The sequence below is a fragment of the Pararge aegeria genome, chromosome 24 (genome assembly GCF_905163445.1).
Source record: "Pararge aegeria chromosome 24, ilParAegt1.1, whole genome shotgun sequence".
Taxonomy (NCBI): Eukaryota; Metazoa; Arthropoda; class Insecta; order Lepidoptera; family Nymphalidae; genus Pararge; species Pararge aegeria.
In genome coordinates, this window is record NC_053203.1 from 9,030,640 (window position 1) to 9,155,851 (window position 125,212).

General features: G+C 35.5%; 1 protein-coding gene and 1 non-coding gene across 6 annotated transcripts; one reads left to right on the forward strand and one right to left on the reverse strand.

Annotated features, from left to right (window-relative positions):
- Positions 1-12,542: 12,542 nt before the first annotated feature.
- Positions 12,543-95,950, reverse strand: LOC120634495 (solute carrier family 41 member 1-like). 5 transcript variants are annotated; one of them, XM_039905143.1, is made up of 12 exons: positions 95,705-95,950; positions 51,583-51,675; positions 38,599-38,729; positions 30,460-30,564; positions 27,374-27,440; positions 20,759-20,871; positions 20,096-20,240; positions 17,764-17,910; positions 15,461-15,608; positions 14,207-14,412; positions 13,422-13,570; positions 12,543-12,944 (listed from the first exon to the last, which is right to left on the reverse strand). In XM_039905143.1, exons 2-12 carry the CDS (start codon positions 51,671-51,673, stop codon positions 12,756-12,758), a joined length of 1,491 nt encoding a protein of 496 aa, XP_039761077.1. In that variant the 5' UTR covers positions 51,674-51,675; positions 95,705-95,950; the 3' UTR covers positions 12,543-12,755. The 5 variants fall into 5 exon arrangements, with proteins under 5 accessions (XP_039761077.1, XP_039761080.1, XP_039761082.1 ...); XM_039905146.1 differs by lacking the exons at positions 51,583-51,675; positions 95,705-95,950 and adding exons at positions 46,707-46,923; positions 47,918-48,333; XM_039905148.1 differs by lacking the exons at positions 51,583-51,675; positions 95,705-95,950 and adding exons at positions 46,707-46,923; positions 47,914-48,333.
- Positions 95,951-115,186: 19,236 nt separating this feature from the next.
- Positions 115,187-115,268, forward strand: Trnal-aag. Its single transcript has one exon. It is a non-coding gene; the product is annotated as a tRNA-Leu (tRNA).
- The last annotated feature ends 9,944 nt before the right edge of the window (positions 115,269-125,212 follow it).

Here is a 125,212-nt window from a genome sequence, read left to right on the forward strand (position 1 = left end):
AATAAATTTCATGAAAATCGTTGGAGCCGATTCCGATATTCCAATTATATATATATATATATATATATATATACAAGAATTGCTCGTTATCCATCTTAGACTATATGATCACTTACCAGTAGGTGAGATTGCAGGCAATGACTACCTTTTAGTGGAGTAAAAATAAAATAAAAATTAGCCCTATATGGTATAGTGGTTACCAATGTGCCCATATTGGTATATACCAAATAGTGGTAAGTTGATTAAGCATAAGTTCTTAAATGGTTGACCTATAAACGCTTTTATCATATAAAACACCTACTTTTTTTAAATAAAAATAACTATTTACGCTTCAGAATGGTCCGTTGATTTGTTAATTTGCGTGCAGTATAGTGAATAGTAGTAGTGTCGACCTCAGTGGGACTTTTATAAGCTGATTTCTGAAAAAAAAAAAAAAAAAGTAGAAAGAATGCGGCGAATGCGGTTTGTATGTGCGACCGACAGCTTGTCTTTAACGTAAACTAAATTTGGCAACCTACCAGCCTCCACAGTCTCTCACATTTATTCTCAGATATATGTGCTCTAAACCTCAATGGGGTCACACCCCGCCGTAATAAGGGCGCATAAATAGGGGTAACTATTAGCTAGGGGTATATGGTAAGAATATTAAAATTAGGAACAAACGAGTTCGAATCCCAGCCTCTAACTTTTCTAAGTTATGCGCGTTGCAAGCACAAGAATTCACAAGAATGTAGGTACATACAGTTTTTAAAATGTAAAGTAATTATGTATAATATTTATACAAACAAATGCGTGCCTCACAAATTATATTGGTGTGTATGTGTCCCTGATTTAGGTAAAAACCTGTATTACAGGCGACAGTGCTCTCCTTAAATTGTTGTCTCGATGATTGAGTGTATGATTGTGCGTGTGTGAGTTTGCGTCGCGTAGGTACCTGTACTCGCGTATATGTTTGCTTATACAAGATAATTATTATATTAAATTATATATACATATGTAAATTTGTTTTGCAGGTAAGCAATTAAAATATCGTGAAGAAACCAGCATCTGAGAGTTCTCCACAGTTAAAATATTAATCAGACATCTTATTTTATTTATTTAGAATACTTTATTGCACAAACTTAGAAACAATACAAGAAACACACTAGAAAAGAAAAAAATAAGTAATATTAAAAACAATAAAAATAAAGTTAAATACAGTTGTGTGCAAAGGCGGTCTTATTGCAAAAGCAATCTCTTACAGACAACCCTTGGTGAAAGGAATAATAGAAAACATGAAACAGTGACAGTGCAAGCAATGAAACATACACAGGCGAGGAAAAAAATATATATATATACTATATACTATAACATAAACATATAAAAATTAATAAAATAAATAAATATATATAATAAAATAAACATAAAGAAATGTATGTACCTATATAGTAATACTATCTTAACAATAAGTAATAAGTAGCGTAACAAATATATTGTTCTAATACTACCTACTCATAAACACAATCTGCTAGGTAATACTTAAACAATCTGCATCTTAGTACCCATAACACATGCTAGGCTTACTTTGGGGCTAGATGGCGATGTGTGTATTGTGGTAGTATATTTATTAATTTATTTATTTATATGTTCTCCAAGGTGTGTGAAGTCAACCAATCCGCACTGGGCCATCGTGGTGGACTACGGCCTTAACCCCTTCTCATTGTGGCATTGTTGGTACCTACCATTAGTAGTGACCTGCCGAGCCCTCGCCAGATCCGCTTTATTCCCCACAAGCACAGCCGTCCGTTCTACAGTGAATAGCTCTCTTGCTAGGTACGACAATAGTTCGTTAGCCCTGATAAATGATCTCTTGGCAACCACAGAGTAAACAACCACGCAGGCATGTGGTTCGTAAGTCGATAGACAGTTTTCCACCTACAAAACAACAAAAAACTTTATATTTATCTTGCTAATAGTATCTTGCCATAATTATCTTCTTAACTGGACAACCCCTTACTTACTTACAATGCCCTTTAGTGGGCCGGTAATGGGTTGATATGATGATGATGATTTAAAGGGAAGTTAAGAAGAGCACGATGAATGGCAATCTCTTCTCGTGCCACTGATGGAACTAGTTGGTAGAAGGACGAGATAAATAAATAAATAAATAAATATACTACGACAATACACACATCGCCACCTAGCCCCAAAGTAAGCGTAGTTTGTGTTAAGGGTACTAAGATGACTGATGAATATTTTTATGAATTATATATACATAAATACTTACAAAATACATATAAACACCCAGACACTGAAAAACACTTAATGCTCATCACACAAACATTTTCCAGTTGTGGGAATCGAACCCACGGCCTTGGACTCAGAAAGCAGGGTCGCTGCCCACTGCGCCAGTCGGCCGTCGATAAGTAGATATACATTGATATCTACTTATGTTGTTAGCTCACTGTTTTTGTAAGTAAAATCGAGGTAGGATAATAACATAAATAAATAAATATACTACCACAATACACACATCGCCATCTAGCCCCAAAGTAAGCGTAGCTTGTGTTTAGGGTACTAAGATGACGGTATAATATTTTTATTAATTGCATACATAAATACTTACAATATACATATAAACACCCAGACACTGAAAAACATTCATGTTCGTCATACAACACAACACAGAATCGGCCTGAACTGCAGCTCTCTCTCTACAAAGGAAGACATGAGTAGTTCAGCCTCACCGTGACGGCAACAGTTTTTTCAAATACCTCTTCATCAAATTTATCTCAGCTATACCATCGTCTCAACGTATTGTAAATTTTTCTACCAGTTTACTTATTTTAGTTCTATTTTTTATTTAGTCCACTACAAGTTAGACCTTGGCTGCAATCTCATCTAGTCGTAAGTGATGATGCAGTTTTGGATGGTAGCGGGCTAAACTGTTAGGGAGTACGTTAGGGGTCATACCCTTATCGGTTTCTACGCGACATCGCAACGGAACTAAATCGCTGAGCGGCACGTCTTTGTAGGTGGTGTGGTAACTAGCCACGGCCAAAGCCTCCCACTAGACCAGAGCAGAGAAAATTCTGAAATTGCCCCCAAATTCACAGCGCTCATTGTCGCGCCTGGAAGGTTCTTTTACTCATACTTACATGTGGAAGAGCCAAGCTAGCGGCTCGTCGAGTTTTTTTTTTATAGTAATTATTGACTGACCAAGCAGATGGTGGCACTCCTGATGGTGAATGGGAAACCATCGTCTATAAACGGAGTAACACTTCGCAGGGCATGCAAGGAACACGTCCTGTAACATGTCGCCCTGTGTCTATCCACCTAAGTCTATATTGTGAGTGTTAAGAATTATGTGCCTGTATACCGGCAACCGCACCTGACTGGAACACAGCATTGCAATAATGCAGCTTAGCGGCACTTCCCGGCCAAGGTCTCACAAAAAATTGGTTGTCTGTAAAGTCGGCTTACTGACGATAGTTGAACGTGACAACGTCGTAAGAAAATACTGATGGAATGGTTGCATTTTCAAAAGAAAATTTTAATTTTATTTGTTTGATAGATATTAACGTTGCTATAAACAATTGACACCACATTCACTTTTCACTGCACTTCATCTTTGCCGAAAACATGTAAATGTATTATTGTATAGAAGCTGTCCACGCGGACGCATCGCTCACTCAAGTAGGAGAGAGACAGATGTCGAACGCGGAGGCCGACTGTGCCGCTTTGTCGCTCGTTCCGCGCTCTCGCTTGCACTTCAAGCCTTGAACGCCTCAGAGCGAGGTAACGTCGCATACGTCATGTTTTTTCGTGCGTGCAGCCGGCTCCATCGAATTATAAGACGTTGTCACGTCAAAAGTTCTACTACTAGTTAACAATACTGTATAGACAGATTTTCCATTATGTAGAAAAACTCAAAACTCCTCTGGAACTCTAGCAAAATTACAGTAGTTAACGTAGGTAAAGCAAAAGTCAAAAGCAACTTCCAATTGTTTTTATTAAAATAAAAATCACCTAATTAAAATATACCAGTACATTTTAATAGTTAATTAATGTTGAACAATTAAACATTACTCTTTGCAATTAAAAATACTGTCTTTTCTCGGTAAGTATAACAATTTCTCATGTCCCAAACATGTATAAAGGAGTCCAAAAACCAAAGCGGCCGGCCCGCCGATACGGCACGGCGGCTTCGCTGTCGGCGGGTTAGTCGGCGGCTTTACATCTCGATCAAGTTGAAAAACTTTGTTAGCACGAAAACAGAAACTTTCTTACATGTATTTCTATGTAAATGATCTTTTAATTATTTTTTAGTGTAAAGATCGTTTTGATAACTTCAAATAACAATAATAAAGCCTACGTTCATAAAGAATATCTCTTTATTTTATTATTTTTGCTCATTTCTACACATTTGTTTTTCTTCTATTTTTAAAATGTTCTTTGCACTAAAATCTTATTTTTCTTTACATAATAAGACAAGTTAGAAAAAATAAAGTATACGGTTGACGTACGTGTATAGTTTTTGGTGCTTGGACTCCTCTTTACTCTTTAAATAAAGCACCGCGCATATAAGTCGAATAGGGCAAAAATGTTTGCACGATGAAAGGCTATAAACATAGCGGAAATGCTAAGCAAAATTCATTTTACTATCTACTGTTTCATATAACACTGCGCTCTTAAAAACATTGTGTTAAAATATAATTAACTTTTTTGCAGTTATAGTTTCCAAAATGCATATGATATGGAGGTTTGTCATCATGGCTTAAAACAGTATTATTTTGATAACGTTTCACAACTACAATCCTTATTTTAGGGACGTCAAGGTATGGCATAAAAAACTGTTATTTCAAAATAATACTGCTACTAGCGAAGGTAGTAAGAACCATGAAACTTCGCAATACATTATTTGTTGCAAAAAAAAAACAATGTTGAGCTTCTACAAACATTGTTTCAGTGTTAAAAAAACAGCGTTACGCACAAATAGTATAGCATTGTATTTATTAATCATTGAATTAAGAAAATACAGAATTCTCATATACTATTATTAAATGCAGTGCATTGTGTCCAAAAGCAGTGAAAACGCCGAGCGCACATCTCACTTTACGCCCGTGAAATCACAATAGCTCACAATTTTTTTCCCTTTTTCCATGGTGAACGCTTAGAACATTAGAGGTAAAATGATAACTGTCAACTGCTAAATGGTATGACGTGACCTAGCCGTTTGTTCGTGAAACCATTCTAAAGTGGAGTGGTTTTTGATGCTTCAATATAAGTTGTGTACACGGTTTCTGTATTTTCTTAATTCTGTGGTTTTCATGTTTAAAAAGAAAGGGCGCATAGCTAAGTTTGCTATTCAGTGAACCAAGTAAGGTACACAATTAACTAATTTGATTTATAAAATCCAAGGAACAAAATTATTTAAATAAAAGTTATTTCAATTAATTAATTCATATTATGGATTGAAATAATATTTTTATTGCACAAAAATAAAACTAAATGGCCGTTAACACATATACTTTAAAAGTTGGTGAAGGTACTCAATTCAATGATTTTTTTTACATTTTATCCCACATTTTTATTAATGTGCAAACATTTTTGCTCGTGAAGTTTGCACGGTCTTTTTTTAGAAAATAATTGTCAGCGGCGATTAATTGGCCTACGTACTACATAACAATCTACTATATATACATATTAAAATCTCAATTGTATCACATCATTCATTCAATTATGTACCTTATACTTACTTGCGATAGTCACTTTTAAGTTTGTGACATATTTGGTTTCGAACACTAACCACGGTATTATAATTTTAAGGAACAAACAATTTTTAGTTACGAGTAAAAAAATAGATTACGAGTTAAGAGTTAAAACAATAATATTCAACAGTAATTTCATCGATGATTTAAAAATAAACGTGCACACAAAATATACGAATGTAAAAGTAAAAAACACAAGTATTTCATAATTTAATTGATACCTAATAGTATAATTTTTTTATTACTTATTGACTTATCCGCAAAAATGCTGCATGGCGTAATCACAAAAATATTTGAATTCAAACAACTATCCGGTTATCAGTCTGCTTTAAATAAAGTATTGTCCTATTTAATCTACATTTCTGAAAAATTTACAGCGATCATCGTACAACTGTTTTTCGATACATAGATAATCCAAAAGATGTAAGAAAAAATATTGTAGCTACGTCAATACAAGCATTTCCGCAGACAATTTTTTGATATCCACAAATCCATTGTAACTTTTTGGAGATAGTTATCATACAAAATATATTCCATTATATTTTATTACTAATAATTGTTAATAATGCGAGATCATACAATAAGAAAATTCTACACAGTAGCTGAATATGGCTAATTTAAATCTTAATTTATATATGAAAATTTCATCGTTTATAACCCATTGTCGGCCACATCACGGGTTGTAATGAGAAGGGTTTAGGCCGTAGACCATTAGGCTGACCAAATTCGGATTGGTAGAATTCATAAGCCTTTGAGACCATTGTGGTGAACTTTAAGCAGGTTTCTTTAAAATGCTTTCCTAAAGTGATATTTGATTGCTTGATTAAAAAAAACCCCACATAACTACAATAAGTTAGAGGTGCGTGCCGGGGATCGAACTAGGTCCTCCAAAATGGGGGTAAAATTGTTAAGTACTTAGGTATCAACGCTCCGCGATGAAATTTTCCTGAGATATGTAATTTTCGTAACATAAAATTGTGGATATTTTAATTAATGATAATTACTTTTACAGTACAGGAGAATGCCGGATGTAGTATGGGATTTGGTTTCACATATATATATATTCTTGGAATTTATCTCATTTTGAAGGGTTTAATAATAATAATACATTACCAAAAACAATAAAACTCTAGTTCGCCGGATTTCAGAGTTACATGCAAATGAAGTTCGTGAATTAAGGTTATTTTTGACATATGCGATTATTGTACCTACCTATTGATGGTACTGTTCACAATATATTAGGACCACTAATCTATTTCATTTAAAGGGCTTGGGATATGAGAGGTTTTTTTAAAAAAATAAAAACTTAATTTTTGATACCAATTTGAATGAGGCACCAAACAAAACCGTGTTCCGGCATTCTCCTTTATAAAGTGGGTAAATAATTAAACTTTTGATAACTATAAATTCATATTTGCCAGATATTTATGTTTATGACCTTGAGTTGTGGGTATTTTGACATAAATACGACTGCATTTTCGATACACTTCAGTCCTATATTGACTCGAACGATGCAAAGATACCTGCCGGTGTGTTAAATGAAAGCCAAAATGGTACTTCAGAAGCTACTTATAGAGGTACATTATTTACTGTCTCTGAGACTTATCTGTGAAGCCGAAACACTAATAGTTTTTGAGTAAAGCATTGCCATAGTTTTCACTGAAAGTAATCAGATATAAAATGCAAAAGTAAAATCAAGTGGCTCCTGTCACTTTATTAGGTGCGCATCGCAAAGCGTAGGTACTATGCACGTGTCGGTCTTTTATCTTCAATAGGGTTGTCATCTTAACATTTAGCAAGTTTTGAATTCGTTTGTACGGAAAAATAAATATGCTTTTTTTGAATTAATATTTTTACAGGGTGATTCCTTATGAACTACTCATGCACCCTTCAACAGTATGCTCTAATTCCGTTACACGTGGTATATATATCAGCACAAATTGAGCTACTATGTTATATTTGCATATTGTCACACACGTCCGAGTAGTACCACCATTCAGACAGCTATGCGAATTGATCTATTCAATTATAATTGTTAATTATTAAATAAATTATCTTCACATACCTTAATACTATAAATTGCTTCATTGTACTCAATCGTCTAAGGTAACAACTAAAATTACTGCTAACTAAACTATCACGGCCTATGGGTTAAGGTTTTAGTTTTAGCTAAAGAGATTTGCATCCATCTCTTTCTATAAAGTATGCATCTAGTTAGCAGCTTGTTTCTGAAGAAATTCATACAGCGCTGCTAATTCGAATGCACCATTCTATAATGAATTTGTATGAATAGAGCTAACTACAGATCACACATCTCATGTATTAAATAATTTAAATACACTTATAAACATTACAGGAATATTTTTAGTTAAGGCATCATTAAACATTAGTGGGTTGTCAGAATAAGCATAGATGCATATAAAACGTGAATTTAATTATAAAAAAATGATCTCCACGAAAAAATAATCTCCAAAAAAAACCAATATTCATAACTTGAATTTAATAAGACCTTATTGCGGGCTTATGCTGTAAGATTTTGTGACATGAAAACGATTTTTCCCTGCTAATATAAACAAAACCAACATGATGACAGAGTTTGACTGGCCATTTTTTTTTACGCCGTGGCAGTTTTGGCTTACGGCATAACCCTTTAAGGGTTCGGTATATTCGGGTATCAAAATTGAAGTTTAATTAAAAAATAAAATGTTACTTATTGTCACAAGCCACTAATGCAAAAACATCAACCAATACTATAAGATTGATGACTGGACAACGACTAATTATTCTACCTGAAGATCATTAACAGTTTACCCGATTACGTTTATAATTTTGATCTTAATATACATACAAAAAATGGATTCCTCTCCTGAAAATACAAACCAATACAATCCTGGACTCAAGACCGAACGTTCCCTAAATGGCGCTCGTAAACGTTAACTAAAATTTAAATAATTTCTACACGCAATTGTTTCGCTGTCAACTTGTTTGCTATACGTAAAAGCATTGTCTACAATTATTATTATTAAATCGGTAATTTCTAAAACCTCCACCTGTTTAAGAAATTGAATTCGTGCAATTAAACTTAGTGCATAAAATTGGTACAATTTTTTTTTAATATATTTTAAAAATATAGAGCACAGCAAAGAATTTATTTTATGTCAAACGTACTTATGTCTCGTATATTTTGTTTTTTATTTCGTTCACCTTAATATTATATGTAAATGTGATTAGGATAAAATAGAATTGGTAACTTCGTTAGGCAATTGCCACATTGGATTGCTGTCAAAAGATAGCGTTTTTTTAGATTATATATAATTTTCCAGCTATTTAGTTGAATTTGGACAGCATACATTTTTTGAAATAAATTATGAAAATTTTTCTTTCTCGTGTGGAATTTTAGAAATCAACGATTCAATTGTGTTTTGCAGCAAGAAATTTTATTTAGCCTCTGCTCTAATCTACTCCCAGCGTATATTACGTTTACGAGCTGCTCACAATCTGCGTTTTTGTATTCTTAGTGTATAAAAGTCAAAATAATGAAACATGATCATATTCATTACTCAAGAGGTAAAAGTATTATTAATTTAATTGATGGTAAGATTCATGCGTTCAAAAAAGTTTTTATATAACATAAGTCCACTAAGTTTCATTAAGAAACCGTGGTCATCTAATGCCCGAAATTATTAATCAATTCAATACAAAATCTTTAGAACAAAGATATAACTCGTCCTAGATGGCTAATGGCTATACTCTTTGATCTAAAGATTTGGTTGGCGTCTCGCTCACACTCATTATACGCATATGGAGTGTCAAAGCGAGAGAGATACTTGTGTTTATGATAGACTAGTTGACCCGGCGAACTTCGGCTTGCTCAGAATAAATAAATGTTTTGTATTTAACTCTGTTAAAATTAGATAAAATAATAAAAGGGCACAAGGCTAAAATTGAGTCAAAAAAAGGTTTTTTTTATTGTCATTAAAAAAAAAATTTTTTTGACTCTCGTGATATAGATCATTTAGCCAAAGAACCACATTCTTTATAAGAAACAAGTTCAGAGTTATTTGAGAAAATACAAAACGTGTGCACATCGCTCATTTTTCATCACACACAATAAAAAAAATAGTAAATTCATCAGAGCCCAAAAGTATAATTTTATTAACTGATACTTTTTCATTTGACTTTAACGCTAAAATCTCAAGATTGGAGATGTCCAATTATTTTAGCCTTGTCCAAGCGACAACATATGTTTTGAAAACACTTTATATACTCAACTTTTCATTGGGAAATGGAGTTCTATAATAACGATTAATAACTACAATCGCTATATTTCCATCAACTAAATTGATAATACATTACTATTTATACATATTCCTCGAACAATTATTGTATTTGAGCACCACTCACAAGTTACCGTATTTCCATTAATGTGATTGAGATTTCATTGCGATTTCCAGCTGGGAAGTATAAAAACGAATCTTTGTCAAGTTACTTTAAAAAAAAAAGTTAAAAGCGATAAAATTGACAAGACGAACTAATAATAATCATTATCGGTCTTATTCCGTAAAATAGCGTTCACTCTTCTCGTTACTAATCTTTAAAATAGGTAGCGTTAATTTGAATTACGGCCGTTTAAGTATTTGGCCATCTTTATTGTCATTCGCGAGATGTTAGTATTTTTTTTTTAAATTTCAATATAATTAATTGCAGTTATAATAACATTTCTTTTGGAACACATATCACAGATGGAGCCGCGGGCGAGCGGACAACTTCTCGAAACATATACATCGCGCCAAACTTAATGAGCGCACCGAAACTGTATGTGGTTTAATAAGATCTTGTATCAATGTTGAGATTGGTCGTAAAGTTTGACGCGATGTATATCTGTTACTTTTATGATAACACTCACAAAAACTTCTTTACAAATTATAAGCTTCAGCGTAGATTTACATCTCGCTTTAAGCCCCCAAGATTGGCACCTAGATATGTTCACGTTTCTGTATCCACTTTAAAACTTGTCAAGCATACGGCAATTAGGGCTACCAAGCGTTTTTTATTATTAATAATATTAATATACTATTAATAATAATAATAATAATTTATTTATTTCTTATATAAAAATGTATACAGCAGGAATCTCCTAATGGACACAGTGATACTCTATGGATTTGTGCACAAAGGAGTGCTTAAACACTCGCACTAAGGTAACTTGTGTTACGAGTGTCGCCACCTTCCTTCGGACCCACTACAACAACGTGTAATTGTAACTCATCATTATTAATATGTTTCCGGCCCACTACGCAAAAAAGTTTTCCTATTAGAATGATAAAGGTTAAGGCCATAGTCCACTACGCTGGTCAAGTGAGCAGTGGTGAATTTCATACACGATTGAAAACATTATTGAGAACTTTCAGGAATGCAGGTCTCCCGTTAACATATGCGGAGAGTAATGTATGAGAGTAACGGTGGCTGAAACAAATGTATGGAAGATATATTTTCATACATTTGTTACAGTCACTAAGCATGCCACCGGTAGTGGCGACCCATACAACAAATCAAATCGTCGCGACGATGCGTGTTGTCCCGTGGCCAGCACGCTAAGCGAATCCAAGACTTAATATATTCGTTATAATCATCAGTCATAATTACTTTCCCAGAACCTGTTGGTAAGCATCAGTAGGTATAGTAACTCTGATACTTTTGAAAATAGGATTTTTACTATTATTATTTTTATTTGTAGCGATTGTTATCAAAAAACCTACGGCTAAACAAGACAAAGTACGTAAGGTAAGGTTTAGTCCAACGTTGGTCACCCATACCTCGTAACTTAACCAGCGCATCCTACGAGTTTATGCTAACACACTGAGGTCACACCACCCTTAGCAGAATGATCAGAGATGAGAATTAAAACTTAGAAAGCAGAAAAGAGTTAAAAGATAATAAAGCAACATTTTGGCAGCCCTAATTATTTCGCACACTTCACACACTTGTTTTATTAGTGACTCCATTACAACGAAAATATTCTTTCAAGTCTCATTTCGACCAAAATCTATCCATTTGCGATCTACATACACTTCATTCCAATTCACAAATATACCAAAAAATAAAATGGATGGCATTTTATTAGCGTAATACATTTTGGCATTGTGTAACAGCCATTCGAAACATTATGTCATAAGGGCCGGCGTAGACGTAGCGTTAATAAGCGAAAATATGAGTGTAAATAACGCGCGAGGCGGTCAAAAAGTCCACGAAATGGGAGTCATTTGAGTCATATTCACAATAATAATTGACCGGGCTGAAGGTTTTTGTGACACTTGTACCGTGTATAAATCAATCTCAGACTAATATTCAAATTCTTTATATCTGCGCAGACACTTGTGACTTACGGCTTCTACACACGGTGCGAAGCGGTAGTGGCATTCTACTTAGGTAAAGCCTTAGTATACCATACGACGCAGATCAGCGCCGCAGCGTATTTTGAACTTGTAATCACCGAGACGAGGTGGGCTGGGGTTTGAGCCGCGGCACTCTTATTCGCTGCGGCTCCGTAGCAAAGGTTGCGGCATCGTAAACCCTTGTAAAACTCTTGTAGATGCCAATGCGTCAAACTGTTAACGGTTTAACGCCGCAACGCACCGTGTACACCGGCTGTTAGATACTTCAATCTAACCTTAGCGATCGCGTATAGTACACGTAATGAAAGTAAAAAACGGATGCGCTTGTTTTACGCACTGTAAATCAGTTAAAAGGTCAAATCGGATTCTACTCCCATAGCGGAGAATCCCATATCACGCGGAGTCGATAAAATTTCTATAGCGAGGTTTTCTCGTGTTGATCCTAGCACAACTTCAAGTATTACGGCACGAGAACGATCGCGGACTTTTGTCCACCAAGGAATGAAACCGATATCTACGCCGGGGCGAATAAGTACCTATAAAAGATTTTTTTCAGATTGCGTAAAAAAATCACAAGCTTCCTTGGGTTTTCAGCCACATTCCAAGCACCCTAGTTATTTACGTTGTTGCCGTACTCCATGCCGAATATCGAGAGGATCACGAAAGCTAGACCGAGGAAAACAGAGCCGAGGAGATCGCCGAGCGACGTCAGATAGGGGATAGCCGCGTTGTCTGGGTCCTTCTTCTTCTTCCACATAAAGTGGATCAGAATGTACGCCAGGTATAATAGCACCATGACCTGCAAAAAGGAGAACAGGTTGACGAATCAAATGGATAAAGGATGCACGACCTCCTCTCCTTGGATATAGAAAAAAATTCAAAGTTAAAGTAAGAAAATTAAAGCAAGTAGATGCTATGAAAAATAAGCTTAATTTGCTATACTCCGCGAACAGCAGCAGAATCTGTATGGTGTAATTTATAATAACTTCAATCCGTATACTCCAGACCAAACAGATCGGTAATGTACCCTCTACGCACGTTTCGCTCCGGAACCGGAGCATATATCATGCTAACCGCTAATTAGTTCAACGAGACAGTTAAATACATCTAATATATCAAAACATGAATTTTTATATATCAGACTTCTTGATTTATCATTTATTATGCGTTCCCGTGCATTTCATCCGATTTTAATACAATTTTTTGCGCAAAGTTCTAGTTTCCATTGGTAGGTCAAAATTACCTTAGGAGTCACGAAAATATTATAACATCTTACCTGCACCACAGAGCACATCACGTATGTGATACCGAAGGCAACCTGAATGGTGACGACGCCCTGGAAGATGAAGTCCGCGACGAACATGAACACGATCTGTCCGCAGAGCGCCAGGATGAGCAGCATACGAGCAACCTTCGCTGCAGTCGCTGGAATAAGAGTACTAGTTGGACACCCGCTAGTTTCTCAAAATCATAATCCATAAATTATTTAACAAGGGCTTTGCTTTCCACGCCCTATCAAAAACACTATTAAAAGTGAAAATTAGTATCCAACCCTAACTAGGTTGTAAATAAAGTATGCCGCACGAGTACTGTACTCGTAGACGTAAACTCCTCTCCCAAATTAACAATTTTAAGTTTTCATTATCTCCAAAACTAGCTTTTTAATGGAGAAAGAACTACTAAAATCAGTTTTGTATTCCCTAGTTTATCGATTACAAAATAACAAACAAATCTTCCTAAAAATGCTATATGTAATATTCAATATTAAAAATAAATATTCCTAACCCTCGAGCCAACAATTTTGATATTACTTTTAACTTTCATCTGCTCAGCGCTTAAGATGCGGATTTACAGATTCTACATTAGTTTTTAGTGGTTTTCAAACTGTTTCAGCAGACATCTTTCAGTTTTCTTTATCAATCTGTCTTGCTTGCACTTATTAAGCAGCTTGCTTGCAGCTTATGCAGTGCTAAAGCGAGACAGTTACTAACATTCATTTTGGGATGACTCGGATTAGAAATACAGTACATTTTACATGGATGCAGAATACTCCTAACTTACTTCCATAGAACAGCGTCTTCCACGGCCACTCAATTATCCTCGTGTTCTCAGGAAGTTCTCCAGGGATGGCCGTCTGGTGGAGATGTGTCGCCAACCGCGAGGATTGCACGCACACCAGGTTACCACCGATGCCGTTCACTATCGGCTGGAATACTTCGTAGCCGTGGAACTTATCTACTGCTTGGTCTAGCACGATACCACCAACACTGTAAATCAAAAACAAGTAAAATTAATAAAGTAATTTTTACTAAGCTTGCTTTCTTGTCTCCATCCATGCAACGAGTAGGGCATAGAGAACAAATTTATGTTGAGACCTCAAGGTGCTGGAGTGGCGACTGGAGACCCAGCACTGGGAATCGTAGTAATGGTAGACATATGACATCTAACGAGTCGCTAGATGTCACCGGCACAAAATCGTAGCAGGTCGAAATCCCTTTGACCGACACTAGATGTCGAGTGGTTAATGATAAAGCATGCAGTCAGAACTACATTTTTTGAACCGATGTACGAGTACTTTCGGAAAACCCAGAATCTAGATTGAGTATTCTTGATGCGTACCCGCTGTACCAGATTAGTAGACAGAGTGTAATAGATAATGATAAGACTTAATAAACATGTATACCACCGCTAAGCCCTGTATTTTCTCTTCATCACTAACATCTTAACTGTTAATTAAAAATTAAGGACTATTTAATGAATTCATCTACTTTGACAAGTAGTAATAGAGCTTTTTGTGACAGCTCGTCCGCGGAAGTGCTATCGCCATGCTTATTTCTGCCGCCATTGTTGCAATGGTTTCCGGTCTGAATGGCGCGGGTGCCGCTGTAATTACAGTCACATGAGGCTTACTACCTAAGTCCCAAATTGATGGACACAGAGCGTCATTTTGCAGGACGTGCTCCTTGCATGCCTTGTGAAGTGTTGCTCTGTTATCTATCGGGCTATTTGCTTTATCCGTCAATTATTACTATAAAAAAAAGAACTAAAGCAAACTGGAGGGTTTGTTGATGATCAACACGCGGGGCAGATTGGTTAGTGATCGCAGTAGATGACCGGGCAGTAGTAGTACGGAGGACGCTCCTGCACGTGCTCCGTTATGTTCACTTGTACCACGAGAAGAAGAGGGGTGTTGAGAACTGGGGGTGTTGGTGTTTAGATCTGATTTGCCTTTGAAATGTCACAATTTAATGAATTTGACCTTGAAAATACAAGCTGTAAAGGGTCAAGATGTCGTTGATACTCGATGATGCTTACCCGCTGATAAACAGTGCAGAAATAACAGGCGTCCAACCGGTAGTGAGGACTGTCTTAGTGTACTTATTTCTCCACACAATGAACACCCAGATTGGGAGAAGGCTGTAGTACACGCACAGCAGGGCGATCGGCTGCCATAGTGAAATTTCTGTGGAGTAATCAACATTCAAATTGAAAGTTTATTTATTTCTAGTTTTAAAGCACTCTTGAAACCTCTAGTAAGTCTGTTTGTAAGTAAGTAGATTCTACCGAGAAGAGCCGGCAAGAAACTCAGCAGATTGCTCTTTTCGAACATAATGTTATAATTTAACAATCTTTATATTTTTTTAAATCTTGTGAGTGATGAGAGCGGAGTGGCCTGTTTCCAAGCAGCCTTGTCGTTAAGGAATTCATCAATCGTATAGTAACCACGGTTGGTTAAATGTGTTTTGATAATATAATGTTTAAACTTAGGTAAAGTCAGATCTAATATTACCTTCGGCGTTATGTTATAAAAGACGCGATTGCTGTAACCTATGTCATACGCTTGTGACCTATATTTTGCATCTTCTTGGTTAACCGCTGACGTATTTTAAGAATTTTCTTAAGAATTTTCATTGATTTTTTCATTCATCATCATATCAACTCATTACCGGCCCACTACAGAGCATGGGTCTCCTCCCACAATGAGTGAGTCCCAGTGCGGATTGGTGGACTCCAGATACCTTTGAGAACATTATGTAGAACTTTCAGGCATGCAGGTTTCCTGCATTCACTTCCTTCACCGCTGAAGCAAGTGTCATTTTTATCACGTAAAACGCACATCACTTTAGTTAGAGGTGTGTGTCGGATTCGAAATTGGCCCCCCGAAAGTAAAGTCGAGGCCCTACCCACTGGCTATCACCGCTTTTCATTATGAATGATTATAATCCAGTTGAGATAATGACAATCCGTTTCAGGATTACCAGCTCTTTTCTCAACTGATCTATCTATATCATCTTAACAATTATTCATTGTAAAGTCAACATCTCCTGAGGATGTTCTGATTTCGGAGCGAAACGTTCGTAGAGGGTATATTGCCGAAGATCTGTTTGGTGTGGAGTATAAGGATTGAAGAAATTATAAATGACACCACACAGATTCTCCTGCTTTTCGCGGAGTATAGCAAATTAAGCTTAATTTTGATAATATACCATAGATTTCCGCAAAGTAACGCCTGCTTCTATCCAATACTTCTATCCAATATTCAACTGTTCTAGGTCTATTTCATTTATTGATTGATAAATTCACATTTGATTTTCTTAGTAAAGATTTATGAATATTCCGCATTATCTAATGATAATAATCAATTTTGTTGATTATTATCAGCTCTTTTCTTAACTGATTCAGGGAATTCAGTTTCACAATAATTGATATTTGTATTGCTTATCTAATCGATTTGTTATTTTGTATATCGTGTTCTTAAAATGAAATAATATAATACCCTTGAGTCTTGGTCTGACATTGCAAGTACAGGGCTTCCCTGAAGTTTAATTATAAATTGTATCGGTTAAGGATTTTTCGATATTACATCATATGCTTGTCTCTGCATGCTGCTCTTGGTGACACTCTTGGCATCTCACTTATAAAAGCGGAATTGTATGTTTAATCCTGTTATTCTCGAGAGCTCCATTGATATTGTCTTTCCTTAACTCTGTGGTATTCACAACACCATGTGGTGTAAAAATTAATGTTGTTTATTGGGCGTCTTTGTACAATGAAAATTAATTTAATATACTTAATTTACTATACTCTGCGAAAAGCAGGAGATTCCATACGGTGCAACTTATAATTTCTGAAGATGTTGACTTTACAATGAACAATGACTAAGACTTGAGAGTTTACTTAGCAATTATCCATTGAAAATTTAACATCTGCGGATGCTCAGGTGTCGGAGCGAAACGGGTATAGAAAGTACACTGTGGAAAATCGGTTTGAGGAGTATACAGATTGAAGAAATTTCACGGCCGACTGGCACAGTGGCCAGCGATCCTGCTTTCTGAGTCCGTCCGAGTCCGGAAAATGTTTGTGTGATGAACATGAATGTTTTTCACTTCGTTATTTATGTATGTTATCCATAACAAAAAAAATATGCATAATTCATCTTAGTGCCCGTAACACAAGCTACTTTGGGGCTAGATGGCGATGCGTTTACCGTGGTAGTATTTTCATTAATTTATTTCTTATTTAAAAAAAAATTAAGCTAAATGCACATTGCATATAATGGAATTCCGCAAAGTAACGCCTGTTGCCATCCAATGTTTAGGCGTAGTTAGTTTACTTACGTATCTGCTCAAACATATACTGAGCGGTGACTGCGAGCACTGAGTTGCTGACGATGTCACCTATGGAAGCGGCGAGAGGGGTCGCCACGTTGTCTGGGTTGACTTTGAACTTCTGTGAGCCGAATATCACCATCACCATCACGAAATCTGGAAGGTGAATCATAATGATAGTAAATAGGTTTTTTTTTTTGCGTAAAATAAATTTTATGTGTGGACAATAATAACGCTAATTTAACATATTAACTCTAAAAAATTATTATATTCGGCTGGAGCGAGGCACTGTTCCCAAAAAGCTGCACTGATTAGTTTTTAAGGAGAAGCAACTCCTTAGTCGAGAACTTTCTTTAATGCTTCATTATTTCAATTCATATATTAATTAATTATGATCGCACTGTCTTGTGTTTTAGTCTAACTAAATACTTTTTTTTTTCATAATGTTTCATTGTAAATTATTCTATGAAAGAAATTGAATATTTTTAACGTTGCACGCCAAACTAATAAAATTTCAATTAAAAAAAAAATTGTAACATCTGATTATCTACGTGCATTTTTGCAATAAATAATTTTATATTATTTCGCCAATCTGGTAGTCTGTTTAAGCAATACTTAAGTTGGTTAATATCTAGGTACTTAGGATTTGTTTACACGTACGCATAGTTTTTCTATTTTATGTATCATGGATGTTATAGTATAATATAATATAAATATACTACGACAATACACACATCGCAATACAGCCCCAAAGTAAGCGTTGCTTGTGTTATGGGTACTAAGATAGCTGTTGAATATTTTAATGGATATAATACACATAAAGTTAGTCTCAAAGTTACTCGGAATCCTTCACAATAAAAGCTGCAACGCTGTGGAATGCACTCCCTGACGATATTCGTCGCTCTAAATCCCTAGCTATTTTCAAAAGCCGTGTTAGACATCACTATTTGTCATTATAATTTTGTTGTTCGTATATGTGTACATATGTATCTATAGTAAATATATATAAATATTTGTTATTGTATATATTTATATATATATATATATTTATTTATATCTTATTTTATTTATCTCTTTTAATAATTTATTATATTAGTTATTAGTAGTATGTACTTAAGTGTGTAAATTTATGTATTGTTTATTTTAATTGCGATTTCCCGTCTCTCATGTTTTGTTGTGTACTATCGGTAAGGTTACCTGGCAGAGATCACTTTTAGTGATAAGGTCGCCTTTTGCTTTTAATTTTTTGTTTAACTATATTTGTAATTTCTCCTTTATTACGCAATAAAGATGTTTAAATAAAAATAAAATAAAATAAATACTTATAATACACAGATAAACACCCAGACACTGAAAAACAATCATGTTCATCACACAAACATTTTCCAGTTGTGGGAATCGAACCCACGGCCAAGGACTCAGAAAGCAGGGTCACTGCCCACTGCGCCAGTCGGATGTTATTGTTTTCATGTCTATATATCTGTCAATGGAAAAATATATTTAACAATCAATCAAGATTCATCAGTTGTTAAAATTAATGATAGTTGATTGTAAAATTTCATGATTGCGTCGTCATACTGATTGTAAAAGTCCATTAGAGCACCATCTAGCAGGTTTGTGGTGCCATTTTATCTGTTATAGTGTGAACACCTTGAGCTTATAGTAACAGAGCTTTTAGCTTGTAGTATCTGACCATTGATTTAAGAACATACAGAATCCTCATCATTATAGTATGCAGTGTATTGTGTACAAAAACGGTGAAAACGCCCCCCGCAAGTCTCATTTTACACCCGCGGAATGTTGCTAGCTCACAAACTTTTTCCCACTTCCCCATTTTATGGTGAACGTTTAGAACACTAGAGGTAAAATTATTACTGTCAAGTGCTTATGGTATAAAGTTACTTACCATTTCTTCGGGAAACCATTCTAAAGTGGAGTGGTTTTGATGCTTCAATACTAGTCGTATACACGGTTTCTGTATGTTCTTAATTCTGTGAGTCTGACACTCTTGTTTGTTTAGTGCATTAATATAGTTATTTTTTTCTTAGTTGTTTTTTTTTCTTTTGCATAATTTTCTTTCTCTTTAATTTATTTTTCTTTTCGTGTTATAGTGTCCATCTTCATTAAGCGTCGACTTGAACAGTTATTAAGCATGATGCAGAATATATAAAAAAATGAAAGAAAGAATGAATAAACGAATGCAATCTTGCATGAATGAATGAATGAGTGAATTTACTAAAAGCTGAATGAAAAAATGAATGAATGGTCGAATGAATGAATGAATATGATATATAAACAAATAAATATAGGATGTTGACGACGATGAAGAGAAAAAACTTACCTAACACAAAACACGTGGTGGTTGCAGTGAATACAGCAGAAGCGATGAGCAGCAATACAAAGCTGCCGTTGAACGCCCTGTCGGAGATTGTGTTGACCGTCACCGCGAACATGGCCACCACTGTTGCGGCCACTATTGCTTGTACCTACCGTACAGAAAATATATCTATATAGTCACAGTTTCCCTGACCGATTTCGCCCACGGTGGTCGGAGAGATTTTCAAAAACTATTTGGCTTTCTATTGGTGAAAGAATTTTCAAAATCGGTTCAGTAGATCCAGAGATTACCTACCCCCGACATAGCACAAGCTTTACCTCTCCACGCAGACCCGTGGTGTCACCTGGTACCAGGTGCCAACTGAAAATAAGGCCTGTTTGCTAACAATGGGGCATGCAGCACAACGCTCAGCTGGCACTTTTTTCTAGATTGTGCCACACATAACATATGTGGTGTAGTTGATATAGTAATGTGTGGCGCAATGTAAAAATATTTTTTTCTTTCTTTCTTTATAATCTATATATATATATAAAACACCATTTATATAACTCAAGAACGGCTGGACTCTATCTGGTCTAAATCTATTGGACTAGGTACTTATTGAGTGCAGTGCATCAGGGTGCTGTAAAAATATGCACAGAGTCAGGGATATTGCCAGTGTGTTACCTGAACTAATGATATGTTGCCAACCACCATGGATATAACTTCACGCGACGACGTCATGTTTCCCAGATTCGCTTGCGTGGACAGCCGGGATGCGAGGCACATGTCCAGATTACCTGCGAATTTAAAGGATAATGTCCAGATTACATGTGAATTACAATCATAAAATCTTTCATTTTCATCATAATAGTACCTCAAACAAAAAGCACGTAAAACCGCTATAATACCACGTGCAATATAACCACCTTGTTTATCTAGTGGTTGGTATGTTACGTTACGGATCACGAGGTACTCAGTTCGATTCAATTGGCAAAAAAAAGCGTCGTACCTACTTTCAAAAGAATCCAATTCTGTAGACCAATAAAAGTCGCAAACGCATGGATTGATTTAATAAAAAATATTATTTATTTTGTAAATCTTTATGTATCGTGTGTTTGTCACTGAACTCCTCCTAGATGGCTGGACCGATTACAATGATTTTTTTTGGTATACGTTTGTGTGGCACCCCGGATGGTTTGGATTCATAAATTTGCCCGAAAGATGGCGCTGGGGTCTGTTTGTTATGTATACAAATTTAATATACCCTTTATTATTTTACCAGCTATTGCCCGCATTCTACGTCCGCATTTATTACGGCTTCTTGCTAATCCTGTGGAAACTATTTCGTTTCCGGGATAAAAAGAAGCCTATGTTACCCTCAGTCATTTTAAATAACTAAATGCAAAAAATCCAGTTTGTCGTTTGCTTATTTAGGGTGTGAAAGGACAAACTAACAAACAAAACATACAAACAAACTTTCACATTTATAATATTATTTGAAGGACGTTTCAGATCCTAACTGATTCTTGAAACATGGAAGAAAAGCGCTGCGTTTCCCACAGACGCCATGGGATATTAACGACGCTAAAAGATCAGTAGAAAACAAGATTAAGTGTCCTCATAACACTCTCCGAAGACGAGAAATGGTGGAATATTTTTTGCTAAATATATCGCCAGAAGAAAAAATAAGATCTCTCGATACCGCATATTGAAATGAAAATTGGCATTGCAAATATGAAGAATTTATTTAAATTTCTAGTTAAAATTTAAAAAAGATAAAGCTAATTTTGTACTCATGACTATAATTAAACTATAATTAAAACTATAATTAAAACTATAATTTTCGTTAAACAGTACTTTATATATGAAGATATTCATGAGCTCGATCGTCGCGTGATGAAATTATGAATGTTATTTGGTTAATAATAATAATAATAATAATTATAATAATAATCATTTATTTGCAAGAACGTTTGTACAATATAAAAATGTTGGTGAACAATATAGTTATTTTAGAAAGCATAACATTCTACTAAATTAATAGTGTGCAAATTTGGTTCATTGGATATAAAAAGGTCAACGTTAATTAAATGTCAAATTAAATTAAAATAAACACTACAAACACATGATAAAATTAAAAATGACAGTAAATAAATAAATATATAATAATAAATAAATTGCCATGTTTCAAATGAGTGCGCATGATTATAATTAAATAAATAATGTAAATATATATACTTCTTTTTTATCTGTTTTTAAGGGCTTTTACAGTACAGCTGCTTATCAGCCCTATTGTTACCGAATCAACATTAACCTATATATTATTAATAATAAATCTAAACAAGATGCACGCTTCGATGGTTAGGTAATGTATATTTTAAGAAACGTTTTCATTCTACCGTTTTTCTTCTACTCACTTTGCAAATCCATCTACCAAGAAAAGGTCGTTTCAGTTTTCAGGTTACTAAATAGCCTATGGCAATAAAAAACTATTTGGCTTTTTATTGGTGAAAGAATTTTCAAAATCGGTTCAGTAGATCCTGAGATTACCTACCCCCGACAATGACAGAAACTTTACCTCTCTAAGCATAACCGTGGTGTCACCTGGTACCAGGTGCCAACTAAAAACCAGGGCTGTTTGCTAACAATGGCGCATGCAGCACAACGCCTAGCTGGCACCTTTTTCTAGATTGTGCCACACATAACATATGTGGTGTAGTTGATATTGTAATGTGTGGTGCAATGTAAAAGTATTTTTTTCTTTATTTCTTTATAATCTATATATATAAAAGAAAGTTGTGTTAGTTACACCATTTATAACTCAAAAACGGCTGGACATATGGTATGGTATGGTATTTGATTTTTTGGATTCCTCTTAGACCGAAATAGGATAATAAGTATTAAAATTTAACATTCATAAAAAAAATATCATCCGCGGCACGACATTCGCCGGGACAGCTAGTATTAGTATAGAAATATAGATGAGTCAAGACAGATACACTTCAGAAAGGTATCGCAATCCAAGATAGCCTCTTTGTTTTGGTTAAAATACTATCCTGAAGTAGGTTACTGATTACAATCACCGATTGCAAATCGTAAACCGCTGCTATCGCGTACCAAATAACCAAAGATAAACTAAATAAAAACAGTAAACAGTTGGATTTCCAAGTAGCACGAAAGCGTTTAAAACATTAAAATATTAGCCCAAATATATATTATTAACGATGTAGAAAAGAGTTGTAGTACCACAGAGGATCTTGTGACTTGAGAACGGTTTGAAAATTCTTGCTCAGCTCGAACTGTGTGAAGAGTGGACTGAAGAATATACAGAGGCATTGTAATATAATAATAATAATAGTAAATATATTACGACGATACACTCATCGCCATCTAGCCCCAAAGTAAGCGTAGCTTGTGTTATGGGTGCCAAGATAACTGTTGAAAAATTTATGAATGTACATATAAACACCCAGACACTGAAAAACATTCATTTTCGTCGCACAAACATTTTCCAGTTGTAGGAATCGAACCCAACTACTCAAATAATCACTACATCGGAGTTGTAAGGTAACATCATGGAAAACTCTCAGGCATGCAGGTTTTTTAGGTCTCACGAGATTTTTTTTACCGTTGAAGAAAGTGATATATTTAATTTGCTTAATACGCACACCGCAACTAAGAAAAGTTAGAGGTGCGTGCTGGGATTCGAACTCGGCCCACTGAAACTGAAGCTGGGCTATAACCGCCTTTCTATCCACTGGGTCATCACCGCTTAGACTCGAGTATATGGTTTTTAATTTCAACTCTATACCTTCACGTGTTCCCGAGATAAATAGTCTTGACAGACAGATAGAAAGACAGTATTCCTATAAGGGTTTCCTTTTTACTTTACAATGTAAGAAACCCCAAAACAGAATTGATGTGCTTTATGAATAAAGAATGTAAATAAATACGAAATACTTATTAAATATGTATTTAACCAGTGTTTACGCGACTTGGTATTATCAACTGCGTAAGGTATTACGATTACAACTTTAAATCGAATTATATCTATATATGTGTTGGATGTTGGTATGTATAGACGTGGAAAATACTCCATTTACATCTATGATTAACTAATTAATAAATAATAAATAAATAAATAAATAAATAAATATACTACGACACACATCGCCATCTAGCCCCAAAGTAAGCGTAGCTTGTGTTATGGGTACTGAGATGGCTGATGAATATTTTTATGAATTATATTCATAAATACTTAGAAAATACATATAAACACCCAGACACTGAAAAACATTCATGCTCATCACACAAACATTTTCCAGCAGTGGGAATCGAACCCACGGCCTTGGGCGCAGAAAGCAGGGTCGCTGCAAACTGCGCCAATCGGCCGTCGAATAAACTGAATTACTGATATTGTGAGGTATGTCTCTAGTCTAAGAGCCAACACTGAAACTAGAGTTTTTTTTATGCACGTTCAAATGGCTCGGGCCTTTCGGATAAAATAAGTTTTTACAAGTAAGCTTTTGACTACAATCTCACCGGTTTTAAGTTACAGGTACAGGTGGTAACAGACTAACCTATTAGAGAAATGGTAATTAATTGAAACCGAACCCGTAATCGGCTTCTATGCGGCATCGTAACGGAATGCTAAATCGTTAGGTGGCACGTTTGTAAGGTAAGGTGGTAACGAGCCACGGCCGAAGCCTCCTACGTAAATTCAGAAATCATACATTCCCAAATTGTCAATGCGGATACCGAACACCGGCTGGTTTTTTTGGTTTTTCACGAATCCTGCGAGAACCGTACATTTTCCCGGGATAAAAAGCCTATGTGTTAATCCAGGTTATATTATTATGTTGTTATATATCTCCATTCAAAAATTCGATCAGATTGATTGAGTAGTTTTTACGGGAAAGAATAACAAACATCAATCCATACAAACTTGCTCATTTATAATATTAGCAAAATTCTTCTATTAGTACTTCTATTAGTTATACTATATAACATTGATTACAAGTTAACTGAATTCAAAGACAGGGCGAACATTTCAAGTAGGTATATGATATGATTGCATGCAAAGCAAAAATTTGCTTCTTCAACGTAATGTCTTTTGATCAAACTGGTGCAATGTTTTATTGTCAATTTGCGAAAAATAACGTTTGGACGCAGACGCTTTGGTTGGAGCTGACACACATTTAAAAACGCGTCAGCTCAGTTTTAATATAAGCACTTTTGAAACGTCAATTCTGCCCCTTTGGGATTTAAGATCCAGTTGCTGATGTTTTCCGAAATGCCACCCCCTGAATTCCGAGACCACGCCCCCACGACATCCCACCGAGTTGTACAGCTCCTAGACTAGCAACTATCTCATCAATTATATCTAGGTACTCAAGAACATAAACGGCGAATACAATACATGCTAGAATACAATGCAACAATCGTTCTACACAATCGTAAGAGTCAACCACAGCTTTTTTATCGCCAACCGTGCAATTGTGACTAATTTTACGATCGACTTCAAGTCGTGTTTCATTCGCATTGATGGTGCAGAGAAACGTGGCGGTCAGTAATTAGTTGAACTGTGACCGTTTGACGGCCGATTGGCGCAGTACACTGTACAGGTGGCACTTTCTGCGTCCATAGCTGTGGGTTCGATTCCCACAGCCGGAAAATGTTTGTGTGACTAATATAAATGTTTTTCTGTGTCTGAATGTTTATCTGTATATTATGTTTATGTTTATTGTTCAAAGAAATATTCATCAGTCATCTTAGTGCCTCTACAGCGTGGTGGACAACAGCCTACACCCTTCTTCTGAGAGAAGTCCCGTGAATAGTAGTGGGCATATAAGGTACTTTAAATGTATAAATCTCAGAAAAAAGTTGCAGTTGTCATTATTACACTCTGCGTGAACTCATACTGAATTAAAATTCAAATTCTAAATTGAAATTTAAAAAATAATTTATTCATGTAGACCTTATTACAGGCACTTATGAAGCTTTCATATATTTAATATCTTAATATATATAAATCTCCTGTCACGATGTTTGTCCGCGATGGACTCTTAAACTACTTAATCGATTTTAAATTAAATTGGCACACCGTGAGCAGTCTGGTCCAACTTAAGAGATAGGATAGCTTAGATCTTTAATTATAGTTGCAATTTTATTTTATTGCAAATTATTTGTCTATAATTAATTGACAGTCACATCTTACATATTTATACTTACTTACTTATCTTATATATATATATATATATATATATATATATATACTACTATACTCATTTAAGGCTTAGCGATACTGAATACTTTAAAAACAAAATCAAACGCAGACGAAGTCGCGGGCCACAGCTAGTATTATATATATATATATATATATATATATATATATTTATATATATATATAATGTTACGTGATGGTGATACTTAAAACTAAAGCTACGTGGGTTCCAAACGCGCCCTGGTCTAAGAAGGGCCCACAAAAAACTTAGCCAGGTTAAGTGAAGTGTGTAAACTTGTTATCATCAGATTACACCACTATTAATTTGACTCACATTTAGCCCGCCACTCTGCATTAAAGTAGCATGACAGGTGTCAGTTCTATATCCCTCTCTCTCGTTTGAGAAGCATGCGCCTACTATTGGAACACTCTTCAAATCTAAAACCTATGCGCCTAAGAACACAAGCGGCAATATTAAGCGATAAGCTCTTTCACAAATACATCGCTTCTAATCACCACTCATGGTAACGTGGATAATTGTACGATCGCCAGTAAGCCATGTATTATATCTGTTGTTTTTAAAATTGATAGTCTAGCGGATTACTTGTTACAGTAATTACCTTATGGTACACTATTCAACTAATAGTGTACCATTACATTGTTTTCAAGTAGTAAACTTCGTTAAAGAGGACATTTGTTCGGGATTATGATTAAATAGGACTTTATTCGCATTCATAATAATTAATTTATGTTACGGTTTGACAACTCTCTCATGTATCAATAGTTGTGAGACTAACTAAACGGACAGTTATTAAGAAAGCCTTTTTTATTATTATAGAATTCTAATAATAGAAATAAGATATTTTTGTAAAGTTTAGACTTAAAAATTATGACAACAAGTTTATTCTACGTAGAAAATTTGTATGGTCACCTCGAATTATATTCGAATTAGATTTGCATTGGAAATAGAACTGGCTCTTTGATTGGCCGAATTATGAGCCAATTAAGGGGTCTGTAACTTCATCTACCAGCATCCAGCCTGTAAGCCATACGTGTTCAGATAAAAAGTCACTCACCTTTTAACCCGGATAGAGATGGCACCAGGACGAATATTGCATTGACTTTCAGGAACACTTCCCAATTCTGAAACAAATAACAATTTACTTGCATCTAATAAATATACAGTGCATCATGTGCAGTGCATTTTTTGATCACCAGCATATTACTATATTATATATAGCGCAGTGGTAAGTGGGAGATCCAGATACGAACCCACACACTAATTTGGCAATTTACAATTACTGAATTTTCTCTGGTCCTGTCTGGTGGGAGGCTTTGATCGTGGCTAGTGTCCACCCTACCGATAAAAGTATGATAAATAAAATAGATAAATAAATATACTACGCCAATACACACATCGCCATCTAGCCCCAAAGTAAGCGTAGCTTGTGTTATGGGTACTGAGATAGCTGATGAATATTTTTTTATGAATATAATTACACATAAATACTTATAATATACAGATAAACACCCAGACACTGAAAAACATTCATGTTCATCACACAAACATTTTCCAGTTGTGGGAATCGAACCCACGACCTTGGACTCAGAAAGCAGGGTCGCTGCCCACTGCGCCACTCGGCCGTCGTAAAAATTGAAAGGGTAAGCTTTTTATAACTCTTACAATAGTTTTTTAGAACTCGTACTGGAGACTTTTTTCATTTTACATTATCTGCCCGCTTAATGCATACCGTGTCCATGCCCTCAATGTACGCCACTGCACCTCAGGCTGATGGACACAGGGCAAAATTTTGAAGGATGTATTCCTTGCATGCCCTGCGAAGTGTTGCTTCGGGCGATGTTTATCACTTTGTCCATCAAAAAAATAATTTATAAAAAAAAAAACTATTCCCGCGGGATTCGTAAAAAACGGTCAACAATAGAAACTAGTTATAATATAAGTAAGAAAGAAGGATTCGCAATTAAAACGGAATTCCTTTCGGCCGCGTATGATTTTCTTCAGTCAGAAATGACTCGTGCCATCAATTATGATTATCATAAGTTCACATCGCCAGATAAAAGGATACTTATGATATTTAGATTTTATCACAGACCCACCTACACGGGTAGACATAGAAATACATAGAAATACCGCAAACAAGATGTTCTCGATAAAAACACGGACTTTGTCACTGCCAATTAAGCTTACGAGTATAGATTGTGTCAAAAGAGATTCTTGAAATCCTTTATTTATCAATCGCGCGACTTTATGATAACAATATAATGAATCTGTTTTGCCTATTCGAGATTGTTTCGACGACCTCCATGGCGCAGCGGTGAGAGCTGTGGTCTTAAGTTTGAGGACCCGGGTTCGATATTAGATTGTGGGATGTGGGAGTTATAATTATTGAATTTTCTCTAGTCTGAATTTTCTCTGTTCTGGTGGAGCGAAAGCCAACCAAAGGTGGGAGGTATCGCTGGGCTTTAGCAAGAAAACGCTGTTTTCTGCTAAATCACAATGTTTGCAGCAGCCAAATATTGTTTTTATGCAAAAAAAAAACGTGTGTGTACTTATGTACACGCGTTGGAAGTTTAACTTCTTCGGCGTAACAAGATAAAAATCTTTTCAAAAATTTTATCTTTCGCCTTATTCTACGTTTGTAGAAAAAACAACTCTAACAATAGAAAAAAGGTATTGTAAATATATAAATAAATATACTACGACAATACACACATCGCCATCTAGCCCCAAAGTAAGCGTAGCTTGTGTTATCGGTACTAAGATGCCTGATGAATATTTTTATGAATTATAGAAATAAATCCTTAGAAAATGCATATAAACATCCAGACACTGAAAAACATTCATGCTCATCACACAAACAATTTCCAGTAGTGGTAGTCGAACCCACGGCCTTGGGCTCAGAAAGCAGGGTCGCTGCGAACTGCGCCAATCTGCCGTCAATTTTTAGGCCGCCGTTAATGTTTGAATTATTGAAAGCCAACTGTCAAACCCTTTTTTAGGAAAACTAAAATGTTGATAATAGCTAACTTCATGGTGTCGGTTTTTTGTGACGATGTGCGTGCGCATCGTAAAAAAATAACTCTCACCATTTTTCCCTAACACGCCAAAAGAAGTATAACTTCAAAAAATGTATTAGAAAGTTTCATGGTTCTCACTAACTTCGCTCATAGCAGTATTATTTGGGAATTACAGTTTTTATGGCGTACCATGCACTGCATGCGATAATGGTTGAATGAGGTAAATAAATAATAGGCTAATATAGTGGAAATGCATTTAAAAAAACAATGAAGAAAAATATTGTGTAAGTAGGAAGAGAGTTTTTTTTAAGAAGTAGGTTACAAGAACAGGGGAATCTCCTATTTATATTATGGTTTCACGATACTGTGAACTAGCCGCAAGAATAACAAATGATTGTTTTGCGTCGCCATTGATGTGGCGTTTGATTAATACCGTCTCAGGTAGATTATTTCAGTAGGTAAGTATACTTAACTGATTATTTAAAATTTTTTTTTATTCGTTATCATTGACATACCAAGACTGATTGTTGAATATTTATTATGTTCCCCCAGTAGGCGTGCAATTTATACAAGCCCTTAAGCACTGCCTACCCTAAAACTTTTATATTAGTAGGTCGTTGGTTTGACGACGTCCATCGTTTTTAGTTGGAGGTACCGGGTTCGATTCCCCGTATAGGCAGTCTGGGAATTTGTTGTTTCCGAATTTCCTCCGGTCTGGTCTGGTGGTAGGCTACGAATTCGGCCGTGGCTAGATACCACCCTACCGACAAACACTTGCCGCTAAGCGATTAAGCGTTCCGGTACGATATCACGAGGAATACAGAATAGCGATAGGGGTTAAATTTACCTGCCATACTCCCTAACAGGTTAGCCCGCTACCAGTGGCGTGCATAGTGTTTCGACCAGGGTATGCATAAAGAAGGAAGATGCCATCATATGGAAAAATCCCTCGCATTTTTGAGTTGCACAAATTTTTTAAGGTAGGCAGTGCTTTTGCGCATGCATGAAGTGCACGCCACTACCCGCTACCATCTTATACTGCATCACTTAACACCAGGTCAGATGGTAGTTAAGTGCTCACTTGTAATGGATTAAGAAAAAGAAAATGAAATGAAAAACCTACCCTGACGCTTCCGAGGACTAGACCAGCACCGATGGTTCCGCAGCCGGCGATGAAGAACGGCACTGCAACCTGCATCAGAGTGTTCCACCATCTTTCTTCCTTTTTCTGAAATACAGAAGATCAGACATGATACTTACTACCTAGTGGTACTAACTTAGACGCCCAAAAGCCAGGCCTTAATTATCAATAGAAAATCATAATTCGCGTGTGAACCATAATCGTAGTGTCTTCCGAAGATGAGTTGATGTCTGTAATTTGTCACAACAACAACTGTTGTTAGTAAAGTTAGTAGTAAAATATTAAAAATAATAACACATTAAAAGGCCAGACATTAGAAGACTTTTAATTTGTTTTCGTTTTCAATCATTTGAAACTACTAAATAAAAGACAAAGTTCTTAGGTTACCAATAAAAAAATATGATAACCTCTCCCCGTTAATTGATAAACTCATCCTACTTTTCAAGTCTGTTAAAAATACGTATTCATAGTAGGAGTTACAAGAAAATTACCAACAACTACCTACCTATTAAGTTTAATATTATACAACGTGTAACCGAATTACGAAATACTGTTAAAGGTCGCATAAGTATATTACATAAGGAATCACCCTGTAACAATATGAAATCAAAAGAAGCATACTTATTTTTCCATACAAACTAATTCTCAGTGTTTACTTATGACAACCCTATTGGAGATAAAAGACCGACACGTGCATAGTACTTACGTTACGAGACGCGTACCTAATAAAGTGACAGTAGTCACTTGATTTTACTTTTGCATGTGATCTTAGGGCTTTATCAGTGTAAACTATGGCAATGGCTACCTCAACAACTATTAGCGTTGCAGTTTCAGATAAGTCTCAGAGACTGTAAATAATGTACCTCTAAACTACTTAGAATTTAGTCATTAAGTTATATTTTCTGCAATTCTCAAATTATAATAATTTGAGAATTGCAGAAGATCCATCCTGTCCAGAGTGTGGCGAGGTGGAAACCAGTTTTCATTTCATAGCTGAGTGCCCCATGTACGCGATGGTAAGATGGGAACTACAATGTAAGGACAGTTTAAGTGTAGAAGACCTAGCACACCTCTCTATAGGGGATATCCTGAGGTTCACAAAAGAGACTGGTTTTCAGGGGGGGATGCTGCCGGGACACCAGTAAACCTGTGTCTCAACATGGGGAATAGGTTGGAATAGTCCTTACAGAGGACTGATCTCCCGTCTGGCAATGGCAGGCGTCCCCTCACTAAATAATAAATAATATATCGGTTTTCATTTACACCGCGTTGTTGAGTATATCTAAAAGGATGGTACGGTGAGGAACGACAATTCCTTAGCACAACTAGGTTTAAGCGCTGAAATCTGGTATTATCAATTCATTACCGACACACTACATGGCACGGTTCTACTCTCAGAATCAGAAGGATTTAGGCCGTTGTTCCAAGTGCATATTAAATAAATAAATAAATATACTACGACAATACACACACCGCCATCTAGTCCCAAAGTAAGCGTAGCTTGTGTTATGTGTACTAAGATGACTGATGAATAGTTTTATGAATAATATACATAAATACTAATAATATACATATAAACACCCAGACACTGAAAAACATTCATGTTCATCACACTAACATTTTCCAATTGTGGGAATCGAACCCGCGGCCTTCGACTCAGAAAGCAGGATCGCTGCCCACTGCGCCAACCAACCGTTAAATTGTTAGACTTCTTAGGAATAAAGAGAGATATATAATCAGAGAATATTAAGGAGAACTCTCAGGCATGCAGGTTTCCTAATGATATTTTCCTTCACCGTTGAAGCAAGTGGTATTTAATTTCTTAAAACTTAGAAAAGTAAAGCGTGCTATGGATCAAACTCGGTTCCCCCGAAAGTATCACCGCTCCAAATGACAAAATATTCAGCATCAATCATCGCTTCTGGTCCAGGGATTCTGACGCTTACCATTTCAATGCTATAAGTTCAGTGTTCAAGTCGATAATGTGTCATAATTTAAACAATAGACTGATGTACTATTATTTTTATTTATTTATTTATGAATGACTTCCTTTTGTCAAAATTTTCGCCAACAAACTGTTATGTTTATACAAAACGTGAATTATACTTATTTAACATCGTAAGTTATTATGACGCTTTGCACAGTAAAATCCGGTTACAAGTGGTGACGGCAGATCGGAATACAGGTGTCACAGAGAGAGGTCTTTAGTCCATCAGTGGACTGTTATAGATTTTTGATGATGTACATACAATAAGTGGCGTGCACAGGGTTTTTGACCAGGGTATGCATAAAGAAGGAAGATGCTATAAAATGGAAAAGCCAAAAATTTTAGGGTAGGCAGAGCTTTTGTGCTTGTATGAAGTGCACGCCACTGAATACAGTAAATAAAACTAAAAGCACAGACTAAAGGATGTTTTGTCTCATAGATACAAAAAAATAATTGCATTTAAAATAAGGTACCTGATATAACTTCAAACCGTTTGTTTTTTTAAATTTAAAGCAACATGAATTGTACTCTCTTGATATGTTTTTATATCTCTGTAACTACTTTTTTTCTTTGGTGTACAATAAAAGTGTATTCATTCATTCATTCATGAATAACTTAACTAGGACAAAGTGATTAGAATAAATCATCTAGAAAGACAAACATATTAGGAAGAAAACAAAGTGTTCTTTTTTTAATTATTGATTATAAACATCGATTATAAATTCCGACAATAATAAATATATCCTTTTCGTTTCCCGCCTCTTTTTTTATATATTTTTTTCGCTATGAAAACCTGAAACAATAGGAAAAAAATTGCCTACTTTTTTTCTTTCAGCGATAACATTGTTTATGGTAGCAGTACGTAAGCATTACCTTTGGGTATTGAGTTTTAGAAAATATATACTTACCTAAGTTTAAACAAATATAAAAAAAAAAACACTGAGAAATTATTATATTAATTAAATATTTAATAATTAATTTAAACACATTTATATATACGCTTATTTCCTATGATGAGGACACTTACTTAAAAACTTCACTGAGAAATTATTTTCTAAATGCAATAAATAATAGGTAACTCATTTATGGCCAGGTACGCTTATTTCTTTTGATGCTGTTTGCATTAAATTTTATCTTCCACATTTAACTTAATGAAAAGCATGCAAATAAACAATAGGTTTATTTCTTCGCAAATGAAAACACGCAAAGAATTGACAGTACCGACTGCCAATATGCCATCTATTCGGTTCAAAAAAATAAATTAAATGTTACAATCAAAAAGTTTTTACTGAGGTTTACGAGAGGTCCATTACAAATTTTCATATTTCATCTTTTTATTTCAAATTATACATAAATTGAGAATGGACACAGTAAATATATAAGCTCAAGTATTTACCATGGAATGGTAAATACTTGAGCATAAATACGCAACTGGGCAAACCAAAAGAGCTACATAGACACTCGCTAGATACCTTATGTCATTTTTTACCTCGTATTCATCATCACCATCTCTAACATATTACAGTCCCAGCGCTTTCATTTTTACGGCACTAGTGGGTTGTTAACGGATGGCAACTGTATTCTGATCTGCCGTCATCACACGGCCTTAACTAATACCGATAATTTCGCTAATCGGCCATGACGTGTAATGTGTTTGTCTATTAATCACGCCCATCAATAATTAATTAATCAGATGAAGCTGACTAATTAACTCCTAATTCATCACGATAAAGAAATTTATTGCTATCCGTATTAAGATGTTACTCAGTGATAGTGATGCGATTATGATAGCAAGGGAATGAATGAATCGATGTTTTTTTTCATCACACTTGCTCGTAACGTGGACCTTATTACATCGACATAGGGCTCATAATCCAAGATAGACACGCGTGTTTCATGTAATAATTACCGTACTTGTGCTTTCTTTATGATGACCCAATTAAGTTTACTTTGTATCTCACTGCAAGTTATATGTAATACAGATTATCTTGTTTAACTAACAAAGAGGTTTTATACGGCTAAAAATAGTAAGCATTTCCTAAAATGAACAACCTTCCTTCTACCATCTCAATTATGTTAAAAGAACGTTCAATTTTATCAAATTATTCACAATTCACAACTAGTTTTAAATACGAAAATATTTCCTTTATTATATTTCTAATACAGTATGCATGCAGCCAACGATGCTAGCTGTATATCAGTTACTCTTGGCGCGCGAGAAAAAAACCGTCGCGCAATTTTCCGTAAATAATTTTATGTTAATATTTTTAGTTTAACGTTTAGTTTAAATTGGAGAGTGAATCAAAACAAACAACAAAAAAGCGAGGCAGACCTGTTTCAAAATCTAGAGAGCGGCCTACGAAACCTTCACACGGTAAAAAAACAGCAGAAAATTGTCAGTTATTTTCTGAAAACGTATTTAAAATGTTTTTTTCCTCGCAAGTGTTATGAAAATCATTACTTATTAAACTCTCGGCTTACTTAGCGTCTAATACCGCGTCGACTTGTAAAATGCAATATAACCAAACTTGATTCATAATCTACTATTACACCTTTAATGCTGGATAGAAGCAGGCGTTAGTTTTCGGATTTCAAATATATACAATGAATATTACGATATGCGCGAAAAGCAGGAGAATCTGTACGGTGCAATTTATAATTGCTTAAATTTTTTTTTTACTCCACACCGTGAACATCTTTCGCAATGTACTCTCTACGTACATTTCGGTGTCGGTTTGAAGAAACTCTCCTGGTTTTTGCTCATTAAGTTTAGTGTTCATTTTACATTTTAAATGTGCAGTCTAGGTGATTGACGTAGATGGTAGTAGCCCAGAGGAAGCTACCTCCCATTCTTAGTTATAGTCCCACGACGCCCGCGAAAAGCGGAGGGATGGTGACATACCCTAGTCAAAAACCCTGTGCACGCCACTGCACAGCATTAAGAACATACAGAATCTGTGTACACGACAAATACTGAAGCGTCAAAAACCACTCCACTATAGTAGTGTTACTCGCTCAGTTACTTCATTATTGACGTTTCAAAAGTGCTTATACACTAGGCCTACTTGAAATAAATGAATTTTGAATTTGGATTCATTTAGCAGTTGACAGCAGTTATTTTACCTCTAATGTTCTAAACGTTTTAACATTTAATGAGGAAAATGGGAAAATTTTGTGATTTTGTGTTTGTGTGATTTTGAACACAATGCACTGCATGCAATAATGCCTAAACGTGAATTCTGTATGTTCTTAATTCTGTGGTCAGACCGATATTACTTAATTTTGTAGGTACTTTAAGTATTATTTCCGAATGATCTGAGGAATATAATATGCATACTGTTCGTTGGATATATGCAAATAGAAATCCCTATTTAACGATCCCGTTATAAATGCCGTAGTGGTTCTTAGGAACCTGTTAGAAGCGATTTCATCCGCGAGAAGTTTACTTATATTTCCAGTATTCCTGGCTTAAAGTACGGACTGTGGATGTTTCTGCATTCAAAGTGTGGAGAATGAAAACCGTTTTTATAAGCTTACATTATGACTGACTCGGGCTGTGGTTTAAAGCTTTGATCGTCAAGGTAATATGCAAATCATTTTCTCTTTTTATCTCTTGGTATTTAGTATGGTTTATAACAATTGATCGACATTTTAAGTTAATCACAGGGTTATCAGGATGTAAGAGGAAACATAATCAACACTTTTTTCTCTAAACAATAAGGCTATTAACTTTGAAATTTATTCCGATATTGCATGTTTCTTATTATAATAATAACGAATATCTATTTCTGTACATTCTGTCTATATCTGTTACACTATACTATATTGTTTTTATATTGTAATTTTTATTTTCCTCGTCACGAATGGATACTAATATTTATTTAATTGTTATAAATCGGAAGTGTTTTTAATAGACTTACAAAAAAGGAGGAGGTTCTAAATTCGTTTTTTTTTATGTTTGTTAGCTCAGATCTCTGTCATTTATACGGCCGACTGGCGCAGTGGGCAGCGACCCTGCTTTCTGAGTCCTGGGCCGTGGGTTCGATTCCCGCAATGTAATTATTTGTAATATATACATAAATACTAAAATGTATAGATACAAATAAATATACGTAATATATAAATATAATATATAAATATAATATATACATGATATCCATAATATATATTACATACATGAGATATAGCCCGCTGACAGACAAACGGACAAATTGACCGACCGACTGAGATATATTCGGGCGCGAAACCCTAAAATGCTCAACGCAGCCGTCTACAATTATTTTTACATATTGATTTTAAATTCGACGATTTGCATGCTATTACGAAATACGTTTGTCAACATGAAACCTTGAACTTCAGTTCTAGGTATTGAATTGCCTGTAAGTATTTCAATTTAAAATGTATTAATAGTCTAGAAAGATAAACTTTATGACTCAGAACTATTCTGACATCTGGTTTCGACAACCGTCACAGACAACGAATTCATTGAAATACTGCATAATTTATATTCTTAACAGTTTCTTAATGTCGATTGCATTATTTAATATTCAATAATTCTTTTAAAAAATCACCTCATAAGGGTTAAATAGGGGATGAAAAGTTCGTTGCAAAATGTATATTAGGGTTAATCAAATGTTAAAATTTATTTTTCATTTTTTTGAAGAATTGAATTCTCAAAGGCGTCAAGAAAGGGATGAAAGTTTATTTTTTAAAAATTAAACTCTCTCTCTCTTTAGTCGCTCCCTCATGACTGAGGATCGTGATCACTGGTATGGCGAGTAATCTTGTCATATAAGATCTCTCTCCATCGGGTCCTGTCTTTGGCCATTTGTATTGCGTTATAGAAGGTACGGGCACCAGTTTCTCTCTGTTGATCTGACCACCGGGTTGGAGATCTGCCACGGGGACGTTTGCCTTCTACATTTCCAACCACTATCAACTTTTCAATGCTCTCGTTTCCGCGGCGTGTGATATGTCCAAAATAACTAAGGATGCGCTAAAGGCAAATGGTAGAAAGACGTGTTTTAATTTTGAGTTGTGAAAGAATTGATACATTTGTGCGCTTGGCAGTCCACGGTATGCGTAGCATTCGCCTCCAGCACCACATTTCGAACGCATCAATTCGCTGTCTTTCTCTAGCGCGAACAGTCCAAGTTTCTACGCCATATAGGAAAATAGGAAAGATTAGTGCTTGTACCAGTCGCAATTTGGTTCTATTCGTTATGCTACGATTCTTCCAGATATTTGTTAACCTAAGCATCGCATCCTTAGCTATCGCTATTCTTCGTTTTATTTCGGAAACGCATGAGCCATCACTAGAGATTAAGGAACCCAGGTACTTATAAGTCTCTACAGTGTCTATATCCTGAATGCTGCAAATATTGGAAAGTTTACTCGATCGATCTACCACCATGAGCTTGGTTTTGCTTCGATTTATAGAAAGTCCTAGATCTTCGCTTTCAGATTCCAATTTTTTGAGCAATATACTCATATCTTCATAGGAAGTTGCGAGAAGTACAGTATCGTCAGCATACCTTAAGTTTGCCACTCCCAGTTTTCCATGCATTTTCTCATAATATGCTCCCCGTAAATGTTGAACAGCATGGGTGATAATATGCAATCTTGGCGCACGCCTTTCTTGGTCTTAAACACTTTAGATAAACTGCCATCAAGTCTCACATAGGAATGATTATTGTTATAAAGATTGGCAATTAGACTGACCAGGTGTTGAGGTACTCCCATTTCTAGTAGTATTGACCAGAGCTTTTCCCATCGCACACAGTCAAATGCTTTAGTATAGTCAATAAAACACAGTAATACAGGACAGGTAAAAATTAAACATAGAAAATATTATACAACTAGTTATGTCCCGCGTTCTTCGTCCGCGTTTATATCGGTTTTTTTTACACCCATCTCATTGTTAGAGAAGAACCATGCCCTGTAGTTGGCCGGTGATGGGTTGGAATGATGATGACGTGTACTATTATGATGACGAGCACAAAACATGAAGATTGTATTAGTGTAGTTTATGCCATTCGAGTTCTGTCACAAAAAACTGTAGATACAGACACTAAAACAGTGATAGCCTAGTTAGGATGTCATGATGTCATGTACAAAGATAATAATAGTCTTACCCCGGATAGTGGCTGTTTTTCTGCGTCAGCTTCGTTGACCTTTTTGTCCGGGGGGTCGCCGGGGCTCTTCAGATCGCCGTTGGAGTTTATCGACGCCATCGTGTATCCACTGTCCGGGCTGCCAATCTCATCTGCAAATACATTCACCATAATCATTATCAGTCCACTACCAGCCCACTACAGCAGACGAGTCTTTCATAATGACAAGGTTTAAGGCGTCCATAACGCTGGCCAAGTGCGCACTTCACCCGCCGCGGAGTTCTCCATTAACTCAGTCATGCAAGTTTTGTACCAGTGGACAGCAAATGATATTTATTTGTTTTAAGTTTACATAAGTCCGAAAAGTTACAAGTGCTTGCCGGAATTCTGGCTCCACTTGGTTTTCGCTGCGTTTTTTAATACACTAGCACGTACATATCCGCACTTGACCAGCTCGGTTGACTATGGCCTTAATAAGAAGGGTTTCGGCCTTAGTCAAACGAGCTGGTTAAATATGTAGACTTTAAGTCTTTCAGAACGTTATGGAGGACTAGGCTTTAATCGCGCTATTATAAGTATATTCATCATCGTGATATGATTATTATCTACAGAGCACGGGTCTCCTCCCACGATGAAGAGGGTTAAGGCCGTAGTCCACCACGCTGGCCCAGAGAACTCTCAGGCATGCATGTTTCCTCAGGATGTTGTCCTTCATCGTTGAAGCAAGTGATATTTTAATTGATTGGCATTTAGGTACGACTTCCAACCATGCGCCATGCTCAGACATAAAAGTGGGGGATAAGATAAACATTTTGTCCTTCCCCCGTGGAAAAAATGTCGGAATCTTATTGTAAAATCTTCTAAAACTAAAAGGAAATTCACATAAATTGCATTTTCATTAAATAGTTTCATCACTACATTTATTGCGACAAGTACAACTGATTGCCTCTCCTTGCGATAAGATATCATACACGCAACCTTTAAATTGTGATTGTTGAGCTCAAAGAGTCGCGAAGCTGAAATGGCAATGGGCAGGGCACACAGCTCTAGGAACTGATGTACATGCTATAATGGTGACCTCGTCTTGGTTACAAGATAGTGTCATAAGAATAGTTTGAGTCACTCAACGGGTGACGAAGAGGAAGACGTGAGCTTCGCTTGGAGTATTTCTAAGTGATCCTTAGAAGAACCAAGGTAACCAACCTAGCTCAATGAGTCGAGAAACCGAAGTCGCAGAGCACATAGCTCCGATACACGTTGGGGTTTCAAGGTGTTGGAATGGCGACCTCGCACCGGTAAACCCCCGTTGGTAGACTCCTGATGAAGTTGACAGACGACATAAAACGAGACGCAAGGAGCCGCTATACGCAAGCGGCACAAGACCGTGGAGTTTGATAAATTATGACAATTAAGCGTAATTTTATATATATATATATATATACATGTACTAAGACAATACACACACCGCCATCTAGTCCCCAAAGTAAGCGTAGCTTGTGTTATTGGTACTAAGATAACTGATGAATATTTTTTTATGAATAATATACATATTTACTTATAATATATAGATAAACACCCAGACTCTGAAAAACATTCAAGTTCATCACACATATATTGTCCAGTTGTGGGAATCGAACCCACGGCCTTGGACTCAGAAAGCAGGGTCGCTGCCCACTGCGCCAATCGGCTGTCAAATGAAATAAATATATATTCTACGACAATTTGCTATGGTACATTGCCAAAGATCTGTTTGGTGTAGAGTATATACATACAGATTCCCATGCTTTTTGAGGAGTTTGGCAAATTAAGCTTAATTGCATAATAAAAGTAACGCCTGCTTCTATCCAATATTTCATCATCATCAACATCACATCAACCGATAGACGTCCACTGCTGGACATAGGTCTTTTGTAGGGAGTTCCAAATTCCACGGTTCTAAGCCCCTTGGATCTAGCGGCTACCTGCGACGCGCTTAATGTCGTCTGTCCACCTCGTTGGGGGCCGACCAACGCTGCGCTTACCAGTTCGGGGCTGGGCCAATCGAGCACCTTGGGACTCCATCTATTCTCCGAACTATGTGCCCGGCCCATTGCCACTTCAGCTTCGCGACTCGTTGAGATATGTCGGTAACTCTGGTTCTTCTACGAATCTCCACATTTCTGATTTGATCGCGTAGAGATACTCCGAGCATAGCTCTCTCCATCGCCCGCTGAGTGACTCTGAGCCTTCTTATGAGGCCCATAGTTAACGACCATGTTTCAGAGCCATAGGTCATAACTGGCAACACGCACTGTTCAAAGACTTTTGTCTTCAGACACTGAGGGATTTTTGACGAAAAGATGTCACGAAGTTTGCCGAACGCTGCCCATCCGAGTTTGATTCGGCGGTTCACCTCCTTCTCGAAATTGGACCTACCTAACTGGATCGTGTGTCCTAGGTATATATATTCGTCAACAATTTCGAGTGCAGTGTTCTCAACGATTACCATTATCCAATATTTACCTGATGATTATAAATGGTCTGGGAGGGAGTAGCTTCTAAAAGTTCAACTTCACTTGAACCAATGACGTCAATGTTAGTTATGACGTCAAACGTTGGACCGAGTTCTATACAGGGTTTATACTGTTACGGATTTGGAATAACAATTTCATTGTTTTCATACTTTAATTAACATTGTATTACGTACTACAGACTGTCGTAAAGCAAGTTGTTGATATAGCTTTATGACCTACTGGGTTAGAAGTCATTTGAGCGGTATGAGCGAATCTCTGACGCAGTTTCAGTGTTTCGAGACGTCTAACAAATTGTATATCATTATTTAATGCATTTCATCCTTACTAATATAATAAAAGCGAGAGTTTGTTTGTTAGTCCTTGTTTTTTGGCACAGAATTCGTTGAAGGGAATGAGACATTGCCATACAATTTTAGCAATTGACATAGTTCTAGACTTTCACTGGACTAGGCGACTCGCTTGATGTCATCGGTCCACCTAGGGGAGGGGGCCTACCAACACTGCGGTTTCCAGTGAGTGGTGGGTTCGGTCGATTTTTGGGACATACCGACGATGAACGATGTTACTCTCCGGCCTTTCATCTAACTTTATGTCAACATAACTTATGTTACTCTCCGTCCTTTCAAACTTACAAAAATCAAGTCGATTCGTTACTTAGTTAGAGCGTTAAGAAATGACAAATAAAATAAATTGATATACTACGACAATACACACATCACCATCTAGCCCCAAAGTAAGCGTAACTTGTGTTATGGGTACTGAGACGACTGATGAATAGTTTTATGAATAATACACATAAATACTTATAAAATACACCGAGGAAATAAAATGGAAAAGTCCTTCGCCTTTATGAGTCATACAAAAATTTTACGGTAGGCATGCTTTATTTCACGGCCGTCAAGCAAACAAACAAACATTTTTGCATTTCTCAACTATCAGCCCTAGAGGTCGAGCAACCCATGTAGTAGCGCGGCAAAACCCTATTCGGAATGGACTCCTATACAACCTAACTCGTATAATTCGATCCAAGCAGTGGCGTGCACTTCATACATGCACTAAAGCACTGCCTACCCTTTTCTTTTGCGTGGTGGAAAAGCTTTATTGTTACCACCGACCCTTGGGCAGGACGGAGGTTATGTGGGATTCTCCCCTCCAAAGGGAGTATACCTAACCTAAAAACCACCACGTCGTTTCCCTCTTGTTGGCTTTAAACGAAGGCGAAGGAGTTTCCCATTTTATGCCATTTTCCTTATTTATGCATCCCTCGGTCAAAGACACGGTGCACGACACTGGGTCCGAGAGTGGTCCTATAATGAGCACCAAGCTTTAGGATAGGTTGTGTTTTAATGCATTTATCAATTGTACGCCGCTGTCTTTAACCTTCCTCAATTAAGTTACGCAAATATAATTATTCAATTTACACTTTTATTTCCTGAATTAACCGCGTTCAATGTTACCTAACAAAGCGTTTATTTTAGTGGATTGTTAACGTTCTTTTCGTTAAAAATCCTGATATACCGTTAATTTTTACGAGCGAAAAATTATGCTTTGTTATCCGTCTGTCTGTCATCTCCATGCATAATGAAGCTATCTGTGCAAGGTTTGGGCAAGATCGGTTAAGGTGTTAAGACCTTTATAGTAACCTAAGTTATTTTTTAAGCCCCTGGGAATGGTCCCCGGATACTTTACCGCGATTAAAAAAAAATATATATTTTGCAAACTCTTATATCCGTCTCGATGAATTCAATTGATACCGCCGTCGCACTGCACCGCTAACACTTGGTATAGGATGCTTCTTAATCACCCAACTATTATTTTATTTTATTTTAATACATTTTCTTTCTATTATTTAAACATGAAAATTAGACATTGGTTAGCTCGATTACTGTTGTAAGACGTCAAAAAAGTCTCCATATGTCATACATGAGCCCTGAATTTTTTTTCACACCTTTATGTGTAAAACCGATGTCACAACTTGTTTACACAATTGCATTTATACTTGTTGATAGCTCGCTATCTGTTCTTCATCTGATGACGTCATCACGCGCAATTATTGACTTCTGTGCGCTTATCTCGCATGTCGGTGAATTGGATACAATGTCAAGTACAATTCTTGTGAAGGCTTCATCCTCGAAGGAAAAGTGCACGTGGAAATCCTCATTGATATTATAAATGCGATTGTGTGTTTGTGCTTACTTCACGCCGTAACTAAGCAACCAATCGAATTGAATCTTGGCATAGAGCTCGTTGAAAGGACGGAGAGTAACATAGGCTACTTTTTATCCCGGGAAAACAAAACGTTCCCACGGGATTTGTAGGAAAAACATGAGCGCGCGCGTTAGTTACTAATAAGTGACGATTGTAGTTTTCAATCCAGGCCTTGTTTTGGGGGGGACCGAGTTCAATAACATTTCAGGGTTATGTGCGTTTTTATTTCAGCAATAACATAATAATATAGAGGCGGTGATAGCACATTGGGTAGGAGCTCGACTTCGTTTCCGGGGGGCCGAAGTCGAATCCCTGCACGCACCTCCAACTTTTCTAAGTTATGTGCGTTTTAAGTAATTAAAATATAACTTGGTTCAACGGTGAACGAAAACATCGTGAACCTTGCATGCCTGAGAGTTCTCCATAATGTTATCAATGGTGTGTGGAGTCCACCAATCCGCACTGGGCCAGCGTGGTGGACTACGGCCTTAACCCTTTCTCATTGTGGGAGGAGACCCGTGCTCTGTAGTGGGCCGGTAATGAGTTGATGAGATGATGATGATGATGATAATATAACATACACGCACTCCTGAGAGTGCATGGCCAGCGTGGCCTTAACCCTTCTCATTCAGAGAGGAGACCCGGAGGTTTACATCTATATAAATGAGTAAAATATTAGTTAACCGCCATGTTGGTTTAGTGGTTATCATGTTCAACTACGTCATAGGTCGGACTATAAATCGCCGATAGCGAATGCTTTTTTAAATCCCGTACTTAACGTGTACCAGAAGTTTATCCGGGAAGAATATTACTCTCTGTCTGTCTCCAGGATACAAGCTACATGCATTTTATTAGGTGCGGTTCAACGATAAGCATTGGTAACAAACAAACGGACGGTACACACTTTCACATTTATCATATTAGTACGGATTCTGACGACCTCACTAACGTCTGGGAATTTATAATTTCTGAATTTTCTTTGGTCTGGTTTTGTAGGAGGCTCCGGCCGAGGCTCGTTACCACCCTACTGATAAAGACGTGCCGCTAAGCGATTGAGCGTTCTGGTACGATGTCGCATAGAAACCGATTATGTATAACCGATTATGTAACCGAGTATGGGTTTAATATAACTGCCGTACCCCCTATTACAGGTTAGTCCGTTAACATTTTAGACTGTCCGTTAAAATTCTCAGTGCAACAAGTAGGTAAGGTAAGTACCTACTACCTACCCAGTGGCGTGCACAGGGTCTTCGGCCAGGGTATGCATAAAGCAGATATATAGCGTTAAATAGAAATATTTCCCTCCAATACGAGCTATATAAAATAATTTGGGTACGCAGTGCTTTTGTGCATGTATGAAATGCAAGCCACTGTACCTACCAATAGTTCCACCGCCGAACTTGGCTTTATACACTGCCGTGTGTCTACTTACAAGAACTAATTATCTATTGGATTGGAATCAATAGTTATAGATACGTTTGCTAAAGTAACTTTGCATAATGCATAATCCTTATTCAAAATCACTGTCTAAAGATTTCAAAGCGAACGGAATAATTTGAATGGGAAATAATGAACCACACTTACTCATTTTCAAACGATGTCATCGGAGTTAAGAAATGTTTTGATCTTATAAACATTGTATGTTTCAAGAGTTTAATCTATGAGATATCAATATTATTGACAACTTTTCTAGTGTTTCGTAAACAATTCTTACTTAATGTCTGTCCGACCAGCTGTTGGTATTGAATTTTTATAAAGTTACTGTGCTTTAGCTAACTAATATTATAAATGCGAAAGTTTGTATGTAAGAGTGTATGTTTGTTACTCCTTCACGCCACAACTACAGAACCAATTTAATTTAAATTTGGAATGTGGATAGATCATACTTTGGAATAGCGCAGAGGTTGCTTTTTTACCGGGAATCACCATGGTTAATGCACTATTTGTGAAAAAAAATATTTCACTTCCATGAGCTATAAGTTAAGCTGTATTTTGCTATAATAATAATCTTTATACACAGACATTATATTCATTTATTAAAATAAAAAATAAATTCAAATTCAAATAATAAAAAATTGCATTTGTTACAAAATACCTAATCTATGTTAGTATGCTATTTGGCATACCTTCCGCTAACAGAGCACTGAGAAAACACATGCATGGCAAACTTCATCGAAATTTGAGTTGTACTGGCTGGGCCCCGCGGTGAATAAATCGATTCACGGCGCGACTTATACTTAGTTATATTATTAATGCAGATGAATTTTTTAATGACAAGGTTGCTTGGAAGCATCCGGCTCCGCTTTCAGCTCTCACAAGATAGAAAAATGAATGTTAAAATACAAAATGTAAATTGTTGATGTTGGAAAAGAGCAACTGCTGAGTTTCTTGCCGGCTTCTTCTCGGTAGAATCTGCCTTCCGAACCGGTGGTAGAATCACTACAAACAGACAGACTTGACGTTTCAAAAGTGCTTATATTAGGCCTACTTGAAATAAATGAATTTTGAATTTGAATTTGAATTTGCAGATATGAGTTAGTTTGATTTTGCATATAAGTTGTCGTATAGAAAAGGAAATGGAGAAAAGCACTTTTTTGGTACCTTTATCCAAAAAAAGTACTTTTCCCTAGGGATGAAAAATTACTGGAGTGCATGCATTGTAACAGATATATTCTAGCTTGTGTTTACTAGCTTTCTGTGTTGTGTTTACCGTATAAACTGAATGCGTCTGCGTTACCCTTTCGAGTATACAGGCGCGGTGATGTTATGCTGTGCGATTGCGTAAACAAAGCATATTTATGCGTTAGTTTATTTCGCCGTTCATTCTGTTATTTATTTAAGAGTCTTAGTCTTTTAAACTCTTAAAATCAAAATCGTCAGCTCATTAGATCTATAGGAAATATAAATGGGAATTTCGGAATTAATCCCTATCGGACAAAAATAGAATTTGCAAATCCGTCTATACCAGGGCTTCCCAACCTGGTCTCCGCGGCGCCCTGGGGAAAGTACAAAGGTGAACCGCGAGCCGCTTCTATTGTACTTAAAAAAAACATCTAAATTAATTTATAATGGTTTGTGCAGCGGTGTCACGGCTTGTCCCACACTTTTAAAAATTGTGTGGAAATCTCCAAGCTTAGTGATACCAACGTCGTAGTTTTATTTTTCTTAATTCTCTGTAAATATTGTCTATTTATTATGAGTTTATTTGTTTTATAATTAGGATGTTTTATGCGCATAAAAGCAATTACTCCTATCTGTCTAATTAACCAGTACAGTATATTAGCTAGGTTAAACGCGGGCGCGCGCAGTGACAAATTTCTTAACTTAAATTTTATAACCTCCTTCTTTTCGAAGGAAGTTGGTTAAAATATTAATAATTAAATATTAGATGGATATTGAAATATTTACCAAGTATAGTGTATCCGTGCATTTTCCTCCAACATTTACGAATAGCCATTTCCAAATTGTAACTCATAAATTTGGTCATTCTTCACCCGTTCTTCGCGAATTACACGGTCACTTCGAAAACACGATGCTCCAGTTCGAATTGCCTAATCGCACTGTTTCTTTACACAAATAATTTTGTCTTGGAACATTTAACACGGATATTAAATGCTGGGTTTTCCTAAGCAAAAAGGCCGAGGGAAAAAGTTTGATTCATTCACAAATCAAATTTCTTCAATCCCATTGTCAAGTCCGCTGTCACTATCTTGATTTATTTCGTAGATAAAAAAAAGTTCTCACGAAAAGAGTTTATTAGATACGATATCTTGTGTAAAATGTCTAACTATTAAAAACCTTAGGTAAATACCTACTAAACTTTATTCACTAAACACACTCCTAAAACTAATAATTTTCGGTTGCTTGCAACATGTTTGATGAATTTTTTTTCAAAACTTTTTGTTAGTTTTATTCCATTTTTTTCCGTTGTTTGGTTTTTTTTAATACCGTGCTCGGAAATACATTGAACGTATTTTAATATACTTTAGCATAATTTAAATCTAGATTTCAGGCTCAATGCTGAGATTAATTTTATAGATTAAAACACGATTTAAAACTAGAATTAAAAAAAAAAATATATTATCTGCATCTTAATTTTATATTGTGAAAGCTGCTCTAACTCCGTAGCTAAATATTAATTAACTGTGAGATGGTGATAACAAGTATTACTCGGCTAAGTTTGTGTGCGCACTTCTTAGACCAGGATGCGTTTGGAACCCTCTTAGCTTTAGGTTTAAGTTGGCGAACCTAGCTTCACCAACACCTCAAAACTATATAAACATATACGAGTATGTACGAACGCTTCATAAGTCCCTGTGATAGGCCTACATGAGCTTATAAATAAATGCTTACCGTGTTATTACAAAAATGTCAACTTAATCGATGAATCTTTTTAGGAGATTCGTACTACTTTTAAATCTGTAATTTCTTGTTAATTTAAAGAGTTTTGTACACAGTTGCGTGTCACATTTACGTAATTTTTCATTCCAGCATAATTTCGTACAAAAACATTACTTATTAAAACTTGTCTTAAGACAGATTGGGATGCAAAACTTTCAATATTCAAGTTAGTGACAGGGAATTGATGCCTCAATTTTTTCCACATAAGTTTTACCTACAATTCAAAACGTTACTATTTCGAATTACCAAATCTCTTTTCACATTTTTACTTCTAATATCTAACACTTCTAAAATTGCAACACACCCACACTTATATTTCTTCACGAAAGTAAAAATTTAAGGCATTTTTTTCAATGACGTTTTTCACAAAGTAGTTTAGGAACATAAGTACAGTAAAACTAAGATTCAATTAATTACTTTTCTACACAAAAAAAAAACACTTTTTTTTCGAAAAATACGCGTTCATGTACTTTTAATAATTAGATTTAGTTCGCATTGGCACTATTCAGTTCGTTTTAATTACATTTTTAGTGCACGTCAGTTAAGCTCCGCGAGAAACATACGAATCGAAGTAAAACAATTACATTCACTTTGCAGCTTTGACATTGGTGCTTAGAACTGAGATGTGATAATGCCGTTTACCCACATTGTTGACGGTTGATAACACAGAACTGAGAACATACGGAATCCCCATTCAGCCATTATTGTATGCAGTGTATTGAGTCCGCACGTCTCACTTTACACCCGCGGAATTTTGCTAGCTGACAAACTTTTTTTTTTATTTTCCTATTTTATGGTAGTCGAATAGAATAAAATTACATTTTTGGTGCACGTCAGTTAAGCTCCGCGCGAAACAAACGAATCGAAGTAAAATAATTACATTCACTTTGCAACTTAGACATTGGTGTTTAGAACTGCGATGTGATAATGCCGTTTACCCACTTTGTTGACGGTTGATACTGAGAACATGTGGAATCCTCATTCAGCCATTATTGTATGCAGTGCACTCAGTGGCGTGCATAAAGTGTATGCACAGGGTATGCACAGTGGCGTGCACTGGGTTTCTTACCAGGGCATGCATACACCAGGAAAATGGACCAAATCCGGGCTATATTTCAATTTTAGGGTATGCAGTGCTTTTGTGCATGTATGAAGTGCACGCCACTGGGTATGCAGATGTTATAAAATGAAGTAAATCACCAGTTCAAGTTATAAAATTTAAGCGGTACGCTTTTTATAACTCTTACAATGGTTTTTTATAACTTGTACTGGAGATTTTTTTCATTTTACATTATCTGCCCGCTTAATGCATACCCTGCGCATACCCGCACGTCTCACTTTAAAACCGCAGAATGTTGCTAGCTCGCAAACTTTTTTCCATTTTCCCATTTTATTCTTAACGTTTAGAACATTTGAGCTAAAATAATTACTGTCAACTGCTGAATGGTATGAAATGACTAACAGCCTTTTCGAGAGACACTACTAAAGTGGAGCGGTTTTCGATGCTTCAATATTAGTCGTGTACACGGTTTCTGTGTATTCCTAGTTCTGTGGTTCATAATTACTTTCTTGTTTACACTGTGCCGTTTCGTTATGAATGTTTTAATTAGTGTGCGATAAAGTTATCATTTTAAGGTCAAATAAAACCCACTTGAATGAAAATACCTGTTCAATACCTATTATATTTTCAACTGGCTGTTGCACGCGCCTTCGCCTGCATTCGTCGCCCGTATTTTATTTATATAGTTACTAGCTTCTACCCGCGACTTCGTCTGCGTGGACTTAAGAATTGCGTAAAGCTTCACTCGTTAACAATTTTTAATCCTACCACGGGAACTATTTGAGAGATCGGTATAAAAATTACATGTCCTTTTCCATAGCATAGGTGACATGCATATCAAGTTTTAAAGCCGTCTGCCCGCGGCTTAGCTCGTAAACAATTTTCAATCATCCTCGGGAACTTCTTACAGAATCGGGATAAAAGGTAGCCCATATTCTCTTGCATGTCGAAGTCTACATTCATGCCAAATTTCATTCAAATCCGTTCAGCAGTTTTTGCGTGATTGAGTAACAATCATCCACATTAGTAGGATTATTGAAAGACCATGGAAATCCATCGTCTATAAACTGAGCAACAGCAGGGCATGCAAGGAACTCGTCCTGCACCGCCTTGTCCTTTGGCGTAGGTGTTAAGCCTCATGCTACTAGTCAAAAAGCTTTATTTCTACTACTACTTCAATATATAAATAATAAATAAGCGCGGACAGCAGACGAGTTAAACCTATACCTGTTTTCCTATTTCTAACAAAGGTGTCAAATTAAAAATAGCTTTACGTAACCGCTAACTTCCGTCGCGCAGTTAGCATTTATTTTCTATGATTACAGTGTGTTTACGTGAACTTACCTTCTTTTAATAATAATCACTACATTTTTAAAACGTTCCTTGTATGAATGTTACTGGCGAAATCTTCTTAGGTCCGAAATTAAAAATCCATCTAAAGCAACATTTTCAGGTGACAGATTGATTTATGTAGCAGACCGTGGTTAGTTTATACTCCTAAAGTCTGATAGCGCGCATGCTCTCTAGTGACGAGGAATGGAAAATTTGCACGAATGTTAAGAAGTATAATGTTGAGGAGAGAGGAACGAGAAAGAGATGAGAAGAAAAAGAGAGAAAACGCTTGAAGAAGGTCGGCAAGAAGTAATGCCCAGCTGTTCCGTGCAGACCTGACAGATAGGGGGGGTCGGACATGCCCTGCCATTAGGCAGAAGTCCGACGGGGTTTTTTTCCTCCTCAAACGAAAAAAAAAGATTGATTTGCGTATTGCCCCATCCTTTTCTTACTTTCCTTATCTACTAGGAAGAGTAGATTTCGGAAAAACGATTTCGCCGGTGTAAGCAAAAATTATATTCTCATCACACTTGCTCGCAACGAAAACCTTATTACATCGATATAAGGCTCATAATCCTAGACATTAGACACGCGTGTTTTATTTGAAAATTACTGCAGTTGTGTTTTATTAATGTGTGTACCTCACTGCAGTGTATTATTTATTTATTTATTTAAACTCTTTATTTGGAAGCCTCTCCACATTAAGAAGTATAAACATATTCTTTTAACCAACAAAGAGGTTATATGCGACTAAAAAAAGAAGTTATTTCCTTTAGTGAACGTTTAATTTTATCGAATTATTCACATTTCATAACTTCGTTTTGGCGAAGGTTTTCTTTTTTTGTAAATATGACTTATTCGAAGCTGTAAAAATATTCGCGACATTGAATTCAATTTAAATTTATTCAGCACAATACATAATGTTACATTTATAATTAAAATTTTATATTATTTAATCAGTTAACAAAAATAAACTAAAATAACTTATATAACACTAAATAAAATGTAAAATGTCTTCCGCAGCGAGGCAGTTCAGTTCCTAAGATGCTGGCAACATTGTTTTCAAAATAAATTTAATTACATTATGATACGTATGTACCTACATGTTACTGAATAAAATCATTATCATATCGATCATATCTAAATCATATCATCGCAGTGGGCAGCGGCCCTGCTTTCTGAGTCCAAGGCCGTTGGTTCGATTCCCAAAACTGGAAAATGGTTCTGTGACGAACATGAATGTTTTTCAGTGTCTGGATGTTTTTGTGTATATTACTAGTATTTATTTGTATAAATATCAATCTTAGTACCCATAACACAAGCTACGCTAACTTTAGGGCTAGATGGCGATGTGTGTATTGTCGTAGTCTATATATATTTTTTTAGTATTTTATTAAATTCATTTTCATTTTCAGTGTTCCTTATCGTCTGGCGAGTAGCCGACGGATCAAATAAAGTAGATCATCGTCAAAACGTATTGAAATAACTCACCGCTGATAGTAAATATGAGGTTCCCGTTGAGGTGGGGCGAGTAGGCTTCGACTTTTTCAGAGGGCTTGACGACATCGGGTGCTCCAACCATGCCTGCAACAAGAAAATACAAACATATTTATAAACATACACAAATTTTTTTCATATACCATTTACTAAATCCCATATCGGAAAACGAGCGCCTATTATACGTATTTGTGCGAAATACAACGAGTTATCTAAAAAGATACCTGGCATCAGTGGCGTGCACAGGGTCTTCGGCCAGGGTATGCATAAAGCACATATATAGCGTAAAATAGAAATATTCCCCTCCAATACGAGCTATATAAAATAATTTGGGTATGCAGTGCTTTTGTGCATGTAGGAAATGCACGCCACTGCCTGGCATCGATATCTTCCATGACACACCCACAGCTATTAGAAAAAAACTCACTGAACACTTATCGGTGATCGGTGGTTTACATGACGCTATGTGCACTTGTCATTGACGTGCATATCAGTCCGTGTTTTTGTGTGTGTGCTATATTTAAAAAACGTGTAATATGCATGTTGTTAGTGCTCTTAAATAAATAAATAAAACACATGAACAAAAGATAACATGCAAATGACAATAGTTAGTCTAGTGGACAAAACTTCGGCTTCTGTACAGGAAGAAAGAAACAAAATACATTCATTCGGAGAGTGTTCCGAAGAGTTGTTTGCGTTGATACCTCCTTCCCTGTTCTGTGACCGCACCTCACGCAGTAGAAATAAATTCCACCCTCATCATCTGGATGCCTGGTATTCTTCTACTATTCGAAATACCAGATCATTTCTACGGCGCACTTGCAAATTGTGGAACAATCTGATGTGTTTCCTCAAAAATACAATCTAGGGTTATTCAAGGGGCGGATAAACAAATTCCTTAAAAGCCGGCAACGCATCGGTGGCTCCTTTGGTGCTGCAGATATTTTGCCCCGAGATGATTGATATGATTTGTCGGATGAACATATTTCAACTATGCGTATATAAAAAAAACACGTCAATATAAAACTCCGATGCGCGGATTTTGAAAGACAAATGTGGAAAAAATAGCGATGTTATAATGTAAATAAGTAAATAATGTATTTAATTAAATACTTAAGTAAATAATGTTCTTATTTATATAATGTATTGAAGTATATAATGTACAAAAGTTAATAATTTATTTAATAAAATAATACATAATGTACTTAAGTAAATAATGTATTGAAGTATATAATGTACTTAAGTATATAATGTACTTAAGTAAATAATGTACTTAAGTATATAATGAATTTAAGTATATAATGTATTGAAGTATATCATGTACTTAAGTATATAATGTATTGAAGTATATAATGTACATAAGTATATAATGTATTGAAGTATATAATGTACATAAGTTAATAATTTATTTAATAAAATAATGTTTACAAGTACATAATGTACTTAAGTAAATAATGTACTTAAGTATATAATGTACTTAAGTATATAATGTTCATAAGTAAATAATGTATTTAAGTATATAATGTACATAAGTATAAAATGTATTTAAGTAAATAATGTACTCGAGTTAATTATGTACTTAAGTATAAAATGTACTTTAGTAAATAATGTACTTAAGTATACAATGAATTTAAGTATATAATGTATTTAAGTAAATAATCTACATAAGTAAATAATGTACTTATGTATATAATGTATTGAAGTATATAATGTATTTAAGTTTATAATTTATTAAAGTATTTAATGTACTTAAGTATATAATGTAAGTAAGTATATAATTTATTTCAGTATATAATGTTAATAGATAAATAATGTATAACAGTATGTAATGTAAGTAAGTTTATAATGTATTTCAGTATATTATGTAAATAAGTAAATAATGTATTTAAGTATGTAATGTACACAAGTAAATAATGAATTTAAGTACATAATGTATTAAGTATATAATGTACTTAAGTAAATAATGTACTTATGTATATAATGCATTGAAGTATATAATGTACATAAGTTAATAATTTATTTAATAAAATAATGTTAATAAGTACATAATGTACTTAAGTATATAATGTACTTAAGTATATAATGTATTTAAGTATATAATGTATTTAAGTAAATAATGTACTCAAGTTAATAATGATCTTAAGTAAATATTGTACTTAAGTATATAATGAATTTAAGTATATAATTGATTTAAGTAAATAATATTCTTAAGTAGATAATGTAAGTAAGTATATAATGTAAATAAGTAAATAATGTATTAAAGTATATAATGTTCATAAGTAAATAATGTACTTAAGTATATAATGTACTTAATTTAATACTAAAGTAAATAATGTTTTTTGTATATAATGTATTGAAGTATATAATGTACATAAGTTTATAATTTATTTAATAAAATAATGTTTATAAGTACATAATGTACATAAGTAAATAATGTATTTAAGTATATAATGTACATAAGTAAATAATGTATTTATATTAATAATGTATTTAAGTATATAATGTATTTAAGTAAATAATGTACTCAAGTTAATAATGTTCTTGATTAAATATTGTACTTAAGTATATAATGTACTTAAGTATATAATGAATTTAAGTATATAATTTATTTAAGTAAATAATATTCTTAAGTAGATAATGTAAGTAAGTATATAATGTAAATAAGTAAATAATGTATTAAAGTATATAATGTTCATAAGTAAATAATGTATTTAAGTACATAATGTAATTAAGTATATAATGTATTGAAGTATATAATGTACATAAGTTTATAATTTATTTATTAAAATTATGTACATAAGTAAATTAAGGAAATTATGTATTTAAGGAAATTATGTACTGAGGTATATAATGTCAGTAAGTACATAATGTAAATAAGTAAATAATATATTTAAGTATATAATGAACATAAGTAAATAATGAACTTAAGTAAATAATGTACTTAAGTAAATAATGTACATTAGTAAATAATGTACATAAGTAAATAATGTATTTATATTAATAATGTATTTAAGTATATAATGTATTTAAGTAAATAATGTACTCAAGTTATTATTATTATTATTTAACTCTTTATTTGTACACCACAATGAAATTAGGAAAAAAAAACAATAGAAATACAAAGACAAAAGTAGAATACAAAAGGCGGCCTTATCGCTTAGTAGCGATCAATCATCAAGTTAATAATGTTCTTAAGTAAATATTGTACTTAAGTATTTAATGTACTTAAGTATATAATGAATTTAAGTATATAATTGATTTAAGTAAATAATATTCTTAGATAGATAATGTAAGTAAGTATATAATGTAAATAAGTAAATAATGTATTAAAGTATATAATGTTCATAAGTAAATAATGTATTTAATTAAATAATGTACTTAAGTATATTATGTAAGTAAGTATATAATGTATTTCAGTATATTATGTAAATAAGTAAGTATTTAATTAAATAATGTACGTAAGTATATTATGTAAGTTAGTATATAATATATTGCAGTATATTATGTAAATAAGTAAATAATGTATTTAAGTATATAATATACATAAGTAAATAATGTATTTAAGTATATAATGTACTTAAGTAAATAATATACTTAAGTTTATAATGTATTTAAGTAAATAATTTACTTAAGTAAATAATGTACATAAGTAAATAATGTATTTAATTAAATAATGTACTAAAGTATATAATGTTCTGAAGTATATAATGTATTTAAGGATATAATGTTAATAATGTATTTAATTAAATTATGTACTTTAGTAATTAATGCCTTTAAGTAAAAAAGTAATTAATGTATTTAAGTATATTATGTACTTAAGTAAATAATGTTTTTAAGTATAAAATGTAAGTAAGTTATAAAAGTAAATAATGTTAATAAGAATATAATGTATTTGAGTATATAATGTAGAATATAATGTATTTAAGTTTATATTGTATTCTTTTTTATAACCGAGTATATCACTTGTTATGTTAGTAACGTTAATGTTATTCTATCCAAACTTACCAAAACTCTATACTAAATTGAACTTTTCATATTAGGCGTGATGGCTCTGAAGTAACCGTGATATACACTAAGAAATTCAGTTTTTTACATCCTTTTTTGTGGGAAATAAAAAGTTAATTATTTTGCATGTATTTTGTATGAATAAAATAATTTCGATCGAAGCATGTGTTTTAAACGATATTCAGTTTTTTTACATCCTCTTATGATATTTGCAGCACGCATTCTGTCAATTCTATGTCAAATGTCATAATGTTACATTAAAAAAGTTTATATTGTCCAAAGCGCTGAGGTTAGATTAGAAATAATATAATACGGTTAAGTTTTCTAAAATAAGGATTCTTAAATTTTCTAATTTTCCGCGCAAGTTTTTATATTTTTTCTGTCATAAGAACCTTCTCCTGACAATAACAAAAGCAACAAAAAGAAAAGTGTAATCGGTCCAGCCGTTCACGCGTGATGGCGTGACGTGACGTGATTTTTATATATATAGATTTGTATAATATTAAATATTGCACCACCTACCTCTTTTCTATGTTTTTACCTTTTACGCCATTGGTTGCCTGGAAGAAGTCGCTTTGTAGCGATGAGGCCACCAAATTGTACTCTCTTGATATGTATTTATATCTCTGTAACTACTTTTTTTCTTTGGTGTACAATAAAAGTGTATTCATTCATTCATCATATATAATATATATATCAATTTTAGGATAGGCAGTGCTTTTGTGTATTTGTACATGTATGAACGCTTTATAAGTGCCTGTGATATGGCCTACATGAATGAAACATATTTGAATTTGAATTTTGGTAGATTATGAGAGATAGATAGATTTAAATAAGCAAGGAAAGTAGGTTACGTAAATATCTATTGTTAACGGTGCAGAGTTGGATTTACGGAAGCCATACGTTATTGACACTGACGCGTTATTAGAGCGAACATAAGTGATTTAGTAACACTCACGCCCAATACATACTTATAGTATTACCTTCTAACTAAATTGGGTCAAGTAGATTTTTTTTTCTCTATTGAATATTGATTAAAGACAGAAAGCGGTGATAGCCTAGTGGATGAAGGTTCGGCTTTCCTATCGTGGGGACTGAGTTCGAGCCCCGGCACGCACCACTAGCTTTGCGCAGTTACTCGTATTTGCGTTTTTAACTAAGGAAATCCCTACTAATATTAAAAATGTCAATGTAAGTTTGTTTGCTACGGTTTCACGCAAAAACTACTTAACCGATCCTTATGTAACTTTGTACACATATTCTTGGAAGTGTTAGAAGTAATATAGGATACTTTTTATCCCGACATTAAGCTCGGTTCCTTTGGGAGAGGGGATGAGTGTTTGACGGTTTGACACCATAACTCCGACAAATTATAACCGATTTAAATAATTATTTTTGTACTATAGAGGTTATAATATGTTTTTAATCTTGCCCTAACTGTGGTTGGAGATAGGGGACAGAACTCCTCAGCGGACAGCAGCAAACCCCTCATTTAAGGCTTCGCGATACTACATACTTTAATTTTTTTTAGATCTACAACTAAATTTAATGCCACATCAAAAAACAAAATCAAATGCAGACGAAGTCGCGGGCAACAGCTAGCATAATATAAATGAACAGTTAGACGTCTTATATTTTTTGTAAATATTAATGTTAGTTTGATGGCCGAGTGGCGCAGTTTGCAGCGACCCTGCTTTCTGAGCCCAAGGCCGTGGGTCCGATTCCCACAACTGGAAAATGTTTGTGTGATGAGCATGAATGTTTTCCAGTGTCTGTGTGTTTATATGTATATTCTTAGTATTTAGGTATATTATTCATCAAAATATTCATCAGTCGTCTTAGTACCCATAACACAAGCTACGCTTACTTTGGGGCTAGATGGCGGTGTATGTATTGTCGTAGTATATATATTTATTTATATTTATATATTTTACTAGCGGACCCCAGTGCCATCTGTCGAGCTGATTTGTGAATCTAAACCATCCAGGATGCCACCCAATTGTATAAATGGCTATGGCTCAGAAAGCAGAGTCGCTGCCCACTGCGCCAATCGGCCGTCATATATTCTAAATGTATAAATTAAATTTTGTCTGTTATGGTCTGGGGGCTTCGGCCGTAGCATTTAGCGTTTCGGTACGATGCCACTTAGAAATCGATTAGGAGCATGAGGATATAACAGGTTAGCCCGTTACCAACTTCATCTTCATAATCACTTACGCCAGGTAAGATTAAAAGGTATTACTTGTAGTGGAATAGAAAAAATAAACTGAACTTCACACACAATGTCAGCCCACCGGATAGGAAGTGTTCTTAAAGTAGGTATCATCTTTCGCGTCGTCGGTTAGATAACGCAGTAAATTGCCCCGGAGGACGCTGGGCATTTCGGTTTCTGAACTAAATTTAGCGTAATTGACCGCGTATCATTGTTTCCTAAGACTTTAAACACCTTAGCTCAACGGACTGAAATCCGAAAGATCGTAGATTTTAAAGTGAATCTTCGATATTTGTTCGGATACCTTTAAGCCGTTTAAGCACATTTCGTTACATTAGAAAAGAAAGAGAAATACAGTTGTGGGTTGAATATGGTGATGTTTGTTAATATTTTTTTAGCGCAACGGTGTGCGCTGTGAATTTAAGTAGGAGGTCCCGGGTTTCCGCCAGGGCAATTTGGAAATTACAATTTCAGAATTTTCTCTGGACTGGTCTGGTGGGAGGCTTTGGCCGTGGCTAGTTACCACCCTACTGACAAGACGTGCCGCTAAGCGATTTAGTGTTCCGGTGCGATGTCGCGTGGAAACCGATTAGGTGTATGACTAGCATACTCCAACAGGTTACCCCTAACCTACCTACCGACTAACTTGTAGTAGAAAAAAATAACGGAACTGCTCATCAGATCGGGGTGAAATTTGGCACAGATATAAATTATAGAAAAGCATATAAGCTACTTTTATCCCGGAATGTACGATCTTTGTGCAATTTGGAAATTTATTATTTTGTCTTTGTCTGCAGGATGGTAACTAGCCACGACCGAAGCCTCCCACCAGACCAGACTTTAGAAAATTCAGAAATTATATATTGCCAAATTCCCCTGCCGGGAATCAAATCTGAGACCTCCTGCTTAAATTCACAACGCTCACCGTTGAGCCAGGGAGGTCTTCAAAACAAGTCAAAAAAATCCTAACGAGTTAGCCCGCTTTATTGCTAAAAGTTTGTTAAATTGTAGGGACTGTCGATATATAAAGAAAAAAAAATCACTGAACGTATATTGTAACGGCCGATTGGCGCAGTGGGCAGCGACCCTGCTTTCTGAGTCCAAGGCCGTGGGTTCGATTCCCACAACTGGAAAATCTTTCTGTGATGAGCATTAATGTTTTTCAGTGTCTGGGTGTTTATCGGTATATTATAAGTATTTATGTATATTATTCATAAAATTATTCATGAGTCATCTTAGTACCCATAACACAAGCTACGCTAACTTTGGGGCTAGATGGCGGTGTGTGTATTGTCGTTATATATTTATATTATTATATATTGAAATCTTAGAACTTACAGGACATACTTACCAGGAAGTTAATACAAACTGAACAAGTTCATCAACAATGTACTCGTAATTAAATACCTACATGGAAGGTCAGAAGGGAAAACGTTTATAAAACGTTAAGTTAAATGAAATAGCTCTATTGTAACTCGCGTACGAGCCATTCGACATTTTGGAAAGTTTATCTATCTACATATCATCATAATCATCATCATCATGTCCACCAATCGACGTCCACTGCTGGACATAGGTCTTTTGTAGGGAGTTCCACAATACACGGTCCTGGGACGCTTGCCTCCAGCGGCTCCCAGCTACTCGCCTGATGTCACCGGTCCACCTCGTTGGGGGCCGACCTACGCTGCGTTTACCGGTGCGGGGTCGCCATTCCAGCACCTTAAGACCCCAACGTCCATCGGTTCTCCGAGCTATGTGCCCTGCCCATTGCCACTTCAGCTTCGTGACTCGCTGAGCTATGTCGGTAACTCTAGTTCTTCTAAAGAACTCCTCATTTTTGATTTGATCACGTAGAGAAAAAGAAGCCGCGACAGACATCTTTGAAATATGTATGCATGTCACCAATGCCATGGAAAACATGTACTTTTTACCGATCTCTCAAATACTACCTGATTAAAAATTGATTTCTAAGATTAAAAATTGTTAACGTTCGAAGCTTTAGACCCGATTCTGAAGTCAACGCAGACGAAGTCGCGGGCAGAAGCCAGTTTTTAAAAAATCCGACCGATCCACTCCGAGCTACGCGTAGTTCCGGACGAATGCGTTTAAACAACAAAAAACTCTAAGGTTATTTTATTAGTACAGACATAATATTATGTGCACTGTAAGATCACTCCTGGCATAGCTCTCTCCATCGCCCGCGGAGTGTCTCTGAGCCTTCTTATGAGGCCCATAGACTTATACACAAACGATGTATATCTTCGTACGAGCAAACCGCCGCGCCGCTGTACAAAACTATGAAAAATAATTTTTTTAAGTACTTTTTTGAGGAAGGTGAACCTCTGTACCTACTTTGTATGGCCCCCAGGTTGGGAGACGCTGGCCTAGTGGTTAGAGGTTCGGCCTTCATTACGGAAGGGCCGAGTTCGATCTCCGGCACGCCTAACGTTCTAACTTCTCAGAGTTATGTGTTTTTGATTATAGTTATTATATATCACTTGCTTTAACGCTTTATCCCGCTATTATCTTTGCCTTGCTATCAGATGAGATTGCAGTCTTGGGCTAACTTGTAGTGGAATAAATAAAAAAAAAATGTTATGCGTTTGACAGTCCAAAGCCGGTCTTGAATAATTAGCCCGTAATGACATAGGTATTATTTTCTTAACTTTTTGTGTATTATTCAGTCTGTGATCGTAATTTCAGATTTCCTCGACCTAATATTGGCACCAATTCAATTGTATTCCATAACATAAAGTAAACTATGCGATCTCTTGATTTTCCTCTACTCATTATGATTACTTTAGCAAAAAGTAAAATGGTATTTTCCGCTGGAAACGTAATTTACCTAAATCGATTAAAGTTTTGAAAATTGACGCTTTTTTGGAGTTAACGAACGTACCGTGTGTAAATATACAAGGCTGATGTTACATCATCAATTGCCTGTAACAGTCCACTCTTTAAGACCTCCCGGGCGCAATGGTGAGCGCTGTGAATTTAAGTAGGAGGTCCTGTTTTCGATTCCCGGTAGAGGCCATTTAGGAATTTATTATTTCTGGATTTTCTCTGGTCTGGTCTTGTGGGAGGCTTTGGCCGTTACCACCCTACCGACAAAGACGTGCCGCTAAGCGATTTATTAATCTCAGATTTATCTCATTATATTTCATTATCTATTATCAACCCGACTCACTACACGGGTCTCGAAGAATGAGAAAGGTTATGCCGATGTCCACCACGCTGGCCAAATGCGGATTGGTAGTCTCCTCAGGCAGGTTTCCCCACGATGTTTTTCTTCATTGATAGGTATAGCAAGTGTTTTTTTTTTTTTAATAAAATTAGAAACGCACATTCTAAACTCCAAAATGTTAGAGGTCAATGTTGGGTATCAAACTCGTCCCTCCGAAACAAAGGCCGAAGCCCTAATCACTAATCTTTCATCGCTAGATAGAAATTTTAAATCATCATAACAATTCAAAAATTCAAAATTCAAATTTCATTTATTTCAAGTAGGCCTAATATAAGCACTTTTGAAACGTCAAGTCTGTCTGTGTGTAGTGACTCTACCACCGGTTCGGAAGGCAGATTCTACCGAGAAGAAGCCGGCAAGAAACTCAGCAGTTGCTCTTTTCCAATATCAACAATTTACATTTTACATTTTAAAATTCATTTTTCTATCTTGTGAGAGATGAAAGCCGGATGCTTCCAAGCAACCTTGTCATTAAGAAATCATCATTATCAACCCATTACGGACACGGGTCTCCTCCCACAATGAGAAGAGGTTAGGTATTCCACCACGCTGGCCCAATGCGGATTGGTGGACTCCGCACACCTTTGAGAACATCATGTAGAGCTAACTATCCGGCATGCAGGTTTCCGCACGATGTATTCCTTTATCGTTGAAGCAAGTTTTAATTGCTTAAAACGCACGTAACTTAGAAAGTTTGACGTACCTTTATTTGACCTAAACCACAATTAAATCATCTTACTCACATCCTGGGGTAGCTGGAAGAGATCTCTTATAGAGATAAGCTTTCCTTTGTTCACTTCATGTATCTTATGTTCACAATACAAATTTTTGGTACCTAAATAATAAATAAATAAATTTAGAGGTGTTTGCTCGGATTCGAACTCGCCTCTTCCGAAAGTGAAGTCAAAGTCCTACCCACTGGGCTATCAGCGCTTCAAGAATCTTAAATAAACACTCTCAAAAATTGCATGAAAATGTTAACCGTCTTTTGTAAACTTATGATTCACATAAAAAGTCATAAATATTACACAGAAGTGTAACAAATCAATTTTCCGTAAGCTTACACTATGAAATCACCGTCAGCTGCGCACAAACAGCACCCCTAGCACGTTATTGATCACATTACAAACGTCGAGTTGTCGAAACACTAAAACGTCAAAGTAAAATGGGCGAATGTTCTAAAAGGAGTTATATCTAACTAGCTGACCCCAGCGCCATCTGTCGGGCTGTTTTGTGAATCTAAACCATCCAGGGTGCCACCCAAACGCATACCAAAAAATTCATTCAAATCGGTCCAACCGTCTAGGAGGAGTTCAGACAAATGCACACGCACACAAGAAATATATATATATATATAAAGACTAGCGGACACCAGCGCCATCTGTCAGGCTGATTTGTGAATCCAAACCATTCAGGGTGCCACCCAAACGCATACCGAAAAATTCATTCAAATCGGTCCAGCCGTTTAGGAGGATTTCAGTGACATACACACGCACGCTAAAACGTCAAAGTAAAATGGGTGAATGTTTTAAAAGGAGTTATATCTTATATACTCGTATATAAAATTCCCATCAAATTTACTTTATAACTACACGGCAAAGCCCTATCTGGAATACAAGTAAGATGTATAATAAGATTACGTCTATCCACATTCTACAATAGATTTTTTATTTTTTAATCATAATTTAATGATTTAAAAACAGAACCAAGTTTTTAACCAGTATAGTTTTTTTAGATATCAGCAAACTACAATCAATGTCATTTTACTTAAATAGTAACTTTTTGATCTTGAGTACGGAACCCCTAGTGCATGAGTGACTATGGTCGTTTTTTTAAACTTTATTATTACGGAGTGCAAGACTTTTAGAAAGGAATGTGCACGAATACCATCTTAAAAGCTCATCAGGGGATTTAATAAAATTGATAGTATAATAAATCGTTATTCGAAATTCGAATAACATCGACGTTTCTGAGATTTGCTGTCACGTACGAAGGGTGCAGTTTCCATACGACAAATGTATAGAACAATGGCTATTAAGAGAAACGCCCGTCGTGTTTATATTGACATAAATTTAATATAATAGACAATTATATTATTATTAGAAATAAACATTCTACACGTGGCCATAGAATAAGCCATCATTATCTTTGACGGGTTCGTGAAGAAAGCCAAGGAATATAAACGGCTTAAATGGGTTTTAGATGCGTTCTAAAAGTGAGTAGGTACCTACATTAAAACTAGGCTATCTAGCCTACCTGGTGTCAGTCATTTTATTTCTTACACATGTGGTGGGAGGTGAAGAGAAATTAATAAAATAAACAGCTATGCACTATAGAGAAAAAAAAAGAAAATGCAAATGTAAAATGCATCTATTGCATTTGCATTATCTTAGAAACATAACCTAACCTTACATGCATATTGAACATAGATGATACGATGTAAGGTAAGATGGGCGATCTCTTATGAGGAAAATATTAATATTCTTATCTTACAGCGTTTAATCGTTTTAGTATCTCTAATTACAGCATAACTCATTTTAAACTCAAACAACATATTATTTTTCTACTTTTATCTTCTCGAAACTTCAGTCATTACTCGTCTGTACCTTTTATTCCCGCCCTATTGATAATTTTTATGTAACCTTCCTCTTTGATCTGGGTTCCTATCATTTTGAATTCCCACTCCAAATTAAATCGACCACAGATTATGCAGCTACAATTTTGGCCAGCTATACGAAGATACTTAGACAGCCGATTGGCGCAGTGGGCAGCGACCCTACTTTCTGAGTCCATGGCTTTGGGTTCGATTCCCACAACTGGAAAAAGGTTTGTGTGTTGAACATGAATGTTTTTCAATGTCTGGGTATTTATCTGTATATTATATGTTTTTATGTATATTATTCATAATAATATTCATCAGTCATCTAAGTACCCGTAACACAAGCTACGCTTACTTATACCAGATGGCGATGTGTGTTTTGTGGTAGTATATTTATTATTACTTATTATTTTTTAAATGATCGTCCAGGCAGTGGCAATGATGCTAACATAAGCAACCAAAGGCGTAAATATGTTACTATACAGAGACTTGTAATTTACGAGTATTATTCTTTTAAAATACTAAAGCGTGTCTGTTTGTTTATTTGTTTCTTTATTATTATTATCATCTTAACCATTGCACCAATCTTGATGAAATTTGGCAGAATTATAATCCTTAATTTTACGATGTAATACTGCTTTAAGCAATAGTAGTAAGCCCCCAGCTCTATATATGTGTTTCATAACCATTCGACTTGATCAGATTTTTGTTTATTCGAGTAAGTATATGTCAACGTCGAAGGTAAATTTCCAAACGAGAGTAAACTAAAATTTCGTTAATGGGTACGCATAGCAAATACGTTAGTCGTACGCAAGTACACAAAAGTGGATTTTGGAAACGCGGGAAAATGTTACGGACGAATTCCGTTGTCTAGGTATTTTAAATGTTTTTTATTTTTAATATCTGCGATTGGGCTTCGTGGACCAAGTTATTAAAAAAAGTCCATGTAAACAAATAAGGTCATCTAGCTCCTCGACAATACAGACATAGTGAGAAGACTCAAATGAACTAAGCTTTGCTAGTGCAACTTTAAGATTACGAGGACAAAGTGTCTCTCGTATTATGATCGGTAGGGTGGTAGCTAGCCACTACCGAAGCCTCCTACCAGACAAACAGGTTTTCAATGCATTTGACCAGTAGCACTATAAGCACTTTTAGCAAAAAGTGGCCCTTATTTCCAGAAGCAGTGATTGTTTACAGTTGTGAAAGCCATTGCGAGAGGTCCACTGAACCGTTCACAGTGCACTTAGTTGCGACACCGAGCACTTTTCGGTTATTTAATTTTCGCTTAGGGTCTTCACACATTTTTCCGCTCATTGATCTTAATTTCCGAACCGGTGGTAGAACCTCTCCGGTGGCAGAAAATCTCTTTGGAGATTGGTCATCGTGGCCGAAATCGGTCAGGAATGAAACGTTGGCCCATCAATGCGGATGACGTTATTTGCTAATAATTAATTTGAGTAACGAAAAAATTCATCGCTTGTTCAGCTAATTTAATAATAATTACTTAACAAAATAAATCATTAAGCTACATTATTATTCAACGCATTATTCATCTAAATATATTGTTACGTCGTTGTTTAATAGATATAAAGAAAACATAATATTATGTTCATTTATATTCTATATTTTTTTTTTGTTTATTTATTCATGTAGGCCTATCACAGGCACTTATGAAGCGTTAATTCATATTTGTTTACATAATTGTAAGGGGATGGTGATAACTTGGTTCGCCAACTTAAATCTAAAGCTACGAGGGTTCCAAACGCGCCCTTGTCTAAGAAGAGCCCACAACAAACTTAGCCGGGTAATTTTTTTTTTGTAATACAATCAAATTTAGTTTGATATTTTCTTTATTAAAATAAATTAAATGGATACGTAATGCTTGATTAATTAATATATTAGCTAACGTAACGTAGCGGAATGCAACTTTACGTAACTTAATTAGGAATCGACTTCGATTACGGTGCACTTGTGTCGAAAACTACAAAAAGGTTCTTACTTTAATGAATATAAAGTTTCACCCAAAAACTGGAAGCACTTATGAAATTAGGTAGTTACCTAACTTCAATGTCCAAAATTAATATACATAAATTAAACTATAAACTTAAATAAACAAATAAAATAGGTTTCGCATTGTCAAGTCCAGGTAATCCCTAGAGTCGGGATTACCCCGCTGCCTTCACCGCCAACGGTATGAAGTGATAGCAGTCCAGAAGTTTATTTATTTTAGGATAAATTAAGTGCATCAAACGATCCCTCTTTGCACATATTACCACACGTTTACCAAAAAGTAATAAAGCAATATAAACGCCATCAATCATCATTAACGTTAGCAGTTGGAGTACTCTAGAATGCTATCTGGAAAGTGATATCGCTAAATCCTTGTTATAAATACCTCTTTTGTAGGTAGGAGGTAGTTATCAAAATAATATCTGAATCATTCTGGCATTCCCGGGTCGGTATTAAGAATAAATTTTCTGTGTATCGAATATGCCTGCATGAGGCACTCTATCTATTGGTGGAAACATTAATAGATTCACTTTATTACTCCTCAAGATTAGCACTTTCAAACAGCTGTATTTACTTCAGATATTATATAATGCAGTAATTTTTATGACATTGTTATCGGTAAATAAATGATATTATTATGTAATCATGCTAATATTATTACGAATGCGTAAGAGAATTTTGTTGGTTCGATTTGAAGTGATTATTTTTAGTATATAGACGAGTTATTGCCTGCAATCAAATGTGATGGAACCGGTGCGCGCTTGCCTTTATTTTTTTTGTGCTTGGCTTTATATGCTTACTCAATCTTGATAGGAGGGGAAAACGGAAGCCTAAAGGGCATTCCAAGTCTCTACAGTGCTTATAAGAAACAAGGACGCGACGACGCTACAAAGTTTGAAGTTTTTACTAACAATTAAAATAGTTAAAGAACTTGATAGTCCAATAACCTACATTTTATCCCTGTAACACCCATTAACGTGATGAAAATAAAATAAATTGTAAGTGGTGACTGTTGTGTTTTTAAAAATTGAATTTACATTATTGCAACTGGTTCGGATAAGTGTAAAGAGTCTCTGTTATAAAACTAAATAAAAAAATACTAACTGCATTTTCAAGGTCCGCTGTTAAAACTGTGGTAACTTTTTACTTAACTTGTATCGACTTTTCTCGAAGACCACGGCGGTTCGGTAATCGAGAGGTTCTGATCGAAATTAAATCTAGGTTATCGGATACAAAAGGGTGGTGATATAAGAACCATACTATAAATGTATGCAAATCTTTTATATTATTTTTATTTATAATTACACATTTTTTTCTTTTTTAATACTTTAAAATTATATTATTTTATAGCATATCCATAGTTTTTAAGCGTCCCTCTGTTATTGCCTACCGTCCAAACGTCACGTCTGGCTTAACGGAAGATCAGCGCTTGCTCTTTAACAGAAACAGCAAACATGCTGAATGAAGACCATTTTGGGATCACACCGTACGGCACAGTGGGCAGCGACGCTGCTTTCTGAGTCAAAGGCCGTGGGTTCGATTCCCACAAGTGGAAAATATTAGTGTGATGAATATGCACGTTTTTCAGTACCTGGTTGTTTATATGCATATTATAATTATTTATGTATATTATTCATAAAAATATTCAACAGTCATTGTAGTACCCGTAACACAAGCTACGGTTACTTTGCGGCTAGATGACGGTGTGTGTATTGTCGTAGTATATTTATTATTTATAAGTTGTATTTTAATTTTAGTGTGTGCATACCCAAATAAAAGTTTTTTTCTTTCTTTCTTTCTTATACTTTTTGTGACAGAGCTTCTCCGGGGAAGTACTACCATCCTGTGTTCCGGGCGTGGTTGCCGCTGTAATTACTGCGATGAGGTTTAACACCTACGCCCCACTGGGCTATCACCGCTTTTTTAGCTCTCAGAACGTGTGTAGACAGTGTGTTTAGGAAGAAGAACCTTGAAACAACCTCAGTAATAATCCCCATCATCATACGGCACAGTTTAAACCATAATTCAGTCTAGACAGCTTGGCGGGGATCCAATTTGCTTACTTAATATTCACTAAGTTACTTAACTGCGTCATGGTTTTAATAATAGCTCTAAGAGCACCCGTACAAAACCCTGTGTACGAAATGTTTCTATACAATATCTGAAAATCTAACATTACTAAATATATACTAAATAAATAAATAAATATATGTACTACGACAATACAACACATCGCCACCTAGCCCCAAAGTAAGCGTCGCTTGTGTTATAGGTACTAAGATGACTGATGAATTTGATGATATTTTTATTGAATTATATATACATAAATACTAAGAAAATACATATAAACACCCTGACACTGAAAAACACTCATGCTCATCACACAAACATATTGCAGTTGTGGGAATCGAACCCACGGCATTGGACTCAGAAAGCAGGGTCGCTGCCCACTGCGCCAGTCGGCCGGCATTGAATTAAATATGATATTATTATTTAGCCAACACCAAAATTTCCCACCAGACCAGACCAGAGAAAATTCAGAAATTATAAATTCCCATATTCCCATATAAATTGCCCCTGCCTGCCTGGGAATGCGCGCGCTAACAGAGTCGTATGCGTCAGGATTTTGTTAGTATAAAAAAAAGAATCATAAAATAAATAAATAAATAATTATACTACGACAATACAAACATCGCCATGTAGCCCCTAAGCGTAGCTTGTGTAATGGGTGCTAAGATGCCTGATGAATATTATTTCTATGAATAAGATATATAAATATACATAAATACTTATAAAATAGATATTAACACCCAGACACTGAAAAACATTCCTGTTCATCACTCAAACATTTTCCAGTTGTGGGAATCGAAACCTTTGGACTCAGAAAGCAGGGTCGCTGGCCACCGCGCGAATCGGCCGTCAAAAAATTCGATCATAAAAATCGGTTCATAAACGACGAACGATATCCGCGAACATACATAATATATAGAAAAAGCATATGTACGGTCGAATTAAGAACATCCTTTTTTTTAAAGTTGAAAATGGGGAAAAACCTAAGGGTTCGAGTCCTCGACATGCTAGTGACATATTGCGGCAGACTAGTGAAGCGTAGTTTTTTTTTTTTTTTTGTGTATGTTTATAGACGAGCGCTTGACTGCAATCACACTCACACTACAATCACACAGCCTAAGGCGGAGCGCGCTTGCCTAGAAGATGCCTATTCAAGCTTGATTTGAAGGTACTCATATTGTAGGCACTGGGGAAAATGGAAGCTGGAAGGGCATTCCAGATCCTAGCGGTGCGGTACAGAAACGAAGATGCGAAGCGCTTCGTACGCGTCCGCGGTATATCGACCACGTAGGGATGCAGATCCAAAAAATAGTACAACTGTCTGTGTACATGTATACGCATACATACACGAAAACAGTGTATATACTCGATTGCACTATCTCCTTGTTTGACTTTTTGAGTAGGTAAAACCATGTGAAACGCGTCACTTTAAATTCAGACATATTTCTATGCAAGGGAAGTCAAGTTGACCACTTGAAAAGTTTATTTTAAGTATACATTGAATTGTTTTAATCGTGTTTTCGATATTATTATTATGTACGTTACTTAATTAAACCTACAATTAGTGAATACTTAATATTCGAAACGTTATTCCATTATTTTGAGTATTCACTTCTGTCAGTAGTACTTACGGTTAACTCTTTTTTTTATATCCGGTTTTTTTTGACGTGACAACGTCTTATAAATTGGTTTGCCGGGTGACACTTCAAGAAACTGCGTTACGCTCCGCTCACGTTATGCGCTCACAATGAGAGCGAGTGAGAGGCACGCGCCCGCCTAAGAGCGAGAGAGACAGACATAAAAAGTGAAAGGCACGCGTCCCTTTGTAATAAACGTTTAGTAAAGTTTCATTGTACGCAAATGTATTGCAAGTTATTGTATGTATATTTGTATATAAATACGTATGTATGTGTAAAGGTAAAAATAAAATTTTGTTAATATGAAATTCAGTGCGAGATTCTTTGTATAAATTAATGTTTTAAATATAATTCTTTGTATAAATAAATGTTTTAAATTGTTACTATTATTTCATCCTTCTTCCTACTATACGAATGAATATTCACATTAAAATTATTTTACCACTCAAAGTCGTTGTCACGTAAAACTTTCGCCCGTATACCGACTTTACAGGCAACCAATTTTTTTATTTAATAATAAATTTTATAATAAAGTGAATAAACACAGACATGTAATGTACTTACAATATGCCACGGAGTTTATTTACCGCCATTTGCACGAAATGTAAGTGCATACTCGAGAGTACATATAAATAAAAGTGATATGTAACGGCTTTGTAACGAAAGCATATATTCATTCGTATAAAAAGTATAGCATAATAAGAAATATAGTATAGTATAACTTAGTTCATTTTTATTTTCTTATGTAAGAAATTAATATAAGCAATACTCAAAAAAAAAAAAAAGACTCTCTTTATATTGCGAGTTTTCTCCGAAACAGCCGCACTGGACTTATTTTTATTTTATTTCGTAAAGTTTTCTTTACAGTATAAACACTCAATAATAACATCAAAGTTGTAGACCGAAGAAATGTCAAAAATAGGCTCTGATATGAGCCACAGTATGTTTAGCAATAGTTGCCTTTATAAAAAATATAATTAGCTTATTGTAACTTGTACGTAAGTTGTAAGAAAAATGTGTACAGCAGGAATCTCCTTATGAACAGTGATACTCTATTGATTTGTGCTCATAGGAGTGCTTAAACACTCGCACTAAGGTAACTTCAGTTACGAGTGTCGCCACCTTCCTTCGGACCCATTACAACAACGTGAAATTAGGGAAAATATAATCATCGCAATACATAATAGATTAAACAAATATATATGTATTAAATACGCTCATACCTTGGAGGCTTGGAAGGTCACTTCTGTGGGATGCAACTTGTATTGATACCCTAGCTGCATCACACATCCAGGCCACCTCGTCCATGGTAGGTGCGGCTGCTTCCAGTGCCGAGCAGGCTAAGAGGCGTAAATATGAAAACCTGGATAGCAGCTTCATTTTTGTGCCTTTTGGAGTAGAGACTTTGGGACTGTGGGGTCCGGAGGCAAGAGCCCTTTTCAAAGAATTATCAAAAAGGGTTATCGAGTCTACCGGTGATCCTAGAGCGGGCAGTTACCTTAGCCAACGAATTAGTTTGGCCATCCAAAGGGGCAATGCTGCCATTCTCTTAGGAACTGTGCCTCGCTGCGGTGGTTTCGAGGACGTTTTAGATTTTATTTAGTTTTAAGTAGTTTATTTTAGGTTATATTTATATTTTAAAGTTGTATAATATTAATATTATCTGTATTAAATTGATTACAATAATTTAAGTAATTTGTGTGTGTGTGTGTGTGTGTGTGTGTGTGTGTGGAACTATCCTATATATTTTATGATTTTAAGTAGCTCCTCAGTTTCCTTGTATGATTCCGTGACTTGGTACTTATATTATTATGATTTTTTTTTTATTTTATTATATATTCGAGCACCAATAACACAACTGTGCCGACTGGCATAAGCAGTTCGATATTTGTTTATAAACTTCGGAATTCTAACGCTCTTTGCTTTAAAAACATCGACTTGGGAACGAATTCAGCTTAGGTTAGCTTCGAATAACTCTAAACATTATACCTAATGGTGCTCCGTGGACAACGTTCTTCGTCAGAATTTTAACTTTCTTTTTTAAGGGACAAAATATAGCCTATAAAAAAAGTTGAGTTGTTACATAGTTAGCTCAAGCACAAACAGACACACAAAAACGCTTTCACATACATAATATTAGGAAGGATTAAGATGTAGTTAAAAAAGAAGTGGTGATAGCCTAGTGGTTATCAGTTAGCACATTGGCGCATCTGTAAATTTTCTGAGCTATGAGCGTTTCACTGCTACTCATAGACTGCTTGGTACAAAGAACAAAAAAGAAATGTAATGCTTCTTTTATGTGTCACATTATTTACATGAGGTTTTTAGTATCTAAAATGTAAAAGATTGACATTTTATTTTTATCAACAGCATGTTGTAAGTCTACGTAGTCAGCATAATTAAAACATACTTTAATACTCCGTCTTAAAATGCAATTTAGCTTGAGCGGGCGATAATGCTATATGTATCTGATTTATATTTGTTGTCATTAATTTATTCAATATTTAATTTATTAGTCCTCTAAACACGTTCACGTTTCTCGGAATATTAATAAAATGTATCATTATTTACTTAGGCAAAACTATTTTTAAGCCAATAATTTGCATTTTTCCACATATATAGAGCGAGTGTTGATCTTAAACGTAGCATCACAGCTAAAACAAAATAAGTAGGACTATAAGAAACGTTAAATTTATTTATACGGCATTAATAACAGCTTTTTTTAAAATTTAATAACTATTTTTTTAGAGTATTTATTTCAGTTTTCCGTAGCTCTATATGGATTTCTGAGGATAAAAAAGAAAACAAGGTTAGTTACAAAATGCATACTAAATTTTAAGATAGCCATGACTGTATGTAACGGAGGAAGTATAGAACTATGCAAATCACATCCCACATAATGCTTGGGGTCCAGTAAGTGGAGAGTGGAGAGGGTACAATCTACGTCACAGTAAATCCAGAAACGTGCAAAAGTTAGTTGTTTGACATTTAAAAGGCAGACGTTGCCAACAATAGCATGACCTTTCTAAACTTTAAATTAAAAACGACGACCCTCGCCCACATTGATAGGCTGAAGTTTTTACACTATGGTTATTAAACAAAAGTGTAACACCGGATTTGAACTTCATCTGTGATTTTCTACATCGTATTTATACAAGAAACTTAAGCTTAACGCCAGTATGATATTATGTATAATATAATATGTTAATGTAATGAAAATCGAATAGTTTAACGAACTCCATGGTGTTTATCTTGTCTGTTCTGGTGGGAGGGTTCAGCCGTTGATAGTTACCCCCCTTAGACTCCATCATCACTTACCACTAGGTGAGATTGCAGTCAAGGGCTAAATGTAGTGAAATTACAATATATACAATCTATATATATATAAAAGGAGGTCGTGTTAGTAACACCATTTATAACTCAAGAACGGCTGGACCAATTTTTATGATATTTGATTTTTTGGATTTCTCTTAGTCCGGAATAGTATTAAAATACAACATTCATCAAAAAATAAAGATCCGCGGTACGAAGTTCGCAGGGACAGCTATATATAAATATATATATACAAAGTTTAGTACAACTAAAAAATGAAGAATAAACAGATGTTACATGCACGGCCCACGTGGTAAAACTATTTGCGAAGTCCAAATACATTAACTCAGAGAAATACGTTGAAAGTAAAATTACTAACAATAGCGTAATAGCTCTAGTATAACAGTGAATCGGTAAAATCGATCCGTCACTTCGATAAAGAAATAACTATCTCACCTTGACAATGAAAAATAATGATAAAATAATGAAATAATTCTTGAAATCCGCTCCATTAAAGAATAGAAGTGACGTCCGATTTCGTGCCTTCTCATTCGCACAATATTCCCATGGAAACGGAGATGCGGATATTGAACTTAAAGTATTTGTAGTGCGATTTAAAAATAAAACTAGCAAGTGCAAGTCAGCCTCGCGCATCAAAGGTTCCGTTCTTTGGAAAAATAATTATAAAACCGATGATGACGTCGCTTCCCTCCAAAAATAAGAATTCCTCGAAAACATTAGAAGTCCTCCAAAAATTAGGCCTCCTCCAAAAAATTAAGACACCACCACAATAAATTAGGACTCCACCCGAAAATTAGGACTCCACCCGAAAATTAGGACTCCACCCAAAAATTAGGACTCCACCCAAGAATTAGGACTTGCCATACAGGAATGGCTTGACTAAGAAGGTAAGGAAGATTTTGCAGATATTTAATCGAAATCACGGAGCTAGAAGAGAACGTTACAATGGAGATGGATACTTCGCGAAAAACGCGAGAAATGAAAAAAAGCTTTAGGAAGTTAGGGATAGCTCAAAAAGAAAAAGGGGTAGACAAAGAAAGCGCTGGGTTGATGATATCAAGAGACGGCAAGCTATGCTTATCCTATGGTCAACTGGGACACCTGGAGGGCGCCTACGCGTCGTAGGAAACGCGCTGATTACAATAAAATGAAGTGCGAGATATTAGTTATTATAATTTAATTTTATTAATTGTACAAACTATGTATGAGCAATATAATGATAATGAAGGTTGCAACGGTCGCTGCGGGGAGCGAGGAGTTTCTGCGGTAAATGAGACGTCGTAGCCGGAATAATTACAACAATAATTGTGTGAGAAAACTGATATGGATATATCCCAAGGGGCAGGGGCCGGATAGTCGGCCGCTGACACCTGTGAGTGCTGTGATGTTCGCCTCAGGAGTGCCGGAGGATTTTCGATTTTCGGATGGACACTTGCCGATAACCACCTGAGGGGTTGCTACGGCGTTACCGGGGGAGTGGGGCGAGCGCGAAAGCTCGCCATGAGAAGAGCCCCAGGGCTCGACGACATCGGGAGGAGAGAAGTGCCGGAGGAATCGACGCCCGGTACTTATACTTTTGGAAAGGGACAAACGATAGAGCGAGGTAAAGGACTAGTGGTGCCATCTGTTGTCATCCTACACTAATCCGTTGCAGTTAGTCATATATGGAGTGCATATCGGGTTGTTCCCTTGTTACAAGGCCATATTTTTAAAACCCCTGGAATTGTTACTACGGTCCTCTTCCGGGTTTATAAGTGTCCTATGTCCATTTCCGGAAGCCAAGATATATATTTGCCGGATTTCATAAAAATCGTGGGAGTAGTTGTTGGGCCGATTAAAACAAACAAACACAAAAAACCATACCCAAAAATTTATCATATAATTCATATGAACCGTTGAGACAATACATACAGCTTTCCACCTCTTGTGTTCAATAATTATGCTGATAATAAAATATTTAGAAAAAACCAGTTTAATGATATAACGCGAACAGTATTTATTCATAAACACTTATAAAACCGTTGATGATAAATAAAACTGGCTGAATGAGAAATTGAGTCCATAAATTATATTAAAATACGAGACGATTCCAAGAGTATCGGGCTTTTTAAATAAAGATTCTCAGAACTATGTAAATTGTAATACACCAAAAAAATAGGTATATGATAATTTATATGCAATCTGAGATGGATGTGAGATGACCTAGAAAGGGTATGGAATATTCTGACCCATTCCGCAGAGATGTCAATATTACAAACATACGATGTTCCTTTTCCAACCGATTGAGACAGATGACATGCCAAACGATTCAGCGTTCCGGTACGATAAATAAATAAATATAAATATACTACGACAATACACACATCGCCACCTAGCCCCAAACGTAAGCGTAGCTTGTGTTATGGGTACTAAGATGACTGATGAATATTTTTATGAATTATATATACATAAATACTTATAAAATACATATAAACACGATGGCGCGTAGGAATTTCATATACCATGCCTCCAACACTCGGGGGCAGACATTTAAGAAGTCAAGTCTGTCTGTAAGTGGTGACTCCACGCCAAGTTCGGAAGGAAGTCATAAATACATAGATACTCAACCTCATAAATGACTTCCTAGTAAGTCGATTGTTAATAAATACTTTTTGTTTAAAATACAATTTTTTTTTCTTACAAATACTACCTATATCATAAACCATTAAATAGTCGAATCTTCATGATCCGTAGTTGCAAATGCGAAACGAAGCAGTTTGTTATAAATATAATAAATATAAATATACTACGACAATACACACATCGCCATCTAGTCCCAAAGTAAGCGTAGCTTGTGTTATGGGTACTAAGATGACTGATATTTTTATGAATAATATACATAAATACTTATAATATACATATAAACACCCAGACACTGAAAAACATTCATGTTCATCACACAAACATGTTCCAGTTGCGGGAATCGAACCCACGGCCATGGACTCAGAAAGCAGGGTCGCTGCCCACTGCGCCAGTCGGCCGTCAAACGTGGTTATATATAATGTTCTGCTATGCGTTGATATTATAATGTAACATCATCATCACATCCACCCATTATCGGCCCACTACAGAACACGGGTCTCCTCCCATAGTGAGAAGGAGTTAAGGCCGTAGTCCACCGCGCTGGCCAAGTGTGGATAGGTGGACTCCACACACCTTTGAGAACATTATGTAGATTGATTGATGCCTGAGACATGCAGGTTTCCTCACGATGTTTACCTTCACCGTTGAAGCAAGTGTTATTTTAATTATTTAAAACGCACGTAACTTAGAATAGCTAGAGTTGCGTACTGGGATTCGAACGCGGCCCTCCGGAAAGTGAAGTCAAGCTCCTACCCAATGCGCTATCACCGCTTCAATGTACCGTCAACCGTTTGTAAAATGGTTTAAATTATTTATATTGCGGTGAGTTGACCGATCTCCTTGGAATCCTCATCCGCAGGGCCACGTGAGTTGTGGTCAAAGACAAGGTGCGGCCGCAGACCGACAATAAAGGAGACCCGAGGTATTTTTATCTTGGAAGAAAGCAGCCTCCTTCTGAGATATAGTTGTTTTTTTTTATAGTTACAATTGGCCATACTGAGAGTAAGTGGACAGCCATCTATCTACGAGTATATATAATATAAATAATATAAAAGAGAAAGTGTGTGGGTATGTTCCATATAGGCTTCGAAACGGCTGGATAGATTTTTATGAAACTTTCAGGGAATCTACGGATTGACCTGACGAGTAATCCTGTAAAGTTTAGTGACGCTCGGAGCACTCCTATTTTTGAACTGTCGAACTGTCAAATATAGGTTTTATTTACTATGATGATATTCTATTGTTGGGTGTACAGGATGCAGACAATGATCTTCACCCGCTCGAGAAGAGAATAGAAGGGAACGAAGAGAAAAATAAATGATTTAATATATTATGAGACTTAAATTAAAAATTTAAATGTAAGTTTATTGTTTGAATAAAATAAAGCAAAATCTAGCCCGGCGAAGCGGGCTGGGTACGCTAGTCGTCTATAAAAAAAAGCAATACTTCGCAGCGCACGCAAAGAAAAAGTACTACAAAGTGCCGCCCTGTATATATAGTTCATCACTACATCTATCCATTACCGGCCCACTATAGAGCACGGGTCTCCTCCCACAATGGAAAGGGGTTAAAGCTGTAGTCAACCTGGCCCTGTGCGGATCCGTGGACTCCACACAAATGAGAACATTATGTAGAACTCTCAGGCATGCTGGTTTCCTCACGATGTTTTCCTTCACCGTTGAAGCAAGTGATATTTTAATTACTTAAAACGCACATAACTTTGAAAAGTTAGCTCTAACTTAAAATGTCACATGAGATGTCAGTGTCACTCCTTTCGTATATAGTTACGAAGCGGGAATTTAAAAACATTAGTGAATAGTGTACAGACGACACTAAAAGAGTCAGAGGGAGTTTCTAACAGGTGTCCAATTACCATGGTATTTGGAAACACCCACTAAAAATGATAGCTGCTTGAATGCTGGAAATATGAGTAGGATAATCGTATTTACAGCTGGAAATACGAATGAACTACTCGCATATATCTATCGATTGATAATGATGTTGAAACACGGTGCTTTTCAAACTTTAGTCCGTTGCTGAGAATTCGTAGAAACATAAACCCGAAACTACAAATTTAAAAAAAAAATTTGATTCCTTCTGTCCTCAATTTGGTCTATTTTGGTTGTATTTTATTATTTCACTCTTCAAATCGTAATAATATTATAACGTCATCGACAAAAACAAAAACCGGAATAAATTTCTAAAAGTCAGTGGCCTTATTTATAGCTTAACTTCGTATAATCGTATTATTATATCGTCTATATTTATTTATTCTGTTCACTAAAGAGCCAATTCGCGGGCGATCCGCCGCCTCGGTAATGGGAATTGCATTGGGTATGCAATTTTCATGTCTAAAGGGCGTGGTAGCCGATGTATATTTACAGGGACCTGAGGATAAACAACTACGTTAATTAAAATCAAGTGTCTCCTGTCAATTTATTAGGTATGCGTCGCTTAGCGTAAGTACTATGCACGTTTCGGTCTTTTATCTTCAATAGGGTTGTCATGAATAAGCACGTAGAATATTTATCGTAATAACGTTACACGTTGTGTGCTAGTGTCAGATTATGTCGTCTGTCCACCTCGTTGGGGATCGATCGACTCTGTGCCTACAAGTTTCCCGGGTCAGTGTAACGAGTAGAGTTATCTTAAACACAATAATGTAAAAATTAGATCATGTGTTTTGAAATAGTATGTTTCATAGAGATTTAGATTTTTTTTGACGGTAAATTGGCGCAGTTTGAATCGACCCTGCTTTCTCAGTCCAAGAACGTGGGTTCGATTCCCACTACTGGAAATGAAAAGCATGAATGTTTTTCAGTGCCTGGGTGTTTATATGTATTTTCTAAGTATTTATGTATATATAATTCATAAAAAAATATTCATCAGTCATCTTGGTACCCATAACACAAGCTACGCTTACTTTGGGGCTAAGTGGCGATGTGCGTATTGTCGTAGTGTATTTATTTATTTCATCGATAATACACCAAGCATAAAAAATAGCATATAAATGCATTTCAAAACTCATCGATTATTTATGTTAAAAAATTGGCACACCTATACATACACACATACGCAGACTGTTCAACTTCTGACGTCGCGTTAATAAATACCTACCTACCGTCAGTAAGTAGTCTATAAAGTAATAACTTAACTGTTATTCAAATTATTTTTTATTTGAAAAAGGCTTAAATAAAACTAAGTTAGTCTACATATTACATGATAATAACGGCGTTTTGAATTTTGAATTTGAATTTCTCATCTGTGGTCTGGGCCGTGAATATCTATGGATTCTGTGGCTTTTGGTGGGTCTGTGGTCGTAAAAGAACTATACGTACGTACTAACGTTTTATTTAAACGGTTACGGCTATTCTATTCAAAATCCACGGTCCATCAATACCTGCCCACTACAGGGCACGGGTCTCTCAGAGTGAGAAGGGTTTCCGCCTAAATCATTAGGCCAAGTAGAGTTGTCATGCAAGTTTACTCACGATGCTTTCCCTCACTGTTTAAGCAAGTGATATTTACATTGCTTAAATTTAAAAAGCACTTAACCCAGAAAAGTTAGAGGTGGGGGATTGAACTCGGCTCCTCCGAAAGGAAGGCCGAAGCTCTAACCACTAGGCTATCGTCGTTTATGACAATTAAGCTTAATTTGCTATAGTTCGCGAAAAGCAGGAGAATCTGTATGGTTTAATTTCTTCAATCCTATACTCCACACCAAACAGATCTTCGGCAATGTACCCTGTACGCACAGTTCGCTCCGAATCCGGAGCATCCTCAGGAGATTATGACTTAACGATTAATAATTATTAAGAATTATTCATTGTAATTACACCATACAGATTCTCCTGCTTTTCACTGACTATAGAAAATTAAGTTTAATTTTCATAATATATCATGGATTTCTGCAAAGTAACGCCTGCTTCTATCCAATACAAACAATATCGTCGTTTTTAAAACCGCGTAATATTTACTAAAACTAAATAACATCATTACATCAGTTTATTAATTTAATTCAGATATTTTTTTCACACTTTCATTATAAGTCCAAAACTATACGGCTTCGAAAATATGGAAACCTGTTTGAGGCGGTTTTAAACGATAGTATTTATACCAACTTATACGAAGCCTTTGATGCAAATATAACCATTTCATATGAGATCCGGGCTTGACCTAGTAACCCCACTTAAAATTAATCATTGCAGAAGAGGAAGCAAGCCTTTTTTTTCAATCGCATAAAAGTTGAAGTAGCATCTATAACTATACGAAACTTTATTTAGAACTTCAATTACTAGTATTACGTACTCTGTCAAAAAATATATAAGTTGTGAAAAAGCAAACACATACTATTTTGTTATGGAACCCTAAAAATTATAGTTATTACTACCTAATTTGGGGTAAAGAGTTCTTGAAACCTATCAGTTGTGGAAACCAGGTTATTGACAAGAGAGGCTCTATCTATTGTTGAAAACGCACTAGGTCAGTGTGAAAACGTAACCAATATGAGTTTTATAATTAAGAAGGAAACAAAGAAATACTAACTAAGACTTCCAAGAAGATTAGGTAAATTGCTTTATATTCTTTTTTTTAAGTTAAAGATTAAAACGAAGGAAGTATATTGGTGTAGGAAGTTTATTGGTGAAAACGTAACCCACATGAGTTTTATAATTTAAAGAAATATTAAGACTTGCTTGTTATAACAGCGGCAACTACGCCCTTCAGATATACAGCAATGCTGCTTGGCAGCAGAATAAAGCATGGCTCTAGTAATTCTCCGGACGTACCGTCAAAAGCTGTTCTACTACTAAATAATGTTGCCGTTAACCATTCTTTTGAAAAACTACCGCAACCGCAATGTAACAGTTACTGAACTTTTTTTTTTTCTAGTCTAGTAATTTACTCGGACGCAGTGGCGTGCTAGAGCGTAGGCATATGCAGATATATAATAAACTAAAGGAAAGGCATAGTTATTATGAAAAGTAGGCTTTTCATAACTCTAACTTTAACCTTAGATATTTCTTACTCGTACTGGAGATTTTCTTCATTTTGTATAGGTAATCTGCATACCCTGTGCATACCCTCTATGCACGCCACTGCCCGGACGAATATATTATTAGAATTAAAAAAATATATTATGCAATAAATAAAGCATCCGAGGATTCCGAGGTATTGTGGATTGCATTGCGGCGTGCAAAATCGTGAATGAGAAAAAATTACTTCATTGACGTCAATCCCTATCCCTACTTATATTATAAATGTCAATGTATGTTTGTTTGTTACGTTTTCACGCAAAAACTACTAAACCGATCATCATGAAACTTTGTACACATATACTTGGAAGTGTTAGAAGTAATATAGGATACTTTTTATCCCGACATTAAGCTCGTTTCCTTTGGGAGAGGAGATGAAAGTGTTTGACGATTTTACACCGTAACTCCGACCGATTTAAATAATTATTTTTGTACTATAAAGGTTATAATATGTGTTTGATTTTGCCCAAACTTTGTGTAGATCTAAATGTGGTTGGAAATAGAGGACAGAACTCCTCAGCGGACAGCAGCAAACCCCACTACAGAACTACAACTAAATTGAACGCCACATTAAAAAAAAAACCAAACGCAGACGAAGTCGAGGGCAACAGCTAGTAAAATATATAGGCATCTTTTTTTTTTAATCGACAATAATTTCCATTCGCTAAACCGCGGCACGTCTTTGTTTGTTTGGTGGAAATAAGCCACGTCTGAAGCCTTCCAGCAGAGCAGACCAGAGAAATATTGGAAATAATAAATTCCCGAAATTCCCCTGCCTGGGAGCGATCCCGACACATCCCACTTATAATCACAGCAGTCACCACAGCGCTAGGGAGCAGCCTTAATCTTCCATTAATTACATTAATTTATTTTTGACGAAGAAGTCCATCCATAGCAGTGTTTCCTGACATCATCATCATCATCATTTCAACCAATTGACGTTCACTGCTGGACATAATCAAACTTATGTGTTATTATGTAACAGGGAGTTCCACAATTTACGGTCCTGGGCCGCTTGAGGCCAGTGGTTCCCAGCGACTCGCCTGATGTCATCTGTCCACCTCGTCGGGGGCCGCTGCGTTTACCGGTGCGGGGTTGCCATTCTAGCACCTTAAGACCCCAACGTCAATCGATTCTCCGAGCTATGTGCCCTGCCCATTTCCACTTCAGCTTCGCGACTCGCTGAGCTATGTCGGTAACTCTAGTTCTTCTACTCTCCATCGCCCGCTGAGTGACTCTGAGCCTACTTATGAGGCCCATAGTTAGCGACCACGTCTCAGATACGTAAGTCATCAAAGAAATACATAGTCGCAATATATTGTCAAACTTTATCGAAATTTGTCTCCTGAAGTTATTTTCAGTTAATTAGGAAGTAGACTTTACAAGATGGCTAAACGGTAAACGGACCACTTACTAGGTATTTACGTGTTTATTTGTTTTCACGCAGTTTTTTTTTATCTAGTCACATAATAATACATAATCGCATGTGCGGGCACTCGTCTGAAACGAAGTCGCAAAGCCATCAAAACAGTCATTAATCTTATAACAGTAAATTTTTCCCCATGTAATGTAAACTTCCTATTTCTTTACAATCACTTGTTTCTTTTTTAATATATAGCAAATTTCTAATTTACTGCTATTAAAAAAAAAAAAATCTCTAAAACAAAATATTGCAAATATAGACTACTGGACTTGCATTGTTATTTTTTAACTTAATATTTACATTTTTAATAGTTTTTAGTTAAATACTTATTTTCGTTTTTATTTTTTTATAATGTGACCGAAGATAACAACGATAATAATGTATTCACCTATAATTAATTATTGTAATGGCACTAGACAGAATTTGTAATTCTAACACATAATTTAATATTTTTATGAATGTAGTTACAATTAATTGCTCGTGTGTCTTATGAATAAATAAATAAATAAATAAATAAAACTTCCTCTTGGAACCTTTAAGTCATAAATCGTTTAAAGCCCCTTTTGCAATATTAGCAGCATGACCCTATTATGAAATACCGTAATATTTCACAATACTATAAAAATTTCATTATATTTAAAATTACACGGGCAATATTTTTAAGCGGCGAGGTATATTTTAAGCACCTGAACTGTTTGGAAATAATTGACATAAGGACCTACTGCAATTTTTTACACAAAATTTAGCACATCGTTTAAAAACTATAGCTTTATTAAAGCCAAACGTTATCACCACTTTTGCAAGAAAGTTTGAAAGATTTTTACATCGTCTAAACATTGTTGAACAAGTTAATTTTAAAAACTACCTCCCTACCTACCCAATTTTTTACAAGAATACAAAACATAAAAATGTGCTTTAGGAATAAAAACCGACGCGGACCTGAAGTCGCAGGCATCAACTAGTGTATATAACCAAAGTTATATCAAATCTGTTAAGAGACACCGTTCTTTAGGAATACTAAAAGTCCAGTTTCCTGTTTCTGAGACAGGGCATTACACTCAGGGGTTCACAAAGTTTCGTTGAAAGACTTGCACTGGGGTCCTAAATATTTTTTTAGTTTGGATGTGTTTGAGGACACAAATTACTAGCTATTGCCCGTAGCTTCATTCGCATTTTTTTTAATTTTCATAAATCCCGTAGGAACCCTACATTTTTCGTTTAAAAAAAAAATCTAAAAAATTCAAATTCATTTATTTCAAGTGGACCTAATATAAGCACTTTTGAAACGTCAAATCTGTCTGTAAGTAGTGACTCTACCACCTGTTCGGAAAGCAGATTCTACCGAGAAGAAGCCGGCAAGAAACTCAGCAGATGCTCTTTTCCAACATCAACAACTTACATTTTACATTTTTAAATTCATTTTTCTATCTTGTGTGAGATGAAAGCGGAGCCAGATGCTTCCAAGCAACCTTGTCATTAAGAAATTCATTCAATGTATAGTAACCTCGCTGTTATAAATGTGTTTTAACTTATTCTTTAAACTTATGCATTGGTAGGTCCACAATTACCTTAGGAATTATATTATAAAAGCGTATACTCAATCCCCCAAATGACTTCTGTACCTTTCGCAGACCATATGCAGATGTCACTAATTTATGACCATTTCTTGTTTATATCCACTTTTTGTTTATATAGACTAATATATTGTCTTACAAATACTATATTGTTATAAATATATTGTGAGGCTACCGTAAGCATGCCCAGAAAAACTGTGGAATCTTCCATTTTTAGTGATTCTCCATTTATTATTATATTTTTACTAACTTTCTTTACATTTGGTAAAATAAAAAGTAGCCTATGCCTTTTCCAGTGTAAAATCTATCTTAATTTTTAATTATATTAGTAGGATGCATTTATTTTATTTATCATCATCATCATCATATCAACCGATAGTCGTCCACTGCTGGACATAGGTCTTTTGTAGGGAGTTCACGGTTTTGTGCCGCTTGCGTCCAGTGGCTACCCGTGACGCGCTTAATGTCGTCTGTCCAACTCGTTTGGGGTTGACCAACGCTGCGCTCACTACTGCGGGGCTGCCATTCCAGCACCATGGGACCCCAAAGTCCATCCTTTCTCGCCCATTGCCACTTCAGCTTCGTGACTCGTTGAGCTACTCATATGTCGGTAACACTGGTTCTTCTACGGATTTTCTGATTAGATCACGTAAAGATACTCCGAGCATAGCTCTTTCCATCGCCCGCTGAGTGACTCTGAGCCTTCTTATGATGCCCACGTTACATAAAAGATATAAATATGCTAACAAGGACATGAAAAATATGCGCATTCGCTTTACTTCTAATGCCTCTTCTTTATAAATTGAAACGGTCTTGTTGGTCAAGTATAGACTGTGTTGAAAATAACGAACCTTAGAATAAAGTCAAAGTCAAAGTCAAAAATATCTTTATTCAAGTAGGCCCACAGGTGGCACTTTTGATGCGTACATAAGAATTACACGGTAGTGAGATGATGGCGATAACCACATTCGTAAACTTAAAACTAAAGCTACGAGGGTTCCAAACGCGTCCCGGTCGAAGAAGAAGCCCACAACAAACTTAGCCGGGTGTTTTTTTTTTTTTTTTAATATATTTTTTTTTAATAGTTAGTTTGACTGTGTTGAACGTACCGAATCGCGTAACTAAGATTGTTGCTGGCAGGCATCAGTTTACTCCATGGTTATGTAGCTTTACCTATATCACCCACCATATTAGGAGCGTGTTATGCTTCCGACAGCGTTCAAATCTTCGTGAACATTGTCAACTAAGAATATTTAAAAACCAAAATAAAAATTCAAATTAAAATCTTGTTTCTATCTTTTGTGATCTCTAATGAATTTAATAAAGATGGATATTGAGTCAGTGGGGGTTTTGTTATTATTTTAATTTTTCATAACTGAATTTTTTTATCGTTGCTAAAGCTAAACTAACTCGTGCATTAAAAACGTCCGTAAGTTATTGATTTGATACTGCCGCGGCAACGCGCCGCTGACACTCGATATAGGATGCTACCTCTTATAAACCAATTTTTTATTTTTTTTTATACTATCGTTTACGAATGAACAGCAGATGTCGACCAATCCGCACTGGGCCAGTGTGGTGGACTACGGCCTAAACCGTTCTCACTCTCTTGTCTGCTGCCACAGGAGACCCGTGCCCTGTACTAGGACTGTAATGGATTTATATGACGACAATGGACATTAGATATAGGATATAGGTAACTATTATAAGACGACATAACGATGTCATAAACCAAAAAGTATGCAATTTTAAGTAAACAGGCAAAGTTAGTTATAAAAACATTCCAATCGCGTTTATTTTCGGATCGTGCGGTCTAATAGGAGTTTTAAATGACGGCGCGGCAATTCTTGCGGATCTACCGCCGCCGCCGCATACGGAAATTACGACATTGTACGATCAACTTACGAGCTACACATTAGTTTCCGAGCCACGTTCAAGGAAGGTTATATCTTTGGAACAATCTATTGTTACTAAATATTGATCAAACTTTTATTGGTCATCATCGGGTGCCATCTTCTTTAAATTGAAGTTTGACGATCAAAAAAGTCCGGTCAACCCCCATATATCATCTAACCATTTGGGTCTCTGAGATCTCTTCCCAACTATTACCTTCTAGTTCAAGTCTTGGGAAGGAAAACTGGTCTCCTCTTTATAGGTGGCCAAAGAAAGCTAATTCTCTGAAAAATATTCTTTTATAAGTAGGTAACCCTTTTATGTTGCCCTTGATCTTCCTGTCTTGATATCATAATGATCTTCCTCTCCTTCCAGAATGAAGAAGAAGTAGGGTTAAGGTCCACCACGCTGGGCAAGTGCGGATTGGTGGACTTCAAACGACATTGATAATATTATGGTGAACTCTCAGGCATACAGATTTCCTAACAATGTGTTGCTTCACTATTAAAGCAAGTGATATATTTTAATTGCTTGAATCGGCCATAACTCCGAAATAGTAGAGTCGCGTGCCGGAGATCTAACTCGGTGCCCCAGTACCTAAGGTAAACCGAAGGCATTATTATTATATTATATTAGAAGGTTATTAGTGCTCTATATCGCGTTTTCATATGTTGTGTTCCTAAAGATTTTAAACTAAGATTTTCGTGGTTTATCAACATTTCTTAAAAATAATTCAACAGATAGGCATAAAGCAGGAAGATCGCAAAAAATTGAAAATGTCTCCTTCTATACAAGTTATATGAAATTTTTAGAGTAGGCAGTGCATTTCTGCATCTATGATGTGCACTCATCTTGTATATACCCAGTAGCATTCGTCGTGACCACGATGCAACTGGGACCAAATATCGAAAAATCCCATTATATTATCGTGGCATGTATCCGTTGAACTATTTTTAAGAAATGTTATATTCATGTTTTGTTTGACTACCTCGTTAGTCAGGTGGTGGGCATGTTCGACTGCAGATCACGAGTTATTGAGTTCGGTCCCTCGGTCGGGCCTATGTAGAGGGTTGGGGCTGGAAGTAATTCCAATAAGTAATTTCTAACATATACCAGTCCGGAGTTTGAAAATTTGCGATAGTTCGACCCCGAGCCTCGGAGAGCACGTTAAGCTATCGGTCCTGCGCCTGATCTCTTTCCGGTCCTGACAGATCTCTTGTTCCATCGATTGCGAGAGTGAGAAAAAAAAGAGTGCAGCTGTATTATCGCTACACTATAATTTTCTGAGATGGCTTTAGCGATAAGGCCGCCTTTGCACACCTAAACTAGTTTTTATTTTTAATTTTATCCATTATGTGTCTATTTTTATTTTGTTTCTGTTTGTGCAATAAAGAATTTAATAAAAATATTTACCGCGTAGTTGGAAAATCTCTCTGTAGACCAACCACCGTAGCCGAAATCGGTCGTTTTTTAAATACAAAATTATTTCATAAGGAGACTACTATTCGTAATATTGCAAAAGAGAAACTATATCTGATTGTTTATTACCTACTAGCTGTTGCCCGCGACTTCGTCCGCCTTTATTTTTCTTTTTCGAAAAACATGTACCTCATAGATGTGGCAGCACTCTATGTATTTAGGATAGCTAAGCCTAGTGTAAAATCGTCAAACATTTTCGTTCCCTCTCCCAAGAGAACTGAGCTTAATTTCGGGATAAAAAGCATCCTATATTACTTCTAATACCTTCAGGAATATATGTACAAAGTTTCGAGATGATCGGTTTAGTAGTTTTTGCATGAAAGCGTAACAAACAAACTTACATTCACATTTATAATATTAGTAGGGATGATCGGCTCAGCCACTAACTGATCTCGATGATGTTCTGGAGATGGACAATGTTTATGATGAAAAATATTTATTTGGGATATTTGATATGATATGATGAACTCTCTTGCGAAATCAGCTTTCCATTATAATAACCATTGGATTGTATCGGATTGTACCTACATGTTTATTTCATAGAATGGTTGATTTATTTAATTTGTTAACGATGTTTTCTAATCTATAGGTATATAAATTGCTGTACCAATTACGATGTAACTTTCAATTTTTTTTGTAAGTGCGAATATTGTGGGGATTACTGCGTGAGCTTGTGTATTGAGTGTAACTACACAGTGTCTCACAGGCGGCGAAGATAACGGGTCGCGCGCTCATTAAATATATTCGTCGCAATTAGTATTTTATTTGATTTCAACTGGTCAACCTCTCCAAATTTCAAGTTCGGTTGTTCCTTTTACATTACTAGAGCAGAGCCTCTACATGGGAATATCAGCTTTTATAATAATAATAATAATAATAATCATTTAATTCAGACGTGTCCATCCATAGATTGTTAGTATATGAGTAACATTTTTTCCTTAACCACTAAGTCAGTATTGATTAGTTTTAATAATAAAAAAAAATTAAATAAATAAAAAAAAAAATTAAAAAAAGAAAAAAAAGAATAAATAAAAAAAAAATTATTAAAAAAAAAGATTCCGATTTTTTAAAAGATGCCGGCAGGATTTAAAAAAAAAGCCTTTGTTAACTAAGCATGGTCTGTCGCTCTTCTCTGTCTGAGAGGAGCACCATGCTATGTAATGTGCCGTTAATGGGTTATTAACGATGATATTGTATTTACACTTCTTATCTGAGCTAGGTCGATGATGACACAATAATATTGTAGTTAGGTAATTTCACCTAATAAAAGAAGTCTACACATGTCTATTTCATTCAATACTCATAAAGCAATTGCGCAAATATATTATGACAATGTAATTACATTTTATTGCCCGGCACGGTATAATATCGCTTTACAAATACGATACGCCTCTATCCAGTAGCATTGATTGCATATCTTCGGCTGTATAGATAAGACAAAAGACTCATTTAAAAGACCTACGAATTACACAAAACAATATGATTAAAATATTATTTAATTATGACTTCTTGACACCTACAACTAAATTATACAAAAATACAAAACTTATGAACGTCAAACAGCTACCATACCTACTGTATTTGCATGTTAATAAGAAAAATTCTTAAAAAATCCATTCATACACACATCACATTTACAATACACCAAGCGCAGTTTAGAATCAGTCGTAGAGACTACATTTTGCTTCCACGTCTTAGAACCTGCCTCGGGCGAAGAAATGTGAAATTTGAATGAGTACAACTCTACAACAAATTACCCACGGAAGTGAAAAATGCGAAGTCGTTTACAATTTTCAAACGCGAACTAAAAAAAATCGCATACTATCTCAGTTGTAATACCGCTTATAACTACACTATGACAACGACTTCGCCTTTCGCAACATACGGATATCGAAGTTTCTGAGGATTTTTAATCTATCTATCTTCTATATATATAAAAGAGAAAGTGTGTGGGTATGTTCCGTATAGGCTCCGAAACGGCTGGAACGATTTCAATGAAACTTTCAGGGAATCTCCGGATTGACCTGGCGAGTAATCCTGTAAAGTTTGGTGACGATCGGAGCACTCTTATTTTTGAACTATCAAACTGTCAAATACAGCTTTTATTTACTATGATGATATTCTATTGTTGGGTGTACATGGGTGTAGATAATGATCTTCACCCGCTCGAGAAGAGAATAGAAGAGAATGAATACGGAGAGAAATGTCTTATGTCCAGCAGTGGACTGTAAAGGCTGTTGATGATGAAGTTATTATTACTGCCCAAAAACGATTTGGTGGGCTTAAATGATTATTAGTTCGATGGTTTATTGCGCTATCCGAGGGCAGTGGCGTGCACTTCACACATGCACCAAAGCACTGCCTACCCTAAAATTCATATATAACTCGTATAGGAGGAGGATTTTTGCCGTTTTGTGCAATTTTCCTGCTGTATGCGTACCCTGGTAAGAAACCCAGTGCACGCTACTCTCCAAGGGTATAAAATTGCTCGCACCTATCTTTGCTTTCAATTAATAAGTGTCTGTTTGTATTGCCAGCTTTTTACTGATGCATAGGAAACTTTTATAATTAAAAACATTATATGTCTGTGTGTTACTGGTCTGTTTATTACGGCTGTCGCAGCGTCATCGTCGGAACGATGCAATCCGGAAGATCGGGGTATATACCTAGCGTAGGGTTGCGGATTAAAGTTAGTGAATTTATGTGGATCCACTCGTACAGAATAGAAAATTGGAATATACGGTTGGCAAATTAAGATTTCTGTGAATAAAGGTAAACTTATATACCTAATATTTCCCAGTCCATCAGTTCCCATGGTTCAAAATGCGATAATGGAGGTATGGAATGGTTATTTATTAATTACTTTTATGATAGACGACTTCTAAAGTGCCAAAGTAAGTCATTTTCTAAATGAAGTCATTTGTGCGGCACATGACCGTGATTTTCGAAATCCCATCTACATTTAGGTAGGTTTGATGTTCGAAAACGAGTTTTAAGTTTTTGATCACACTAAATTACACCGGATAACTCATGTACGTTCTCAAAAGTCAAAGTCAAAGTCAAATATTTCATTTATTCAAATAGGCACATAGACGGCACTTTTGGTGCGTACATTACATGTAAAATATGACACAGAAGTGAGTTGATCGCGATAACTAAATTCGTCAACTTAAAACTAATGCTACGATTATAGATTCCAAACGCGCCCTGGTCTAAGTAGAAGCGCACAACAATCTTAGCCGGCTTTTTTTTTGTTATCACCATCTCATACTATCTTAATTGTCATACTATCTTTATACGTCTCAATGAAGTATAAATATACCAATCTGGATTTGGTCAGCGTGGTGGACTACCGTGGCACAGGAAATTTGGGAATACAGTTGGAAATTAGCAGGGTCACCACAGAGGTTTCATTCCTATCTGTCCCCCTGCTCTGACCCCTCAGGGGGACAGATAGGAATAAATGCGATATATCCCCCTGCTCTCGACAAGGAGACAGATTAAATTAATTATATCCGGTCTGTCCCTCCGCTGTTGTCTTAGGTCTACTAGAAAGGAATTTTAAAATCTTGAATTTATAATTTCTGCATTTCCTCTGATCTGGTCGCAGGCTTTGGTCTTGGCTAGTTACCAACCTACCGACAAAGGCGTGCCATTTAGCGTTCCGATAACCGTTAGTAAAATTCAAAATTCAGAATTCATTTATTTCAAGTAGGCCTACTTTGTAAGCACTTTTGAAACGTCAAGTATGTCTGTTGATAGTGACTCTACCACCGGTTCGGAAGGCAGATTCTACCGAGAAGAACCGGCAAGAAACTCAGTAGTTGCTCTTTTCCAGCATCAACATTTACAATCATGGATGGATGTTTGTTACTATTTCACGCAAAAACGACTGAACCAATTTGACTGAATTTTGGAATGGAGATAGATTTCACAAAAAAAGGCAATTCCGTAAATAAATGTTATACCAACTAGAAAGTAAATAGATTTTTGTATAAACCAAACTTTTGAATGATATGTGTTACAACTAGCTTCCATTGGCGAATAAATATCCAACTGCTACCTTTGATAGAAAATTGTACAAGTTAGCCCTTGACTGCAATCTCACCTGGTGGTAAGTGATGATGCAGTCTAAGCTGGTAGCGGGCTAACCTTTTAGGGAGTAAGGTAGTTATACCCCTAATAGGTTTCTACGCGAAATCTAGAATCTACTTAGTGGCACAATATTGTCGGTAGCAACCAATATCATCAATGATTATAACCATCAGATCTATATAAAATTTAAATGTGACAATTTGGGAATAAATTCGAATAAAACATCCGCATATCCGACTATACATATGTGCCTGTGTTATGCCCAAAAATACATAATAGGAAATAGCGCATAGGAATTGTTAACCTCCTCGTTTTGAAGTCGGTTAGTAAAAAACACGATGGAAAACTATTGTGGCACAAATATAATAGGTTATCGAATGAAGCGTTTAAATTGGTTTACTAATTGATTAAACTATTTTTAGTTTTGTTATTTAATGTCCAAAACTCTTTCAGGGTTATTTTTTTTATCTATATCTGGTTGTGCACGGTGTAATCTTCTGCGTTTACTTTACATCACATCTTTTGACAAGTTTTCTATAAGGAACAAAAGTATGGTTACATTTTAAGGCAAGGCTAAAATATGAATGAACGAATTATTCTAACTTTGTTCCCTTTTTTTTTTAAATATATTTTTTGTCTATGATCGTATCCTACGAACCTATAACAGCGCTTCCTACGGATACGGACCAATTGTTGAAAGAGAAACCATCCAGGGAACTATCAAATCAAGCAAAAAAGTCTTCAAAATCATCAGAAACCGGGAGTATAAACAGTTTCGGTTGCTTTCTTAAATAAAAATCGAGACATACGCGAACAAGGTCGCGGAAATAAGCTAGTATATATTAAACTATTTATATTTTTGTTGGTTAATATCCAAAACTATTTGGGGATAATTTTTTTATCAATATCTGGATGTGCGACGTGTAATCATCTGCGTTTACTTTATTTACATCACGTCCCTAGACTAGTTTTCCCTAGAGTAAGTATACAAAAGTATGGTTTTATTTTAAAGCAAGGCTAAAATAATAAGGTTGGACTCCATTATTGTAATATTTTTTTTTGGCTATGATCGTATTCTACGAGCCTATCACAGTGCTATCTACGGATCTATTTGTTGAAAGAAAGACCATTTAATGAACTATCAAAAACAAGCAAAAGATTCATCAAACTATCCGTTTACTACAGATAGATACTTTTGAAATCAGAAATATAAACAGTTCGGGCTTCATTATTAAATAAAAAAATCTAAATAAGCTAGCAAAACTTTCAAAAATCCATAAACAAGTGTCTATTTTTTTTTTTTTTAATGGCAGACTTTCATACGAATTTACGAGTACCTACATACCGTATTTTTATATACTCCCTTGGGGGTGAAAATAAAATTCTTCCTTAAAATTATTACTTATCTATGTAATTGAGTATTATGTACGAGTAAGTTTATAATAGCATACATATATATCATAATTATCTATTATAGTATACTAGCTGTTGCCCGCAACTTCGTCTACGTTTGATTTTGTTTTTAAAGTATTCAGTATCGCTAAGCCTTAAATGATTATAGTAGTATTATATATATATATATATAACATGTGACTGTCAATTAATTATAGACAAATAATTTGCAGTAAAATAAAATTGCGACTATGATTAAAGATCTAAGCTATCCTATCTCTTAAGTTGGACCAGACTGCTCACGGTGTGCCAATTTAATTCAAAATCGGTTAAGTAGTTTAGGAGTCCATCGCGGACAAACATCGTGACAGGAGATTTATATATATTAAGATATAAATTTATATCGGTATTTGTGTAGTTAATATGTAAATGTAGTATGTATGTTCATGTAAGTTTATTTAATTTTTTTGCACAATACTTTATGCACCATCCACTTTCCACTTTTTTATCGGCTTCGTACGCTCAGGTTGCCTTTAAAAGATCACTTTTAGTGATAAGGCCGCCTTTGCCCCCTAGCACTTACTTTTACTGTTTTCCTTGTATTTTTCCTATTGTGTTGTTTTGCAATAAAGTTTTTCTATTCTATTCTAATCTTCGAAAAAGGACTGTAGAATGCAAAATTTATTTTTAAATCTAGGGACACGTGACGTACTGCTTTGCGGCTGAATTAACCATGGCGCTAGTACTTCCCCGGACGAGCTCTGTCACTAAAAGCTACTCTATCTCCGAAATCGACGAAAGAATCGAAAGAACTAGGTATAGGAATCCTAAGTTCTTTAATAACACTAGAAATGCGATATAGTGTGTGTTTGTTTGTCCTTCCATTACGCCCTTACCAAGTGGCAGTCAACTTGACTTGGCATAGAGTTAGAAAGGACGGAGTGGGATAGTGTCAGATGGCAAAGTGGTAGTTTTAACCCGGGCAGGCAAAAAGCAGGAAGATCATATAAAAAGCATTCGGTTGGGGTGGTTGGTAGACGTTCAGGAGGTTTATATATATCATCGGGTGTCTCGAACGTCTAGCAAAGCCTACAAAAGGGACATACCGTGGTTGTTTTTAGTATGGGTATAGCCATATAGAGGAGGGAGTCCCATATAACCTGAACCCTGCCTGGTTGGAGGTAGCCATAAAGCTTTTCCACAACGCCAAAAAAAATGGTAGGCAGTGCATTTGTGCATATACAAAGTGCACGTAACTGTGTGTAAGCGTTATTAATTTAATCATGAACAGTTGTATTATTTTTGTCGTTACTTTAAGTACATCTTAATAAACCTGGACGAAGAAGTTGGGCAACAGCTATACGGATATACGTGCAATCCGTCGATATGCATATCCATGGATAAGCAACAGATTGCTAAGCGACCCCGTGCATGGACCCCTTTAGTTATTAATTTTATCATGAATAGTTGTATCCTGTTTGTCGTTACTTTAAGTACACGCAATAAATACCTTAGTAACGTAAACATTTTAAATTTGTTTACGAGATAATAAAGACTGTGAAGTCTACATACGAATTAAATAGATTAGATTAGCGCGGGGACTATTTGTGTATAAGTAATTAGGTTATAGTTATAGGTTTAATAAAACTTCCATACCCCTAACAGGTTAGCCCGCTAATATCTTAAACTGTATCATCATTTACAACATTTATGACGGCCGATTGGCGCAGTTTGCAGCGCCCCTGCTTTCTGAGCCCAAGGCCGTGGGTTCGATTCCCACTACTGGAAAATGTTTGTGTGATGAGCACGAATGTTTTTCAGTGTCTGGGTGTTTATATTCTAAGTATTTATGTATGTTATTCATAAAAATATACATCAGTCATCTTAGTATCCATAACACAAGCTACGCTTACTTTGGGGCTAGATGGCGATGTCTGTGTTGTCGTAGTATATTTATTTATTTCCTATAAAAAAAAAAAACAATCAAATGACTTTGCAGTCTGTAGTATGTAGTGCTAAAGAGACCTGACCACCAAGATAAGGTCAAGTATTACAAAGTTCGTCTATTGATCAAAAGTTCCTGGGTTGGATTCCCGGGTCAGACCTAAGTTAGTATTGGACAAAAATTCTTAGTGGATAGTTCTTAGAATTGTCCGTCTGTTTTTCTGTCTGGAGCTAGAAAATTGGCGTTTTCCATAGAGAGCAGTAAATAGTAGTTAAATAATCTACTTAATTATAGAATATTGAATTATAGTACTGTATGTTTCCACACATAATTCAAATTCAAATTCATAATTTATTTTTCATGTAGGCCTAACACAGGCACTTATGAAGCGTTCATACATATATGTTCACATAATTGTGAGGGGATGGTGATAACTTCGTACGCCAACTTAAACCTAAAGCTACGAGGGTTCCAAACGCGCCCTGTTTCTAAGAAGAGCCCACAACAAACTTAGCCGGGTAATTTTTTTTTTTGTTGTCACCATCTCACAGTTTATTTATATTAAGCTATGAAGCTAGAGCAATTTACACCCAAGCTTTTTTATCGTTCAAGTAATCCTTAATATTATAATAAGATTTTTCTGTAAGCTTATGTTTTATATACCTAAACTTTGAACTTATTGTAGACATCTCAAAGATTTCATTTGGTATTTTTTTATAAAACAATACACAATTGCCCTTGAATGAATTAGCAATTTTGTGTAGCCTAGTAAACTGCACATACATACTGTGTGTTATACATAATATATAAATAAGGGAATTAATTTGTGCATTCGATTTGAAGTTCTCATTCTACAATAAAAACACCGAAATAAATAAATACTTACCGATTTTCTTTGCAAAATGTGTATGAATATTGAATTAAATTAGAATTTATTATTAGGTTTTTGTGATTTATTTATTTCATCAAATTCCTATTATTTGATTTTATTTGCTAATTTTTCCACTCCTTTAAAATAGCAGAAATACACAGGGTACATAATATGCCGTGCATTCTGCATAAAAATATTCTATTGTATCATTTTCTATAGGAAGATAAGTATAAAAGGTAGATATAATAATCTAGTATGCATAAGTGGTCGAAATAATAAAGTTACAAAATGAAAAAAAAATACGCTGTCGTAAATTCTACACTTTATCGATATTATTAATTTCCACACTATTATGCAAATTAAGTTATTCTATTATAGTATTCAATTCTAGTAGATAAAATTATCTTCCACACTGATACGTCATACGTTGCCGATGAAATTATAAATCTTTAAATAAAAGAATATTATTACTGCTTCAGGTTTCAATATATAATAAACAACAATCCGTGCCAGCGTATATTTTTTTTTCGCCAGAAGAAATGTCCGCAATTTCTCATTTGAGCTTTTTGTTGAACTTATAAAAGCTCTGAGGCCATTGCCTTTGTCACACATTCTACCTGGGCATTCCCTTACAATTAAAAAAAAGAAGCATAAACATCCAACATGCAATACTTACTTGCGGTCGAAATCCCTCCGGTGCTCTTACTTAAATACTAATATCACAGGATTTTATCGATTTAAAAATTAAACTATTTACACTAAAAAAAAAACACTTTTAAAAAAAATATTTACAAATGTACACTGGCCAGTTCCTTTACCCCATGCAGTCTTTAATCTGTGGATCTAAACACGGAATGCAATTACATCTTTCGCGTATTTGCGCGCGAACGTTTGACATTTGACATGTGCGTCTCGTACAACGTCTGCGAGTTGACTATCATCGGAGTGTTCGTTCCTTGCCTTAATATCAGGTGTACAACTCAATCGGTGATAATGATGAATATACAAAGCGGCGTCAGTTAGACTAAACGGAATTCAGTCTCCAACGCGAGCATCATTGGACCGGTTTAAAAAAATCCGGTCAATGTACGTGCGTGTGAACTTGGCGGGTTTCGAGTGTAGGGTTACCATACTTTCGACTTTAAAAAAAAAATACAACATCAGTAAATCGCTTTTAAGATAGCGTGTTTTAGAAAATGACAGCTGTTATAAACTTAAGCTTAGCTGTTTAATATTTTGACACATAAGATTCACTGCAGTATCTTCTTCGCCTTTTAGTGTAATAAGATATTTGTATTATTTATTAATCTTGTTTAGAAATAAGTAAGCGTGCGATTATGTCTCGTTTTCGTAGAAACAAAATTGCAAATATTTAAGTAATAAAGCTTTTAACGGAATAAAAGAAGCCCTGCGCTGTGTTCTTAAAAGTAGAATATAGCTTTGAGCAATTGGGTGGGGTCGACAATTTGTTTAATTTATGAGTTATTGATTTTTTATATGATGTTCTGTCCGAAATTTCTTGTTTATTTGTATTAATATTTTCATAATTTCTGAGGAGTTAGGAAACATGCAATACTTTCTCTTGGAGAGCACATGAAACCTACGGTCCCGCTTATCGTATCGCCGGCGGTTATTAGTATCGATAAAGCCCACAAACCCGCATTATAGCAGCGTGGCGGTTCTATGCTATAAAACTCTCTCCCTCTATGAAAGATTGGTGGACTATTTCGGGACAATTTAATCTGTATTATGTCCTAATATTTTAATTGTGAAAGTGTGTGTTTATTTGTTACCTATAGTCAGCTCAACAGTTCAACCGATCTTAATGAAACTTGGCGCCCTTATTGCACCCTGGAATTGGAGATAGAATTATTTATCCCGATAAGGCTGCTCGATAAAGTTACCCGCAGAATTAAAAAAAATAGCATTAGTTACCAATGCATGGCTTGACCGCTTAGACCGCTTAAATTATCTTGGTTGAACTTTGCAAAACATATTTAAAAAAAAATCCAAAAGAATCCAAAGATATAATTTTTATCTTGGGGATGCAAACTATATCTTTGCGGTTCTTGCGGGATGGTGTAAAAAAAAGTCGTGGGCAATAGCTAATTGTTTTATGTTTTAACATTTTAAGATAAGTTCATCAAACAAATGGTAATAAACTGAACGATCACTGATTACGATGATATTTTTATGCTACCTAAACAAAACCCTATTTGCGTCAGCAAAATTAAAAACAATAGGTAACTTATAATTCTAGGTCATTACTTTCACTTTTAATTAAGTAAGGAAAATAATAAATAATGATTGTGAAAATAAAACAATGGCAACGTGCAATGTATACACTTATTAACAGAGTATTTTATTGGTGGCAGATTTAAATGAAAAATGACAAAACAATCGCTCTAAGTATGAAAATGTGGTCAAATGAGTTAACCTACGAATTATATGTTAGACTATTAAACTGAATATCATATGATGATATTTTTCGAATGAAAATCACAGTCAGTTATCGATACTCTGTAACCTATAAAAGCACATTTGACTCGTTATAATTTTTTCAATTGTTGTTGGGATAAATGAATAAATGAACTACTGAACATTGTTATTGTTATTTGTTTAATAATATGTGTTATTTATTATTTAATTATTCTCTTGATTTTCGCGGAGTGTAGCCAATAAATACTTAACAATTCTTCATTATGAAGCAGTTATAAATGCTGACTATTATGCTGACTGGCACAGTGGGCAGCAAACCTGCTTCCTGAGTCGTGGCCGTTCGATTCCTACAACTGGTTAATGTTTGTGTGTTGAACATGAATGTTTTTCAGTGTCTGGGTGTTTATCTGTATATTATAAGTAATTCTGTGTATCATATTCATAAAAATATTCAACAGCTAGTACCCATAACACAAGCTACGCTTACTTTCAGGCTAGGTGGCGATGTGTGTAATGTCGTAGTATATTGATTTATTTATTTATAGTGTTTCGATGAACCTGTAACTTTTCTAAGTTATGTGTGTTTTAAGCAATTAGTAATATTACCATGAGATCTTCTTATTAGCATATAATATACTTGTACCAGGAGGTCTCGCTCTTCTGTAAAATAATGTGTACATACATTGAGCTTTCTAATTTAGCTGTATAATATCGCTTGCTACAACGGCGAAGGAATACATGGTGAAGAAACCTGCTCGACTGAGAGTTCTTTATAATGTTCTCAATGGCGTGTGAAGTCCACCTGCCCTGGGTCAGCTTAGTGGACTACGGCCTAAACCCTACTCATTATGGAAGGAGACCCGTGCCCTGTAGTGGGCCGGTAGTTGGATGATGTAATGATGATTAATTGTTCATTGTAAAGTCAACGTCTCTTGAGGAAACTGCGTAGTGCATTGTGGAAGATCTGTTTGGAGTATAACGATTGAAGAAGAAATAAAATGTACTGCATCCACCGTAAAGATTCTCTTGCTTTTCGCGGAGTATAGCAAATTAAGCTTTACATTCATTGTGTAACGTTTACTTAAAAGTGGCAAACTGTTGGAACTATTCCCACTTACAACACCAAAAAAAAAGTACCCAGTTAAAGTTATAAAATTTATTCTATTCTATTCTATTCCAAAGGGGCTTTGGTCTACCAAGAAGACCCATGTTGTAAACAAACGTTTCACATTTATAAACACATTACGCAATATTTAATTCACGTCTGGCGCAGATCAAAGACGGTGAACGGTCAGCTTCATCGCCAGATAACGCAGTATCAAGTGTCAGTGTGATAGCATAAGCTACTAATTTTAGACCACACAGGTGTACGGCGACCGGTTGGCAACCGAATGCTGTTCTAAGACCTTTTATAAATAGACGGGGGATTATCTCAACTTGGGCGCTTGATATACAGCTTGTTGAGGAAGGCTTGACCGTTGTTTATATGTTGGTGGTAATAACCGAGAGCGGTGGCGTAACGTGCTCTCCAAAGCATGCAATCATAATTATTTTAGTTATAGTAGATTTTTTTTTGTGACCGAGCTCGTCGGGTAAAGTATTTAACAATATTTGCTGGGTTTTGAAATGAAGGACGTGGTTGTCTGTATGAGTACCGACAAATTAGGCTTAACACGAACGCCTCATGTTTGTCCACTTATTGGCGCAGTGGCCAGCTGCCCTGCTTTCTGAGTCCAAGGCTGTGAGTTCGACTCCCACGACTGGAAAATGTTTGTGTGATGCAAGTGAATGTTTTTCAGTGGCTGGGTATGTATCTGTATATTATAAGTATATCTATCTATATATATAAAAATGTTATGTTGGTTAGTGTACGCAAACACTCAAAAAGTTCTGTACCAAAATTAAGCAAAAAAACATGTATTGAACTTTGGTATGTTATTATGGTCACCCCATCTCTTTCGCAATACTACGGAAGATCCGATCTTTCCCCGACCGGTTCAGTAGCTATGCGATAATACAATAGACGGACAGACTGCCAGACGTTTTTTATTCCGCGGAGCCGTTCTGTCTACAACGATTATGAATTCTTTGAAACCGAAGTGAAACCGCGGTCGTGCCTAGTCTTGTATAATTTTAAAAAAATATCTTTAGTATTGAAATTGATAAAGTTTTTTAATCTATTCTAAATGTATGTTTTTGTTCGCGGCTCTAGATTCGTCAAGTTTATGTCACAGCCTGATGGATTTAAACCATTTAATAAATAAATAAATTAATATCAGTCGAATCATCATCAGCCTACTTTCATCTCTCATGGGAGACAGGATTATAGTGGATAGACCCACCATGCTTCACTAATGCGAGCTTGTGGGTTTTTATATTTATATTTTTATATTCCATTCCAAGTCAATCCTTGAATTCAGAATTGTATTATAGCATTTTTTCAAATTCAAATTTGAATTCATTTATTTTCTTAAAACATGACCAAATATTATACATGTTTAGTCGCAGTTTACGACATGCAAATCCTATTTATCATAATTTACTGTACATCACCACTCAACTGCAAATATATTAAAAATAATAAAAATTATAATTATAACAATGTCATATGTACACTATGATAAAATTATGAGGTGTATTAGATGTATGTCATAATCAAAAATAAGAAAAAAAAAAAAAAGAAAAGTCTGAATTAACGATTCGTGGCAAAGAATTATTTCACAAAATAATAACACTTATCCAACAAACAGTCGTTTTTTAAATTTTATTTCGAAGATCCAGCGTTTCAGCCCAAGAAATGTTTGCTGGACACTGGTTTTTATGGTATCACATCGTACTGAAAAGGAAGTTCTTTAAAACGTTTTCAAAGGCTTAAGTAGTCTAGCAATGTCGGGAGATAAAAATTATATCCCCCGATTATAACCCCTGACAATTTTAGATAAACTAATAAATCTCAACTTAAACTAAATAGTTCAATAATTCTGAGCAAGCGCCATTTTCTATTGCATTATCACAAGTAGGTACTACCGTAGGTTTGTAATGTTGTTATCGCAGGTATTATCGGCGATTGATAAGGCGGCAATAAAACGCTCAATTAGTGTATTAGGAGCGTGGAAACTCGGTTTACTAATGTACTGAGAAATATTACTAATAAAATGACTAAGTAGTAAATACTTCAAACTTGGGGAACGAGGTCGATCCCTCGAAAGCGTGTACGACTTGTAATAGATAGAAAAACAGTTTTCGCTGACCGATTTGGGCCACGGTAATTAATCTTCAGAGAGCTCTTCCAACTACGCGGGAGATATTGTGTGCGCAAACACAGTTGCACACTCTATTCCCTCACTCTCACATTCCGTTAGTTAGCCCGTCATAGTGGGAAAGAATTTACGCGAAGGATTTGACAGCTTAACGTGCTCCCCGAGGCATGGGGTGCATCACCACCAAACAATTTTCTTGTTAGAATTTCCCAACACTGGCCCGACCCGAGGATCAAACGTGATGTTTGTTTGTTTGTTTGTCCTTTCTTCACGCCGTAGCTAAGCAAACAGTCAACATGTCAACATGATTTTTGGCATAGACTTAGTCGAAAAAACGGAGAGTAACATAGGCTACTTTTTATCCCAGGAAAAAAAAAAAGGTTTCCACGGGAATTGTTGAAAAAACATAATAAACACGAGCAAAAGCTATTGTGTATTTATAAAGTTCCAGATCGTGTTTTAAACAAAACCAGTTCAGCCATAGAGAATAATTAACATTTTAAATAACGGCGGGGTGAATAGGGACATTTATAATTTTAAAATTTTCTCTGGTCTCGTCAAGTGGGAGGGTGGCTTCGACCGTCGCTAGTTACCACTCTACCATCAAAAACATGCCGATTTAGCGTTTAAGTGAGATGTCGTGTAGGAGCCATAGAGGTAAGGGTTTAATATTATACCTCTCACCGCTGTGATACCCAGTGGGTAGGAGCTCGACTTCACTTTCGGGGACCGAGTTCGAATCCGCACGCACCTCTAACTTTTCTAAGTGCATGTTAAGTAATTAAAATATCGCTTGCTTCAACGGTGAAGGAAAACGTCGAGAGTTATGTTATAATGTTCTCAAAAGTGTGTGGAGTCCACCAATCCGCACTGGGCCAGCGTGGTGGACTACGGCCTTAACCCCTTCTCATTGTGGGAGAAGACCAGTGCCCTGTGCCAGTGGGCCGGCAATGGGTTGATATGATGATGATCATTATATCTTTAGCAGGTTAGCCAAGTACTGTTTTAGACTGCATCATCCAATGCCATTAGCTTGCAGTCAAGGGCTAACTTGTAGTGAAATATATAAAACCTTACACCTATTTGCATATCGAAAGAAGGTTGAAGATTATGACGATACCTATATTAGTTCTTGACCTAGCTCAAAGTACATGTCCCGCGCAAGATTTCTAGGTCTTTAATAACAATACCTACCGATATAACTATTATAATTATTTTGATAACTTCCTATTTAATTGCTGTATCGCTCGGTAGATTGCAGAATACCCATGATTTCAACGTCGATTTGCAATTGATTTGCATTGATTATAAGTAAACCCCTTGAAGCTATCTCACGACTTTAACTTCCGCTTTTCTTCTGATGGCCAGAAGATGGATTTCTAAAGCATATCTATAATAAAGTCATAAGAAGAAAGATTTGTACCTTTGTCCGTAATCGATAAATTCAGAAAACTATTTTATCGTAAAGTAGTAGATCTCAGTCTGAAATAGAGGTGTTTTAAGAAAAAAATATATAGACTACGACTATACACACATCGCCATGTAGCCCTAAAGTAAGCGTAGCTTGTGTTATGGGTACTAAGATAGCTGATTAATATTTATACACATAAATACTTATAATATACAAAAAAACTCCCAGACACTGAAATACATTCATCACACAAACATTCTCCTGTTGTGGGAATCGAACCCACGGCCTTGGACTTAGAAAGCAGGGCCGATGCCCACCACGCCAACCGGCTGTCCGACTGAAAAATATTCATCAATCAAAAAAGATAGAGGAAGAGAAGTTGTAGAACAAGGCAGAGAGGAAGAGGGAGAGGAAGATGTAGAGGTAGAAAGAGGTAAAATAAGGAATAGAGGCATTTAAAGAGAAAGATAAAGAAAAAGGCGATGAAGATAAAGATGTAGAGACAAAGGTATATCGGTAGAGGCACAGATAGCTGATAGAGTAAGAGGTTAAGGAAGACGAAGATGCAAAGGAAGTGGTGGGTATTCTAAGTGTCCAGCCACCCGGCTTCAAGTTGAAATACCTAGTAGGCTTTCAGTTGATAGAATTTAGACATAACTTCCTCGCCTTCCTTGTAGCGAGAGGTAAGATGATTTCCCCAACCAATTTATTTGATTTATTGACTAAGCTAAAGGCTTTTCGAGCCACCAAAAAGTTTGAAGCGTGAAATACTTAGATTCATTTAGTAAGCGGTGCACATATTTTCCTTGTAGGCTAACATACAGGGGCTTTACCTGAGTTATATGTAGGGTAGGTAGGTTTGTACATATGGCGGTAGTGACTACATCTTTTGTATTGTTTTAAATAAGGCTTTGTAACAATGGATTCATCACCTGTGGACTAGTAAATCCATACAAATATTGTAAAAGCGTGAGTGTATCAGTTGGTTTATTTGTTTGTTACTTAATTTCGGATCAATACATCTCGAAAAGGGAACACGCAGCTTGCATCCTAGAGACGAAATTAGTTTACTTTTAATCCCGGAAAATCATCAGGTTTATCACGATTCCCGTGGCTTTAAAAAAAATTATATCCATGTACGAGTATGGTTTAACAGTGAATCCGATCTTGAAAAAAGTTTATTAGTATTCATTCTCCTTGAGATAGGTTTAAAATACTTTTCATACCGAAGATGTAAACGGTTCCCGCGGGATTAATGACCCCTCAGCACTTCCCACAGCTGACCACAGTGGCACAGGCCTCAACTCTCATAGTAGTAGACCCACCACGCTACCCCAATGTGGTATGGTGGGCTCTAATATTTTTTATCAATTGTGTGAGTTGGTTATAATGAACACTGTAGAATCTGTCCATTACCCAATAAAGGATACAAAATCTCTCGGTCGACGGCCGATCGGCGCAGTGGACAGCGAACCTGCTTTCCGAGTCCAAGCCAGTGGGTTCGCTTCACACAACTGGAAAATGTTTGTGTGATGAACATGAATATTTATCAGTGTCTGCGTGTTTATCTGTGAATTATAAGAATTTATGGACATTATTCATAATAATATTCGTCAGTCATCTTAGTACCCATAACACAAACTACGCTTAATCTGAGGCAAGATGGCGATGTGTGTATTCATCATCATCGTCATATTAAATCATTACGGGTTACGGGTCTACTCCCACAATGTAAAGGGGTTAATGCCGTAGTCTACGCTGGCCCAGTGCGGATTGTAGGACTCCACACACCTTCGAGAACATTATCAAGAACTCTCAGGCATGCAAGTTTCCTTACGATATTTTCCTTCACCGTTGAAGCAAGTGATATTTTAGTTACTTAAAAACAGGTGCGTGCTGGTATTCGAACTCAGCCCCTTCGAAAGTGAAGGCGAGCTCCTAACCACTGGGCTATCACCGCTTCCCTACGGTGTGTATTGCCGTAGTAAAAAAAGGCAACATGCCAAATGACCACTGCGCCAAAGGTCTTTAAGTAGATAAGTTTTAATGTGTACTACTTATATGTGTATTTTTAATAACCCCGGTGGCACTTCGTTCTAATTTCAACATATTTTTGTTTACTTTTATTTTATACCGCAGATGTTCTTGATAAAAAACGTTAAGTCACTGACCTCCCTAAAAAGGTGTGTCAAAAGATCTTATTAGGGATCCGTACCCGAAGAGCGGGATCCTGTTACTAAACCACCGCTGTCCGTCTGTCCGTCCGCTTGTCCATCAGTGTATTTTTTTTATTCCGCTACAAAATAGTCTTTCTTTACAATTTCACCTGATTGTAGGTGATGATGGTGTCTAAGAAGGTAACAGCTAACCTGTTAGAGGTATGGCAGTTTTATGAAACCCATACCGCTTTGTGTTCTACAGAGCATCGTACCAGAACGCTTAACGGCACGGGTTTATCGGCAGAGTGGGAGCTAGCTGCGGCTAAAGCCTCCCACAAGGCCGGACTGATGAAAATTCAGAAACTATAAATTTCCGAATCCAGGAACGGGAGGTCCGAAAATGGGAGGTCCGGAAATGGGAAGTCTGGAAATGGGGGGTCCGGAAATAGGAGGTCTGGGAACGGGATGTCTTGGAACGCAAGGTCCGGGAACGGGCTGTCCGAGATCGGGGTCCGGGAGAGGAAGGGCTGGGAACGGGAGGATTTCTTGATAAATACCCAGTGGTAAATTTCAAGTTTTGGAGGTGGACGTGATCACTGTTACTCAGTTTCACACTTTTACAGTGATCATCGTTTCATTCATTAGCGGTTAAGTTATGTTATTGATCACAAATAAATATATCTGTTTAAAAATTACACCGGCAACCATGCCCTTTAGACCGGAACACATTAATACTGCTTGGTAACATAAACAAGCCTGGCAGTAGTACCGGGTCTAGCTCAGTCACAAAGCTCTACTTAGTACTAAAAAGAAGACGTTCGAGCAAAAATCACCAAAAATTCTAATACTATGTAGTGTTTAATATTGCGCCTTCGTACGGAACACGTCGTGTGGAAGTCCAACTCGCTCTTAAGCGGCTATTTTGACTGTTTCTATCTCGATGTAGAGGTACTTTACCGTTGTTAAAGGTAAAAGTATGTTTTGTGGGTACCGGGAAGCCCCCAAGATGAAAGCAACGATAGCGCGTAAGTTACCAAATTATAAAACGATCGCATCGTTTATTAGAAATACAAAATTAATTTCTGTTTTTAACCCACCACTCTACAACAGTGCAGGATGGTGGGCAAATTTTTTTTTGTCCACTAAAAGTCAAGCCATGACTGCAAACTCACCTGCGGATTGTAAAGAATGGAGTCTCACAGTTCTATTAAAACTTGATGCAAAATTCCGCGAAAGCTTAAACATCCTTTTTAGAAATGTAATTACCTTCCTAATACGCTCTCTGAAATCGGATATTATACTCAATTTATTTTTAAAAAGTTGGCAAGCTTAGTTTTTGGACTGGAGATCGTCTTACTGACTAATAAATCCAATCACAATTTACAGTTTTTGGCCCGATCCGGGAATCATCATCATTAATTAAATCGATTGTCGTCCACTGCTGGGCATACGAGTAGGTCTTTTCGAGGGATTCCCCAAATCTTCTCCAAATCGGGCCGATTGGGCGCTCGCTTACAGCGAGGTTACTATACAATTGATGAATTTCTTAACGACAAGGTTGCTTGGAAGCATCCGGCCCCGCTTTCATCTCTCACAAGATAGAAAAATGAATTATAAAATGTAAATTGTTGATATTGGAAAAGAGCAACTGCTGAGTTTCTTGCCGGCTTTTTCTGTTGTAGAATCTGCCTTCCGAACCGGTGGTAGAGTCACTACACACTGACAGACTTGACGTTTCAAAAGTGCTTATATTAGGCCTAATTGAAATAAATGAATTTTGAATTTTGAATTTTGAATTTTAGGTATACGTCTTTATTTCGAGTGCAGAGCTCCCGTTTGACATATCGATACACGATCTTTGTATGGATGGAGACCCAGGAATTGAAACACACTCTAACCATTGGACCTAGAGGTAGTTGTGATTACTGTCTTAAATGATAGAACCTGATGGAAATATTTGATATTATTTCGTTATCATTGCGAAAACAGTAGATATTTTTATCTACTTAATACCTATTTACGAAGATCATATATGATTATATATGATGAATGAATTAATGACATTTTAATCAATGATTAATTGTTTATTATTTAATTATGAAAATTAAGCTTAATTTGCTATGCTCCGCGAACAGCAGGAGAATCTGTATGGTGTAATTTAAAATTTCTTCAATCCGTATACTCCACACCAAACAGATCCTCGGCAATATCCCCTCTATGCACGTTTCGCTCCGAAACCGGATCATCCTGTTGACTTTACAATGAATAATTGTTAAAATCTATCCAATAACTATTTTTTAATTGAAATATATCACTGATATAGTTTTGAACTTGGATCCCTACTAATATCGTAAATGTGTTTGTTTGCTTTGTCCCTTTTTTACAACACTCTCAATTTGGGTATCAAATGAAAGGGACTAGTAGAATAATGTACACGATATATCAACAATAGGATATCGGATTGGCGTACTAAAGCTTATTTCTGTCGCCAAAAAGCATTTTACGATTAGGTTAATATTAAAACAATAATAAAATTACCTACTGAGCCATGTTCTCCTAGTAAGTTTTTAAGATGCACGGACATAACTTGTTTAAAACTGTGTGTATGTATGTGTGTCTGTCTGTGGCATCGTAGCTTGTAAACAGATGAACAGATTTTCTGATATCTATAATTATGACGATGTATAATCAATACATTATTGAAAATTTAATTTATGTAAGTACATAAAATTATATCAAAATTTAAAAAGAAAGTGGGCTGTCAAATATAAACTTGTAGTGCAGTTTACTAGGCTGCATAAAATTAGTAGTTAAGGGTAATTGTATGTCATTTTATAACAAACTATCAGATGTTATCCTTGAGATGTCTCTCAATAAGTTCAAAGTTTCTACAAAACGTACGCTTTATTAATTCGACTGTGAAATGGTGATAACAAAAAAAACCTAGCTAAGTTTGTTGTGGGCTCTTGTTAGACCAGGCCCTGGGTTTCAAGCTAGGAGCGTGTTCAAACGTGCCCTGGTAACCAGGGCACGTTTGAACACGCTCCTAGCTTTAGTTTTAAGTTAACGTTAACTTTAGTTAGTGGTAATCTATGCTAATATATAAATCTATAGAGTTTTTTACGGTTGTTCCGTTAAAACTATTAAGCTATACATCCGGTTGAATTGAAATTTTGCATCCATGTAGAGGATACATTGACTTAATGGATAAAATTATTTATGTAATTATAATTGTTGATAACATCCTAAAGGTTTTTTTATAGGAATAAATGATGGACCAAGCTGTGGTAACCTAATGGTTAGTGAAAAACCATAATTTGTTACATATAATAGTATGTTATAAATTACTAGTATAACTAGTATGTTATAAATTTGGACGCTTCATAAGTGCTTGTGACAAGGTCTATATGACTAAAACATTTTTGAAATTGAATTTGAATCGGGATAACTATCCCGATTGCAATTTTATTACCAAATTTATTACATTAAGTGTTTACATTTTATATTTTTTATTGAGTGTTGAATTATAGAATCTCGGTAGAATCTGCCTTCCGAACCGGTGGTAGAGTCACTACACACAGACAGACTTGACGTTTCAAAAGTGTATTAGGCCTACTTGAAATAAATGAATTTTGAATTTTGATAATGAACTCGTTGTCATTTAAAAATGTGCCATATTATTTCCCTACTGTTTATAAACAAAAAAAAGAATCTTAAGAAATATGCAGCCTAATAAAAGACAAACCTGGGTAGTTTTCTGATGCTAGCTATAATTTTTTTTTTTTAACTTTATGTAAATAAATAAATAATAATAAAATGTAACAAAATATAATATGAAATTAGTACTGTCATACTCTAATGAATTTTCTACTCATTAATATTGCATGTCGTTTGGCGAAACATCTTTAGACGCTTTAACGATATTGTACCCTCCTGTTACAAACTTTCTTGCAAATAAATTTTATTATTCATATTTTTGAAGTTATACTTCTTTTGGCGCGTTAGATAAAAATGATAGAAGTAAATTTTTACGATGCGCACGCTCACCGTCACAAAAAAAGAAGAAGTTAGCTATAAGGTTTGAAAGTGTACATTTTCAATTGTCAAATTCGCGTGCTCATTCCGGAGATTTAATTGATTAAATTGTAAAAAAATCTTAAATTTTAACGTTGATTACAACTTGTTTCTACAATAATGAGTCTTTTAGTATTATAAATTTAATTATGTTTACTATGTCCATTTCTGTAATTATGTAGAAATTTGTGATATTTAAATAAACTTTATTTAACTACATAATGCGTTATAATAAAACTTTCAATGTATTAAATACCTACCTTTTTTTTATTGTTAGTGTTCTTTTTTACAAACGTAGAATAAGGCAAAAGATAAAATTTTTGAAAAGATTTTTATCTTGTTACGCCAAAGAAGTATAACTTCTGACGCGTGTATTTGTTACCCTGTTTCTTATTATGCTGTGAACCGAACCCTTAACCTCTCACTTATAAGAACACAGCACTCACCTCTGCGCCAAGGAAATCGTCAAAGGTTCTAGTGAAAGTGCCAAAGCACTTACTCTTTAACCAGGTTTTACCCACGATGACACATTAGTAGTTTAAGATATCACGTTAAGTTAATAGCATTAATCGATTGACCGCACAGTACTTGCCTATATCGTTTATGGAAACCCCAGTACTTTACGTGACCCAATTGTAAACGCTATCTCAGAAGACGAAGGCAGGTAATTCAGATTAACATTGAGCACAAACGAAATATAAAACAAAAGTTAAAACGCAATTCCTACTCTTTCATTAGACATGTATTATATTTTTAAATGTAACTAAACCATCAGAGAACTATAAAAAATAGAAGAAGTTACAATTAGAATAAAACAGGACAGGACATATAGTAAGAGGAATCGAGAAATGGAACAAACATTTGACGGCCGATTGGCGCAGTTTGCAGCGATCCTGCTTTCTAAGTCCAAGGCCGTGGGTTCGATTCCCACAACTGGAAAATGTTCGTGAGTTGAGCATGAATGTTTTTCAGTGGCTGGGTGTTTATATGTATATTCTAAGTATTTATGTATATTATTTATAAAAATATTCAACAGTCATCTTAGTACCCATAACACAAGCTACGCTTACGTTGGGGCTAGATGGCGATGTGTGTATTGTCGTAATATATTTATTTTATTTTTTATTTTATTATTTTATTTTTTATTTTGGTACCCAAGAAATAGAAAAAGGAATCGAGGCAGACAGTTTTGAAGGTGAGAAGACGAATTGATAGTAGCAGGGAAAACATGGACTAGGAAAGCTATAAAAAGAAAAGAGTGGAAAATAATAGGGGAGGCCTTTGCCAACGTTGGACAAACTGACCAAGTTGTCGGTGTCTTTAGACTCACCAGACTCGTTAATATTAGCGTGAATTGTAAAAAAAAAAACAAAAAAACTGTGTCTGAATAAAGGCTTTATTATTATTATTATATTTTTAATATATATTACACACATCGCCGTCTAGCCCCAAGTACCATTCAAAGATTACCATTACAACTTTTATAAACAAAAAGAACCGGGAGATACGATGTCAGAAACACACATTCACACACACAGAGACGTCAATCTTATAACACCCCATCGCGTCTGTTTTGTGTCGGGGGTTAATAAAAGCCAAAGTCTATTTAAAATCAATTAATTTTGATTTTTAAGAGGCTTAAGACATGTTTGCAGCATTAGGACATAAATTAGGCTGATTACGCTGAAATAAGTATCAAGTGACTATTTCCGGTAACATTGGAAAACGAGTCACATAAGAGATCCAGTGGGGGGAATCCATTTACCCACATTATGGTTTACCGCGGGTTTACCTCGCCGTCCCGCGGCATTACATGATATAAATAGAAACTTTTGTTCTACAAAACCTTGGTTATACCGCGCACGAACCTATTTAAAAGGAAAATCTTCAAACGCCGTTGACATTATATCGTTGCGACATTTTATCTGTTTAGTACATTACTTTGTTGACATTTTTTTGGCGTTTAGATTGTAACAGAGAATGAATGAATGAATATACTTTTATTGTACACCAAAGAAAAAAGTACTTACAGAGCAAGAGAGTACAATTTGGTGGTCTTACACCACACTCCGCTACATAGCGATTTTGAGACTTTATTTAGTTCAATTCAATTCGTTCATTTTCTGATTGGTTTTACATTGTTTGTAGATTGTTGGTACTTTACTCACTACTACATAGAGAATTTGTGATCGTTACAGCAAAAATCCTATTCGAGGCAGTAAAAGTACTTCGGTGCTGCTGTAAAATATAACAGAATACCAGCCACTTTTTATGGAGGTAAAATGTTCATCACTAATCACAATTTAGTAGTAGAAGATCTTTATGTGACAGAGCTGACCCGGGGAAGCACTATCGCCATGTTTATTTCTGCCTCAAATTGATGGGCACGTTCGTGACGACGTGCACGTGCGATGTGACGCCACCTGGTGGTGATGTTGCAGTCTCAGATGGTAGCGGGCTAACCTTTTAGGGAGTGTGGTAGTCATACCCCTGATCGCTTAGCGGCACGTCTCTGTCGGTACCTAGCCTCAGCCAAAGCCTTCCAGAGGGTTCACAGCGCTTACCGTTGCGAGGGAGGGAGGTCGTCAAATCTAAGCCTTACGTGACTGTAGTTATAAGTTGCGTTTATGGGATTCAATCATAAAAACGTACATACACTTCTTCAGTTATCGTTGTAATCGTTTCGATAAAATACAAACGTATTGTATTGCAGTTTTATTAGGTAAATACCCCAGTATGTTTAGTACCTTATGATATTCAAGTCACGAGCCACCAGTGAATTGATTACAGGCACAGTCTGTATTCTGTGGTTGTTCGATTATTATCTATAGTTGAAATAGTGATTTTATGTTTATTTGTAAACTGTAACGACATTGGCTACCAAGAGTTGAAGAGTTTGTTTGTTTATATGAACGCGATGATCTCAGGAACTACTGGTCCGATTTGAAAAATGCTTCCAGTGTTTTATAGCCCATTTATCGAGGAAGGCTATAGGCCATATATCATCACGCTAAGACTAATAAGAGCACAGTACCAATGAAAAATGTTTCAAAATCTGAGTTTTTTTCCTTTTGAGAGCTTCCGCTGCGTACGCGTAAACGATTAAAGTTTCCATAAATTCATGTACGACAAAGATGTTTCCATTTAAAAGTTCTAAAAAAAATTCCGCGACAGTATATGATTTCTTTTAATGGTTGACTTATACGCGGACAAAATCACAAGGGACCGCTAGAGTATTACGAGTATAATAGGTTTTCCATAAAATTTAATTACATAAAAAAATAGGTATCTATTTTTTAGAAAAGGGGTGATAATGCCGTTTTCTTCCAAGGCCTCACGAAGTGTCTATAAATGATCTTTGCGTAATCAAGTATTTAATCAATACCAAAATCTATAATCTTTAACTATGGAACAAGGACTTGGTGAATTCGCTCTAACTACGCTCTAGATAGTATTGTTCAAGAACATGCCCTTATATGTAATCAATATTGTACTTTAGCGAAACTCTGAGGTCACTGACACGTCAGTATAGTGGTTAGCGTGTTCGACGGCACATGACGAGGTCCTGCGTTCGCTCCCCAGTGTGATCCAATGAATAGTATTGGGTTTTTCAATCAAGAAATTCTTAATTGCAAGTAACAACCCGAAGTTTAGAAATTGGCGGTGATTGTTTATCTTTCTTCAATCTACAGAACTTTTTATACCGTTGGGTGTGGCCATTAGTGCAGTGGACAAAATAGTCAATGCATTAATGAATTCATAGCATAGTTATCAGTATCTATATATATAATATTGTAAGTTTATTAGTATTTATATATATATATGCAAATATATATGTTTATTTATGCACCACCTTCCTCTCTTTTAGAGCTGTGTTTTACGCCTTTCGTTGCCTGGAAGAGATCGCTATGTAGCGATAAGGCCGCCAAATTGTATAATTTACGTAAAATTTTTATTTACAATTTTTCTATATTTTTATGTGGTGTACAATAAAAGTGTATTCATTCATTCATTAATACGGCTTTACGGAGTTACATTCGTAAGTAATACATATAGGTAAGTATTTTGTTTAGACACGAATGCACAAATGCGAAATATCTTGCCATCGGTATCATTTCTTCAGCACTTATCGATAAATGCATTTTATCATTAGACGGGCTATCTTTTTGTTATCATGTTTTAATCCGTGACACAAATAATTAATAAGTGATGCGCAAATTGTCCTTAAGAAGTTATTATCAATGTTGACTTTTCACCACACCTTTGTTTTTAAAAGACTTGAAGTCTTTTAAAAACGGGATATTTTGTGACTCTTATTCGATCTTATTTTTTGTCACTGATTTCTGCGAAGTCTAACTTTTTGGGTGTTGCTTTTTTTTAAATAGGGAAAAATAAGCTTTGGATTTCCATTAAAAGTTGGTTTGGGTAATTATATGTACTCGTATATTATAAGTATTTATATTAGTCATCTTAGTACCCATAACACGCTTCTTTTGAGGCTAGATGGCGATGTGTTTATTTATGTTCCAATATCTTGTTCTAAATTTAAATTAACATATTTGTATATTCTTTGAGATTTGTCTAATACACTTTCAATCGTCAATGTCTGCGAGCTCATTCGGATGACTTATTTGTTTCAATTGTACAAAAATCTCAAATTTTAGTGTTCAGTGAAACTTGGCGGTCCGATATTGAGGTAACTAGATAATGCGTTATAATAAAACTTTCAATGTATTAAATACCTTTTTTCTATTGTTAGTATCGTTTTCTATACAAACGTAGAATAAGGCGTAAGATATAATTATTGAAAAATTAAATTATCTTGTTAAGCTAAAGAAGTATAACTTCTAACGCGTGTACCTATAGCTGAGTGCCCCATGTACGCGCTGGTAGAATGGGAACTACAAGGTTAGGATAGAATAAGGCTGCTAGCCAACCGGCGCGTAATCTTCAGATAAATATAGAAATATGAACTCACAAATATAGCGATTTGGATTTAATCATATACACTATAGTTATATATATTATTAAAATTTACATAACATGCTGCAATGTCGTATTAGGTAACTTTTTCCTGTAATGACAAAAATGTAAGATGGGAATAAATAAATAATTGAAGACTGTTATATGCCTAAAGTTTTCTTAACACCGTGATGACTATTTTGGTATAGTGATACAGTCATTGTCGTTTTCAGTTCAATGCAAACACTAACTCATTTCGAAAGTGATATCACACTGTTATCGGACATCGTCGTCACTGCAACAAAGTACGAGCCGAACAAAATAGTGGCTTTAAAGTATATAATATACCACCAAATTAAATTATATACCAAAAAATTAATATTTTCTGTATTTGTTTTCTTCGCCATTGGTTGCCTGGAAGAAATCGCTATTAAGCGATAAGGCCGCCAAATTGTAGTTGTCGTTTAGTTTGTCGGTAGTGTGGTTACAAGCCACGACCGAAGCGTCCACCCAGATCAGACCAGAGAAAAATTCAGAAATTATAAATAATCCCAAAATGTCCTTGCCTTCAAACCACAGCGCCAGGCAGGTCATAAATTCAATATTACTGCCAAACTATTTTTGGCCCGCAAACCGATATTGGAGCTGAGTGGTGGGTGTAAACTCTACATCCGTCACACAAAAGACACTTGCTTTCCATTTAGAATGATTGGCACAAGCAAGCCTTCTTAGATATAGAAAAAAGTTTACGCAAAGCAAGTATGCTAGTAGGTCGAGTGGCAGACTAGGTATATACAACAACTTCACTCTACTTTACTTAAAAACTGCACTCACACCTAACAATGAAGTTCTCAGCGGTAGATTTAAGATCTTGTCGTCTGGCTGTGCCTAGAATACTTTGCTTGGTATTCTAAAATGAGGTTTATACAACACTAGCGTACCCAGCCCGCTTCTCCGGGCTAGAATTTGCTTTATTTTATTCAAACAATAAACTTACATCATTAAATTTTTAATTTAAGTCTCTAGTACATAATATATTAAATCATTTATTTCTTAGCTACATAATAGTAATGTTTCATTTATTTAGCTACCTAATAGTAATGTCTTAATTTCAATCTGTCTATGTATGTTCCGGGGGCGAGGGCTGGTTATCCTTAACACAGATAAAATCTAGCTAGGGTAGCCAGTTCGTCAACTCATTATATGTGCAATTTTGATGAAAGAAATAAACGATATTATTATTTATTTCTCTCCTTAGTACTCATTCTCTTCTATTCTCTTCTCGAGCGGGTGCAGATCATTATCTACACACATGTACACCCAATAATAGAGAATCATGTGAATGTAAGTTTGTTTGTTACGCTTTCACGCAAAAACTATTAACCGATTATTATGAAACTTTGGTAACATATTCTTGGAGGTAATAGAAGCAATATAGGATACTTTTTATCCTGAAATTAAGCTCAGTTCCTTTGGGAGAGGTGATGAAAAGGTTTGACGATTTTACGCAAGGACTACTTAGGTATATAAAAAAATGTTAGAAATGTTCTTCGTTAACCTTTAGCATATAAATCAACTAACAATGCTATTTCGATTCGCCCTATAACGATTACTATTTTTTGTAAGTGATAGGAGGATCTACTGCAAGTTATTCTAACATTTTGGTAAATTTACACTATATAATACGTTCAGTATTTTTTGCGTAACACAAATTCATACAACAATACGGAAGAGTGTGAACCTGTCCTTATTTTGCGGAAGAGAATAAATTACTTCAGTGCATTCCACAATGTCAAACACAAGGTTAGTAATGTTGAAGAATTACATGAGCTATTTCGTAATAACAATCACATGGTAGCGTGGCCGAGCGGTCTAAGGCGCTGGTTTAAGGCACCAGTCTCTTCGGAGGCGTGGGTTCGAATCCCACCGCTGCCAAATACCTTTTTTAATTTTTTTTGCGTTTTTAATTTGTTATTTTTATTACTTCTCAGTTATTTTATAGTATTTTATAATAAAAGATTTTTAATAATGTACATTTTGAAAAAGGATTTAGTGTGTCACGTAACCAATAGTCTCGCCACACATAAGTATTATATATACACCACACCACCAACACCTTTTAAAAACAGTTTTATTAGTTTCAGTTTTAATTAACAGCTAAAATTAAATTGACATGCATTTTGATATTGGATGTCGACTGTCCAATGGGTGTATGGGTGAATATTAAAATCACGAAAGTTTTACGCCTACAATATTTAACACAGCAAATATTTGCTGATGTGATATCAATATTCAAATTCCGGAAACGCTTGTTCCGGAAACAGATTGTTGCAATACCAAAATAAAATTTTCAACAAAATTCTTTCCCCTTTTTTTCTTCTTTTTTACGTTTCTTTCATTCTTTCTTTCGAAACCATTTTACACTTTTTAAATCACCTATACTGGTGCTAATCACGGAAGTTTTTAAATCCACTTTTAATCAATAACATATGTTATAATTATATATATTTGTGTATCTTCTTTTCCCGGGCCCGTCTCCGTACTTGGTTGGCCTGAACCGTCCGCTGTACGTGATTTTATATTTGTATATATACCTATTAATTTATTCACAAGAATGTAGTTGGGCATTTTGAGATCTAGTTATATTAAATAGAACTTATTTGATAGGAGTCAGACGGCGAGTGCGAACTCAATTAAATATATTTACATAATTACAATTTTAGTACAAATATATTCTAATCGGACGAAAATGGGCATACGTTCAAAATGTCAACTGGTGTATGATCAGCTCGATGCTCGTGACATCTTTTGGGATGCCATTAAACATAATATTTTAACCGATTTCATTAAGAAGGGGGCAGTTATTGACGTCCTCTCTGACGCAGCGGTGAGCGCTTTGAATTTAAGTAGGAGGTCACGGGTTCGATTCCCGGCAGGGGAATAATTTAAAAAATCGTAATTTTTTAAGCTATATCGTTGAAAGTTGGTATTCAGGTTCGCAAATAAAACTATAAGGACTTATAAAAGGGGTTAAATAGCGGATTAAAGTTCCTATGTCAGAAATCGACACAATTAGGAAGCATTTGTAAGTAAATGCGAAGAATGCCTGTTTGTTTGTTTAAATTCAAAATTTAATAAAAACAAAATTCATTTATTTCAAGTAGGCCCAGTTTATAAGCACTTTGAGACGTCAACTCAGTCTGTTTGTAGTGGCTCTACCACCGGTTTGGAAGTCAGATCGGTTGTTGGTAACCTTTGTTTAGATCAAATGATTATATTTAACACAGAGCTGCTTTTACGCTTTTGTATAGCTAAATAAGAATCTGGTAGCAAAAGGAAAACAGAATTTAAAATTAGTGTAATGCGTAGGTATGTATATACAAGGTATATATAAGATCTATCGCCCAGAATAAAAAATCTAGTCGATTTTACTAAAAAGCTATCTATATATCTTTCAAATCTAATTTCCAAAATAATATGAGCGCAGTTTATAAAAAAAAAAGACACCTAATTGTTATATAATTATATTATATAACATCCTCGTGTCGCAATTTTAGTTACTAGGGCCTAGGTGCCTGCAGAGGAACTCATAGTAGGTCCGAGGCGTAATACTAATTACGTCAGTGCCGTTAAGTGATAAGGGTTGTGCACCCCTAACATTTATTTTTAGGCAAAAATTTTAATTTAGAATTTTTTACGACTTGGCATCGTAGAATATCTTTAAACATCCAAATAAGCGGACGAAGTCGAGGGCAACAGCTTCTTATTTACCATATGTAAGTATATGTATTATGTAAATCCATTTTCGTTTCTATTAGTCATACACCTTCCGCATTAATTACATTAAGTTTATTCTAGTTGTCACTTGTTTCTAATCGACTTCGAACAACAAATAATAGTTCTGACAGCTGTAATTTATCATGGCGCAATCTAAAGGAAAGTGACGGTCAGGAACGCCTGAGAGGGTTTCGTATTTATACACACTGATTTTCTTACCGTCGACAGACAGACAGCTTAGTATATCAGATCAATTCAATGTTTCTAATCTAAGCAATTTACAAATTAAAAAAAAAAAAAAAAAATTTGTTTCTGCATTGAGAATTTCCCCACAGGAACATGGTAAACTAACCATTGTATTATATTATGATATCTTTATCATCATTACCATCACACCCAGTGGCGTGCACTGGGTTTCTTACCAGGGTATGCATTAAGCAGGAAAATTGCATAAAACGGCAAAAATCCTCCTCTTATACGAATTATATTTAAATTTTAGGGTAGGCATTGCTTTTGTGCATGTATGAAGCGCACGCTCTGATCATACCTACAGCCTTACAGGTGCGTAGTGGCGTGCATAGAGGGTAGGTATGCACAGGGTATGCAGATGATATAAAATGAAGAAAAAAGTTATAAAAAACTTAAGAATAGGAATTGTAAGAGTTATAAAAACCCTACCCTTAAGTATTTATAGCTCGTACTGGGGATTTTCTTCATTTTACACCATCTGCATACCCTCTATGCACGCCACTGCAGGTTCGGTCTCCTCTTAGATTTGGAAGGGTTTAGTTTGCAATCGTATCCCTTTGGGTCACGTTTTAATGCATTAGTTGTAATTGCTGTGTGTTTGAGTATTAAAAGATTAGCACTAAAGACGCTGACCCGTTAGTCGGAGCGGTGACATCTCGTTATTAAAAGTTCGAAAAATTTGTCGGCGGCATGAAATTAGCGAATCGCCGGCACTTAGCAATTACGGCTGTGTTGACAGGACGGCATTGTGCCGGCGATTGGACGGCAGATCAGAACAGATACAGTTGTCACCACCCCCCTCCTTTACCCGAGGGTGTCGTACGAGGCGACTAAAGGAATTTAATGAAGAACGGGCAGCTATGTGCTACTACTAACGTCTTTTGATCACTAACTTGTCTGCCTAGCGTCGTTATTATGGGTCCCTCCCGGTTGGGCGTAACCTTACGTCATGCTGTGGGTACTATAAGCTACTGATGATGAACTATCGGGCTGTGGCAGGTCGACATGATGTAAACTCCATACGTATCAATATGTTGATAGGTATAAGTAATATGTTAGCTATTCGATCAATCGACTTACCAGAAACGGACATAAATTAGTGATATCTGCATATCGTCTGCGAAAGGTGCAGAACTCCTTTGTGGGGTTGAGTATACGCTTTTACAACATGATTCCTAAGGAAATTCTTGACCTACCAATGCATACATTTAAAAAATGTGTAAAAACGCATCTAGTACAGCGAAGTTTGATGAATTCCTCAATGACAAGGTAGATTGGAAGCAGCCAGCCTCGCTCTCATCTCCCGCAAGATAGCAAAATGATTGTAAATGTTGATGTTAGAAAAGAGCAACTACTGAGTTCCTTGCCGGCTCTTCTCGGTAGAATCTGCTTTCCAAACCGGTGGTAGAGTCACTACAAACATACATACTTGACGTTTCAAAAGTGCTTATAAAGTAGGCCTACTTGAAATAAATGAATTTGAATTTGAATTTTGAATTTTATTTATGTATTATTGTTGTATATAGTTGATGTAGTTTATGTTATGACATATTTTTAAAAATTGCGTTATCCCGTTTCCATAATCATTTTCATCTTTCATTAAGGGGATAAGACCGCCTTTGCGCATTTTTATTTTTCTTGTATTTATGTTTTCAATATATATTATCTTTATCCCTTAATTGTGTGCAATAAAGAGTTTATCTATCTATCTATCTATGTTAATTTTCAGATACTTTGTAAGCTCATATCTACCGTTTTTTTTTGTTATCACCATCTGACAATGTCGTAGTCCGTACGTGATTACGTAGTCCTTATACAGTTACCACTTACCCCCCAGATAAAAAAGAACTGCATTAAATAATAATTTAATTAGGTAATAAATACTAGGCATGCAGAAACGAAAAGATGAAAAAAATCTTCTCCTGTCTACACAATTATTAAAATAACTTTGGGCTATAAAATGCTTTTAAGCATGTATGAATTTTAACACTATGTTATTTGATGTACTTGAGATAGTATTTGTAGTGGACGTTGGGTTGGACTCGTGCTGGAATGGCGACCCGGTTAACGCAGCGTTGGTCGGCCCCTAACGAGGTGCACCGACGACGACGTTGGTACTCACGTATAAAGGCACTGTTAATGCTTTGTGAAGAACTTATCTAATTTATATTGCTTTATTATTGATATAATATTTTTAAAATATAAAACTATATTTCGTTGACCATCTGTGCTACTTGGATTGTTATATAATCGAATGCTAGAAAATTGGGTGCCAATATTTTAATTACGTATATTTCCTATTAAAATCTATATTATTATCGAAACGTTAGGATACATTTATTCCTTAGTTAAGAGTATATTTTGCAGATTTAAAAATAATGTATTATTATTCCTAAGTTAAAAGCATATGGAGATTTAAAAACCTGCATATAATGTAATATTGTTTATTATTTTGGTTTTATTTCGGAATTTTAATAATTTAATATGAATTAGGGCTGGTATTTCCCTGGTACCTACCTCATGATTAATAAAAAATCTAATACCTACGTTATCGCATAACGTTAAAACGTTAAATAACCGTAATAGTTAATTAGATCGATACCATTTGTTACGGATTAGAAAAGAAAAAAAAAACAAAGGCAAAATATTGTTACCGACGATTTTTATCACAAAAAACATTCCAGATTATGTACCTACACTTGAAAACAGATAGATTTTGTAACAGAACTAATAGATATATAAGGAAATACGTGAGATCATAAAAAAAATGCATAATTTTAGAAAAATAAAACTCGCCGATGAGTTGTACACCCTGTAGACAATTCCAAATTTCACCTTGTTGAAAAATACACGTGGTTAAAACGATAAAAAAAAATCAATTTAATATCCATCCAAAAGGACCTAGAGTGCACTAAACTACACACAACATTCACTATCGAAGCGCACTTGAGGCATTCCTTATTAAAAAAAACGCACTAAAATCGCACTAAAAATCCATAATCTACGGCTTTTCACTGTCACTCACCATTACATAGCTGATATTATATTGTTCACTTCGTCCGCACTAAATGAGAGCTGACGTCAGACTGAACTAGCGAGAAACGAATTTTCAAGTCGAACATTCGATTTTTCGAAAACAGCTGATGCCAACTTAAGAAGGCCTCCCTACGTCAAACCACTTTTTAGCACACTAGCACTGAACTATAGATCTTACTGCACTGGTCACTTGTTTCCAACAAAAGGTCACTGGATATTTTTTCATAAGCGCTTTAAAATGACCGCGTATTCTTTCATAATACCTGTTTCATTGATAGTGAATGAAATTAGTTCAGTATTATGCAGATTTAGTCGCCATTTTACTTTGGCTCGCGAGTTTTGCGCATGCGTGAAGCGAAGGGCAAGGGTGAGCGGAAAATTTATTTGACAAGGACCTTGCACCCTTGAAACTTGAAAAGTTCATTTATACTTTAATTTTAATTAAATTAAATTACACTACGACACTACACACATCGCCATCTAGCCTCAAAGTAAGCGTAACTTGTGTTATAGGTACTATGATGACTGATGAATATTTTTATGAATAATATACATAAATACTTATAATATGCAGATAAACAACGAGACACTGAAAAACATTCGTGTTCACACAGACATTTTCCAGTTGTGGGAATCCTTGGACTCAGAAAGAAGGGTCGCTGTTCACTGCGACAAAGTTTCTAGAAAACTCTCAATTCATTAATACAAGTACTCGTAGACCTACAAAGAGTACAAGTCAATTCTGTCTGTTTGTAGTGACTCTACCTTGTGGTTCGGATGGCCAACTCTACCGAGAAAATCAGTAGTTGCTCTTTTTCAATTACACCATTTAACAATTTCTCTGTTAGCACTTTTGGAACGTAAAATCTGCCCGTGTGCAGTGAATTTACCACCGGCTCGGATGGTAGATTCTACCGACAGGAAGCTATAAGCTGTAGTAATATAATTTCATAGTCAATTTTCTGTCTTGAGAGAGAAGATATGTTACTAACTTCTTACAGTGGTCCGGTAACCTAACAGGTTAGCCCGTTACCATCTTAGACTGCATCATCAATTACCAGCAGGGGAGCAGTGGCGTGCACTTCATACATGCACGAAAGCACTGCATACCCTAAAAATTTTGTATTACTCATAAAGGGGAAGGATTTTTCCATTTTATGCCATTTTCCTTCTTTTAGCATACCCTGGTCAAAAACCCTCTGCACGCCACTGCAGGAGAGATAAGTCAAGGGCTTAATTATAGTGAAAAATAAACTTCTATATGTATCATCAAAACCATCTTTATCAATCCATTACCCGCCCTCTACAGAGCACGGGTCTCTTCCTACAATGAGAAAAGTTTAAGGCCACCACGCTGGCCCAGTGCGGATTGATGGACTCCACACTTTAGACCATTATTGAGAAGTCTCAGGCATGCAGGTTGCCTCACGATGCATTCCTTCACCGTTAAAGCGAGTGATATTTAATTGCTTAAAACACATCGTAATGCGGTTCGTTCACCTAACAATAATGAGAATTGTAGAAGATAAATCTGTTACAGAGTGTGGGGACGTGGTAACTGGCGTTCACGTCATAGCTGATTGCCCCATGTACGCGCTGGTATAGATGGTACAAGGGAAGGATAGAATATGTGAAAAAGACCTAGCAAACCTCTCCATAGAAGATATTGTTAGGTTCACCAAAGGGACTGATAAGTTTCAGGGTGGATGCTGCCAAGATACCAGTATACCCTGTGTCTCAAAAATGGGGAATTGGGTGAAATGGTCATTACATTGGACAGATCACCCATCTGGCATGCGTCCCCTCATTAAATACAATGCGGTTCGTAAATCGCGCAACATCACACGGTTGACAAACGATAAACCTCTCCTGCTTTACGGAGAACTCTCAGGCATGCAGGTTTCCACACGATATATCATGTATACCTTCAACGTTAAAGCAAATGATATTTTAGTTGCATAAATAAAAAACGTACATAAATCCGAAAAGTTAGAGGTGCGAGCCGGGGAGCTGATATCGGCACTATTTTCGTGCTGCAGAAGAAAGAGGGCTGTTCGTGCGATCTATAAAATGGGTCCGAGAGAGCCATTGAGAGATAAATTTAAAGATGTTACGATAATGACAGTTTTTAGCCAATACATATATGAAAATTTAATGTATGTCCACAAAAATATATCTTAATTTAAGATAAAATGTGACTGCAATAATTTGAACATTAGAAGCGAAAATAAACAATATACTAGACTACATAAAATAAGTAATTCATTTAAAGAAAATTGCATACAATTTTACAATAAATTACCAGTTGATATCTTGGAGATGTCTCTGAAAAAGTTCAAAGTTTGTATTAAACGTAAGCTTATAGAAAAGTCCTATTATAGTATTCAGGACTACGTCAACGATAGAAATGCTTGGGTGTAAATTATTGCTCTAACCAGGTTGCTTTTTAATAGTTTTTAAATGACAATGTGAGATGGTGATAACAAAAAAAAATAACCGGCTATGTTTGTAGGCTTCTTCTTAGACCAGGGCGCGTTTGGAACCCTCGTAGCTTTAGTTTTAAGTTGTCGAATTTATTTATCTCCATCAACTCACTTCTATGTCATATTTTACATGTAATGTAGGTATCAAAAGTGCCATCTATGTGCCTATTTGAATAAAGAAATATATTACTTTGACCTTGACTTTGATCGAACTCCGTCCCCAACAATGGAGGCCGAAGCTCTAACCACAAAGCTATCATCGAAGAAAACGCTGGACTCAAACAGTTCTTGAACAAAAACTGAGCATAATTTTCAGTTATGTGGTCAAAACCGCGGACCTTCGCAGATAAAAAAAAATGCCTTTCGTTTCCATTTACGCAAGCAGAGCGGCAGCACTCAACTAGGTCAAGATTCATAAGTACATTGTTACGGCGGCAAAATTGTTTTTATTAATTCAACTTTTTTAATGACCTTAAAAAAAGGAAGATTGTTACATTAGATAGGTGCTCAGAGACGGTGCCGATTGTTAACACTAATGTAATTATTAACCGGTTACGCCCGCCAATTCGAATTGAAGTAGTGTGGTGGGTACTGGAAGAGGTGATCTGCGCCCAGCTGTGGGTAATTTAGGTGCTGCTTAAAATAACTAAAGCTAGAAATAAGAGATAGTTAGAGTTAGAGTTTATAACTACTTAAATGGCTGTCAACTTATCGATAGAAGAATAATATGTATGTCGAATATTTCATAGTTATTTCTTATAGTTTTGGAATAAAATCTATTTGTATTCAACCAAAGATCTTCTCTTTTATCTATCCATCATAAAACGTTTTGTTCTCCGATAATCAAAAAAACATGTTACGCTCAGAAATAATTATATTTCTAGTTATTTGAATACCTACACGTAGGCACATATTTAGTAATAAATCACAAAAAAAAGAATAAAAATATATCATTTGAAATAGGAAAAAAAACTATTAATAATACGTTAATTTAAAATTTTAAAAAACCTTCGTCTTTTTATAATTTTACACTTTTATTACAACTTACTTTAGGTCTCACTATATAAAGCTCACTTTCCGTAAAGTTTCAGAGGCTCTGACACCAATATTACGGAAAGTGAGCTATACGTACTTTTCTGACCCAGAGGTGACGAGTCGATAAGGTGTGCGAAAACCTTTAAAGTTTAAACGACTACATTCAATTCGCGATTATTTTTTTAGCCGCAGTCTTGAATTTGCCTCATTATTTTCTTTTTATAACATAATGTTAAAAAAACTCAAATTAAGCACTATGTAGGTACTCATTAACAGACGGCGTTTTTTATACAAATAGTTTATTTAAGGATTCCACACAATGAACTAGCGTTGCGATTTATTTGAATCACAATAAAAATAATCTTTTTGCGATCTGGCAATCTCAATCAATTATTATTGCCTTTTTCACAACAATGAATACTCTCTGCGGCCAAATTAGTTTACAGTAAAATAAGAAATTGATTAGGAACAGTGAATGGGATTTCTAAAAAATCTGAACTCTAGCCTAGTTGTTAACACTTCGGCCTTTCAGTACGAGTTCGATGCCCTGCACGTAACTCTGGGAATAATCCTAAAAATTTATGAAATAATACGAAAAAAAAAGTGAGATAAAAATAAATGTTGATCCATTGAATCTATTATTTCCTATTAGAGTTTTAAATTCATTATGGAGTTTTAATGAAATAATGTTTCATATTATAAAAAATCGATTAGGTAAAAATCAAAAAGAATAAGGAATAAATATTAATTGATAAATTAAAAATATTAACTTTTTGAAGTTAACGGTGCAGGGAAACATCGTGAGGAAAGCTGTATGCTCTATTGAAGAAATTATAAAATACACCATACATATTCTCCTGCTTTTCGCAGATTAAGTTTGATTTTTATTCTCTAGAATTCATTTCTATAGTTAATAAAATTGAGGTGTCTTTCGAAATAGCTGTCTATTATTTGGAAGCTGTCTTCGACAGAGTCAGCTATTTAACAACTACTAATCCAAACGCTCGATTTTTTTATGTTTTCCGAGTGTTTTTCCGACTCTGAAATCACTTTCAGGACTTTTCAGCCTGGGTCCGACTAAAGTCATTCGTGGATATCGATAATATTATCAAATAATAAAACTTGACCAATAGGTATAGTCCAATATATTTTTTTTAATTTTAAGAGAGATTAATAATGTGATATCTGTGAAATTATTGTAGCTCTATATGTTTTTTCTATGGAGGGTAGAGGTAAGGAGAGTCATCTGTGTATATGAAAAAGTGTCGTCAAAATGTATTAAATTAGGATGGCGCCACA

Bases quoted from the DNA above. Each gene is read 5' to 3' on its own strand.
- LOC120634495 (XM_039905143.1), bottom strand. From the start codon at position 51,673: ATGGTTGGAGCACCCGATGTCGTCAAGCCCTCTGAAAAAGTCGAAGCC. The intron at 30,565-38,598 runs GTAAGACTATTA...TCTGTATTTCAG, and splicing joins AAAAACAGCCACTATCCGGG to AAAAAGGAAGAAAGATGGTG. The intron at 13,571-14,206 runs GTAAGTTAGGAG...CTCTTATTCCAG, and splicing joins GAAGACGCTGTTCTATGGAA to CGACTGCAGCGAAGGTTGCT.